The sequence below is a fragment of the Schistocerca americana genome, chromosome 1 (assembly GCF_021461395.2).
Source record: "Schistocerca americana isolate TAMUIC-IGC-003095 chromosome 1, iqSchAmer2.1, whole genome shotgun sequence".
In the NCBI taxonomy this organism is placed as follows: domain Eukaryota; kingdom Metazoa; phylum Arthropoda; class Insecta; order Orthoptera; family Acrididae; genus Schistocerca; species Schistocerca americana.
The window spans coordinates 154135122-154279300 of NC_060119.1; the positions used below are offsets into that span (position 1 = coordinate 154135122).

At 43.2% G+C, this 144179-nt stretch overlaps 2 protein-coding genes across 3 annotated transcripts; one reads left to right on the forward strand and one right to left on the reverse strand.

Annotated features, from left to right (window-relative positions):
• Nucleotides 1-46220: 46220 nt before the first annotated feature.
• On the reverse strand, nucleotides 46221-87039 carry LOC124621902 (potassium channel KOR2-like). 2 transcript variants are annotated; one of them, XM_047147410.1, is made up of 3 exons: nucleotides 86915-87039; nucleotides 72291-72864; nucleotides 46221-46716 (listed from the first exon to the last, which is right to left on the reverse strand). In XM_047147410.1, the coding sequence occupies exons 2-3, from the start codon at nucleotides 72851-72853 to the stop codon at nucleotides 46281-46283; spliced, it is 999 nt and encodes a 332-aa protein (XP_047003366.1). In that variant the 5' UTR covers nucleotides 72854-72864; nucleotides 86915-87039; the 3' UTR covers nucleotides 46221-46280. The 2 variants fall into 2 exon arrangements, with proteins under 2 accessions (XP_047003366.1, XP_047003357.1); XM_047147401.1 differs by lacking the exon at nucleotides 86915-87039 and adding an exon at nucleotides 86572-86634.
• Nucleotides 87040-134286: 47247 nt separating this feature from the next.
• Nucleotides 134287-134859, forward strand: LOC124611105 (gustatory receptor 23a-like). The gene has a single exon (XM_047140220.1). The coding sequence runs from the start codon at nucleotides 134287-134289 to the stop codon at nucleotides 134857-134859; it is 573 nt and encodes a 190-aa protein (XP_046996176.1).
• Nucleotides 134860-144179: the final 9320 nt, after the last annotated feature.

Consider the following 144179-nt stretch of genomic DNA (forward strand, 5'->3'; position numbering starts at 1 on the left):
TAATAGGAATATAAAAAAAGGGAGGAAGCTTTATCTGTTTAGCAAGGGTAATAGAAGGCAGATTTCAGACTACCTAACAAATCAAAACGAAAATTTCTGTTCCGACACTGACAATGTTGAGTGTTTATGGAAAAAGTTCAAGGCAATCGTAAAATGCGTTTTAGACAGGTACGTGCCAAGTAAAACTGTGAGGGACGGGAAAAACCCACCGTGGTACAACAACAAAGTTAGGAAACTACTGCAAAAGCAAAGAGAGCTCCACTCCAAGTTTAAACGCAGCCAAAACCTCTCAGACAAACAGAAGCTAAACGATGTCAAAGTTAGCGTAAGGAGGGCTATGCGTGAAGCGTTCATTGAATTCGAAAGTAAAATTCTATGTACCGACTTGACAGAAAATCCTAGGAAGTTCTGGTCTTACGTTAAATCAGTAAGTGGCTCGAAACAGCATATGCAGACACTACGGAATGATGATGGCATTGAAACAGAGGATGACACGCGTAAAGCTGAAATACTAAACACCTTTTTCCAAAGCTGTTTCACAGAGGAAGACCGCACTGCAGTTCCTTCTCTAAATCCTCGCACAAACGAAAAAATGGCTGACATCGAAATAAGTGTCCAAGGAATAGAAAAGCAACTGGAATCACTCAATAGAGGAAAGTCCACTGGACCTGACGGGATACCAATTCGATTCTACACAGAGTACGCGAAAGAACTTGCCCCCCTTCTAACAGCCGTGTACCGCAAGTCTCTAGAGGAACGGAGGGTTCCAAATGATTGGAAAAGAGCACAGATAGTCCCAGTCTTCAAGAAGGGTCGTCGAGCAGATGCGCAAAACTATAGACCTATATCTCTTACGTCGATCTCTTGTAGAATTTTAGAACATGTTTTTTGCTCGCGTATCATGTCATTTCTGGAAACCCAGAATCTACTATGTAGGAATCAACATGGATTCCGGAAACAGCGATCGTGTGAGACCCAACTCGCCTTATTTGTTCATGAGACCCAGAAAATATTAGATACAGGCTCCCAGGTAGATGCTATATTTCTTGACTTCCGGAAGGCGTTCGATACAGTTCCGCACTGTCGCCTGATAAACAAAGTAAGAGCCTACGGAATATCAGACCAGCTGTGTGGCTGGATTGAAGAGTTTTTACCAAACAGAACACAGCATGTTGTTATCAATGGAGAGACGTCTACAGACGTTAAAGTAACCTCTGGCGTGCCACAGGGGAGTGTTATGGGACCATTGCTTTTCACAATATATATAAATGACTTAGTAGATAGTGTCGGAAGTTCCATGCGGCTTTTCGCGGATGATGCTGTAGTATACAGAGAAGTTGCAGCATTAGAAAATTGTAGCGAAATGCAGGAAGATCTGCAGCGGATAGGCACTTGGTGCAGGGAGTGGCAACTGACCCTTAACATAGACAAATGTAATGTATTGCGAATACATAGAAAGAAGGATCCTTTATTGTATGACTATATGATAGCGGAACAAACACTGGTAGCAGTTACTTCTGTAAAATATCTGGGAGTATGCGTGCGGAACGATTTGAAGTGGAATGATCATATAAAATTAATTGTTGGTAAGGCGGGTACCAGGTTGAGATTCATTGGGAGAGTGCTTAGAAAATGTAGTCCATCAACAAAGGAGGTGGCTTACAAAACACTCGTTCGACCTATACTTGAGTATTGCTCATCAGTGTGGGATCCGTACCAGGTCGGGTTGACGGAAGAGATTGAGAAGATCCAAAGAAGAGCGGCGCGTTTCGTTACCGGGTTATTTGGTAACCGTGATAGCGTTACGGAGATGTTTAATAAACTCAAGTGGCAGACTCTGCAAGAGAGGCGCTCTGCATCGCGGTGTAGCTTGCTCGCCAGGTTTCGAGAGGGTGCGTTTCTGGATGAGGTATCGAATATATTGCTTCCCCCTACTTATACCTCCCGAGGAGATCACGAATGTAAAATTAGAGAGATTAGAGCGCGCACGGAGGCTTTCAGACAGTCGTACTTCCCGCGAACCATACGCGACTGGAACAGGAAAGGGAGGTAATGACAGTGGCACGTAAAGTGCCCTCCACCACACACCGTTGGGTGGCTTGCGGAGTATCAATGTAGATGTAGATGTAGATGTAGTCAACTACTATTCCACGTTCGAAGTCATTGGCCTCTCCCAAACGATCCATCTGTTGTTACTGCCTCTCCACTACCAACACAATACTCCGTGTCTCCTTTTATAGTCGCAGGTCCGGCTCTGATGACATCAGGTGCTGAATTTCGTATTACGTAGGAGTGTCCGCATGCTTTTGATTAGACACTGTATTTCCTTGTTCAACGAAATCTGTTCGTTTTTTTTGCCTCTGAGCTCAGACTTGTATCATCCCAAACAATATTTCAGATTTATTAAATGCCAAAGCACTGCGTCATTGTTCCCATTTGCATCTCCAGCCCGAAACTAAACCAGCATTTCGCCTAATCAATGTTTACTTATTCTATGACCCACGTAACGTCATCTACCATAGGAAGTTCTGTTGTAAGCGGAATTTAATGTAGTCTCTTTGCTAAATAAAGTAACGATATTTAACACATGTACAAGAAACGTTTCCGAAGACATGACGGAAGACTTAGCTGACTGCAGAATGTCGACAGTTGCTGGAATGAACAATACAACTGCGTTCCTTTCAAACCTGTCAGTTAAACGTAACTGTGAAGTCTGAGTTCGAAGAGGCCTTCCATTACGGATCGTCAAATAACAGTGAGGAGCCCCACTAATGGCAATTTGTGTCTACGACATTCATTCGCATGTTCTGCAGTCGATAAGGTTACCTGCAGCTTTCCAACTTACTGATGAATGAACAGGGAAAAAACTGTATGCGCAAATGACTCTGTCTGACAAGAAAAATAAAGCACTTCACGGGTTGACAGGGTATCTGATGTTATTTCAGTGATTGGAAAAACGAACTTGGTAGAATGAGACCACTTACCAGTATAAAGTTGCGTCGTCTCTGATCTGGATTCACGTACTGAGTCAGTTGGGAAGGATGTCATAAAGCTGTAGTATCCTCTCCTAAGGCAAACTCCTGCGGAAAGCTGGGACACGACTTTTGCTACTGGCCCTTGATATCTGCAATTCTGGTAATGATATTGAGTTGACGTCCGAGCTGGCCCCGCACATTTTTTATCGGCAGTAGCTCTTATGGGCTACTTTAACAAGAAGCAGGCAGTTCACAGGGACTGGTTCCATGTGTTGGGGAGCATTGTCCAGTAGAAAAGTAGCACTGCGATATTGTCACATGAGAGGCAACACTTGAGGACGCAGGATGTCCGTGACACACCTTTCTGTCGGTAGAATTCTCTCTGATATCACCAGTTGTGATCCGAGGCCACACCCGAATGCTCCCCCCCCCTCCCCCCACCACGGCGGCAGCAGCAACACCGCTATGCCTCTACGAAACACAGGAAGAACGGGAGCTCTCCCATGGCCGCCGTCGTGCTCACTGACGGTGGTCATCCACCGGAGAGACGTACCACTATTCATCGCTGAACACAGTGCGACGCTTCTCGGCGTCACGGTAGTACTCTAAACACGGCTGTACCTGTTGTTAACAGTAACCTACGCCTGCGACGCTAATTCCTTAATCCGGCTCCTGCTAGTCTCCGACCAATGGTGCGCTATGACACAGTTGGTGGCAGGGTATCTGTCACTTCATCTTGGATGGCATACGGAGATGCAAATGGGTTACGACGTGTTTGGCGATCTTCACTTGTGGTGGTCCGACGTGGTCAATCTGAAGCTCGAGGACGGGCATGCCTATCTTCAGGTGCCCATGTAGTCTAAAGTCGTGCCTTTACCACAACCGAATAGACAAAAAATCTGGATAGTGCACGATTCGACCAGCCGCCACAGTGAGGCTCCTTTCAAACTACGTGAGGCTTCAGCAACGCCACCTGATACTAGTATGCGGCCTCTCTGTCTCCTGCACAGTGATCACTCAACATCTGATGTTGTTCGCGCCCCTTCTGTACCTTACCAGGCCTGGTAACAACACTACATACGGACAAAATTAATGCCCTCTCTGGAGGCCATTCTACCTGTCACGGGGAAGTTACGTACTCTCCGACACTGGCAGGCAACGTACATATTATGTATCCCAGTATTCCCCAAGACTTGTTTAGCAAAGCAGTGAATGCATACGTAAAGAAAACAGTAAAATTGCTCAAGGGAGAGTGAGTCATGAGGACATTACTTCTTCGTTCGTTTCGTTTCCCTTGCCTTCGTCCCGACGCATAGTGCCCCAGGAGGCAAAAGTAATTCCATTATGTAACAAGAATGTAACATCCAAGCTTAACGAATATTCTAACTTCATTAACATGTAAATTGCCAGATTGAGGAATCAGGAACATTTAGTGCTCAAAAACGGAATGACGATCACATTATTTTAAAGATAATGCGTATGGAAGCAGATATCTTACACCTAACTTTTAGTAAGACTTGAAGTTTTCCACTCAATGGTGGAATACGGTGCGCACATTACTGCGATCTTAATTAGTACGGAAAATAAGTTGCGTTATGTAGTTACTAAATATGTTTGTTATGCACATCTACATGGAAGAATTGTAGGTTTATTTCCTATGAGAAAAATCATTTGTAGTTGTAGAAGTAACTTATACACTGTACTTTAGAATATGTTTAGTTAAAAGTGTAAATGCTCATTTTGAATACAATCCTAATAAGTAAAATACTTTAAACAATATAGTAAAACATTTCATCTCATGCTTAATGTTAGCCTAAAGTTTTTGTAACTGCACATTAAGATAAGTTAAAATAATGTTCAAGTACGGTTCTTGCTGGATTACAAATGTTTTTTGTTCATTTAAAATGAGGAAGTAATGCTCTGAAAAAATACTAGTTGTGCCGTGGAACTTCTCCTTCTCACACATCTACTTCCTGTGCTACTTTCAAGGAAGGGCATGCACTGGTGATCGGCTGGAGACACTACCGAGCAACGTGACATCGTCTCAAGTACTAAAGAGCTTCACTAAAATTCCCCATCCGGTCATCAACATCTAGATTTTCTGAACTTTTGCTGAATCTAAATACTGCACACGCATGGAAAAGATTACCTGTCCCAAGAGTATCCGCGCATGTGTTGTGTCTGTATTGTCCTCGTCGTCGGCGACGTAATGTCCCTGACCTTCGGTCATTCTTCGGGTCCAGGTACCGGGAGGGCGGGGAGGCGCCTCACGTGATGACGTGGCATTACGAGCTGCTGGATTCACAAACAATTCCTCGTTATCTCGCGCGTTCCATCCCCTCCACGGCTGACACCAACCCCTCCCCTTCCAGTACCATTACAAGTCACAGCTACAGCGGCTGAGCCTGTAGACAGTGGTCCAGTTACTGAGGTGACACGGAGTGAACCAGTGTTCGGTTGACGGAGCGTCACTTAGTATCGTTCCTTCTGCTGTGAAAGCCACGTTGGAGATGAAACCGCAGCCTACTCCGCACGGAGAATCGGAGGACGAGTTATCGAAGGAGGGTTCGTCGGCAGAAGGACAGGCGACACCTGCTCCGAGCTCCGACATCATGGTTTTCGAAGTAAGTGAGCAGCGCGCTGTCTGGTATTCCGTACACTTTGGTGCCCAATGAGAAATGTAGAGCGTAGATTTCGCATTCGGTTCGTTACGTCAGTAACAAAAATCAAATTGTCTATGTGATTTAGATGTTAGCAACAATCTTGCAATTAATTTGACGTCGCTTCTCCTACCATTTCTTTTTGTCCTTACGTTCTTCTTCGTAATAGTATTGACAGTTTCGCCACAAACCATGTAATAGATTACTTCACATTTACACTACTTTTACTGCCTTTAGACTGAAAAACGAACTGCACAAATGTTAAAGTTTCTATCTATTGCTAACATGTGGCACACATTTTGAACGGGATCATTTGTGTGTTGTCCCATCCGTTTAGTCTGGAACAGTACTTATTGTTTCTTCAAACCGCCAGGTACCTAATACGCAGATTCGTTGCATCCTTTGCTGGCGTTAATGTTGGCCATCTTGTAACTCATTGACAGAAAGCAGTATCAAAATGGAATATTTAAGTGTACTTCTGTATTCTGTAGTCTGTGTGTGCAATATAAACAGTCTTCCCTTCTTCTCTTTTGCTACCTTTGAACATACTGCTGATAATAAAGTTTAACATATCAGTAGCATTGCATTAGATGTGATGCTCGAAATAGCGTAATGCATGCCATTAGTTTAACGAATGCGGTATAGTTTCAGAAAGCAAAAACGAGAAATTATTCTCAATGTAGCGATGTGAGCATTGGCAACCTTTGGAACAATTTCTCTTTCTCTATTGTTTGTTTTCGTAATGTTATTTAAAGTGTGATCATAAAACTTATAAAAGCTTCATTCGCATTTACATCAATTTTGCTAAATTCTCGCTGCAAAACGGACCCCGTAATTGTTACGGTTCCTGTCTATTTTTGGATAATGGAACACTTTTTGCATTGCGGTCAATACTGTTTGTACTTTGCTCCACCTGTTTAGTGCGGAAGAGTAGTTAGTGTGTGTCTTGCTGATAGGGGAATCTGATAATGAGAACGTGTGTACGCTTCCAGTATTTACGAACACGTGCACAAATGCTCTGTTTGTCTCACGCGTTCATTTACGGTATTCTGGATAAGTATTTCTTTTTGCCTATTCCGAGACTTGTAAAAAGATTATTTTGACGTTCACGTTGTGTCTTGGTTTCAGAACCATTCTATGACTGACTCATCATTACATTACGTACATCTACAAGTCAGTCTCAGAACATAGCGCCTGGTTCACAAAACTGCCGCCTACACAGCTGTCTCATATTCAGCAGCGCAGCTCCTGTTCTTAACTTCACTGCGGTACTGTAGAATTTCAAAGGTCGGTGGATAGTTGTTCAAACAAGTACGTTACTTCACTGTAGGCAGCGGACTTGAGTGAGATGCAACGGTGCTCGAAGGGAACAGAAAAGTTGGAGGGGACATGTAATTTAATTGCACTTCCAGGCAGTACTTTTGCTGCTCTCAAGTTTTGCTTGGTACGATCTAGTGATTAATTTCGCCCTGAATGGTGTTTAGACACCTCCCAGGATTTTCCTTTAATTCTCTGGAACAAGACGGCACTGGATGTTTAAAATAGTACGCTTGTATTACATCGCAAAGTACTTATAATTTACATATCGGTATCCTTAGTGTCGACTGTCTTTTGGTTACGCCTGCAATCAACCTCAGAGATCTCCAGTATAACTGAAACTGGAACAAGACGGCACTGGATGTTTAAAATAGTACGCTTGTATTACATCGCAAAGTACTTATAATTTACATATCGGTATCCTTAGTGTCGACTGTCTTTTGGTTACGCCTGCAAGCAACCTCAGAGATCTCCAGTATAACTGAAACAATATGAGCTCCGTTCCGAAGCTGTGATGGGTAAATAACGTCTTTTGTTTGCGACTGTTCATTGTAAATCCAAATTCGTAACTTTTGGCGTTTATGGCCTGGGTGGGGGGCGAGGTTTGTTTCGTTGAAGACGTGCGTTTCGGCACCTAATCCTTTAGAAATTAAGTACTTGTTAAATTTGCTGTTTTTTTTTTTTTTAACGAACCTGTCAAATATATTATGATAAAAACAGCACTTGACATAATGATACGTTAATGGGTGAGTACTCTATAAATTCTAACATTCTAATTTAAACACTGACATTAACCGATTTTCAGTCGGCACCTCATTTGCTGTACATGATATCTTACATCACTCAAAGGCACGTCTTACGTTTACAAGAATCATTTCACAAAAGATTTAACAGTTTGGTATCATTTCGTTCCAAGTTTTGTTCGGTAGTCATAAAATAAAGAATATGTAAATATCGATCGGTCTTCCATTATTTTTAAGAGTGTACAAAGCAAGAAAAAAGAAAAAAAAGTTATGCCGTGATTTGATGTTTTTTGACACATCATTTACATAGCTAGTCTTTGTTTGCAGATCTAGAACTCATGCTAGCAAATTTGATACACCAATTGTCCATTTCCCACTCTTGATTTCTCTATTAAAATTCGGACAAAAATCCATTATGCATATTCTAGCGAGCCTTATTTTCGTTCCACTCAAACACTTGACCAATAAAAAAAATGGCGAAGTGCGAGTAAGACTGGTTGTGTGAGGATTTCATATAGACTCAATTATGTATGCAGATAGTTCATCCATCCCGGTAATCGAACGACGATACCAGTCCCGGAATTTTCAAGACTTTCGAGAATGTTTTAATTTTATTGACCTTTAGATTAACTTCTCATGCTTAGTATTCACAGTCCTATAATATTTCTTAAAAGACATTATAGTCGCCGTTGACTGTAAAAAATATTTATTATTACGATTGCAATTTCGGCCTAATGGCCATTATCAAGTAACACTGCAAAAGTTACATTGTTAGAATACAACACTGTCTGGCATGAGTACATGTCGTCGTCAAAATTCAGCCTTTTGACTGTGAGAGCCCCACAAGATCCGATTCCGATGAACACGACACTTATTACATCGTAATATACTGTTAAATATGTAGCGAACTGTCAATGTTACAATCGTTCTCATAATCTGTCACACATAGAAGCTCAGGTGCACTGACAATATGTGGAGCTATGCAATTGAAGGATCTTGAAAATTAGTGAAGAATTAGAGATGGAGTAGAATTTCAGCAGAGAAAAAAAGGGTGGAGAAAGTAAACAGCAGTGGTCAATTATTAGGCACTATCTCGTTATTTGTTTGAAACGATTTTCGGCAATAAAGCAACATAGATTCCCACGCTCCACATATCTGAATTCAGCGCCCACTCGCACATTATCGTGTTTGTGTTTGCGTACGCAATAACACTTACGAATAAGCTTTATCGTGCTAAATCCTTGTTAAATAATCGTCTACTGGAGGTGTCAAAAATTACATTATAGTAACTCCGAAATCCCTGCCACAGGGATACACCTTTTCAGGATGTTTCAGTGTAAATGGTTATTACAAACCATAAGCGCAGCGTTAAATGTATGTTACATAACACTACGGACTACAGAAGTGTGGTTCGGTCACAGTGAGCAGGCGTATACTGTATGTAGAAATGACCAAGTGCTACACCATGTACAGTGTCCAATGTTGTTACTACTGGTAAGTTGTCCACATATCTCGTATATTATCCTATGTTTTCCACCTGTTTTGAAAGCTACAGCTACCACACAGTACTTAGTATGAACGGAACTGAAATAGGTCAGTCGTCTTCTTAAGGAAACGCCAATGTTTAATTTATCTTGAATAATATCTGTGCATGCATTTTGCAAATCCACTGATGAGTGTTGTTAGGTATCTAATAATTCTGTTACAATTTTCAGGTTATCTGTGTGCTCTCACTGACGAAAATTCACGAGAAGACACCATGCTGCAACCAGAATCCACGGTAAGTGAGAACCTCAATTCGTTGAATCGTGTTACTTGTTTACCTGATGCTTAGTATATGTGTATCGGTTTTAGAGAATTAAACATTGTGGTGTAAAATGGGACTCACTTGCCACAATGTGTCTGCATAAATTACAAGCACTCATTAGTGTATTATTAGATATTACGTAGTAAAGAGAAAGACTTACTGTAGTTTTAAACTGACTTCGCTTCTATACTCTACTGGGTGAGCAGTTTCTTCTGTAAAGCTCTTCTCCATTTTGTAAGTGCGACGTTAAGTCTATGACATACATATTTTTCGAATTTTTATACTTCCCATCCACTTACAAGTTGATATTATTGATTCTAAAGTTCTAAACTAACGTAAATACGCAGACATGAAAATGTTAATCTCGTTCTTAGGACAGGAATTATTGCTGATGATAAATGCCTCCCAAATTTATAGTAGTTTACCAATAATTCGAATAATTATCTGGTACTGGAAACTGCCACAGTCTGTGCTTATAGCTAAATGTGCACACTGTGTCCTCTTTCCCGGCCGGTGTGGCGGTGCGGTTCTAGGAGCTTCAGTCTGGAACCGCGTGATCGCTACGGTCGCAGGTTCGTATCCTGCCTCGGGCATGGATGTGTGTGATGTCCTTAGGTTAGGTCGGTTTAATTGGTTCTAAGTTCTAGGCGACTGATGACTTCAGCAGTTAAGTTGCATGGTGCTCAAAGCCATTTGAACCATTTTTTGTGTCCCCTTTTTTTTGTTTTTTGTTTTTTGTTTGTATGTCAAATAAATCTAGTGTCCGTTACACTGTTGCTCACGTGTTTTGTAAACAACAGCACTGAAAGTAATTAAAGAAATGAACCATTCTTGTAGGCAGTGGGAAGTCTCGTGCATGAATAAGAATGTACATTCTTGATCATGATGCGCCTTCAGTATGGTCATAAATACTCTTGTCATCTTGAGGATCGCCGCACTGGTGGAATAGGGTGGCAGTTCGTCCTTTTCCTTGGTGATGCAGGTAAGAACCCCGTGAAAAACACAAATACGACCCCCAAGGCAAACACGGGTTTTTGATGGCTTTATAGTGGATCCTTTATCTAGACTGGGCAAGGGGAATATATCCTACATGCAGCTCCACATTTGCCAGGGTTTTTGATGCTGTGTGGCGGAGGGTACTTTGGATATCACTCTCGTGTCCAGAATGTGATTTTCACTCTGCAGCGGAGTGTGCACTGACATGAAATTTCCTGGCAGATTAAAACTGTATGCCGGACCGAGACTAGAACATGGGACCTTTTCCTTTCGCGGGCAAGTGCTCAACCATCTGAGCTACCCAAGCATGACTCACGCCCCGTCCTCACAGCTTTACTTCTGCCAGTACCTCGCCCTCCACTTTCCAAACTTCCTTGCAGAACTAGGCTCTGGAAGGTTCTCAGGAGAGCTTCTGTGAAGTCTCTGTCCGGTATACAGTTTTAAGCTGCCAGGAAGTTTCACTCTCGTGTCCATGTATCTTATTCCATCCGCCTGGGAGTAACATTCTACATGCCTATGAAGAAGCTCTCGTATATGTGATTTGTCCATCTTGGTAACCTAGTCAGATAGGTAAACGAATGAAGAAGTATTTGAGTAATGCAGAAGAGGTACCACTTTATTGGTAATAAATGGAGAGAGACATCTATTATGACGCTCAAGCTGGTGCATTTCGGCAATAGAAGGGAAAGCAGAAGAAAGTCCAGGACGAGGTTGTGCAAGGGCAGAAGTCTGATGTCAGAACACACCCATATTCGCGGCTGAAACGATTAATTCAGGGAAATTTGACGTTTTGCGCTTTCAGTCAAAGGGTTGAAGAGAGGAACAAGACAAAAACATCACTGTGTAAAATATATGTGCGAGGAAGATATACTGCATGTTACCTAGCTATTCTTGGAACGTGCACTCACAGAAATTTATAGTAAATCCGTCTTAAATGCACAACGCGTTACGTGTTCGTAAAGTCTGATCGAAGCAGCGATGAAATCTTCTGCCCTTCAATTGATTCCCATTCGTTTCTTTATTAACTCTATGCTGTGAGAATTCCTCAATGAAGGTGATTGATCAAGAATTTGTGGCAAGAGGTTTTTGTGGTCTACTTCTTTAGAGGGGTAAAATCAAATATCCTTAGGATTCTTCCAGTGACTCTCAGTCAGGTGGCAGCTTTTCTACTCATAGTTTCAGGTGGTCACCCCACTTCGGGTTCTTCCTGACGTACACTACTCTACATTTTGATATTCTTCACCAATCGCGTTATGAAACAGTAAAGGATACTTACGCCTGTTTACGTGCAAGTATAAATTTTATTTCTGCTAGTTCCTATGTCTTCCATCTTCAACAGATTTTCCTGCGCATCGCTGTAATGTTCTAGCGTAGCAATCTTCCCATAGGGGAAAGAGAGTTTTTTGCGCGTACCCACGAACACATGTTATTCCCTGATCGGTGTTTCAATCTAGAGATCGATTTTAGAATAAAATGAAGGAAGTGCGCTGGGGATTGCAACAAGTAGTTTCTGACATTCTCTACTGTGTTCGTTGTTATGATACATTACGTTGAGTATTTTTTTATTCAGCACTTGTAAGCATTACGACTTCTACATATTTAAATGCTGTGTAATATCTTATAGATATTTGGATGGCACTGTTAATCCTTCAGCCACAGAGATTTATGGTGAGGACAGTTAAGCCGTACTTCATCAGTCGTGCACTGTCTTATCCCTTGAAATTGACGGGCATCTCTCAGGCAACACGTGGTGCTTGCAAATGAACTGGGTTTATGAAGTGTGTTAACAATTTTCTGTATCTTGAAGACGGAAACTTCTGTTGATTTCCAATAACTTCTGCTTCAAAACGTTTTTTAGATGATACGGCTTTTTGATGAGGCTTCTTCTAAGTCTTATTTCACTCATTGATATATTGGTGTGCAGCAGAGTAGTGACGTAACACAGTGGCTGTTAAATATAGCACTGACAAGTTTTTCTCGACTGCAGTGCTTTTCAATTCAAACAGAATACTTGCCCCTAGATACGTGGCCATCTTGTGCATTGGAACAGATTTTGATATTAGGAAAAGCCCTACTTGCCCAGGAAACCACCACCCACAAAGTGAATGCTATTGTTTTAACCCTGCTGTTCTGTTCGGGTCTATATGACCCGAAACGAATATGAACGTTATTTTACATTATGTAAATACCAATATATATTTATGAAACTTTGTGACTTTGTCTGAAAATGGATGAGCAGCATGTGTTTTAAAAGGTTTTAAAAAAGTTTAAGAAGTTTGGGCTTCAACTGTAATAGTTGCATATGTAATGTTCGGGTCATAATGACCCGACACAAATATGTTTAGTGTAACTCGTATTTATTTCTAAAATCTGGAAATGGCGAAAATTATTTTTGTTGTGTTGTGTGGGAATAGTGACTGCATCATTCCAACTTACTCTCAACAATCACCTAAAGCTCCATGCGTTCACAACAATGGGCTTGTTTGTTGCTTTCCCCAGGAAATAATAATTGGCAGTTCTCAATAATTGGAATGCTTTGTTTCTGCCCAGTTTGACTTGTGACACCATGGCGATGAGACCATTGAATGATCGTGAGTTGGAAGAAATAGTAAATGCCTCACCAGATGAAGGATCACTTTCTGAGTTTGAAGATCACATCAGCAATGCATCTGAAAGCGAGTGTTCCGATGACAGTTACGACAGTCCACAGCCCATACAAAATAGTGTAGAGACTTTTCTTTCTAAAAATGGGAATATAGAATGGCAGTTGCATCCACCAGCACAACATGGTCGCCTACCAGCTTCGAACATCATCAAGAGTACCCCAGGAGTTACCAGGTATGCAGTCAGCAGAATATCTGATGTAAAATGTTCATTTGAAGCAGTATTTCACACAGCGCTTCAAAATGAAATAATAGAGATGACAAATATTGAAGGGCAGCGAGTTTATGGTGAACAGTGGACAGATATTGATGGTTCTGTTTTCCATGCATACTTAGGACTCTTACTCCTAGCGGGTGTATATCGATCTCATGGGGAGTCTACAAAAAGTTTGTGGGATAAAGATACTGGGCGAAACATATTTCGAGCAACCATGTCTCATGAAACATTCTGTAAGATATCACGTGTCCTGCGATTTGACAAGAAATCTACTAGAGAGGAAAGACGACGTACTGACAAACTTGCCGCAATTCGTAGTATTTGGGAGAAGTGGGTAGAGGTCCTTCCTAAACTGTATAATCCAGGAGAAAATGTTACTGTTGACGAGCAGTTAGTAGCATTTAGAGGTCGCTGTCCATTCAAGCAGTATATCCCAAGTAAACCGGCAAAATATGGGATCAAAATATGGACCATGTGTGACAGCAAAACTTCATACGTACTGAAAGCCCAAATTTATACAGGAAAGGTGAGTGGAGCGGCACCAGAAAGAAATCAGGGAATGAGGGTGGTATCTGATCTCACTTCTGAGTTACGTGGTCAGAATATCACGTGTGACAACTTTTTTACGTCGTACAATTTGGGGCAGCTGCTTCTGAAAAGGAAATTGACTATGTTGGGAACTATACGGAAAAATAAGCCGGAGCTTCCACACAAAATGACCAACAAGGAGGTACACAGCTCTTCATTTTACTTCACAAATGACACTACTGTGGTTAATTATATTCCTAAGAGACACAAGAATGTTGTACTTATGAGCACTCTCCACCATGATGCGGAAATCAGTGACAGGGCTGATAAGAAGCCAAAAATGATTTTGGACTATAATTCAACCAAAGGTGCTGTAGACACGCTTGATCAGTTATTAGGTACATATACATGCAAACGAAAAAGTAATAGGTGGCCAATGATAGTTTTCTACAATATTCTTGATGTTTCTGCTTATAATGCATACGTTTTGTGGATTTCGGTTGACCCTAATTGGAATGCAAGCAAATTGACTAGAAGGAGAATATTCTTGGAGGAACTTGGAAAGTCACTGATAAAAGAACATATTGCATCAAGAACGCATTTCCCAAGAACAGAAGATTCTTTGAGAATGGTCACAAGCATCCAAAACCCGAATGATGTGGGTGGTGTGTCAGAATCGGTAACAACAAGAAAATCTACAAAACGTGCACGCTGTAAGTTCTGTCCATCAAGTAATGACAATAAAACAAACATGGTGTGTGGAAAATGTAGTAAACATATTTGCAAGAAACATGTAACCTACTTGTGTCCACAGTGCAAGCAGTAAGAAAAGAACTGTAGTATTTTATAAGATGATTGTATTGAAAATTCTGTTGTTTCAAATTTATGTGAATACTTGTGCCTAAACTACAATCAGTAAGAAGAGAGGATTCTAAAGTTGTAGTGCTTTCTATGTTGGAATGTAATAAAAAAACTGTAGTGTGTTCTGTACTGTAGTGTGCTCTAAGATGAATATCTGTAATGACAACTGTCTGTTGTTAGAAAATGTCAATACTTACGTCTAAACTGTCAACAATAAGAATAGAAGTATGGAAAAACTGTAGTGCTTTCTAAGTTGAATGCCTGTAATGGAAACTGTCTGTTGTTTCAAATTTATGTGCATATTTAAATGAAAAATATCCCTCAATAAAGTTGTATGCATTGTTATTATTATTATTATTACCATTATTATTATTATTATTATTATTATTATTATTACTAACAAGGTACTGGAATAGAACAACAATGTCGATAGCTAAAACTGTACCAAAATTTATGTTTCTAAAGCATTTTGATATGTCGGGTCATATTGACCCGAACAGTATATATGTCAAGTAAAAGTGAACAGAACAGCAGGGTTAAATAAATAAATAAATTACTTTTGTGCAGACTGCTGATAATAAGCTTTAACTTACTACTAGCAGTGAATGATATGTGATACTCGAAATAATGTAATACATGCCAATATTTTAACGAAAGCGAGCGCGCTTCTCAGACTGCGTCTAGTCGGTTCGTTTCATGACTATTCAGAAGTAAAGTTTCAGAAAGTAAAAAAAGAGAAATTATTCTCAACGTAGCGATGTAAGCATTGGCAACCTATTCACAAAATTTAGAGTGTTTAAATTACAGGACCGGCTAGAGGGCCGGCCGGAGTGGCCGAGGGGTTTTAGGCGCTTCAGTCTGGAACCGCGTGATCACTACGGTCGCAGGTTCGAATCCAGCCTCGGGCATGGATGTGTGTGATGTCCTTAGGTTAATTAGGTTTAAGTAGTTCTAAGTTCTAGGGGACTGATGACCTCAGAAGTTAAGTCCCATAGTGCTCAGAGCCATTTGAACCATTTTTGAACCGGCTAGAGGAGAAAGTATAAACTGTTCCAGTCGAATCACTCTCCTCCGTACGGGGTACAGCAGCATCTACAGCGTGCAGCCTGACGGAGCATCCGTCGTATATACAGGGTGGTCATAAACAGATTGAAAAGCTTGCAAAGGTGTTGTAGGGTAGTGTGGGCTGACAAACGAATGTTCTGGAACAAATTCTATACGCTGCACCGATTTCGATTTAATTAGCATTGACGTTAACCAACCTGGTCCCGCGCGCTCGAATGCAAGCACTTGCAAGCGTTAAAATGCGGCAATTTACAGATGCTGTGTATCCGTAAATTACCACTTGTTGGAATGTTTGGCGACATTGTCTCCGGCAGGCTGTTCGAATCTGCGCACGCAAAGACATGGTTGGGCAACATCAACGCTAAGTAAATCGGAAGCGGCGTAAGGTTTCAAATTTTTCCTTAAGATCTTTTTTTAGCACGACGTGCCCTGAAACATACGTAAAAGATTTTCTGACGGTTCCTGACCAACCTGTATAACGAACAGTAAGGGCCCTATTTACATCCGATGGATTCAGAAAGACGCCATTAGTTGGACATTTGGAGCAGTCCTGAATTCAGTGATTGCGCTACACTTCGTAAGCTCGTTGGTTGGTTTCCTAGATGACATTGAAGAACTGTACGCATGATAATGGCTTACACATAAGTTAGGTGCCACTGTCAAGGCTTATTAATTTTTGAATGTCATGGGTGAACACATCGAACAGATTTCGACAAGATGGCTGTTCGTGGTATCTGTGCTGTCTACAGAGGAGATATTCAGTTTTCTGAAACAGAAAAGGTACGCAAGCATAAAACTAGTTCCATAAATCAGCTACATATTAAAAATATGGTTGCAGGCCAACAGTTAAACGCATTATTTCATCAACACTTCTTGAAAGCAGCAATAACCCTCATTTACCAATCGTTTGGAGCGATTGATTGATCTAGTGAGCAACTGTAAATAGCTGCTAGACGGGGAGTGGTGTCTCTGTCAAAACCTACACAGAATCACACGTTACTGTGTTAGGTAGTGATCGGTCTTCTGACTGATTTGGTGGGCCCCTCAACAATATCCTGTCCTGTGTCCAACTTCTACATTTAATATTTTCTACACATATCAGTGTCTGTGTCTCCCTAAAATTTTTGTCAAGTGCATCCCCCATTTGTTACTTCCTGATTTCTTAAGAAAAGTCCCATCATTTTGATGTCAACGTGTTAAATGACTCTTCAGTGTCCTACTAATTAAGTAATGTCAACTAATGAAAGACATGTTTTCAGCAGATCTTATTACGCACGAGCTTTCGTTTATTGCTCTGTGGGCTACTAGTGTGCAAATATGTTAAGAAGACTATTCCCCTAAAAGCCAGTCAATTTGAATGAATATGGATACACTTTAGATATTACGAGATGTTTTCAAGATATCTGCGACCGAAGCCACGAGTTCCAGCAACTAGACAGGAGATGGTAGCAGCCTAGCATCCCAGGGCAAAAATGCTTAGACGACTGATTTATGATGTTAGGTTGTAGGCAGTAGAATTAAATTCCTTACCTCCCAGCAACAGAGAGGACTTTCAGAAACGGAGGAGTTGCAAAGTAAAACAACACTTGGCTTGTTTGTTTCCTGTTACAGCATTGAGCGCGGGCTCCGTTCTGGTAGGGTCGAGAACTTCGTTGGAATTTATCGGTAGCTTTATATGCCCACTACGAAGCTCATTACAGGAGTAAAATGTATAATATGTCTGTATTTCAATGAGATTTAGTAAATACAGCCATAAGCCAGTATCAATTTCTTTTACTATCGCAACATTTGTAATGTATTCGTGAGACTGCGCTTCAACGTCTTGTCGACGACAAGGTAATTTATTAGGACAGGAAACTAGTTAGGGTTGGAAACGGATGGGAACTGTATACGGCCATAGACGGGTCTTAGGAATCACCCCAGCATTCGCTACAATTGAGTTAAGGGAACTGAAAGAGGGTGGCCGGACTTTGGTTTGAACGCTGCCCGCCGCCTTTACGCCCGACCCTCCCTCATTCCCCTCAGTTGAAAATGACAGTCCAGTTCATTAACGAATGCCTCGTCTCCGTCGGTATATTGTCTTAACGAAAAGGAGTGCATGATGACGTCGTTATCCAGTTTTGCACTTTAAGATCGATCTTCGGTAACCCTGTACCTTTAGTCCCAGCAGGTTTCCACTAAACGTATTATGGTACCTGGATCTCTAAGCAGACGACAGAAAGCTGGCAAGCTAGTACTGCGACCTAGTTGATTTCTTGAAAAAAAAAAAAAAAAGTGGAAACTCAAGTTATTGCCTGGGACTAATATTTGGGACATTGTGGAACAGCGATAGGGTTTGGTAATTCTCTTTGCTTGATGCCAACAATTTTTCTTTACGAATTTATTTCATTTCTGTGGAAACATTTGACTGGAGGCTATTCAGGGAGCCTGTGTTTCCATGACATTAGATGCACAATGCTAGTGGCCGCCATGTGCGCAAGCACAGTCTGGCGTCGTCTCTCTTCTACATGATAAGGGGACGGGTAGAATTTTATGTAATGGCTGGAATTTTATGTCGGTACACAGACTACTACTTCCGAACAGCGACACGGGAGGAGGTTACCGAAACCAACGTCCCCACTGTATACACACACCTTCGTTATGTCTCATGTCTCTCTCACGTTTCCAGATTATGGCACGCAATAAGTAAGCTCAGATTTTAATTTAGGACACTAACTGAAAGCGGTCAAGGTATTTACACCGTTACTTTTCTTCACCCTTCCAGCCACGTAACGGTGAGAAGAACATCCTGTTTAGCATTCTTCGAACAGACTACCCTGAGCTGAGCATAACTACGCAAGCATACTTCGGTAACTGGACTTGCAGGCGGAGGTAGTTCGAAATAAAAAGTTCGCTTTTCCTTTTTTGAGACTGCCCCGGCAATGACTTCATGTTGTCTTACTAAGCGCCCCGAGTGACACTATTTATCCGAACATGGTTCAAATGGCTCTGAGCACTATGCGACTTAACTTCTGAGGTCATCAGTCGCCTAGAACTTAGATCCTAACTAAGCTAAGGACAGCACACACATCCATGCCCGAGGCAGGATTCGAACCTGCACCGTTGCGGTCGCTCGGCTCCAGACTGTAGCGCCTAGAACCACACGGCCACTCCGGCCGGCTATTTATCCGAGACACTGTTCTAACAAGCACTGCTGACTGCCATATTTCTTGTACTGTTCAAAGGCTTAAATGCGAGGAGTAAGTTTCCCGCTGTGGAATCATTGTACGAGGACGTGAGGAAACGTAAGATCTCCAATCTTTTATTTGAAAATTCATAGACGTTCAGATATAAAACATAGTAACACTCTACATCTTTATTCTCCACGTCTGTTTATTTACTTCTCAGCATAGTCACCCTGGTGACGAATACGTTTCTCCGAACGAGAGACCAGTTTGTTGATACTGTCGCTATAGAATGTTTGATTTCGTTGACGGAACCACAAGCTCACCTACGCTTATACCGCTTCATCAGTATCAGAGTGGAGGCCTCCGCGGCGTTCTTTAAGTTTTGGAAACAGATGAAAATCGGCTGGGGCCAAGTCTGGACTGTATGGAGGGTGATTGTTGACACTGAGCCCCGGGCGTCGGATGGTTGCAGATGCCTCAGCGCTCGTGTGTGGTCTGGCGCTGTCACCCTGTTAGGAGACGATGCCCCACATTCGATCGAATCTCCAAATTCGAAACTCGATTACAGCGCGTCGTTTCTCACGCATCGACTTAGTTACGTTACACACCGCCAGGATACAACGTTACAATTTGGTGCCCTTTAACGGCAGAAGGGAAGGTCGACCGTGTAATATGTATGACATACTATATCTGAACCGATATTGAGAACAGAATAAAAATTTCGGAGTCAACGCTTTTCAGCAAGCTCTAGTTAAAATATTTTCGGTATTTTTGTAGCGTTAGATTTGAATAAAAACCCGAACTCTGGGCGAGGCCCTTTCTCCTCTTGGCCAAGAGCAATTCCGTGTCGTTATGCTGCCAGAGACTGTGACGATGTCCTTAATGCCTGTGGTGCCCGCTGAAACGAAATCAAGAGGGCGAATTTCTCCGCAGTCTCTCAAAGTAGAGAACCCGCTTCCATTCACCACTACGACTGTAGCCGCTCTCGATTTAATATTATTGTTGCACATACCGATGGTGCCTGCGTGTTCTTTGATAACCGAGTCCTAGTATGTTGATGAGCGGGACACGCGTTTTCTTTTGACGACCGTAATTACATGTTTATCGTCATGTAGAAACATGGACAGGAAAGGTGTAAGATTTATTTTCTGATTGCCCAGAAGACTGTACATCCTGCGCCTTGGTTAAGTGCTGTCTTGGCAGCAGATGCATGCGATCTACAACATTCCTGAAAACAACCAGATCGCTCAGTCAGGCTGCACTGTTTCCACACTTTGTGTGGAACATCAGCGGCACGTAAAAAATCGAGATTGCAAAAATACCAGTGGTTACTGAAAACAGACCCACGAAAAAACGTATGAAATTGTTTACTGAAACAAAAATGTTGTTCCACGTATCAACTTCCTACGAATCTGTTACAAACGAGTCCTCGATATAGGAATGTAGATCAGTAACATTAACTGGATAGAAGCTGCACAATTAGCGTTAAGGTGAAGCGGATGCTTAACGTTGACAGCCTGCAGAAAAATTTGATTAGTTATTTACATTTCAATGGACGCCACAAACACAGCAGACATTGGCACCACTTCTGGCAGCATGACGTTGTGTTGTTTCTATTAAAAGCAGGTTATCGTTGACGGTTCGATGTTCTATAATCATTGCAAGAACACTCTGAACATTGGAGCTGTGCATTACATCGACACGTTTGCCTATTTGTCGAAGCCAAGACGCGAAAGCATTACGATTTCCAAACAGCAGTATCTTCAGAGACACGATTTATTTCTGAAAAATAATCTCTTAAAAGTATATACAGGGTGGTCCAAAAGTCCGGAAACACCCCCATAAAATTCAAATGGAGTAGCAAACAAGGAAACAGAGTCCCTACACACGAGAAACGGGAAGGGGGAAACCTTACAGGCTATGCCACCAACATGGCGGCCATCTTGAAAGCCACCATCTTGGATTCAACATCAAAATTTCAAATGGGAACGTGGTCATGTGACATATCAGACAGATGGAGAATTTCACCAGAAAAACAATGCCGTTGTTATTTTAAACATAGCTTTATTCATTCTCGGGTTATAGCCAGTTACATGTGGCAGCGGTGGGACGCTCGGCAGCATGTATGTTATGTGCCGAAGAGACATTACGCCGATGTTACACAGTCCCGAGAGACCACCAACAGTCATAGGGATGGCTCGATATGTTGTCCATTATGTTGTATTGTTAATGCTATCCTCCGAACCCAGTCCTGATGAACTTTGTTTGACCAACACATCTGGCTGAATTTGACCACATGCTTCAACAATGCGCTGCTTTAGATGATGCAAATCCCGTATTTTCACAGAATAAACCAGTGCTTTGACATAACCCCAAAGATAAAAATCCAAAGGAGTCAAATCTGGTGTACGTGGTGGGCACTCCATAGCACCCCCATGTCCAATCCACATTTGAGGGAACTGCACATCCAGGTATGCTCGCACATTGTGCCCATATTGTGGTGGGGCTACATCATGCTGGAAGAATTACAGATATGTCCTGTCCATTGTTAACGAGGGAAACACTTCTTCATCCAATAACCTCAGATAACCGTTGGCTGTTAACGTACCATCAATAAAACAAGGTCCAACGACTTTGGTACCCCACACACCAAACCAGACCATCACTTTTTGTGAATCGACCGTTTTGGAAGCATCAGTCCAGTGTGTATTTGTGTCGGACCAGTATCTGTGATTCTGCTTGTTCACTTCACCATTGATAAAGAAATTGGCTTCATCACTGAACAGCACCTGATAGGGGAAACGTGGGTTTATCTGCAGTTGCTGTGTCACCCATTCTGCGAACTGTACCAGACGGTCTGGGTCATCCTCGTCCAGGTGTTGGAGCAGCTGTATTTTGTACGGATGCCATTTGTGCTGCGATAAAATTGGCAGTATGGAGGTACGGCTAACCCCATATTCATATGACAGGCGACGTGTACTCCACTGTGGACTCTTGCTATATGATGCCAACAAGCTCACTGTTGTTGCTTCATCGGTGACGGATTTTGGTCTTCAAGCCTTAGGTTTCTCTGCGACAGAACCTGTTGTTCGGAATTTGGCCAAAAGCTTGGCAACTGCGCTGTGAGTGATGGGCTGTCTGGTTGGGTGACGATTGTTGAAAACCTCAGTAATGACCTGTGTGTTTCTTTCTCCTGATATCAAGATGATTTCAATGCGTTCTTCATGTGTTAAGGACATTTTGTAGCCGGTAAATCAGGAAACAATGATTAAAACGTCAGCATGGGTAACTGACGCCAAACAGTTTAACACATGTAACGTATCAGGCATGGGATAGCCACTTTGCACCGTTTCAGACTCCATTTTATGACTTCTCAGTACGTAATACTCACGCTGCCGAGCGTCCCACTGCTGCCACACGTAATTGGCTATAACCCGAGAATGAACAAAGCTATGTTCAAAATAACAACGGCATTGTTTTTCTGGTGAAATTCTCTGTTTGATATGTCACATGACCACATTGCCATTTGAAATTTTGAAGTTGAATCCAAGATTGCAGCTTTCAAGATGGCCGCCATTTTGGTGGAATAGCCTACAAAGTTTCTCCCCTCCCGTTCCCCGTGTGTAGGAAGTCTGTTTACTTGTTTGCTACTCCATTTGGATTTTATCAGGGTGTTTCCGGACTTCTTGACCAACCTGTATACAATCTTTCAACATAATACAGACATATTCACTTCAAGTGGCACACAATGTCTTTGTTGTCGGTGCTTTATATAAATCCCACGTTTTCTTGTCACATTAATTATCTTTTGTTTCTCTTAGAGGGTATAGCTACAGGATCATCAGTACAGCATTTGAATGTCATATTATTATTCTTCATGTTCACCGTCATCTCCGCCATCATCTTGGTTGTTTTAGTTCGCTGCTGTGTTCTTGTCTTCAGTTTCTTCATCAGCAGCCTCTCCTTGTTTTACTCGATTCAGAATATAGTGTTTAAGAATTTCAGTGAATGGCTGTTCAAACCTAGCAGTGACAGAGGGTATGCGATAAAGTTTAAGAAAATGGCCACCCACAGCTGCGTCGTCCACCTCAGGTGCTTCATTTATTTTCCACCCATCATCCAACATGTCTCTGTATACAGTTTCAATGGCAAGAACACCAAGGTAACTGGAGGAAGCCAACAACACCAGTCAACCTGACAGAAACGGCTATAGCAGGATTCTTATTTCTGTCTCATACTTTAAATATTTCCTTTTCTTCTCTTCTTTTTTTTCCATCATTGTATTTCCATTAGTTCCAGTGATGACATGCAGTTTGCTTATTTTCGGCTATTTTTAACGTCTTTACTTAGCAGTTGTGCCTAAGTTGTTATGTTGCCCTATAGGTTGGGTAAGATCGCTCTTCCTGGTGATCTCTTGGAAAGGTACCCCATTTCATCGCATGAAACGTAGGTCAATTTTGTGATTTGTTTTTTCAAGTAAAATAGGAAGTAATGCTAAATCTGGTGACATTGTAACTCAGGGTAAGTGGTGATCTTGTTATTTTGAGGGTGCAATCTGATTAATCAAGCTATGGATGACCCATACACAAAAATCATTTAATTGATACTAATGTTCTTAAATAACCTACTCAAGATCTGTGAGGTGATTACTAACCACATTTAAATGTGAGTAATGGGATGCTATCAACGTATTTATTACGAAAAAAAAATCAGGGCAACAGCAGAATGGAATTTGCATAATTACAGCATAAATTAAGCTCAATCCTTAGTCTAAGTTTAAACTGGCACAACACCAGTCTTCTTTGCAGAGATTGCGCACCACATTTTGACGACAGGAACATCTAAAACGTTGATACTGTGTGGTCTCTTTGCTAGTAAAATCTCTACCCCCACTGACGCTGAAAATAGAGAGCTCAGAGAACAACTTCATGCAATTGAATACATTTATAGTTACGGTTCCTTATTTCTCAAGCCGTGGTGCGTATACCATCATAGCAGTCGAGTGAAGCCCAAGTCAGCCACATCGATCAGCAGAAGGCTGTGGTCGTGGAAACGATATGTAATGTACAGATGTGAACTTAACTAAACGGAGGACATCTGGTTGCAACCGGAAACTCCTACATTTGTATTTACTCAAGTACAGAGTCCGTTCACGAATCAAGACAATCTATTTATAAAGTTTCCAAGACCATACGCTTGACCCAAGAGTGCAGTCATAAGTGAGCACTTTGGAATGCCTAAAGCTCCACAGAGAAGCATAAATTTGTACCTCTGCTTGCAGAGAAACAAAATGTTCCTGCTTGATGTTGCACGATCAGCACTGTCACAGACTATGTATGAATGATCACTGGACGCTTTGCCAGAAACGCCTAAAATAATACACGCTCCAGCAATGGGTGAGGCTGGACACCCACCAAAGAGTCGTTGACATCTTCTGCCTCAATATTAGCAAACCTCTGTGCTCTGATTTGAGCTCTCGACTCAGCCAACCTCATTTCCTCCCACTCTTTCTAGACATGAAGCTGCTGACCAACTCCGAGCAGTTATTACAAAAATGTTGTACAAGGTTCTCGAACAATTTAAAGCAATGCCCACCAGAAGGGCTTAGAAAATTGCAAGCCCTCCCTGTAAACAGCAGCAGTAAAGTGCTGCAGGTTCTGCGATGGAAGAACTGTTAACTGTAGACTCCTGCGCGCCTGTGTGGCGACGGGAGACACTTTCCGAATGGGTGAAAAAAAGAACTGCAGGTGGTTTTTGTGAGAGCCTTCGCTGAGCTGCGTGTTTCTGCCCCACAGGTGGGAGGAGCAGCCCGCACGTGTGTGGCGCCCACGGCGGCGGCGGAGTCGGAGCTGGCAGGCCAGGCACATGTCGATGCTGAGGGCGGAGCTCCGCAACCACCCCAGGGTGGCGGAGGCGTGGAGGCGGCGGGCGGAGGCGGCAGCGGCAGCGGCAGGTGGGGGCGGCGGCGCGGCTTCCAGGAGGCACCCGCTGCTGGACGGTCTGCAGAGGAGGCCGTACCTGCCTACTCTGGTCGCACTGCTCATTTTCCTGGTCATCTACGTTCTGAGGAACACTTGCGCCTCACTGGTGCGTCGTTCTTAGAGTACTTACTGAAGATTTAAAGTCTGGTTACAGTCACCATAGATCTGAGTTCAGGTCGCCTCTGCACTTGAGTATCTTGTCCTGCGTATACAGAGACAAGAGCTTCAGCAGTGGCAACGACCTCCTTGCTGGAGGGAAATGAAAAGACTGTTGCTAATTATGTAGGCGTCGATGTGTGCAGACGTGGGGAGCAGCAGTGCAGACGACCAGTGGATGTGTGGATATATGTGTGTGTTTTTGTGTTTCAAAATACTTGCATGTATCTTTGTACTCTCTTGGATCTATTAAAATACTTCAGCTATAAATGTGTTTAAATTTGTAATTTTAGATCCCTGTTTTCCTGATCTCTATCCTATGTTTACCACGACTGGGAAATACACTAATTCTTATCTCAGTACTCCACAGTTGAAGTTTGTTTCTGTACTAGCCAATGATACTATCATGAATGATGTGTTACTAATAAATAATTTTTAAATCAATCACAATAGTAAGTTACCCATTCAAGAATCACTAAGGTAGTGAAAAAAAAGATGGCGGAATACTCTTACCGATTCGTATCCATGTTGTATCCATTCGTATCCTGGTAAGATATTGGCAACCTAGTTGACATACAGTGAATGATGTTCGCTGGTGAGCTATAATATAGTAGTAAGTCGAATTAGCACTCTTATCACAACGTGTAGGGAATTATACAAAGCGATTACTGACCTTAAGGGAAAGCTATTCCACCCCTGGGATTTATGTCATTCTAAACTTCAACAAGTTAAATTAAATGAAACATGCAAAGTGACGAACTTAATCAGCTGAAATTGCGCTGTGAAGTAACTAGCAATAGTCAGTTTTTGTTTAGTTGTAGCGATGAAATTAATGTCAATAACTATGTGCTTGCAATGATGGCGGGAGGTAAGTATTATTCCTCGGCAGATAGTCATGATGTATGTAACATAAAAAACGAGGAATAACAAAACAAATAAGGAATGCTAGAGTTTTCTCCGCTGACAACGTAGCAACATTATAAGGAGGGTTTTAATGTTGCAAATCGAAGTTCTAAGAAATTGTAAGCAATATATGAATGCAGATCTCTATTACCACGCCATGGAACCGAGGAACAGAATGGTAATTAGCGGCACTACAGGACGCGTATTATAAAAAAATATTGACAAATTTGTAAGTATATGGTAATAACTATTTTCAGATTGCTACTTTCACACTTCACCTCTTCTTCGCCAGTTAAGTAAATTACACATGGAGACTGGAAAAGGAACAGACGATCACTTGATGACATTTAGTGTCTAAATTGGAAAAACAAATTACCTATAAATGATATCACCGAAGAAGCTCAAAGTATTTGGCAGGAGGTAGCTCACTGAGAACTTTCCAAGCAACGAATTATGAAATGTTTTCTGAAGAGAGCAGATTCCAGAACGAATCAGTCTCGGCTATTATGTGTGTCCTATGGCTGCTAAGAGTAGACTGATTTCTGGTTTTTGAATCTCTTGTTAATGACTATGCGCAGATATCAAGTAAGAGTCCAGAAAAGTGAATGATGATACAAAGGAATCCGTTTTCTCAAACTATTAATAAAAGGATTGTTTTTTATTTATGTTTGTGGTTTTAGGGCGCAAAACTTCTATGGTCATTAGCGCCCAGCCCGTGACGTAGAAAACAGGAGAAAAACGAAATTTAATATCAGCAGCAATGGGAACACGGTCATAAAATTTGAGAAACTAAAGGCAGAAGGAATGCTTAAAAATCCACTATAGAAAGGGGTTGGTTGTCCCCAGCTTCAAATGACTGACGTCATTTCACTGTCACTAATAAACTGTAGAACGCGGTCAGCTGAGCGTGTGTCATCTGCTAAAATCGACGATAGATCAGGCGATAGCTGTAGACGGGAGCGTAACGGATTAAAATAGGGGCATTCAATTAAAAGGTGTCTGACCGTCCACAGCTGAGAGCAGTGGGGACAGAGTGGGGGAGGATCACCGCTTAAAAGATGTCGATGACTAAAAAGACAGTGCCCTATCCGGAGTCTAGCTAAAATTACCTCCTCCCGACGACGCGTTCGGGAGGAAGAGGTCCAAGCGCAAGGAAGGGCTTTCACTTCCCGCAATTTATTATGGGGAAGTGTTGACCAATGCGCATGCCATAAATGAGCAACTTGGCGACATAAACCGCTCCGTAGATCGGTAAACGGAAGAGACTGAATAGCTGCCCGAGGAAGAGAGACTGCAGCCTTGGCCGCTATATCAGCCGCCTCATTTCCACAGATACCAGCGTGTCCCGGGAGCCAGAGGAACGCCACCGAGACGCCCCCCAGGTGGAGCAAGCGCAGACAGTCCTGAATCCGGTGGACCAGAGGGTGCACAGGGTAAAGAGCTTGGAGACTTTGGAGAGAGCTGAGAGAATCTGAGCAGATTACGTACTGTATCCGCTGATGGCGGTGGATGTAGTGGACAGCCTGGAGAATAGCGTAAAGCTCCGCAGTATAAACCGAACACTGGTCGGGAAGCCGAAAGTGATTTGGGGTGACGCCAACAATATAGGCACTCCCTACACCTAACGATGTTTTCGAGCCATCGGTGTAAATAAATGTGGCTTCCGTCATTTGTGCACATAGAGCAGCAAATGCCCGACGATAAACAAGTGTAGGGGTACCATCCTTGGGAAATTGACATAGGTCTCTGAGCAAGTCGATTCGGGGACGGAGCCAAGGCGGTGCTGTACCCCAAGTTGTCAAGAAGGTTTTAGGAAAGCGGAAGGAAAGAGAATGGAGCAGTTGACGGAAGCGGACTCCCGGGGGTAGTAGGGAGGAGGAGCGGCCTGCATACCCGACATCAAAGGAGGCGTCGAAAAAAAGTCATGGACTGGATTAGCAGGCATGGAAGACAGATGGCATAACGACTCAGAAGGACTGCCCGCCGATTGGACAGCGGAGGTTCAGCAGTCTCAGCATAAAGGCTTTCCACAGGGCTGGTGTAAAAAGCTCCAGACACTAAACGTAATCCACGGTGGTGGATAGAGTCGAGACGCCGAAGAATAGACGGCCGAGCAGAGGAGTAGACTATGCTTCCATAATCCAATTTCGATCGCACTAAGGCGCGATAGAGGCGGAGAAGGACCACTCGGTCCGCTCCCCAAGAGGTACCATTCAGGACACGGAGGGTGTTAAGGGAACGCAGACAGCGAGCCGAAAGATAGGAAACGTGGGAGGACCAGCACAGTTTTCTGTCAAACATAAGACCCAAGAATTTAGCGACGTCGGAAAACGGAAGGTTGACAGGACCTAGATGTAAGGAGGGCGGAAGAAACTCCTTACGTCGCCAAAAATTAACACAAACGGTCTTACTGGGTGAGAAACGGAAGCCGGTTTCGATGCTCCACGAGTGGAGGCGATCGAGACATCCTTGAAGACGTCTTTCAAGAAGGCTGGTCCGTTGAGAGCTGTAGTAGATCGCAAAATCGTCCACAAAGAGGGAGCCCGAGACATCAGGAAGTAGACAATCCATAATTGGATTAATGGCGATGGCAAACAGTACAACACTCAGCACGGAGCCCTGAGGTACCCCGTTTTCTTGGGAGAAAGTACGGGAGAGAGTAGTGTTCACCCGCACCCTAAATGTGCGCTCTGCCATAAATTCGCGAAGAAAAAGGGGCAGCCGGGCTCGAAAGCCCCAAGAGAACAGTGTGCGGAGGATGCCTGTCCTCCAACAGGTATCTTCTGCTCTCTCCAAATCAAAAAATATTGCTACCGTTTGGCGTTTCCGGAGGAAATTGTTCATGATATAAGTGGAGAGAGCAACAAGATGGTCAACGGCAGAACGATACTGTCGGAATCCGCATTGGGCTGGTGTTAAAAGACTGCGGGATTCCAGCCACCAAGCTAAACGGTAATTCACCATACGCTCCAAAACCTTACAGACACTACTCGTGAGAGAAATGGGGCGATAGCTAGAGGGGAGATGTTTGTCCTTTCCAGGTTTCGGAACGGGAACGACAATAGCTTCCCGCCATCGCCTGGGAAAGGTACTGTCGGTCCAAATTCGATTATAAAGGCGAAGGAGGTAACGCAGGCTATGGGTTGATAAATGCAGCAACATTTGGACATGGATACCATCCGGTCCTGGGGCGGAGGAGCGAGAAGAAGAGAGTGCATGTTGGAGTTCGCGCATGAAGAAAACAGTATTGTAGCTTTCGCGATTTTGAGAGGAGAAAGCAAGATGTCGCACTTCCGCTGCACGTTTCTTCGGGAGAAACGCTGGCGGGTAATTTGAAGAGCTCGAAATCTCAGCAAAGTGCTGACCCAATGAGTTAGAAATTGCGACGGGGTCCACTAAGGTATCATGCGCGACAGTGAGCCCAGAGACCGGGGAGAAACTAGGCGCGCCTGAGAACCGTCGAAGCCGACTCCAAACTTCCGAGGAGGGAGTGAAGGTGTTAAATGAGCTAATAAAGAATTTCCAGCTTGCCTTCTTGCTATCGCGGATGACGCGATGGCATCGCGCACGGATCTGCTTATATCGGATACAGTTGGCCAAAGTTGGATGGTGACGGAAAATGCGAAGAGCACGTCGCCGCTCACGTATTGCGTCACGGCATGCCTCGTTCCACCAAGGAACTGGGGGGCGCCGGGGCAATTCGGAGGTGCGTGGTATTGAACGTTCCGCAGCTGTGAGAATAACGTCGGTAAAATGTGTGACCTCATCGTCGACGCTGGGAAAGCGACGGTCATCGAATGTCGCTAGAGACGAAAAAAGTGTCCAATCGGCTTGGGCAAACTTCCAGCGTCGCGAGCGCATATATGGCAGTTGAGGCTGCAGTCGAAGAACACATGGAAAGTGGTCACTCGAGTGTGTATCATCAAGGGCGAACCATTCGAAGCGCCGAGCTAGCGGAACAGTACCGACCGCAAGGTCCAAATGAGATAAATTTGCCGTGGAGGAAGACAAAAATGTGGGGACCCCAGTGTTGAGGCAGACTAGATCCGCTTGGTGGAAGACGTCTAGCAATAGTGAGCCACGTGGACAAGGATGTGGAGATCCCCAAAGCGGGTGGTGGGCATTGAAGTCCCCAACCAGCAAATAGGGGGGTGGAAGCTGATCAAGAAGATGAAGGAGATCAGCTCGTGCCAGTGGTGTAGACGATGGAATGTATACCGTACAAAGAGAGAACGTGTATCCAGAAAGGGAAAGACGGACGGCGACAGCTTGGAAGGAAGTGTTTAAGGGGATTGGGTGATAATGGAGAGTATCATGGAGCAGAATCATGAGTCCTCCATGGGCTGGAGTGCCTTCAACAGAGGGGAGGTCATATCGGACGGACCGAAAATGAGGGAGAACAAAGCGGTCATGGGGACGTAGCTTTGTTTCCTGAAGACAGAAGATGACCGGCGAGTAGGATCGTAAGAGGATCGACAATTCATCCCGATTGGCGAGAAAGCCGCGGATATTCCAGTGGATAATGGACATAGGGTGAACAGAAAATGGAGAAACGTGACCAAGGGTGCTGTCAACTCAACGACTGCTCAGAGCTTGCGACCGACAGCATGGAATGGCATTCAGTCGAAGGCAGAAGATCCTGATCCATAGGTTGGTCAGGAGCAGCTCCTGCCACCAACGATCGGCCAGTTGACCGGCCACCAGCAGTGCGCCTCGGCGACACAGAAGATGGCCGAGGGCGATTTCCGCCAGGTGGTGCTGTAGATGGGACACGCCTTGGCGGAGAAGGAGAGGAACTGTGTTTCTTCGTAGCCTTCTTGGAGGTATGATGTTTAGATGAAGGAGGAACCGATGGTTGTGAAGTTGCAGTACGTAAAAACTCTTCACGAGAATGCTCTTTTTTCGAAGACTTGGCGTCTGACTTTTGGGCTCGAGATTTAGCAGAACCCGACGAAGGGTGAGCCATAGAGTGGGCAGGCGAAAGTGGTGAGGTTGAACGGGCGATCTTTGCGCTGGCCGATCTGACGACCGTGGTACTAAAGGTGAGGTCGCAAGTCTGCGTGGCCACCTCCTTTGTTGGCCGAGGAGAAGCAAGGACAGTGCTGTATTTTCCTTTCTGAGGCACGGTGGGCTGTCGACTGCCGAGTAACTTTCGAGCAGCAAAGGTCGACACCTTTTCCTTCACTCTTATTTCCTGGATGACCTTTTCATCCTTAAAAACGGGGCAATCTCGAGAGGAAGCAGCGTGGTCACCCATACAGTTGATGCAGTGAGGGGATGGAGGTGGACAAGCACCCTCATGGGCATCCTTGCCACACGTAACACATTTGGCCGGATTGGAACAGGACTGGCTGGTGTGATTGAACCGCTGACATCGATAGCAATGCGTAGGGTTTGGGATATAAGGGCGAACGGAAATTATCTCATAGCCTGCTTTGATTTTTGATGGGAGTTGAACTTTGTCAAATGTCAAGAAGACAGTGCGGGTTGGAATGATGTTCGAGTCAACCCTTTTCATAACCCGATGAACAGCGGTGACTCCCTGGTCAGACAGGTAGTGCTGAATTTCTTCGTCAGACAATCCATCGAGGGAGCGTGTATAAACGACTCCACGCGAGGAATTTAAGGTACGGTGCGGTTCCACCCGGACAGGGAAGGTGTGGAGCAGAGAAGTACGCAGCAATTTTTGAGCCTGGAGGGCACTGTGTGTTTCCAACAACAGGGTGCCATTCCGTAATCTGGAACAAGACTTTACAGGACCCGCAATTGCGTCGACACCTTTCTGAATAATGAAAGGGTTGACCGTGGAGAAGTCGTGACCTTCGTCAGACCGAGAAACAACAAGAAACTGTGGCAACGATGGAAGAACCGTCTGTGGCTGAGACTCAGTGAACTTACGTTTGTGAGCAGACATAGTGGAAGGTGAGGAAACCATTGCGGAAGAATCCCCCATGATTACCGGCGTCTCCGATGGCGCGCTCCTCCCTTGTGGGGGCCCTCACCGAGGGCACACATGCCTTAGGTGATTGTTCACACCTCAGGTCACACCTCCCGACAAACGGACGGAGGGACCAATCGGCACTTTCGGAAGGTATCAGCTCGGGTAATCACCCCTCCCTGGGCCTGGCCGTTACCAGGGGGTACGTACGTGTCCTACCTGTCTACCCGGGGCGGGGAATTACGCGTTACCCCGTCACCGGCTACGCATGGAAGTGCGTGGGTCGGCCTTCAGACACGCACAGGGAGGAAAAAAGAGAAAGGGAAAGGAAAGAAAAGGGGGTCTCAAACGCCGCAGCGGAGAAAAGGGCAAGGAGAAGAGCGAAGGAAAAGAGAAGGACAGAGGAAGGTCGAGGACTTGCAAGTGTAAAAGCAAGGAATTTGGAACAGTTTCGAGCGTCCGTCTCCGGACGTAGGCACAAACCATACTCCCAGAGGGGGAGAAAGGGAAGGAAAGAGACAGAGGTGATGGGGGGGGGGGTGAAGATGGGGGACGGGGAGGGATGCGGAAAGGGAAGGGAAGGTATGCAGCCCGGAAAGGAAGGAGGGCCACATTAGCTCGGGGTCCCGTGCTCGCTACGCACGTGTCCACAAAAGAGTTGTGGACCCCCTGGGGGGTAAAAGGATTGTGACAAAATGGTTAAAACTACATGAAGCTTACTGCATCAGTGGATTCATCACATGGAAATTAATTTCCATATGTACCACATGGTGAATGAAATTTTAATTATTTAGTGATGCACTTAATAGTCCTACAGACTGTGAGCTATAGCTGTGGTACACGTCTGTTATACTGAGTATACTGCCTTATCCAGCAAAATAAGGTTCACTGGCCACATATCACTGTGACAGCTGACCAACAGCAACGTTCCCACCTCACAACACCCTACATCTCACAGACCCATCAGTTCAAGACCACAAAAGCTGAAAAATTCTATTAACTGGGAATGTATAAAATCTGTATCAAAACCACACCAAACGACAGATTTATCAATTTGATATAGCCTATAGTATTTTCATTCAGATAACCATTATGCAACATGTTGCAACAGATCTGATACACAAATCAATCCACTAGCCCACATGTAGAACCACTTATAAATATTATCATAATTTGTATTAATGGGAACAGAACGTTTATAATACATGCTGTAGACTCATGTACAATACAACTTAAGAACGTACGTAACGTCCAACATTTGGGAATACACGTAATTCCCAATATGTACATCAACTTATTCTCGCGACATGTTCACATGCAGACTGAAGTCAAAAACAGCTGTTCCAATGTATATCCAAGATATTACCAAAGACACTACCGGTTTATTTAGAGATCACTGTTTATATTAGTAACTATTTGGTTGTTTCATGGATCATGTGCATGTTAAATCGTAATGATGTGGAATGAGGTAGCTTACATTCACATCACAAATTATTTTGAACGTATGGCAGCATGCTGAACCTTCACGAAAGTGTTTTAAAAAATACGTGGATGTGAGTTACTAATTCCTATCCATCACTTTTTACACAATGCAGTCATGTAAGTTCTTCTATGGAATAAAATGAAGTTTCGGTGTGTTTTCAAATTATATGTTACTGTGTGTCATATTTTATACAACTGGGTAAGTTATGAATTTTAGATGCAACATTGTGTACCCCATTTTGTGCAAAAGACCAACTGAGTGTGGAGTAATGAATATCATTTTTCCTTCTGGTACCGTAATTTTGTACATCATTGTTACTTTTGAAATGTAGTGGATTATTTACAACAAACTTCACAAGGAAGTAAATATACTGTGAGCAGAAGTCAGAACTTCTAATACAGATATTTACTAGGTGAATGCGAGTGAGCACCACATATTATTCTTACGGCGCATATTTGGGCCACGAGGAGTTTCTTTCTTAAACTTGAGTTACATGATTAATCCATAGGACACTACAAAATAAAAATATGGAAAATATGCCAGCTTACAGATTTGTCGCTACCCAAGGTTTGCAAAGATTCTATGTGCAAGAGTGGCTGAACCAGGTTGTTTCAAAATTTCCAAAATCTGCTTACTCCAATTTAAATTCTCATCAATACGGACACTTAGTAATCTTAACACAGAGGGTTTGACCGTTCGCTGTAAGCCAGTCAATAACATGCCTACTTTTAAGAACATTGTTTACCATTTCATCTGTTTCTGTACATAAGCTTGGATTGATTACAGTATCACTCTCGCCTGCAAAGAAAAGAACTAATTCTACTTCTTATATATTAGACAGGAGATCGTTTACACCTATGAGAAACAATAGTGTACCTGAGTTTGAGCCTTGGACAACCCTATATGTGAATTCTCCCATCTCAGAATAATGTGCACAGATTACACGGTTGAATTACTGAGTACAATTTTATGCATTATTTTGGTTAGTTATGATATTATTCATTGTTTGGCAATATCATCAATCCAATAAACATTCATTTTATCCTGGAGAATATAGTGATTCACGCAGTGAAATGCTTCAAATGGGCTGCAGAAAGTAGCATCTGGCACTAATTTCTGATTTAGCTTAATTTTCCAGTGATTATTATTACTCAGGTTAAATAATAGTAGAAAATACATCACCTTCTCATAACTTTTGGAAAATATCTGCAGTGAAACAGGTCGGTAGTTACAGAAATCTCTCCCATCACCTTTATTAATAGACGGGTTTGGAAATGGCATATTATAATGTATACTTATTCATTATAAATTGTTCTCTGCTCATGGTGTAAGCAACAGGATAATTAGATGCTGAGTTTGAAAAATACAGCACATATAACCTTACAATGTCATAGCTATATAAACCTAATAACATGAATGTCAAATGTAGATCGGATTGAGTTAGCACTATAAAACGTGATTTGTATAATCATGACATGAAAGGCATATGTCTCTAGATACACTATTCAGCGCATATCAGTGTTACAAAACGTAGAATACCACCAATCCAGTTAAAGAGGGGAAATTAACGATACAGGAAAGGAGTGGACATTATCACAGTTGCACCAGACACGGTAACATCGGTTATAGAGTCATAGCTAAATAAACATTATAACAGGTCCACTCTGTTTTGCAACATGCATTAGTGTGTATGAGCAGCGACTACCTATATAGCTAAAATATATACTAAATTATTCTGTATTAACCGCGCCTTCGTTGTGAACAACACGAAATAATCTACAGAAGGGTGTATGTTCCACGAAATGGAGAAGAGGGGACGAGAGAGGGGGTGCTTATATATATATTACTGTCCTCAAGTATGTACATAAAATAGTGAGAACATCATTCATACTATACCGTAAAGTACAGTGGAAAACCATAAAATACGGAGGGAGAGACTCCATATAAGCCAATGTGCTGACATATTTACATAAACTGTCAAGGGCATCGTTCATATCGTAATAGCGAATAAGCTCACCAGTAGAAGGGGTGAATGGGGGGAAGAGAAAAGAAGCCACAACGTGCTTAGATTGAAGTCCGTCACACTGGAACACAGAACTCAGCAGTTAATTAAAAGTAATCTTATGAAATACAATAAAATTAGTGTTGGGAAACACGTGCAATTATTGTAAGCTGATTCCATCCTTCAACTATTTTAGCCTTCGACACACAATATATTCCCAATCCAATGGTTTGACTATACGTTGTTGTATCAGAAAACGTCTCCTGTGCCTATCACACAAGAGTTCTCACAGACGTACCACAGGCGAGCGCTTTACGGTAATAAGTTGCGTACGTAGACTTCCACCTGTCGGGTTTCCTACTCTTTGGAGCTGCCTCAGGTACCGTGGGGCTTTCGGCCAAGGCAGTTTCGCACCGTACTTATTCACACCAGAGCCTCCCCCACTGCAGATTTACGTCAGTCGATCAGCAACGGCGGATACGTTATCGCCGCCAGTCATGCAGTGCCCTTGTCGAAAGTCTTCGTTTCCGTATAGTTTCGTAGGTCTAAACCTCGTAAGATCTGGACGCTATTAGTAATGGAAATAATTCCAACAACGAAAGGGAAGCACTGTCTTCTCAAGAATACTCATTGTTACCAGATGCACAGGTAATGTGATGAGTATACGAGCTATGTTTTGTAAATTCCGAATGAGTAAGTGTCGAGGCCGTTTAGAACTGTAAATGGCAGAATCATTGCTGAAGAGCAGCATTCTTGCCCACCTGACGAAGCAGATGTGCAGATTAAGAAACGATTGCATAGCTGCGGGAAAAGAGTCACGAAGAAAATATAGTGCCTGTGTTCCAAATTTTTGAAGAGTAGTTTCCAGATCTGAAGATAAAAGACTAGATTTTTTCGCAAATGAGCCAAATTTTGAGAATTCCAAAACTGTATTGTGTAAAGCAAGAAGGGAAATTATTGAGACTAACAATGACGCTGCAGAGTGAAAATCTCATTCTGGAAACATCCCCCATGCTGTGGCTAACCCATGTCCCCGTAGTATCCATTCTTTCAGGAGTGCTAGTTCTGCAAGGTTCGCAGGTGAGCTTCTGTAAAGTTTGGAAGGTAGGAGACGAGATACTGGCAGAAGTTAAGCTGTGAGGACCGGGCGTGAGTCGTGCTTCGGTAGCTCAGATGGTAGAGAAATTGCCCGCTAAAGGCAAAGGTCCCGAGTTCGCGTCTCGGTCGGGCACACAGTTTTAATCTGCCAGGAAGTTTCAGGCGTGAAAACATTCTGAAATTTACTTACGGTATCTCTTTTTTGAAAACTGACGACAGGTCTGTTCCTCATGAAAGAATCCTGATGTTCGGTTGGGAATAAGCAAAGAAAATACCGCGTGAAAATGGAACAGTTCTTACGGACGAGATATTGCAAAGTTGTTCGAAACGGTTCAAACAAATGCACACCAGCACACTTTACATCAGAAGCACAGAAAAAGTGAGGTAGGTATTACCTCTTCTTTGCTTTGCTACCACAGAAAAGTCAAAAGACACATTAAACACTTCCCAGTCCGCTGTTAGCAGCGGTGGGGCAAGGTGGTCGTGCCTGTGTCCCCCTGTTAGCGCACCGCGCGCGCGAGTGTGTACTGTTTGCCTTTCGCTGCGGCGAGTGTCACGCGTCCGTGTCTCGGTAGTGCCATGGCGCTCTCGTATCGCAAGTCCACAATTAAGATCACATTTCAAGCGACTACGCAAGACCTCGAGCACTTGACATTGAAAGTTTCATCCGGGAAGAACTTCATATTGCACCTCAAGACATCATTGGGATCCACTTTTCTATAATACAAAGTGTCGTCTACATAAAACTGATCAATGAAAAGGCGTGCACTGATGTTGTGTGTCGACACGCTCATGTACTTAAATTCAAGCATTCTGATGGTCACATAGGAACTGTCACGATCGACCACGCTGGATTAGGCCTTCGCACTCTGAGGGTCTTCGAGCTGCCATTCGAAGTCCGGCCGGATGTTGTGATGACAGCTTTCAAACCCTACGGCAACGTGCTAAGCCACTTGGCTGAAAAATGGGAAACGTTTGAGACGTACCCCGTCTGAATGGGGTGCGACAAATTAAGATTGAACTGACGAAACATGTGCCATCCTATTTAGTAATTGGCGGCTGCAGAGCCATTGTCATGTACGACGGACAACCGCGTACTTGCGCCGGCTGTGGCCAGGAAGGACATGTCCGATCGGCCTGCATTCAACGCCGACTGACTCAGACACCGGTTGGTGAAGTTCCATCCCCGGCGACGCCTACTTCACTCCCCATCACGTACGCAGTGGCTGCAGCCGCAACAGCTGCTCCTGCCCAGGATCGTAACACCATATTGCAGTCAGTGGTCGATGACAGTGTGGCGGACAGCATATCCCCCTCTACGACGTCATCGGCAGACTTGCCTCAAGACAGTGATCAATTGTGCCACCAAAACGAGCCTAACGAGAAGATGGAAGTAGAAACGGAAATTGTCCCGACCTCTGCCTTCCTACCAATGGAGACCGCATCAGAGGATTGTCGCGCTCACTCTGACACAGAACAACATGTCCGGAAACAATGGTCCCCTCGGTGATTGCCTGCTTCGGATGTGTGACCCGGACGAACATCCGGCGTCGGACGACACTCAGGACTACCACCACAACTCACCCTTCCCATCACGATGCTACGCTGGATACAATTTCTGAGCCTCGGTCTGACAACATCACTTCTGCTACTGAACATGCGCGCAAGCGCTCTACTGACAGCACTAATCAACAGTTACTAATTGCTGCATCTGATTCTTGGGCGGAAGATGTCGAGGAGGAGCCACAGCACCAGGAGGACGCCGAAGGCAGAGATGCTCCCTCGGCTGTACCCAGCACCAACGAACCACAGTGACTACGGCTGTATCGTCAGCCTCCGTGGGGCCGCCCTGCCGCCCACACCTGGCCTCCTATACATCCCAGTTGCCGAACTGGTTGGCCAGACATACCGTCAAGTGACGATTAACATCAACAACATACGTGCCCGACATAAACTAGCGATGCTACAGGATCTACTCAACGCAGCAGACATCGACATTGCGCTCCTCCAAGAGGTGTATGTCGCAGACTTCAAGGAACCCTATGGCTACAAGACTTGGGTCTCAAATGCGTCTGCCAATGACAGTGGTGTGGCGATCCTCCTCCGTAAAAGTATATCCGCAGAAGACGTCGAGTATCTCCCTGACGCCAGAGGCATGGCTCTTACTATACAAGGAGTCAAACCTATTAACATCTATGCACCGTCAGGATCTGGCCGGCGTCGCGAACGATCCACCTTTTTCGCTCATACAATCACGCCCCTCTTTATGGGCCGTCAGGACGCCTTGATAATCGGAGGGGACTTCAACTGTAGCCAAGCACCTAAGGATCAGTTACCACATCATTCTCCCTACGCAGAACTTACGACAATTATAAATAATCTTCAATTGGTGGACTCGTGGGAACATGTTAGTGGCGATCGGCCCGGATTTACTCACTCATTCAGCCATTCCTCCAGCCGCATCGACCGGATTTACATCTCGCGCTCCATAGCTGTGGGGACAATAGCTGCCGAAGTTTGGCCCACAGCTTTTTCTGACCACGAAGCCTACATCAGCGATATTACCCTCGGCCGTCAGAAGGTTTGGCACAGCCGTGGTCCTTGTAAGTTGAACGTTGCCCACCTAGCTTCTCAGGAATGCCGCCGCCTTATAGAGAACACGTGGGACTCTTGTAGCCGCCGGCGTGGCACCTACCGGTCTACACTGTCGTGGTGGTTACTCTGCGCCAAACCAGCCCTCCGGAAGACCTTGTTAGGCTACGGCCGAGATGTTGCAGCATGGAAGAGACATGCCATGGACTTTTACTACAGCATCTTAAGGGAATGTACAACACTGCCGTAGTCACCTGCACGGCAGGTGACTGCGAACCGTGCCAAGACACAGATCATCAGATTAACACGTTACCACCTTGAGGGTGTGATCGTCAGAGCCCGTACTCAAGACAGAGTGGCCCAGGAGGAACCGTCCATGTACCACGTCATTGCAGAACGACGGCGCCGACGCAGGACACTGATCCAAGCTATCACGACGGAAGACGGACGACGCCTTGATCCCCAGCGCGGCATAGGAAACGCCCTTCATGCTCACTACACTAGGCTGTACTCGGAACATCGACATCCCCTAGAGGTGATCGACGAAGTCTCTCAACTCACTTATGGCACGATTTCTCCGACAGCGGCAGCGAATTTGACTGCAGATGTAACAGAAGACGAAATCATTGAAGTAATACAGGCTGGGGCTGGTCATAAGTCCCCAGGACCTGATGGCCTTCATTTGGAATTTTACCGGACATATCAACAATTGCTGGCACCAGCATGGACTGTTATTTGCCGCGATCTTATGTCTCCCACGACGCAGATCCCTGGGGCCTTCCTAGAAGGACTGATTGTGCCCATACACAAACCACGAGGCGGATCCAGGATCAGTGACTATCGGCCCTTGACCTTACTCAACAGTGGCTTGAAGATTTTCACCCTGCTTCTGGCGGCACGCCTAAAGCGATCAGTACGATGTGTTGAGTCGCAGGACCAGGCATCGTTAGGTGGTGACCATAATATTCGCACTGCATTGTGCCGATATAGAGATATGATCGGGCTAGCCAAAGCTCGCCAACTGCCAGGAGTTTTGGCCTCACTCGACTTTAGCCAGGTCTTTGACAGAGTCGACCACACATTTTTGATGGAGGTACTGCGACCCATGGGGTATCCGGACGTCATAGTTTATGTACTGATGCGTCTCCTACGCGGCGCGACGTCCAAGGTGTTATATAATGGCGGTCTCACGCCACAGATACAGATCCAGCGATCGGTGCGACAAGGCTGCCCTCTTTCGGCGATATTGTACGCCCTCGTCTTGGAACCACTCCTCTGCGGCCTCCGACAACGCCTGACTGGGATGTCCCTTGGTGGACACACTTTTTGCTGCACTGTCTATGCGGATGATCTGGTACTCCTTCTTCGCAATAATGACGATGTTCTCGCAGCACTGGCGTGGGTGGCGACCTACGGCGCGGCATCGGGGTGCAATCTCAATCTCCACAAATCACACGCCCTGTCCATAATCAGAGACCTACCCGACGAGAGCGTCGCACCACTACGAATCAGTGACACAATCCGCTGTCTTGGCACTGATTTCACATCTGAGATGAAGCGTTCAACAGCCCTTAACTACAGGCGTTTATTGAATCAGATGAGAGCAGGATTAAGTGACCACCGTCTGAGACATCTAGACCTCCTGCAACGGACACGATATGCTAACGTCTATTTGGCGTCACGTATCCCCCATTTTGCACAGATACTCCCGATACCACCTACCCTGGCTCACCGCATATGGGCGGTTTTGGGATCCTTTGTTAATACGGGCATGTTATTTAAGATTCGTTACGAGTCCCTAACCCTCCCTAGGAGCAGAGGGGGTTTAGGCCTTTGTCATGTTCAGAACAGAGCGAAGGCAATGTTCGTCAACTTTCACCTGCAACTGTGGCGACGAAGTCTCTTACTGGAAGCCATACGACCAATCTCACTCGCACCCCCTGTGATGATGTCGGACATCCCAGCACCTTTCTTCTACATTAGCCAATTCTTCCTTGAATTAGGCTACATCCGCACCGCACTACAACCCACACGCTTGATGATGACGAGGGCGATATATGCAGCAATGGATATGAACAGGACGCTGAATGTGATTGAAAGCAAACACCCCAATACAAGTTGGCGTGCTGTGTGGCAGGCAGTGAATGCCACCACCCTTGACACTGACGTGCAATCTGCATGGTATGTAACTGTTAATGGGAAACAGTTGTGCCAGTCCCGCCTACATCACATCCACCTCGCTGATTCACCTTTGTGTGCCACATGCCAAGTGATTGACACGGATGAACATCGTTTCGAATGCGGGCCGGCAAACGACTTTTGGTATTTGGTGCGTCAGATATTGGCTTCTCTCACACGCACGACTCCCGACAGGATAACTACCCGATTACTTCTTTTCCACGACAAGATTTATTTCCCAAGAGCAAAAACGAACCCTGTGACGTGGATCAGCGGCCACGCTGTTCACTACCTATTCGGAAATGGCGTAAAGACAGTATCCGATTTTTGGTATTACCTCAACGAACGACATTGTGCGATCGTCAAGAACCCTCAATATGGGCAATATTTTTCTAATTTTCTGTGGAACCAATTCCATAATCTGCCTCGCAGCAGGATTATCGATGACATGAGAAGATAACCATAGCACCTCTTACCAGTTCCTTTTTTTATGAGATTGAACAAACAACGGAAACAACACAGCAACGAGACGACAGTCCTTGAAAAATTCGCAGCGGGATTTAGTATGGAGCATCCTTTGTCGTAACGGGACGACTTCCTATTATTCTGTTTAGATAGCCGAAGAGGAACGGCCTTCCTTTTATCCATTTGTATAAAAATGTAAAATAATATAAAAATAAAAAAAAGCAGAAAACAAAACTTCCAAAATCATTTTTCCTTTTTTTTCATTCTTGTTAAAAAAAGTGGCTAGGATAGCTGGCTATTAAAAAAATGCCCATTTGTTTCACGTACGCATTTTGTGATTTTATTAATGTAGGTTTTGTTTTTATCCAAAAAAAAGAAAGGAAAGAAAAGTGAAAAAAAGAAGAAAAAAGAATTAATAAAACAAAAACAAAGAAAATAATGGTAGAACACTTGCCCGCGAAAGGCAAAGGTCCCGAGTTCGAGTCTCGGTCGGGCACACAGTTTTAATCTGCCAGGAAGTTTCAGGGTTAAAACATTTTGAAATTTACTTACGGTATCACTTCTTTGAAAACTGACGATAGGTCTGTTCCTCATGAAAGAATCCTGATGTTTGATTGGGAAGAAGCAAAGAAAATACCACGTGAAACTGGAACAGTACATACAGACGAAATATTGCAGAGTTTTTCGAAACGGTTCAAGCAAATGCACACCAGCATACTTTACATCAGAAGCACAGAAAAAGTGAGACAAGTATTAAATCTTCTTTGCTTTGCTACCAGAGAAAAGTCAAAAGACACATTGAAGACCTCTTTCTGGAATGAAAAATAAGATGCATTTAACGTCACCAAAAACTGCAGTGCTACACTTTGAAATTGCTACAATGAAAGCTATGAAAGCTGTATTCCAAGAAACATCCCTTTCGAGTTGTAATTTCCACTGCAACGATTACCTGTGCAGGAAAATGCAAGAACTGCGATTAACAGAGTTATGCAGGGATACCGGAAATTCCGACTGTCCTGCCGCAGTGTCATATCTCCTACCAAAAAGAGTTGATGAAGTCGAATTTAAACGTGGAATGTTTTTAACCAATAGCAAAAGACCATGAATGCTGTCGAAGGCTGGCACAGGAAATTAAACGCCTCAGTAAATCAATAGATTAGAACGTATATTTTCTGAGAAGTAAACAGAAGAAGGAAGGAGTACGAGTTATGTTTGAAATTAAAAATCATTCCATTGGTCAACCACTTCATAAAAGGAGGGAAAAATGTTCAAATGTGTGTGATTTCGTAAGGGACCAAACTGCTGAGGTCATTGGTCCCTAGACTTACACACTACTTAAACTAACTTAATGCTAAGAACAACACACCTACCCATGCCCGAGGGAGGACTGCAACCTCCGGCGGGAGGAGCCGCGCAATTCGTGACATGGCGCCTCAAAGCGTGCGGCTACTCCGTGCGGCTAAAAGAAGAAAGAGAGGCTGCAGAAAAATACGAAAACGCCATAAACACATCACCATGCCTAATACGGTGTAGGAAAACCGTTGGAATTCGAAACAGCTTTCAGTCGTCTCGGAATGGAGAAATACGTCTCTTATTTGGTTCTTAGTGGAATCTTATAGCAGTCTTCCAGCAAAATAGTGACAAGTTCAGATAAAAATTATGGAGGCAGATAACAATCATGCACCTGTCACTTCGAAATAGACAGCAAATCACAATAAATTGAGAATGATCGTGGTTGCCAGAGGACATTGCGAGAATACATTCTCGTGCTCACATTATCAGTCCTGGATGATGTGAGCTGTGTGAACACAGGATCACCAATTTGCAACAAGCAAGAGACGGATCCGATCAGGCAAAGTGGTCATAGTAATGCGACCTCTTAAAATAGTCATGGGGCCTATAAAATACCAGGAATATTCGTGCCCAAGTCAAGACGGAACCAAGTAACATCTTGCCAGTGGTGGTTTCAACAAACACGGAGAGACCTCCAGTTTCTTTGCTCGATTATTGCTCTCTGACGAGTGAACCTTCGCAAACCACGGTACGACTAATAGCCACAACATTCACTACTGGAAAGTGGAAAGTCGACAACAGTTACACGAAGATGAATATCAGGGCCCGTGGAATTTGAATGGTTGATGAGAAACTCATTTGTCGATGCTTTATCGATGACACCTTAAACGATTATGAATATCGAACGTTCTGTGAGGACGATGTTCCAGTACTACTGGCGGACATTCCTTTGGACTTGTGACAACCAGTGTACTTTCAGCATCATGGTTGTCCGGCATATTACTCTGTCATAGCACGGAAAGTATTAGATCGTACGTACAACTGACCAGCAAAACCGCCAGGTCATCCTTTCTTGACTTTTGTTTCTGGCTTTGCTTGAAGAATGAAGTTTATAATGAAGTGCTAACAACACGCGGTAACATGATTAAGCATATGACCAATGTATGTCAACAGATTACGTCGGAAACACTTCTCAGCTGCGTCGATTATTCAATGCGCTCACAATAAAGTGCTTCGAAGTAGGCGGATACATTTTTGAGCACGTACTATTAAATAATTCTTATAAACAAATGCCCCATTGGTGAGAGGGCATATCTCTACAATACTTTTTTCGCGATTACTGAATATACATGGATTTCTTTTTCTGATCCAGAGCATTTTTCTCTAGATAAAGCCGTTTTGGAACTCATTTGAGTTATTTGCCGATTGCAGCGACACCTACCGTGCAAATGACGAAAGTCACACACACAGTTTAATAGTATCCCAAACCAAGCAGCTCTGTGTGTCATTGCAACCTGTTGTTTAACATGTCATCACTCCATAGGATATTGCCTGGCCACCTGTCACCTACTTCAATCTGGCTCAGAACCGAACAGCAAATTCAGAACATTGCAGCGGTTCATGAGGTTTAAGATGCTGCACCGTCTGGACCCTGTACCTGTACGAGTGTGAGCTAGAGCGCAAAACGTTCTCTAGAGTTGACATTGGGATGGACGGTTCTTGAAACACTGTACGAGCAGCAGCGTTACCCTGGGCATGTGATGCATGGTAAGTTACAGCAACAGCAGCCTCGTCACTAACTTCCCCTGGGATACGACGTTTTCCTCTTCCAGGCGTCACACCAAGCTCCCTTGTGTTTTTGAATTTCATTATCTTCTTTCAGCCATTTAATAACATCGCGCCTCTCCTCATATGTTTCAATTACTCTTACTCTCTCAATGCAGCACTATGATTGCTCCTATTCACATAAAGCAGTTTCACTAACAGCACACAGTCCATCCTGTCGATAGCCACACCGTTCTATCACCTTAAGGTTTGTCAAATGACATCTTTTATGTCATATTGTCATAGTGTACAGCGCCAGATTTTCACACATATGAAACTTGATTTCCGGCGTGAATCGGTTCCGCATCAACGCATTACCATAACTGCCGTATAATAATTACAGCCCGCACTCGACTTTTGTAGAGATGCACATTAATTGTAAACCTTGGAACCAGTGCACATGACACCTACAGTGTGGTGTAAATGTGGCTACCAGTGTCACAGTGTAATTAGACTGGTGCACATCTATACTGAAGACAAAGTAGTAAATTCAAAAAAATCGCTCTGAGCACTATGGGACTTAACTGCTACGGTCATCAGTCCCCTAGAACTTAGAACTACTGAAACCTAACTAACCTAAGGACAGCACACAACAGCCAGCCATCACGAGGCAAAGAAAATCCCTGACTCCGCCGGGAATCGAACCCGGGAACCCGAGCGTGGGAAGCGAGAACGCTACCGCACGACCACGAGATGCGGGCAGTAGTAAATTCAGTATGACCTCAAAGCATAATATGTTTCTAACCATTTGTCTTACATAGTAATCTTCTGGGGACAGCTACAGTTTACATTCTGTTAGCACTGCATTATACACGCTCTTACTAAGCAGATTTCAGTAATTAAGTAATGCAGGAGATCGTTTGAATCAACTTACTGGAAATCAGCCAGGTGTCATACTTGAAACAACCGTTATTTCTCCATTTGCGCCTTGAAAATAACTGGGTTTTCACCAATTGACGCGTCGGCGGTTGTCTAAAATGTCACCTGGTTTCATTATTTTGAGATGTTTGTATGTTTTGCACACTGGAAGAAATTCAAGTTTCAGACAGAACTGGTGTCTATCGGTAATGAAATGAGTATTTTTTAATTGTTGAGTTTTGCAAAGATCCTTCAAAAAACCTTTTATATTAGTCGGTTTTCTCAAATGAAAAGTTATTTGCATTTGTTTATGGATATCTCCTATTTTCATACTAGTTGAGGTGTTGCTAGAGCATTTGTATGCACCATATAATGATGGGTAGAAATGAAATTTTTTTTGTATTTTTTAATTTAAAAATAATGAAAACTCATTAGTGAAGCATCATTTGTTTTATATCATAGATATTCACTGAACTGTTAATTATATGTTGGCATCCATACTCCTGGTTGTCAGTCGAGGTAGGTTCTCCCATCTTTATCCCTAGCTTCCGTGTCGGCTCCCGCCTCCACCAGAAACGCTGCCGTCTCTTCGTACCCATGCCACGCGGCAAACTGCAGCGGTGTTCTCTCGTAACAATTCCTTGCGTTGACGTCTGCGGAACACGCTACCAGCAGCCGCACAATAGGTGAGTGGCCACCGATGGCAGCGAAGTGCAGGGGCGTCTCGTTACTGCTGTTCCTGGCGTCAACCTCTGCCCCTCTCTCCACCAGACTCCTCACTACCTCCACGTATCCCATCTCTGCAAAGAAGTGCAGGGCGGTCATCCCATCACTATCCCTCGTCCTCACATCCGCCCCTGCCGCGATGAGTTCCAGCAGCTCCTCTACATCCCCCTCCTCAAACGCCTCGATCAGTCTCCTGGTTTCCTCCTCTCCAAAACCGCTCCTGTGCGAAACATAAAAGAGTCTTACAAAAATGGCTCTGAGCACTATGGGACTCAACTTCTGAGGTCATCAGTCCCCTAGAACTTAGAACTACTTAAACCTAACTAACCTAAGGACATCACACACATCCATAACCGAAGCAGGATTCAAACCTGCGACCGTAGCGGTCGTGCGGCTCCAGACTGAAGCGATTAGAACCGCTCGGCCACAACGGCCGGGAAAAGAGTCTTACACTCTACACTACCACACACACGCACACAGGGTTATTTTTTTCCACTCTGTACAGAGAGGATACGTAACAAAAAAAGCCTATTCAGCTTACGTCCGGTAATGCATGGTTTCCATGCTAGAGACTATTTAATCGCACTGTTACAGAGACTGCGATCTAATACGTGCTGTACCACGCAGCCATAGTTACAGTATGCCCCATCTGCTGGTAATGTTCCTCATACGTCACGCCCTAGCACCCTCTCTCGCCACAGACACTGATAATCTTGTGTCCGATTCACCTCTCTTGTTGACTCACCTTGTAGTGGATGTGTTACAGCGTCGTACACAATGATTCCGTATTCGAATTGAGAGATTGCTGAAATGGTGTTTACTTACACAAAGGCAAATGATAATGGGGTGTGGGAAGCATGGTTGTATGAGAAGACCTATCCCCACTGACAACAGCCACAGTATTTAGTGTTTGCAATCGTGTTTCGCCCTTTGTCTGAGGGAGTGTCGTTCCAGGAAGCAAGAAGTCTTAAAAGGCACCAGACGTCGAAGAAAATGACTAAGCAGTGGACCCGCCCGACAGCCGTGTGGAAGATTCTCCATGCCAACTGTTACCCACCACATCACATACAGTGTGTGCAGCGCTCACTAGCGACAGACTTTTCACATCTGTATCACTTTGGTCACTGGTTTCTTCACCAGGCTCCCCACGACTCCGGAATGTCGTCCATCCTATTCACAGATGAGGCCACCTTTACACCGAGTAGTATCTTCAACTTTTGTAACAGTCATCTGCGGGATTGTATTGAGAACCCCAACTGTATGGTGGCAGAATCATCAGCACGGGTGCAGCTGGAACCTCTATTTTGGGACCAGTCTTCCCCTTCTACGTCGCCTAACGGGCCGGAAATGTCCGACTTTCTTGCAGGTGACCTTGCCTCCTCTGCTGGAAGAGGAGCTATTGATGATTCGAAGGGTTATGTGACCCCTACATGACAGTACTCTAACCCACTTCACCTTTAAAATCCGGACGCTTCTCAGTTGTGTCTTCACTGGTTGATGCATCGGAAGAGGGCGATCCAGTAGCATGACCTGCTTGTTCACAAGATCTCAACCCATGTGATTTCTGGTTATGGGACCATCTCAAAGGTGTTGTGTATGCAGAGTCCATTCCTGATGAGGAGACAGTGGAGCGGCGTATTCATGCTGCCTTTGACACTGTTTGGAAACAGCCTGACTGATGTGATCGTGTGAGACAACATGCTACCTGTAGAATGAAGGCTTTCACGACCGGGTATCATGGCTGTTTATATACTTTCCAGGATGCGAGGTCGTGGTCGAATAACTTTTCTGCTCCTTACGTTTCGTCCAGAGCTGCGCTGGACTTCCTCAGAGGCGCTGCTCCGCTGAGTCTTGCCGACTGACTGGTTGGGTGTCTGAGAGCGCCTTATATATTGTGAGAAAGGGGGGCGTGGGTCAGGTGACACGTGATGAGCAGTGATAATCCATAGCAAAGATAAGGTTGACTATCGATTACCACCTTGTCAAAGATAAAAATTGTTAGTAATTTTGTAGGGCCACTGATAATCCATAGCAAAGATAAGGTTGACTATCGATTACCACCTTGTCCAAAATAAAAATTGTTAGCAATTTTGTAGAGCCACTGTCCATATATTGGTAAGTTTCATAGCCTCCTCTTTCCTATTAAAATTATCGAGATGTTTATAAATTTCGCTAGCTTCTATATATAGCCGTGGATAGTAATTTAACGTTGTAGATAAAACTTCGGTATCCGAAAACTTCACTTGGTGGTTGCCTGGTTGAGGAGCATGTTCCGCTACAGCTGACTTTTCTATTTTTCCAAGTCGACAAAGACTTTTATGCTCTTTCAGTCGCGTGTTTACGCTTCTTTTGGTAGTACCAATGTAATCTCTACCACTGGTACATGGAATTTTATACACACCACATGTCGACAGGGGAGGGGGTTTATCCTTCACAGATCGTAGTACTTGTTTTCTTTGTTGGTTTAAAGATCGGTTTTATGTCATGTTTTCGTAAAATCTTATCGATCCGATCTGTTACTTTTTTAATAAAAGGGAGAACTACTGTAAAGAGAAAGAGATAAATAGAATTTTGCGTCCAAGGAACAGAAACCCAAAAGATAAGAATGAACCACAACGACAGAAAAATACAGAGACCTCACTCATATAACGTGGCAAGGATATGTTGCCGCCAGGTCATGTCTTAAGCTTTTTTTGTAAATCAAAAAAGATGGCAACAAGGTGTTGGTTGACCGACCTCGGCGGAAACCGCCCTGGCATGGAGCCAGTAGGTCACGTGATTCCAGGACCCAAGAAAACCACCGACACACCATATGTTCTAGCACCGTACAAACGTTGGTTGAGGCTGATGGGGCGATAGCTATCCACACCAAGTGGGTTTTTACCTGGTTTGAGCACTGGAATGATTGTGCTCTCCCGCCATTGCGATGGAAAGACGCCATCGCACCCTATCTGGTTGAAGAAGGCGAGGAGATATCGCTTGTAGTTGAACGAGAGATGTTTAGGTTGGTTGGTTGTTTGAGGTTAAAGGGACCAAACAGCAAGGTCATCAGTCCCTTGTTTCAAATAGACTCCATTCTGCTAACGGGACATCTCAGTATAGTCAGAAAAATAAAACGGATAAAGGGGAAACGTAAAAGGGCAGTCACGTTGTCATTAGTAAAAACAAATGAGGGAAGTTGGCAAGAGAACGAACACAACACTATGCTGAAACAGCATAGGCAAGACCACCTGTGACTTAAAAGGTACAACTGCTATAATGCAGAAAGTACGTATGGGAATAGAAAAACTAACCAAGCCTTAAAAAGAAGGGGTAAAAACAGAGTAAAAGGGAAAGAAAAGAGGATTCCGGTCAGGGAGGTGAATCGGGAATCTCTGAACACTGCCTACAGTGGGAGACACCCAAACACTCACCGCCCTGCCCCAACACCAGAGGGAGATTAAAAACTTTAAAACTGAGAATAAAAACCACTCTCCCGGAGGAAACCTAGAACCAGAGAGACCATCCGGGAATCGTCAGCCAACATCAAAGGTAAAGTGTGGGGGAGTCTGTACTTAGCACGCAGAGCCAAAAGAAGGGGGCATTCAACCAAAATGTGGGCCACTGACTGGAAGGCTCCACAACCACATAGCGGGGGTGGCTCATCACGCAAAAGGAAACCATGGGTCAGCCTGGTATGGCCAATGCGCAGACGACACAGTGTGGTCGAGTCCTTGCGGGAGAGGCTAAAGGAAGTACGCCATGGGCCTGTATTCACCTTAATGGCACGAAGTTTATTAGACAGTGGAGTAGCCTCCCAAGAATTGGCCCATGACTGTGCAAAGTGGGATTTGATGTGAAGCCGTAAATCCGCTGCAGGAGGGGTTACAGAAAACGGGGGGTAAGTAACTGCTCCCCCAGCCAAACGATCAGCGAGCTCATTACCCGGGATACCCACATGGCCCGGGACCCATAGGAAGTCAATGGAACAAGCAGCACGGTGAAGATCAGCGAGATGGTCATGGATGGCAGAGACCAAGGGATGGCGCGAAAAACACCGGTCAATAGCAAGAAGGCCACTCATCGAGTCCGTACATAACAAAACGCGGTTGTGTTGGGATTGTTTAATAAAGGTAAGGGCCCGGGAAATTGCCATCAATTCCGCAGTAAACACCCCACATGAGGGTGGCAGTAGATGATTTTCCGTTCCAACAAAGGACGTGAAGGCATACCCAACATGATCAGCAGATTTAGAGCCATCAGTGTAAAAAACAACAGCATCCCGAAACTCCCATAAAATTTGGCGGAAAAAGGAACGGAACACCACCGGGGGGATGGAATCTTTCGGACCGCGGCGGAGATCCATCCGAATTCGAGGCCGAGGAACTAACCAAGGAGGGGTGGAGGGGAGGGAGCGAGGAAGACAGGACAAAGAAGGAAGCCGAAAATCACGGGTAAGAGACGCAAGGCGCAGCCCAACCGGTAAACCCGCCCGAGGGCGGGAGTCAGGCGGGCGACGTCCATGGTCTGGGAATAGGATAGAATAGGAAGGATGAGCGGGAGAAGAACGGATAGTAAGGGCATAAGACACCAGAAGCTGGGACCGCCGAACAGAAAGGGGGGGGATCCCAGCTTCAACCAGGAGACTATCAACAGGGCTAGTAGGGAAGGCACCGGTGGCCAAACGGATACCACGATGGTGGACTGGATCCAGCACGTGCAGCGTGGAAGGAGCAGCTGAACCATAAACTTGACAACCATAGTCCAAACGTGACAGAACTAGAGCACGATAAAGACGGAGGAGGAGGGAACGGTCCGCACCCCAGGAGGAGTGGGCAAGGAAGCGAAGGACATTGAGTTTACGGAAACATCCTACCTTCAGGAGTCTGATATGGGGCAGCCAAGTGAGCTTGTTGTCGAAAAGAAGACCTAGGAAACGAAACTGTGGAACCACAGGCAATCTTTGTGCAGCGAGATAGAGCTCTGGATCAGGGTGGACCGTAGTACGGCGACAGAAGTGGACCACCCGCGATTTTAAAGGAGAGAATTGAAACCCGTGGGAGAGGGTCCATGCAGAGGCACGCCGTATAGCCACCTGGAGCTGCCGTTCTGCAGATGGCATCGAGGAGGAACTAACCCAAATGCAGAAATCATCCACATACAGGGCAGGGGCGACCAAGGGACCGACAGAGGCCACAAGTCCATCGATAGCAATGAGGAAAAGAAGGACACTCAAGACAGAACCCTGTGGGATGCCCGTCTCCTGGGTCCGTGGAGAACTAAAAGCAGTACCAACTCGAACTCTGAATGACCGATGGATCAGGAACTGGCGGATAAAAATCGGGAGTGGGCCCCGAAGACCCCACTGATGAAGGGTTAGTAAGATGTGATGGCGTCAGGCCGTGTCATAGGCCTTGCGAAGGTCAAAAAACACTGCAACCAAATGGCGGCGCTGGGAAAAAGCCTGCCGAACTGCGGATTCCAAGCAAAGCAAATGATCGATTGGAGATCGTCCCTCTCGAAAGCCACACTGGTAAGGGGACAATAGATCCCGAGATTCGAGGACCCAAGTGAGCCGACGGGCTACCAGCCGTTCAAGTAACTTACAACCAACATTGGTCAAACTAATTGGCCGATAGCTGTCAACAGATAGGGGGTTCTGACCAGGCTTAAGGACAGGAACCACAATGCTATCCCTCCACTGAGAAGGGAAGTCACCCTGGAGCCAGATACGGTTAAACACCCGAAGAAGATGGTGCCATTGTGGAGCACTGAGATGTTGAAGCAGCTGGTTATGAATGGAATCTGGGCCAGGAGCTGTATCATGAGAAGCAGATAGAGTAGAAAGAAATTCCCATTCAGTGAAAGGTTCGTTGTAAGATTCTGACTCACAAGTGGTGAAACATAAGGTGACAGCTTCAGCCTGCTGTTTTTGATGAAGGAAAGCAGCTGGATAGGAGGCCGACGCTGATGCCACTGCAAAATGGGTCGCAAGATGTTCTGCGAGAACTAATGGGTCCGTACAAATGCCATCTGGGAGGTGAAGGCCTGGGAGGGTGGACTGCCGATGGCAACCTTGGAGAGAGCGAAGTGTAGCCCATACCCGTGACAGAGGGACAGTGGAACCAAGGGAAGAAACGAATCGTTCCCAACATATCCGCTTGCTCTGTTTGATTAAATAACGGGCTTTAGCGCGAAGGCGCTTAAAGGTAGAAAGGCTGGCTACAGATGGGTGCCTCTTAAACTGTTGCAAAGCTCGACGGCGATCACGGATGGCAATGGCAATGGCCGTACTCCACCACGGGACTTGCCGACGACGAAATTGTCCAGATGAGCGCGGGACAGCAAGGTTAGCAGCGCGAACAATCGCGTCAGACACGTCACGTAGGACGTCATCAATACAACCCGACAAAGAGGGAGAAAACTCGACCTGTGCAGTATATAGAGGCCAATCGGCGCGGTGGAAAGACCAACGAGGTAACCTCTCCATCGGGGAGCGGGAAGGGAGCGTGATAATCAGCGGGAAATGGTCACTATCACAAAGGTCGTCGTGTGGCGACCAGTGTAATGAAGGGAGGAGAGAGGGAGAAGAAAGAGAAAGATCAATGGCAGAAAAGGTACCATGACCAGCACTGAAATGAGTAGGGGAGCCATCATTAAGAAGGCACAGGTCGTGGTCTGCAATAAATTGGTCGATAAGAAGACCTCGTCTAGATGGAAAGGCACTGCCCCACAAAGGATGATGAGCATTAAAATCCCCAAGGAGGAGGAAGGGAGGAGGAAGTTGCTGAAGAAGGGTGGTTAAGGCAGCAAGGGTAAGAGTCCTGTCAGGAGGGAGATAAAGATTGCATACTGTGACTGCAGAGTCTAAGTGGACCCTAACAGCAACTGCTTCCAATGTAGTTTGGAGAGGAATCCACGTGCTAGCAATGTCTGTACGGACCAACGTACAAACGCCACCAGAAGCCCGCAAGGGTCCGACCCGATTTCGACAGAAAACACGGAACCCACGGAGGGTCGGTGAGTGAGCATCAGTAAAATGAGATTCCTGGAGAACCACACAAGCTGCTGAGTAGGACGAAAGAAGGGATTTCAATTCCGGAAGGTGACGATAGTAGCCATTACAATTCCATTGGAGAACCACAGAACGATGGTTTAAATGAGGGCTGAACACGCTAAATCCAGTCATACCGCCGGGTCCCCACCCGTCACCGACAAGGAGGGGGCGACATCCATAAACGACAGGTCAGAATCCGGTTGTGAAGCCGGGGAAGGGACCTCCGGTGACACCAGAGGCTCTTTGTCCCGGGACTTATGTTTCTTCTTCTTTTCAGGCTGAGATCGAGGAGGGCTGTGTGGCATAATGGAGCCAGCTGCAGCAAGATCAGGAACAGAAAGAGACCGGGCGACCTGGGGGCCGATAGACTGCGGCTCTCGCGGTCGCCGCGCTGCAGCAGACCTTTGACCTGGAAGGTGCCGGGAAGGGGCATCCCGGGAGAGGCGCCCTTGACCGGCAGACGCCGAAGGAGTGGGACACTTCTCCGGCTGGGGAGGGGGAGCGGCGCCCAGAGGAGAAGGTGTGAGAGCCGCAGGGGAGGGGGGAAGGAGAGGGGTCCGGGACGGGGGTAAGGAAGGGGGAGGAAGGGATGAAGATGTAACCAAGGCGTAACTAGATGTGATGGACACAGGGTGCAATCGTGCATATTTCTTACGGGCCTCTGTGTAGCTTAAACGATCAAGAGACTTATACTCCTGTATCTTTTTTTCTTTCTTATAGACCGGGCAATCTGCTGAACGTGGAGAATGACTACCATGACAATTTACACATACAGGAGGGGGAACACAGGGACTCTTCTCATGGAGTGGACGTCCACAGTCACCACAGAGAGGGTCCTGGGTACAGCGAGAAGACATGTGGCCAAAACGCAAGCACTTAAAACACCGCATAGGAGGTGGGATGTACGGCTTCACATCACAGCGATAGACCATAATCTTAACTTTCTCAGGAAGGGTATCCCCTTCAAAGGCCAGGATAAAGGCACCAGTATCAATACGATTATCTTTAGGACCCTTCTGAACACGCCGAACAAAGTGAACACCCCGCCGTCCGAGATTGTCCCGAAGTTCCTCATCAGTTTGAAGGATGAGGTCTCTGTGAAAAATCACACCTTGTACCATATTTAGAGACTGGTGAGGGGTAATGGACACGGGAATTGTGCCAAGATGGGTACAGGCACGAAGGGCCGCAGATTGGGCAGCCGAAGCAGTTTTTATCAGTAATGAACCCGACCGCATCTTGCTCAGGGAGTCCACTTCGCCGAACTTGTCTTCAATGTGTTCCACAAAGAATAAAGGTTTGACACCGGTGAAAGTATCTCCATCAGTCCTGGTGCAAACTAGATAACGGGGGAAAGGTTTTGCCCCTAGACGACGGGCCTGACCCTCCTCCCAGGGGGTAGCCACGGAAGGGAAGGCCGAAGGGGCAAGAGAAGCAGCACTTGAGGAATCAGTACCACGCAGAGAGACGGCCGCAGAAGAGCGGCCAGAGGTTTGGACCCTTATGCGTTTCATAGCGTCCGCCCTGATACCACCCACTCCGATCAGGGGCTCTCCTCACGGGCGCCACCCAGCCACAGCAAAGGCCGTCAGGCACGGCGGCCATTGCCGGGAGTTCCGATGCTCCAGGATGACGAGCAACCACTCCAAGGCATGCATGAGGAGGTCACAGCTCAGGTATCAGAAGTGTGATCCCTGTGTGTTCAGGGGGCTCAACCAAAAGGGTACATAGCGACCCCACCACACGGGCTGGCTACCTTGCTGGCTATGCACCCTAGCATCAGACAACGACGTAGAAGAAAAGGTGGAATATACTAGGAGGGCACACGTCGGAGACACTAGGTAAGGTGCTCTTCCCCAAATGGCTCACACTACGGAAGAGAAATTTTGGAATGGAGGTCAAACCCCAGAGGGGGACCAAGGAATGCCAAGAGGAGGAGATGATTACGCAACAAAGCCAGAGTGTAAAACCAACAGAACCAGGAGGATAGCGGGGGCCAACATAAGCAAGGACACCAATAGAGGGAGAGGAGAGGGCGAGGGGAAAGGGGTATGGAGGGGAAAGGAGGGGAAGGGAAAGGAAATGCAGCCCGGGAGAGAAAGAAGGCTGCAATGGCTTGGGGCCCCGTGCTCGCCATGCACGTATCCACGAAAGAGTTGTGGACCCCCTGGGGGGGAGAGATGTTTAATCATCTGAATGTGGATCCAATCCAGTCCAGGAGCTGTGTCGAGGCAATGTGCAAGGGCGCTGAGGAGCTCCCACTCTCTAAATGGGGCGTTACAGTGTTCACTATGGCTTCTAGTAGACGAGAGGACTTTCCCTTCCATCACCCATTTGAGGGCGTGAAATTCTGAGGGTAATTCTCCGCTGCAGAGGCTCGAGCATAGTGCTCAGCGAAGTGCTTGGCAATCCATTTTGCGTCGGTAAGTAACACGGACATCGACGGTAACGCCAGGGATACCTGTTGGGGTCTGCTACCCAAAAACACGTCTGATCTTCATCCAGACCTGGGAAGTTGACGTATGGAACCCAATGGTCGAGACGTACCTCTCCCAACACTCCTGTTTCCAAAGCAGGCGAACGCAGACATGGAACCATTTATAAGCCCTTAGGTGCTCGAGATATGTGTGAAGCTTATGTCGCTGTAGAGCCTGCCTACGCTCTTTAATGGCCTCGGCAATTTCTGGCAACCACCAAGGTACTGTCTTTCGCCGGGGGGCACCCTAAGGAGCTAGGGATCGCGTTTTCAGCCGCAGAAACGATCGTTCTAGTGACTTGCTCAACGATCACATCGTTGGTAGCATGTGGAGGAAATTCAATGGCGATAAAAGAGGTGAAAGTTTCCCAGTCTGCCTTTCTTAGAGTCCATGTGCATGACGCCAAGTGAGTGACAGGAAGATGGGGAAATGGTCACTAGAACAAGTCATTATAGACTTTCCAGTGGACTGATGGGAGAAGTCCTGGGCTGCAAAGTAATAAATTAATGGCCAAATAAGTGCCATGAACCACACTAAAATGTGTGGGAGCCCTGGTATTTAGGAGGCAGAGGTCGAGCTGAGACAGTAAACATTCGACCTCTCTACCTTGGCCAGTAAGCATGGTGCCACCCCATAAGGGATTATGGGCATTAAAATCTCCCAAAGGTAGTAGAGGTTTAGGGAGTTGTTGAATCAGTGCAGCCAAGATGTTCAGGGGTACCACACCATCTTGAGGATGATATACATTACAGACAGTTATTTCCATTGTTGTCCTTATCCTGACAGCCACAGCTTCAAGAGGAGTGTGAAGGGGCACAGGTTCACTACATACTGAGTTCACGACATAGAAGCAAACTCCACCTGACCCTCTATTATATTCACTATTGTTCTTGTAATATCCCTATAGCCGCAAAGGGTAGGGATCCACATTGCCAGGAACCAGGTTTCCTGGAGGGCAGTGAAGAAAGCAAGTGTAAGGTTTAAACAGTTCCTGTAGCTCAGCCAGGTGGTTGAAAAAACAATGGCAATTCCACTGGAGGATGACGTTATCGTGAGGCAGGGAAGGCATGGAACGCCCAATGAGCCAGTTTACGCCTCAGGGTCACCTGCTGCCACTTAGTTCCTGAGCAGTCTTTATCCATAGTATCTGAGAGCCCAGCAAGATCTAGGTCCTCAGTGGATGCCAGAATCTCCACCTCACCCTCAAATGCAGAGCTTTTAAGTAGTGGTGGTGTGGGTGACACCGCCGCAATTTCCTTGTTCTTGGGGGGTCTTGCTTTTTGATTTTTCTCACTGCTCTTTGGGTTTCTCTGACTAGGAGGGCTTCTTTGATTCGGCCTCCAGGACTGAGGAAGATCGTGAAGCCCTACAACCAGCTGCTTTTGGGTTCTCCAGCCACTGGTGGGTGTCATCTTTTCTACTAGTAGAAAACTGGGGAGGTAGTGAGCCAAGAGACGCCTTCCTACTGAAAGAAGCTGACGAAGACTTACGCATCTCTAACTGAGAAGTGGGGACGAACGTCCAATATGGTTGGAGGGGGGGGGGGGAGGCAGCGCTCCCAAGGTAGGTGGTGTGCGAGCAACAGGGAGGGAAAAGACCCCCCCCCCCACTGTCAAGGGGGCAGGAGTAGTCTTATCGCTCTGAGAGCCAACTGGAATTGACTGAACAGATGGGGCTAAAACTGTTCTTGTAGTGGTTCAAATGGCTCTGAGCACTATGGGACTCAACTGCTGTGGTCATAAGTCCCCTAGAACTTAGAACTACTTAAACCTAAGTAACCTAAGGACATCACACACATCCATGCCTGAGGCAGGATTCGAACCTGCGACCGTAGCGGTCGTGCGGTTCCAGACTGTAGCGCCTTTAACCGCTCGGCCACTCCGGCCGGCTTGTTCTCGTAGTGGCGGTGTAAGATGTCTGAGGTACAGAATGTACGTGGTCAAATTTCCTCTTAGCCTCTGTGTAGATCAGTCGGTCCAGGATCTTTTATTGTATGATTTGCCATTCCTTCTGGAGAATCCTGCAGTGTGGTGAGCAAGGGGAATGGTGATCTCTGCAGTTGACACAGATGAGAGGTGGGGCACATGAAGTATTGGGATGTGATGGACGTCCCCAGTCACAACAATACCCTGGACCATATTTAAGCTCTTATGGTGCGTGATACAACCACAGACACTCCCAGCTTGTCACAGGCGAGTAGTGCCTGTGACTGGGCATAGGGAGCTGTTTTTACCAAGACTGAGCCCGATCGCCTTTCCCTCCACCTCCCCAAACTTGTCCTCTAAATGTTCCACAAAAAACAGAGGCTTCAACGACATGAAGGATGCCCCACGAACCCTCGTAGATATGAGGTATTGGGGGAGTAAGATTCGCTGCCATCCTTAGCCTGACACTCCTCCCATGGTGTGGCCAGGGAAGGGGACGATTTGGGGGTCATACGTTTTTGCATTATAATTAGACCTTGACCGCTTAGAGACTGCTGGCGTTGCGTCGCCAGCAAGAGATGGAGTAGTACGCTTCATGGCATGTCATCCGCCCTGATGCCACCCAGTCTGACCAGAGGCCCTCCCAACGGGCGGCACCCTGCCACAACAAAGGCCACCTGGCGGGATGGCCATTGCTCAGAGTCCCAATGACCTAGAGTGACAGGCATCTACCTCTTGGCATACATGGGGAGTTAACGGCACAGGCATCAGCAGAGCAATCCCTGTGTGGTCAGGGGGCTACAACCAACAGGGTACATGGCGAACCACCACAGCAGACTGGCTACCATGCTGGATATCAGATACAAACAAGCATACTAGTCCATTATCATCGTCAGTGCAGGAATCAGTACTGCACAGGGGATGGAGGAAAACGCACCCAGGAGGGTGACCTAGCCCAACAGCTAGAGAATGAAAGGAAGTGTAGATCCATATCGATGAAGGATGTGGGAGGACAGCACATAATGGACATGATGCATCGTGTAAGGCGCCCTTTTCGAATTGGCGCGCTCTTAGGGAAAATTTAGGAGAATGGAGGTGAAGCCCGACACGGGAGCATCGCGTAAAGGCCAAAACGTGACACTCCTTTTCGTTGCCTCTTGTGACAGGCAGGAATACCTCAGGCCTAATCTAAGCCCTGGACCAGCATGAGGGCAAATGAACTAAGCAATTTATTCAGAATGACTGGCAATATGGCACCACAAAATGTTTTTTAACACACCGTACTTTTACACTTAAGTATGTGCCCAAACTGCTTATCTTCCACTGCAACATACATCAGTGGTCACTGTTCGAGATACATACGAACAGGTGAAAGTATATTGAATGGAACGCTGTTGCATATGTGGCAAATCGACACTACATATAGCCTCGCGTAGTTGTGGCTTCATGATAGACTGCATGTTTCGGTGCTTCCTATAGAAAGAAATCAAGAGGAAGCAAAACTACAGACCTGGTTAGCAATTGTACCACAGAATTACGTCCTATTCGATAGCCAGGGAATTTTTGTCGGTATTTGCCCTACAACAAGGGAAGAATGAGCTGGGTAGCCGTCGTGTTGTCACCACATACACTGTCGCTTATCCAGTGATATCTCTTCCAGATAAACAGATATAATGTTCCGAACACAGTGTGCATACATATATCCACTGAACATTTCTGGGCTGAAGCAAAGACCCACACATGAGTTACTACGATGCTCCACCATAGGTTTACGCTTCTCAGTCTTTGTTCTTGTAGCTGACGAAGCATGGGTGGATTTTCAGCTGCCCATTATTACATTTTCATCACTATGGTTCGTAAACCTTGCTTTATCGCTAAATGGCACACTTTGTGTTGTTGTCCCGCAAGAGTAAACCAACAAAACTGTAAACAGTACTACTTCCGGAATGACGTCCACCGAATGCCTGATGTAGTGACAGGTAATAAAGCTGGAATTTACGTCGAACGGGAATGACACTCCCGTAGCTGATCCCACACTTCTCGACAATACCTCGCGTGCCACCTTCGATGTATGGAAGTAAAACTTCTTCTCACTGGTGTTCATCTCTGCGTGAAAGTAACGTCGAAGCAGAAATGATTTGCCGACTGACGACACAGTTCCTGCTACTTCTGCCGTGCAGACCAGTACACGGTCGGGATGCTCGATACAACGACGTAGCCTGGCGTGAGCGTGTTTACAATGCAAAAGCCGATTCCAGCCGACTTGCCTTTCCTTTTTAAAATATTTCTCGGATTCTTCTGCGAGGAGTTTGAGCTTCAACATTAAGTAATATTATATTACTGTACTCTTCTTCTAAATCGCTTTCGGATGCAGTTAAAAACGTATATCATTCCATTAAAGAAAGTAAAAAAAATATTCTTCCTTCAATATCTCGATCGATAAGATAGTTAAAGCTCCTTATCACGTACCGAAGTACATGCCACTTGGGGTATAACTAATTGTCGAATAACATTTTGATATTTGAAATCATTCGCGAAATAAAACGGGTGTTACGTCTTACGTGACTCGTGCTGTGTGTGTGTGTGTGTGTGTGTGTGACGGGGGGGGGGGGGGGCACTTGCAAATTAGCTCACATTCACACATACATGTGCAGCCACCAAAAGATGCATACACTACAAAATGTTTGAGCACAGTTTAACATTCGCCTAACCAAGCCTACACCCCTGTACATGCATGCACACATTGACACACTTTTTAACTACATTCTTTTGGCTATCATCTGTCTGAAGGTGTCGGAGAAACCGGTATCTCAGAGTAAATTATTATTTAATGCACTTTGGTGAACTACCATTACATGAGGGGCATTCAGTAAGTAATGTAACAGTTTTCTCCGCTAATTTCGGTTGAACAAATGCTCAATTTGTCGTGGAACAGAGGAATATTCGTGCTTCAGCCCTTACAATTTCATGACGTTCCGATAGAAGGTGGCGTTATTCATAGTCTTCAAAATGGCGTCTGTAACGGAGGTGCGTTCGAAACAGAGTTGTCACTGAGTTCCTTTTAGTGGAAAACCAGAGCTTCGCAGAGCATCTTAGGTACTTACAAAGTGCCTACGAAGACCGGGCAGTAAACAAAAGTGCGCTGAGTTGTTGGACGAGCCACCTGTCGTCGCAATAAGTTCGCCTGTCTGGTCTCCCGCTTGCCGGACGGCCGCACACAGCTGTGACTGCTGCAGTGTTGGAAATACGGATACCCTCATTCCAGATGATCGACAGATCACAAAGACCTCGGTGCACAGCTGCAAGACTGTTGATACCGCTGACACACCAGTTGCGGTACTCATAGGTGTGTGTCCGTTGGGTTCCCCGCCGCCTATCAGAAGACCACGAAGAGCAACGAGGGACCATCCGTGCGAAATTACTTGTGCGTTACGAGGCTGATAGTGACAAGTTTTCGTCGAACATCGTCACAGGCGATGAAACGTGGGTTCATCACTTCGAATCGGAAGCGAAGCATCAGTCCATAGAGTGGTACCATACCACCTCTCCTGCAAAGTGAAAGATCAAAGCCGCACCCTAAACTCGTAAAGTCATGGTGACGGACTTCCGCGATTCTGAAGTGTTACACTGTTTGATGTCCTCTTTCATAGTGCAGCGATCAACTCTGAAGCATATTGTGCTAACCTCGGGAAATTCTTCAGGGACACAAAAATGCATACAAGCTCTTCCTCCTCCTCCTCGACAACGTAAGGCCTCACACGAGCTGACACACTGGACAGGGGCTCATAGAACTGCATTGCACTATTCTTCCTCATCCACTCTACAGCCCGGGTCTCCCACCTTTCCACTTCCATCTCTTAGGCACAATAAACGAGGATCTCTGTGAGAAGCAGTACATGGACGATGGGGAGGTTGTTGATGCAGCAAGAAACTGACTCCAATGTCGACCAGAAGAGTGATACCATGTGAGCATACAGACCCTCCCAGTAAGGTGGCTTAAGGCCATCGCACTGTACGGAGGTTATGGTGAAAAAGAGGGTTCAGTAGCCATAAGAATGGGAAATAATATGGTGTACTGGAATTCTGAATAAAACCAACCTGCATTTAGAAAAAAGAAGAGTTGCAATACATACTGAACGCCCTTCATATCTATTCCTGCAAGCCTGCCTCAGCTTCCTGAACACAATATACAGGGTGAAGTGAAATTCGCGCATTCGGGCTTCGCAGCGCAACTCATATGCCAGCGATAAAAAAAAGATATCTCACAAAATTTCATACGGCGAGTACATCCGGCAGAAAAAGGACGTTCAAGAGTGGCAATTTGGCAACACTGTAACCACATGTATGGTAAGTATCTTTGTGAGCACACAGTCCTCCTACTGTACGACTGATGCAGTGGACAGTCTTTTTGGTTAGCATGCAGCAGGTCGATGGTTCGATACTGGGTTTAGGCCTGTGTTTTTTATTTGGTAAATGTAGTGCAGTTGGTACGGTATCTGGCATCTTAATCGTCAACAGCGATTGCAGCGGGTCCTCTAGAAAACACTTGAACTTACGTACTACAATCTTAGAAATTGAAGGTTGGTCAGCTTTCAAAGAAGCCCTTTTCATGTCATGGAATTGCACAACTACCTCATCCACTAGATGCGAAACCTGTTTTCTTCGTATCCTCCTTCAGTGTTCCCAGAGATTAGTAGCAACTATTATTCTTGCCTCGTTCAAGTCCTTACATTTAGTTAGGGCCTTATGTTACCAATAGGACTACCAATGTGTTTTGCTAGGACCTCACATTATTATATCCGCTTGTATAGAGAAGCTATAGAGATCTACAAGAACGAAAATAATTTTAATAAAAAAAGGAAGATTAAAACTAGAGAAGATACGGTGGTCGACTTTTTACCAACGAAGTGACAATAGATTATCTGTAATCGAGAGAGACGTGGTACTAGCCAGAGATAGTTTTAAAGCCGAAAGCACGTGATGAGTGGTAGCGCCATCCAAGCGCTCTATATAAGCGGGACCCCCAGCGCCTAGCAGCCAGTCGCCGACTCACCTCGGAAGATGCCCGCAGTAGGCAACGAAGCGTCAGGAAGGAGAAGTACTTTTATATACGGACCACGGCAATTCAGCCCGGAAGTTTTAAATAATGTTATCTGGCTAGGTTCTCATTTCTGTTACTATATTTGTCAGTACCGGATGGTCACTGGATGTTTTAGCCTGTTGTAGACTTGTGGACACTCCCACGCTAAACTTGTGGTTTGCGAGCCGTCTGTAGTGTACGGGTCAGGTCATAAATGAGCCAAATTTGAAAGAGATCACACTGATTTAGAATTGAGAACCAAATATTCAGTTATTTTATTGCCGATTGTAATTGTAATCTGTGGAAATTTTGAACCCTACTTATGACTGATTTCTTTGTTAAATCTTTCCATTCTGCTTTAAGTGTCTTGTTAATTACTCATATACCTTGTAAGATAGCCCTTCAGGCCTGTTTCAAAACTGACTTTTCAAAACTAACTTTTCAAATACTAGTTAATTGTTTTAATTGCATTTCTTAATTGGTCCTTCAGGTTGGTATTTCTTACAATCAACCCTTCAGGAGTTATCCGTTGTTACTTGATTTTTAAAAAAAAAAAAAAAAAAAATCAGCCGTTCAGGTGGTATTCGTTGCGGCAGTGATATTTTTTTTAAAAAAACCCTTCAGGCGTTAATGGTTGTTGCTTTTTTTTTTAAAAAATCAGCCCTTCTGGGGTTTTGCTTTGGGATTTCTTTTATTTCAGTCTTAGTTTGTTTTCTATATTAGTCCTTCAGGCTGTGGGTGAAAAATTTTATCAGGCTATGTTGTTACCAGTGTTTTTATGGCTATTTGCTTTTTTGATAGTAGAGGTGTCATGCATGAAGAATTTGTTCCTATAGGACAGATTGTCAGCTAAGAGTTTGTAAATACATCCATCAAAGTATCAGGAAAGGTGTGAATTAAGTGAGACTAGACGTAGCAGACAAGTGGATGATGCACCATGAAAACGCCCCATGTCACACAGCCACTTGAAGGCACTGCTTTTGTTCCACAGCCCCCATATCCACCGGATCTGAAATGTCCTGACTTTTCTTTCCCATAAATTGAAAAATATCTTAAAAGCACTCATTTCGGGACTCTGACGAACATTCAAATAAATGTGACCGACATGTAAAATGTCTTAGCATTTGAAGCCTATCTGCGCTGCTAACAAGACTGGAAACAACGACTCCGCTGGTGAATAACTGCCGGAGGGAATTACTTTGAAGGGCACAATACTTTTGACAAAAATAAAAGCTTTGGTAGCCAAAAGAAGTCGTCTCGTTGCTTTTCTCATACACCTCGTATGGTGGTATTTATTAAAACTAAAAATGAGGAAAACCACCAAGATAATCAGGGAAGCCGCCTCTAAAGTTGCAGATCCACAAAATGAGAAACTAATAAGAGACAGCATTCGTTCTACTAAGAACGTCTGAACAGGGTATGTGGTCCATATACAGGACTGCAAAACATTAGTCGAACATGAGAATTTAAAAACTCAGGTCAACTGTGAGCCACTGTAGAAAAATAGCCCGTCGGTCACCCTTTACGAAATTCCTACTAGCATGCCCAATTACAGATGTATACGAGCTAATTTTTGATAGAGAAATGGGTAGAGAAAATGTTAATGATTTTTCCCTTTCATTTATGAAACGCGTCAGAGGAAAAGCCACGTTACATTACGTGGCATAAGTGTCTACTCTTATGAGAAAGAGATTGGTTGAACAACGGAAGTCTCCTGCAGTATCTGTTGACCATTACTTTATGATAATTACACGTCTGAAGTCCTTTGGTTATGGACGTGTGTATGTTCTGTATTTCGGCTAAGATAATATGTGGGACCTGTGGGAAAAAGACAGTGAAGGAAGTCTGGGTGTCTGCCTACCCTGCAAAAAGCAGGGGAAAACGCACACTGAACAATAGGATTTGTCTTACTTAACAAATGCTATTGACAATACTGACAGAGGACAGACTACTTAGAATTACACTAACTTAGTACTCCGTCCACGAATGAACTAGCAGATACAGAAAATACTGGACTCAAATCTAGGAAGCGTATATCGCCATCTAAGCTATTAAGAGAAGAACTACTGGCTGTAAATTTAAAAAGGCCTTGCACGTGCTTAGCAAAAAGACAGCTGTTTGACGTCGCCATTCAGACAGACAGCTCTGCTGAAATGCCATCTCTTTCTGTCAACTGAAAACAAACGCTGGACGCTGCCACCCAAAGTGATTAATCCTATATCTTTGTAGAAGTATAAAACACAAATAGACCCTCAACGTTTGTATGATAGCTATAGTGATACGTTAAGTTTCTCTGGAATAGAGAAGCTGGTTACTCTTCACACATCTTAAGGCATCTAGTGCGTGTGTGCCACCCAAGTGAGATTTCGTTATCTTCACTTTCCCCGAATTCAGTCAAAAACCACGACTCTTCCATCTTGCACAGGCAAGCGTAACGCACTCAGCCAAAACGCATGCAAAAAAGAGGAATCTGATTTACAAACAGATATCCATCTTTTGATTTGCAGCTCCTTGTATTGGCCGTGTTTGCAGTTAAAATTTTTGGGATTTGAGATCCGCCAGTTACGCAAAACAACCGTTTTTCTCTGTACCCAAACACGTTTTGGCACTACTGTGCCATCATCAGTGGGTTTTCGTTTTTATTTATTCTTTAAATTTGGTGAGCATGAATTTTCTTGACCACTTGTGTTAATTATTACAGGTAGCTTGTCATGTTTTCGTGTGGCAAGTACTTCCATTCTCCGCATCGTAACAAGCTACCTGTAATAATTAACAGAAAAGTGGTCCTTAAAATTCATGCTCACCAAATTTAAAGAATAAATAAAGACGAAAACCCACTGATGATGGCACAGTGGTGCCGAAACATGTTTGGGTACTGAGATAAACGGTGTTTTGCGTAACTGGTGGACCTCAAATCCCCCCCCCCCCCCCCCCCCCCCCGCCCCAAAAAAAAAAAAAAAAAAAAATTACACAAATCTTATCACATATCAACGCATGGCATTTGATCATAGAAAGTCATGTCTGTGTTGTTTCTTTCATACTCACTCACAACCCAGCAATCAGTCGTTACGATCACCACAATTTAACACAAAGAGCATCCTGACGCTGCTACACCAATTACAGAAGCCTACGGAAGAACAGAAATTCAATGAGTGCAGGAAGCGCTCTCTGCACCAAGGAAGAATCTCCAACACGCCTAAACAGCGTAAACCATGACGAAGAGGAGATCCTCAATGGCAGCTGTAGTAGTTCCCAACAGGTGATCAGAAGTCACGAAACTCCGTCAGTTGTATGAAGATCATGCCGTAATAGTGCAAGATATTAACGCAGATACCAGTGTATTTACTCTCACCATGTACTTTCAGTAATGAAATATTTACACACATTGAAAAGCTAACGCACACATTTCAGACACGTTATGTCAAGCTAATTGTAACTGTTCTTCAAGCAGATGCTAAATCTGTGTCGTGTCGCAGTGCAACACTATGTGATAGGGGCCATGAATTACAGAGGCTGTTCTCGAGCTGCAGTTTTACACCGATGAGCCAAAACATTATGACCACAAGTTTAACAGCGTGTTGTTCGACTTTTCAAAGACAGTACAACAGAGATTCTGATTGCCATGGCTTCTACAAGTCATTGAAGTACGAGGGTAATCCCAAAGGTAAGGTCTCTATTTTTTTTTATAAATGCAGAACTATGTTCGTGTGGCAGTTGGTCACACTGTTATGAAGGGTGCTTCACGCGCTATGTGTAAACATGCACACGTCGCTCTGAGGGGCTCAGTCTTGGCTTGGCAGCCGTTGAGAATAGAGCTCCCGTTTGATGTTACCGCCAAGTGGGAATTGCGCGCAATTATACGGTTTTTGAACGCAAAGGGCACTGCACCGATTGAAATCCATTGCCAATTGACGGAAGTGTACGGTGAGTTGTGTATGGATGTCATAAATGTTCGTAAGAGGTGTAGAGTGTTTGCAGCTGGTCAGTCCGAAATTCACGAACAGAGGAGCGGGAGACCATCAATTTCTGAGGAGACCGTGTTGAAGGTTGAGCAAAGCGTGCGTGAAGATCGGCGGATCACACTGGATCATCTCTGCATGTTGGTTCCTGAGGTTTCCCGAAGCACCGCTCACCGAATTTTAACGGAAAAATTGAACTACAGGAAGGTGTGCGCAAGATGGGTGCGACGCATGCTGACTGAGGACCACATGTGGCAACGAGTCGATGCCTTCCGCGCATTTCTTCACCGCCTTGCAGCCGAACAGGACAACTATATGGACTCAAAGTGACGAAACGTGGGCATACCACTTTACACCTGAGACCAAGCAACAATAACGCCAGTGGCGGCATTCTTCTTCGCCAAAGCCGCGGAAGTTCAAGCAAACGCTGTCTGCCGGTAAAGTCATGACAACCGTTTTTTGGGATCGGAAAGGGGTATTGTTGGTCGACTTTATGGTCACTCGGACTACAATTAACGCTGACAGGCACTGTGAGACTTTTAAGAAACTCATACGGGCAATTGAGAACCGGCGAACTCATTCTCCATGACAACGCTCGCCCACACATCGCTCGACAAATCGTTGCCCTCTTGCAACAGTTTCAGTGGAACAATCACCCACCCACCCTATAGTCCTCACTTGGCGCCCAGTGACTATCATCTGTTCCCTAGGTTAAAAGAACATTTGGCCGGAAAGCGATTCAGCTCCGATGACGAGGTGAGAGAAGAGATTCATAACTTTCTGAACAGCACGGTGGCGGGGCATACAAAAACTGCCACAGCGTCTACAAAAATGCATCGGTAGAAATGGTGATTATATCGAAAAATAGCTCAATGTTTGAGCTGTAGACTGATATAAACCACTGTACATATAAACAGGTCTATGTACATATAAAAATTAGGAGACCTTACTTTTGGGATTACCCTCGTATGTGGCACCAGATGTCTACGCCCAGGTGAAGCAATTCCTGCAAAGCAAGAGACAGCTGTCTACTGGCACACAGCTGGCTCCCGATGTGTGTTCCAATGGATACATGACAGGCACATTATCTGGACAAGACAGTGTTATTTCACTGTAGCACGATTCTGACTTTGCAACACAGACGGTTATCCTGCTGGAAGATGTCATTACCTGAGGGTGAGACTTCAAGCATGAAGCGATGCAGGTGGTCCGTAATGTTCAAGTATTTCACAGCCATCATGATGCATTTTATTACCATCACAAATCTAGTGGAAGCCCAACTCAATCTACTTCTTAACACAAGGCATCTGTGGTTCAGTGCACGTTTCGTGTCTGGATGTCAGAGTAAGGACCCAACCATCGACCTGTTGTAACAAGAAATGCGATTTATTCGACAGGCCATATGTTTCTATTGGTCCGCGGTGAATACTCTGTGATGCTGTGCCATCTGCAATCTTAACTGACTATGTCGTTTGGTGAACACAGGAATATGTAGGGGTCATGTGACGTGGAGATCCATGTTCGACGATGGCCTTTGAACGATGTGCTCCGAAACACTTGTGCCTGCACCAGCACTGTGTCGTCAGACCTACCACAGATCGCTACCTGTCTAGAGTTACACAGGAGGGATCCTCCAACCTCTACGTTTCTTGAAGATACCAAGTCGTCCAAAACCATACAGCCTACTCCTCGTTTCACCATCCTTCGACCACTTTCCATAGGTGCTCACGACAGAAGTAGGCGAACAGGCGACCACCTTCGCCTTCTCAGAGATTCCCGTTTGCAGCCGCAGTGCCACAACAATGGGCCCTTTGTCAAAAAGGCTTGTATCAGTGGATTTGCGCATTTGGGGCCCGAATCTTCGCTATAATGGCTTCCCTATCATCTCTGTTCCGCTGAAATTCTTCTCTTACTTCGCCACATGCCCGCTACAGCATCAGGAGGCATTCAACCTAATAGTGGGCTGCGGACATAATGTTTTGAGTCATCAGTGTATGTGCACAATCATCCAGGAAATACACCTACTTACCAGAACAGGGCGTGAGAAATCTCCAATGTAGACGTTACACTTACGAGTGTCTCAGCTTTTAGGTATGTTCATTGGGAAGTCACCTCACGACAGAGAACTAGCGATTATAATCTGATTAATTACTGATTTACTACTAAGGCCTTCAGAGTGATTTACAATTCAAGACGGTAAAAAAACAAACTTCACAAAGAAAACTGGGACCTTCTGTGGACTGGGTCGGTTCCCCACCCTTAAGAGACCCCAGAGACCATGTTGGCGAAAATGCCTTCGAATTAGACTCGGTCTGGGATGCGATAAGGACTCTTACACTGAGGATTCCATTCAAACTAGCACCGTGATGTAGTGGATATGACACTAAACTGTTGCATGAAGGGTCGTATGTTCAAAACTCACCTGGACTGTAGAATTTTAATTTCTATATTCGGTGCGAGTACATTCTACAAGTATCCACAAATGTCATGAATCATTGTACTGGAATGTTCTGTAGCTGTGTATTACTGTTTGTGTTCTGGCTGGAGGCAGTTCGCTGCACGCCCTTTTATGTGCAAGTGCTGAATAAACATTCGTTAAGTGAAGTTAGTGTTCGTCATTAATTTAATAACACCTTCGTCTAAGTGACATTCTGGTGGAGACGTTGGGTATTGGAACTTACGATAGCGCACGTTATCGACGACAGAGGCTCCAATCAGGCCACGACAGAGCCGCCGTTTACGTGGTGAGAAACCTCAGTTCGAGCCATATTCAACACATCGCAGTCTATCGGAGACAGAAGAAGACGAGGACGTTAGGATGACAGCAACTGTGTGCCACCCCATGAGACATCCTTCCGGGTTCTCTGGTGACGATGGCCAAGATCCAAACAAGTGGCAGAGGGTATATGAGCGTATAGCCTATTTTAACAAATGGGATGGCACCGTGTGTTTGGCTAACGTATTTTTCTACTTGGAGGGCACTGCCAAGCAATGGTATGAGAACAACGTGGAGAAGTTCACAAGCTGGGAAGTATTGCGGACGGAACTGCGCAAGTATTTCGGCAAAACAACGACAGACGTGCAAGGCTGAAGATAAGCTTAAGTTCAGGGCACAGCATCCAAGAGAAACTACAGCATCTTACCTTCAAGACGTCTTGGAGCAGTGTAAAATAGCGGATGTTAGACTGAAGGAGGAATATAAGGTTGCACATCTCATGAAGGGTATTGCTGAGGACATGTATCAAGCCCTACTCCTGAAGGAGGTTCCGACAGCTGACGACTTCATAAAATGGTGACAGTATATCGAGACAATGCATCAAAAAGAATTACACGCAAGAAGTTTGAACGGCTTCCAAACGTCGAATCGATGTCTGTGATTCACAAGTGTTCTTCGTCAGATAGTGAGAGAGGAAGTTCAGGAGGCACTTTGATTGCATGGAGAGCAAAGAACCCAAACTCTTCAAGATGTAAGGGAGGAAGTGGAACGGACATTGAACCCTATCTCTTGTCCATTACCCTTTGAAACGGTGAAAAAGTCGAGACCCAGGCGGAGTCACATTCCTACAATATAACATGAGCAACCTGTCTGGGCTAAGTTAGTGGCATTCACTGGAAGGTTATTACTAGCACCATAGAAAACTTCATGCAAGACAGGGGTGCCGAGGTTTGTCATCTGCTTCTGTACACAGCATCACTGTTACAGAAATGAGTATCTACTACAGCACCATTACTAGGTCACTCCCTAACAGAGAAATGTGGTAAGAAGACCCAGTATTGTGTGGACGCTGCTCAAAGCTTCGGTGTTGCTGTGATGTCATGAGGGTGTTGTGGGTGAACACAGAGCATATGAGCGTATGTGCTTACAGTACCTTGCCTACTAGATATCTGCTGTATGTAACATGACTCTTTGGAGCTTGATGTAAAATTCCCCCTGTACCGATCAGGGTTAACAAAATAATTTAACTACGAAAACTGATGGGATACAGTAAGAAAATAGAAACAAATAATGCAACAGGCAAAGTTGTAAGACTATCCTGCACAGTGGTAGGCGCACTGAGGCAGGATGTATGATATTTTGAATACATTGAAAAGTGCATCGTGATCGTAAGTAGAAAGTGCTATCACCAACTCATGGCTTCCCACATTTGTTGGCTTCCCATGAGATGTTTGTTGATGCTGGGGCTGGCAGAAGCAACGCTGCTCACAGATGCAGAGTTTCACCTGCCTGCTCAAAGGTGTCCACCTGGCTGTTGAATGTGTACTGTGAGACGTGGAACTGAGTGAAGGGAAGAAGTCTGAATTTGCGACATGTCACCATTTACATCAGGGCATGACAAGCTGTAGATACATTGCTGCTCTCATTGTCTCATACTGCGGCATACTGTTATGTTCCTGGTGCTAGTGAGGAGCGACATACTCTTCATTTTCGACTTCTCGTTATCCAGCTTAACACCAGTCAGAAGTATCTCATCAGTAGCAACTGTGACGCCAAACTACTAGATGCAATTTTCGGCGAGAGGGTTGTGATGAGCTATACATCAGGCACAAAAAATCCCAAACACTCGCCTGCTCGTGTACAGTCTCCAGAGGTTACTGTGCGTTTCCCTGCTGGGTAGCACACCTGTGTACTCACAACAAGAACGTCTCCTGCTCAGAACACAGTAAACATAACTTTTTTTCTCAGAACAGGCATAATGCCAAAACCCACATACACATATCGTTTAAATGAACTAGCGACTGCAAGTATTGATGAATTGCTTAGAGATCAAAGCAGTTCTTGAAGTTATAAAATATTTGGCTCTTCCAAAGATTTTGTTAGCTTATTTATCTCGTAACAAACATTTCAGTTTGTAGATCTGTTGTACCAGTCACGAAAAGACAACAAAAGGTTTGTGAGCTATCACCAGATAAATTTTGTAGTCTTCACTGAAGGTATATTTCCCAGCGCAAACACATCTACTTAATTCAATGGTAAACATTGTAGGATTACAAAAACACACACAAAACACACACACACAAAACACACACACACAAAACACACACACACAAAACACACACACACACACACAAAACCACACAAAACACACACACACACACAAAACACACACACACAAAACACACACACACACACACACACACACACAAAACACACACACACACACAAAACACACACACACACAAAACACACACACACACAAAACACACACACACACAAAACACACACACACACACACACACAACACGCACACAACACGCACACAACACACCTAGCGCTGGAAAACACAGATTAGCATCTTGCTCTTATGCTTGTGCTTACCTGATTTTTGTCGGTGGCTGCCCGAGTAGCCAACACACTTCGACCACATCCTTGGGCTGGTTGTGCACAGCATCGGCCCAACCCTGAGTGGCCAGCACCTGGAAGTTGGCCTTTATGAAGGCGACGGCGGCTTTCGTGAGGCTGGGGCATGTGTGCCTGACAGCGAGCACTGCTGTGGCAGCCGCTGACTCTACAGTCAGCAGAGAAGCCAGCTGCTGCTCACACTCTGTCTTCAATCCCGACAAATCGTATTTGTCTGCTGCTGCCAGAACTTGGGGAGTCATGCTGGACGGATGTGGAGTCCTCAGTGTGTGGCAGTAGGCCAGTAGCTCTCTTAGCACCGGACCCTCCACGTCTGTTATGGTGACCTCATTGCTGCTGGACTCCAGCGTGTCGTGGCTGAACATTGCGCTGAAGACGGGGCTCCTCGCTGCCAGGACGGCCCTGCGCGCCATCAGCAGCGTCTCTCCTGCCACGAGAGTCACCATGGGGCCCTCCCCAGCGTCCAGTAAGGGGTCTAGGTCGACAGCTGCAGTTTCCTCAACCTTGGTAACGGATTCCATTGCGGGTGATTCTGGAACACAGCGTTACTGATCACCCCTTTGATCTCACACAGCGCTCTCAGTAATTATATGACGCACAGAGACACCTGTGTGAAGCAACAGTTCGTAATATTTCTACTTTACATGTAAATTACGACACCCTGATATTCTTGCTGTATCAGACAGACGCCATAAGTGAATAACTGCAGTTCTTAGGTAACCAGTACCAATATTTCCTTAACAGTTTGAACACTTCTTTTGCCCAAAATGTATCCCATTTCTTTAGTTTCTATCTACATTTCAGTCTCTATCGAACACTGAATCTTCCAAAATGGTGTACTGGCACAATACCGATAAGTGTAATATATTGATTATTCCTAGCTACTGAGGTGTTATCTTGAAGCTGTGAGAATAGAGGACAGGCACTCCAAGGCGCGAAAGCAGAGACGATGCTGAGGGCAGAGAAACTAGGAAAGATATTATTACATGAAGTAGACCGTAAGGGAAGTGCTTTGCGAAAATGCAGACGCTCCCAGAAGCAGTCCCAGGGCGCTAGTTACTCTTCAAGGAATTAACATGTAACTTCATATGTCGTCTACATGCTGTGGTAGGTTGCCACCGTAGCACTTACTAGCGGTAAAGAGAGCTTGATACCAACCCTGAGAACAGCAGCGTCAAAAGGCTCACAAGGGTTAGAAAGACAGCGAAAACGCCAAAAAACTGTTGGCCTAACAGTCCCTGCTCCGGGGAAACCGAGGGGCGGGGCTAAATGACGTATAACAACAATGTTGCAAGCCTCATTTTGCAAAGCAATTACGTTTACCTTTCAGCTGAACAATTTTGATACCAAATACGGACTTAGGTAGTGCAACTGCATTAACATCCCCGCCTTAGGAGCAGTAGGGAGGACCTAACTAAACCGTGATTGGAAGACACTTGCAAGAGACTTGTGGGATTAGCTGGTTGGCTCTAAGTGCGAAAAACAGTGCCCCCACGCGTTCCGTCTTGCTCCGGGTAAGTCTGCTCTCTCACTTGGAGTGCCTCAGTGAACAGTGTCACATTCAGTATGCTTTGTTTTGCCGCTAAGTTGTTGCCTTGAGATGCTGCTTGAGTTTGCTACTGTGGTTAGCATCTATTCTAGGACTTGTGCACTGGCTTCTGTTGTAAATTGTTATTCATGCTTTTTCTAACCCTAGAACTAGCCTCCAGTGTGTTAGTCCTGTCTGGAATAAACAACTGTTTCAAAACCCTTTGTCCAAGAGTTTCCACAACGAGTTCCCTATCATGTCTAACAAACTACATTTCCAGTAAATGCCTGCACCAGTATTGGCTCAGATAGAAGAAAACAATCAAATGCCTTCACTGTGAATTGTCCTCTTGCCTTCTGCTCTGTACCGCTCGGGAGCGCAGACTGACAACCCCTTTTCTCCCGCTCCCATTTATGTCAGGACACGACATAAGGTCGGAAGTTACCACACAGTCCACTCAAATTAACGTGATCACAGTCTATGTTGATATCAATGTGCAGTGTGCAACGTCCATTCACAGGTTGCACAGGGTACCACTATCACAGATTGTCAGGGGACACACAAGACATTGCAGACTTTGTCGTAATGTGGAAAGAGAGCAATTTATCTGAATATCAAACTCGCATTATAATTAGCTTTCAGGGCAATTGAGGAAGGATTTCAGGACAGCTATGTTCGTCAACTATTTGTGGGCCGCTGTATTCAGAGTGTACCATGCATGACAAAAAATGGCTCTGAGCACTATGGGACTTAACACCTGAGGTCATCAGTCCACTAGAACTTAGAACTACTTAAATCTAACTAACCTAAGGACATCACACACATCAATGCGCCTAGAACCGCTCGGCCACAGCGGGCGGCACCATGAATGACAAAACGGCACTATCCAAAAGTGGCGCCAATGCTACTGCGTTGCACCATATATGACAGGGATTAACGACGGCTGCAGAATTGTGTCCGGGGCAATAAACGTGTAACAGGTGAGCAACTGACTACCCGACCGTTTAGTGAACGTTGCTGCGTATGGGCCAGAGCATCAGGTGCCTGGCCCATGTAACCAAGCTGACTACCGTTCAGGGGAGACGAAGGCTGCAATTTGCACGCCAATAGCGCAAGTGAAAGTCCGTAAAGTGGCGACAGGTGAACTTTTCAGATTAATTACGTTTTGCGCCCCATCAGACTGAAGCAAACGCCCTGCAAGGATGGTCTGAACAGTCCAGACTGGACGACGGAGGGTTATGGTTTGGCGAATGTTTTCGTGTCATTTTCTGGATGGTACTCTCATTCTGGATGGCACACTGGATAAATGGAAGTATGCCTCTCTCCCTCTTAATCATGTCTTCACTTACATGCAGTTTCGTTTCCTTGGCATGCTACACTATGTGTCCGGACACGCCCAAATACATACTTTTTCCAATTAGGTCCACTATGCTGCCACCTACTGCCAGTTACTCCATATCAGCGACCTCAGTATCCATTAGACATTGTGAGAGCAGAATGGGGCGCTCCGCGGAACTCACATACATCGAACGTGGTCAGGTGATAGGGTGTCACTTGTGTCATACATCCGTACGGGAGATTTCCACACTCCCGAACATCCCTAGGCCCACTGTTTCCGAAGTGATAGTGAAGTCAAAACGTGAAAACATACGTACAGCACAAAAGCATACAAGCCCACCTCGTCTGCTGAATGATAGAGACTGCCGACAATTGAAGAGGGTCGTAATTTGTAATAGGCTGACATCTATCCAGACTATCACAAAGGAATTCCAAACTGCATTAGGATCCATTGCAAGTACTATGACAGTTAGGCGGGAGGTGAGTAAACTTGGATCTCATGGTCGAGCAGCTGCTCATAAGCCACACATTCTGGTAAATGGCAGACGACGCCTCGCTTGGTGTACGGAGCGTGAACATTGGACGATTGAACAGTGGAGAAACGTTGTGTGGAGTGACGAATCACGGTACACAACGTGGCGATCCGATGGCGGGGAGTCGGTATGGCGAATGCCAGCTGAACGTCATCTGCAAGTGTGTGTAGTGCCAACAGTAGAATTCGAAGTCGGTGGTCTTACGGTGGGGTCGTGTTTTTCATGAGGGGGCTTGCACCCCTTGTTGTTTAGCGTGGCACTATCACAACACAGGTCTGCATTGATATTTTAAGCAAATTATTGCTTCCCACTGTCGAAGAGCTATTCGGGGATGGTGATTGCATCTTTCAACAGGACCAATCACCTGTTCTTAACGCTCAGCCTGCGGCGGAGTGGCTACACGACAATAACATCTCTGTAATGGACTGGCCTGCACAGAGTCATGACTTGAATCCTATAGAACACCTCTGGGGTGTTTTGGGAAGCCGACTTCGTACCAGGCCTCACCGAACAACATCGATATCTCTCCTCAGTGCAGCACTCCGTGAAGAATTGGCTGCCATGCCCCAAGAAACCTTTCAGCACCTAATTGAACGTATGCCTGCGAGAGTGGAAGCTGTCATCAAGAATAAGGGTGGGCCAACACCATATTGAATTCCAGCATTACCGATGGAGGGCGCCATGAACTTATAAGTCAGCTCACGATAGCTGAATGTTCCGTAGGCCACCGTTCGAAAGGTACGGCGAAATTCCTTGAAACGTTACCTCTAGCACGGTTAGAGGCTGCAGTGAATGCAGATAGTTGTCACGGTGAGCAACGTTAGTTGTCTTAAACGTAAACATGGTATGCAATTAAAAAATGTTACCCACTCACGTGGAAATTAAAATGTGTTTCTTTCAATGGTTCATTATTCTTTTCCGCGTGTGCTTACACACGTTTTTACAAACTTTCATTGCACTACGATAACTCTTCTGATTGTGGGGTGGGGGAGTACTTCTCAAATTGCAAAAGTTTGACTATAAGCATCCTGTTTTTCCTCTAGTTTGGTTACAAATGCGCAAAAACTTAAATCCCGGTAAAATTAATTTTCATGTTCACAAAAAAACTTCATTATCGCACAAGATGAATTTTCAATATCGCTAAATGAAATTCCTAATTACCTACCACATAAGCCATGCAACTCCGCGTTTATTCTACCCCACTCCGTACGACAGTAGACTCAGCGGCAAGATGGAAGATTGATTGTTGGCTAAGGACACAGGCGAAAGTTACTGTACACGGGGCTAAGCAAGGTTGAAGTTACGTGTTGTGTTGTGTTGTGTTGTGTTGTGTTCGGTGGTGTGCTGGGTACGTCCATATACTTAGTCGGAAGTTATTGCTTTACTTAGCTAGCGGGATGATTGTCTCGACGCTCGTATCTATGAATATTTATCTTTCTCTTGTCACTTTAAGCGTTTAAGGATGTACTTCATAAACGAATCGTGGAGTGGATTTTATTATTAAGGACAATTTTAAAAACAAAGCCGCGTAAAATGACGCGTGTAGGTGGCACGGAGGAGAATTATATCTCAAATTTACGGACTAGTTCGGAAATGTGTGAAATAGTGTATTTAAGGGACACCCATGATCATGAAGACAAAATCGGTAGGGTTATTTAATCGCGGAATAATTACAAAAGCAGAGCGTGCGAAGGACTAATTTCACAAGGTAGTAAAATAATACCAGCAGATTATCTGTGTCAGCTAGCTATGAAATACAGAAGAGGCGGTTTGCATTTATCATTCTACAGAGCGCGAAGGAAACATATGCCCACTCATCCTGGTACTCCAGGCCTTATGGCACTTAAATCGCGTACTTTATCAAACCGATACGAAAGATTCTGCTTTGTAAAGCCGGAAAAAATGTATTTTCATGGGTGAACAAAATCTGCAATTTATGAATTGTAAGTTGCATACTGTATTGGCGGATGGAGATTTTACGTATGACCAAAAGACTTCATCAGCTTCGTACGTTGCATTTATGCACTACCTTTGAGTATGTGTTCGTTGCGTTTTACTTAATGTTATCAACAACTGTATGTGGAACGGTACTCAGTCTGGACTAAAAATTTTAACCCTAAAACACTAATTGTAGATTTTGAAGTTGCAGTTCATGTGGCGGCACAGAAAGTTTCCAGGCGTTAATACTGAAGACTGATTATGTCAGGTACAGTGGAACATGGGCTTCGTTCTGAGTATTCCAATCCTCTGTCAGAATCACGAGACTTTCTGAAACATTTGTTTGTTTTAAGATTCTTATCTCCAAAGCACACTCTGGGGTGCATTTGTAGAGTTGCATAATATTACTCGCAGTCTTAATCAGTTAACTTTTTTATACACTACGTACTTGAAACTATGGAAGTGAAGATGATACACTTAGCAGAATATCAACAGATGACAACAATTCAACAAACTCCATCCTTCTATCCACGAGTTTACGGAAGTTTTGTAGCAACTGCAAAGTGTTATCTGTGCCTTACTACAGTGCACTAGAAAAGAGAAATAGACATTTCTGGGAAAATCGTCATGTTGCTACTTAACTGTCAAACAAATACCAACGTTGTGAAATGTCGTTACTGGAGTATGTAAAAAGAATTGCACCTCGGTTATAGCGTATCGCACGGCAGGAAAAGTGTTTCACTGGGGTAAGTACTCTGCTGCGGTACCACTTTTAAAGGTAAGCTTTTGTACACTTTATCAGATAGATTAGATAATGGTAAGACAGAGATTTAGGAATCAGGTTTTAAATTGTAAGACATTTCCAGGGGCAGATGTGGACTCTGACCACAATCTATTGGTTATGAACTGTAGATTGAAACTGAAGAAACCGCAAAAAGGTGGGAATTTAAGGAGATGGGACTTGGATAAACTGAAAGAACCAGAGGTTGTACAGAGTTTCAGGGAGAGCGTAAGGGAACAATTGACAGGGATAGGGAAAATAAATACAGTAGAAGAAGAATGGGTAGCTTTGAGGGATGAAGTAGTTTAGGCAGCAGAGAATCAAGTAGGTAAAAACACGAGGGCTAGTAGAAATCCTTGGGTAACAGAAGAAATATACAGTTTAATTGGTGAAAGGAGAAAATATAAAAATGCAGTAAATGAAGCAGGAAAAGAGGAATACAAACGTCTCAAAAATGAGATCGACAGGCAGTGAAAATGGCTAAGCAGAGAGCTAGAGGATAAATGTAAGGATGTGGTGGCTTATCTCACTAGGGGTAAGATAGATACTGCCTACAGGAAAATTAAAAAAACCTTTGGAGAAAAGAGGACCACTTGTATGAATATTAAGAGGTCAAATGGAAATCCAGTTCTAAGCAAAGAAGGGAAAGAAGAAAGGTGGAAGGAGTATATAGAGGGTCTATACAAGGGCGATGTACTTGAGGAGAATATTACGGAAATGGAAGAGGATGTAGATGAAGATGAAATGGGAGATACGATACTGCGTGAAGAGTTTGACAGAGCACTGAAAGACCTGAGTCGAAACAAGGCCCCAGGAGTAGACAACAATCCATTATAACTACTGACGGCCTTGGGAGAGCCACTCCTGACAAAACTCTACCATCTGGTGAGCAAGATGTATGAGACAGGCGAGATACTCTCAGACTTCAAGAAGAACATAATTCCAATCCCGAAGAATGCAGGTGTTGACAGATGTGAAAATTACCGAACTATCAGTTCAATAAGTCACGGCTGCAAAATACTAACGCGAATTCTTTACAGACGAATGGAAAAACTAGTAGAAGCCGACCTAGGGGAAGATCAGTTTGGATTCCGTAGAAATATTGGAACACGTGAGGCAATACTGACCCTACGACTTATCTTAGAAGCTAGATTAAGGAAAGGCAAACCTACGTTTCTAGCATTTGTAGACTTAGAGAAAGCTTTTGACAATGTTGACTGGAATACTCTCTTTCAAATTCTGAAGGTGTCAGGGGTAAAATATAGGGAGCGAAAGGCTATTTACAATTTGTATAGAAACCAAATGGCAGTTATAAGAGTTGAGGGGCATGAAAGGGAAGCAGTGGTTGGGAAGGGAGTGAGACAGGTTTGTAGCCTCTCCCCGATGTTATTCAATCTGTATATTGAGCAAGCAGTGAAGGAAACAAAAGAGAAATTCGGAGTAGGTATTAAAATCCATGGAGAAGAAATAAAAACTTTGCGGTTCGCCAGTGACATTGTAATTCTGTCAGAGACAGCAGAGTACTTGGAAGAGCAGTTGAATGGAATGGATAGTGTCTTGAAAGGAGGATATAAAATGAACATCAACAAAAGCAAAACGTGGATAATGGAATGTAGTCGAATTAAGTCGGGTGATGCTGAGGGTATTAGATTAGGAAATGAGACACTTAAAGTAGTAAAGGAGTTTTGCTATTTGGGGAGCAAAATAACTGAAGATGGTCGAAGTAGAGAGGATATAAAATGTAGACTGGCAATGGGAAGGAAAGCGTTTCTGAAGAAGAGAAATTTGTTCACATCGAGTATAGATTTAAGTGTCAGGAAGTTGTTTCTGAAAGTATTTGTATGGAGTGTAGCCATGTATGGAAGTGAAACATGGACGATAAATAGTTTAGGCAAGAAGAGAATAGAAGCTTTCGAAATGTGGTGCTACAGAAGAACGCTGAAAATTAGATTGGTAGATCACATAACTAATGAGGTGGTGTTGCAGAGGATTGGGGAGAAGAGAAGTTGGTGGCACAACTTGAGTAGAAGAAGGGATCGGTTGGTAGGACATGTTCTGAGGCATCAAGGGATCACCAATTCAGTATTGGAGGGCAGCGTGGAGAGTAAAAATCGTATAGGGAGACCGAGAGATGAATACACCAAGCAGATTCAGAAGGATGTAGGTTGCAGTAGGTACTGGGAGATGAAGCTTGCACCGGATAGAGTAGCATGGAGAGCTGCATCAAACCAGTCTCAGGACTGAAGACCACAACAACAACATATTTGCGGTAGGGCTTTCTAATATTTCGCAGCAAAGGTATGTGCAGCCTTGTGGTAATGAAAATATGTTTTCTGGAGAAGGTAAGCTGCTTTGCGGAAATACAATCTGCGTTTCCTCCCGGCTTTTAGGATTTCTGTGAGAGAATTTACTGCAGGGAGTATCACAAGAATAACCACAACTGAACTCTCTGGCAGATAACATGTTTGTATCCTGAACGAGGCTTCAACCTGAGTTATTCGCCCGCACCTTACGGAGTAGCTTGAAACATATCTAGACCAAGCCCGGCCAAACGGCGTTCTGCTAACGCGAGCGCTTCGGCTGCGCTCCTGCCTAGAGCTCTGAGCGCTGCCACGAGTGGGGCTGAGGTGTGAGGAGGAACAGGGAAGCGGAGGCTGCAGCCGGACGCCAAACATTCGCCTTGTCAGATGCCAAGCAGTTTGCCGACAACACTGCTCGCGTTACATTAGATTCACGTTCTACACTGTAATTACTATTGGAGTTAAAAAATAAAAAGTGGAGAAGGATCACTTCATAGCCGAATGGAATACTTTCCGTACCGTTTGAGGTCCGTGCGAAGTGCTTAATATGCCATCACCTGGCTATGACGATGAAAACACTTACTGTTTCGTGATTACAACACAGCCAGGTAGACGACATGACGCACTTGTCATCTGACGAACGACAGCGAAAGTTAGATGAACCGAAGGCAGCCATTACGAAAAAAACAGTTAACGTTAAGTACAGTGGCGACAAAATCTTTTGTGGCCAACGTTGTGTGTTATTTGAATTCAGCGTCTTAATGCAACGAGACAATGATTTGGTAACATATGGTGGACAAGACTGATGCCATCAAAAAGTACTACTTCTGAAACATGAGTTTCAGGTGCATCACATGGAACAATTCCCACATCTCAAGGGAATCGTTTGTGGACCAGACATAGCCTACAACGTTTTGGTAATAAACATCTCATTATAATTTCCGAAAGACACTCCAAGAAACAGCACGGTTCGAGATGTATTTCTATTTATTTGTTATATCGGTCTTACTTTTGACTGCTAGTGACCTCATTACTTCCAATTTGAGCTGATCCAGGTACTTACAAGACTTTTACAAAATGTTTCACCAAAAGCAATAACCTCAACTGCCAGACATTCCACTAAAGTTATTTCAGTGTTTTGTTAAACACATCTGTGCTATCTATTTTTTTTTCTGTTACAAAATCAATAATGTCCCACCAACATTCAGGCTTAAGAGATTTTAATCTCTGCAGAAGCCCCATGTGTTTGACTTTATCACGAATCTTAGTTGTAGACATATCACGTATCATAACATTAAAATGTGTATAAATTTATAAACATTACAACTTATTGTAAAATATCTATTTGTAGAGCTTTCGTAGCTCTGCTCACTGTAATAGCACTACCATCTGCACTTCTTTAATCAAGTAATAAAAGTTATTGCTTTGGCAGTAAAATAAATATTTGAAAGTAAACGTGATAAAATCCTGCTTGTGTGCTGCAATTTTCGCCTCTTAGCTGTAGTTTAACTCTACTGCGAACACGTCTTTCTAAGTTTCCCGCGTGTGCAGCTTTCAGCATGTAGCCCTCTTACACACTTACTCGGAATAGTGCAGTGGAGGGGGAAACCGGAGCGCTGACCCGACTTGAGCGCGCTCTGGGATCGCAAATCTTGGCCACGCCTGATCCAGACGAACAGTGTTGATCCAACTTACACTTCATAATTCAGAAGTCTCAGGGAACTTTACAATAGCATAACCTCCTCTCCAAAGTTCACATTTCATTCAGGCAACCGTAAAGAGGTACGGACTCATTTATGTGAAACGTGCCCAGGCCTCACATCAGACACAGCAATAGCGAACTTCAGTTGACTTAACGTTGAAACTTTTTAGAGTAAAAGCTTGGACAGGACAGCTCATGACTACTACAGCAGGACAGCTCAAGAGTACTGCGTACAGTTACACTGATCTGTGTTCCAGTATTCCACTTTTTTCAGGAAAACATGTAAAACGAATAATTGTAAACCGATATCGTTGATGTGAATCTGTTGACTTTTGGATCATGTCTCAGGCTCAAGAATTATAATGTTTCTGGAGAACGAAAATATCCTCTATAAAAATCAACATGGATTCACCAAACTGTTGGCTCTATTCCTCCACGAGATCCATAGCACTGTAGACAATGGCGGTCAGGTTGATGCCGTGTTCCTTGGCTCCATGAAGGAATATAACACCATCCCGCACTGCCCTCATGTGAAACAAGTAAGAGCTTACCGAGTATCTGACTAGATCTGCCACTGGATTCAAGACTTCTTTGCATCATCGGTCCATTATTATTTATAATATCTACAAATGATGTAGTTGAAAGCGTCGCAGACTTTAAGACTGGTGGCAGATGACGCAGTTGTCTTGAAGAAAGTAGCAATGCGAGAAGACAGCATCGATTTGCGGAATGACCTGGAGAGGACGGATGAATGGTGCAGGCTCCGGCAGTTGTCTCTGAACATAAATATATGTAAGACACTGCGCACATATAGAAAAAGTAATCCACTACTGCACAATTTTACTATTGATGACAAACTGCTGGAAACAGTATCTACCGTATAATATCTAGGAGTAATTATCCTGAGCGACCACAAGTGGAATGACTATAAAGCACATTGTAGGTAAAGCAGATGCCAAACGCATTCATAGGACGAACCTCAAGGAAATGTAACGCATCCACGAAGGTAATGCATATAAGGCCGTTTTTCGACCGACTTTTGAGTATTTTTCATCTATCTGGGATCCTTACCAAGAAGAGCCGGTAGAGGAAATAGAGAAGATACAACGGAGAGCGGCCAGTTTCGTCACGGGTTCTTTCAGTCAGCGCAACAGTGTTACAGCGATAGTCAACTTCCAGTGGCAGACGGTACAAGTTAAGCGTTGTGCATTATGGAGAGGTTCCTTCAGAAAATGTGGAAACAGATATTATAATAATTCGACATAGAATCCAGTTCAACACTGAAACTGAATACGAATCATCGTGAATGGATACGCACCAAAGACTCACACATCATTAATTAATGAAAATCCGCTCAAATTGCTTAATTACTGCTTTATTAAGTCCACACACCACCGGTTTCGGCCTTTATAACTGGGCATTAATATGAAACTGCCGAATGTTAATATATAATATGATAGATATAAAAATATTTTCCTATTTTTTATAACAGGAGACGAGACAACGTACAGTGCAAGTACAGATGGAATCAACAGCTTACTTTTTTGCAGTATAAAAGCAACGTCATATAAACATTAAATTAAACTCGATTTGAACACTTTCGCACCCAAATACGTCAAAGAAAAATGTTCATAACATAATTAAAAAACTGTAGATTCCAAGAAATTTACACTTAGCATGCTTTAGCTTAACGACTTATTCTGACTTACTTCAGAAGCACAATGCTACGTTTTTCAAATAAAATGATCAGGTAATACTTAGAATAAATAAATGTGTGAAACAGTTGCAATGAACGAGGCAGGCAGGTACAGCGTAAGCAATTGGCGTGGGGTTTCATCTATTGAACGACAGTTGCGGAATCAGCACCATCCAAACATGCAGAAAGTATCAAACAGACCATTGCTTTACGATTTCCAACAATTCCATTTAACATACACGGCCAAAAAAAAAAAAAAAAAAAAAAATAATGGAACCGCATGAAAGGCAACATCCATTGTGTTCCAATTATGGCATATGCCACCTTGGGTATAGCATATTTACTGATAATGGATTCGATATCGTCCGCCAACGGAGTGCGTTGTGTGTTGTTCCAACAGGATAATGCTCTTCCATACACTGCCCTTGAAATTTAATGTGCTCTGCCAGACATGCAGCAACTTCCCTTGCCACCATGATCTCAGGATGTGTCTTTAATCGAGCACGTGTGGGTTATGATGGGACGAGAAGTGACACATGCGACTCATCAACCAACAACTCTTACAGAGATACGTGAACATGTCGAGCAGGCATGGCATAACGTATCTGAATACACTGTTTGCATCTGTACGATCAACTAGATGTCAGAGTCAGCGCATGCACTGCCGCTTGTTAAGGCTACACCACGTACTAAGATGTTTTAAAGAAAAATGTTGAAATGGGTGTGAAATCTTATGGGACTTAACTGCTAAGGTCATCAGTCCCTAAATTATCCTAAGTTTCTAAGGACAAACAGACACACCCATGCCCGAGGGAGGACTCGAACCTCCGCCGGGACATGTTTCAGCATTGGTCCTAACCTAGTACTCCGCAACTTTGTGTGCTGCTGATCTGTAATGTAATCATTTCATTTAATCCATACGCACTATTGCAACAATAAACCTTGAGTGAACTGGAAACCACAAAGGGTGTACTAATTTTTTTCCAACAGTGTACCCCGATGCTTTGTAAACATCCTGATGATTAAACGTATGCAACGAAAAAACCAAAAGTCTGCCTTTCACAATGTAAAAAACTGAACCAGTCATTATAGACCGTAAGTGATTTACGCTGATTGAACAGGCGATGTAGCAATCACTGCGCTAGGCCTCTGTAATATCACAAATTTAACGGGCTCTCAGTAAGCACTGCCGTTTTAGTCCATCGACACTTCTTGTGTTTCACTGCTGCTGTCACGAGTTGTCAGAGTGTAAACATGCTTTTAAGGCTATGACTTGAGCCATTTTAAGTTTGATTAAGGCTTACCTTTGCAAGGGAATTTTATTCAGTCAAGAGGTACTACAAAGTATGCTGCCTATTTCATAAGGAGCACTTTTAGATAGCTGATTTTACAAACATTGATCAGCTTTTATTGGAGAAGAGGATAATTATAAGGAAACCGATAACTTTCTTTCATTTATATTTCGTCACTTCGTAGCAAGCCGAAATGACTCCACGCAGGCCTAAAAGCGTCACTGAACAGTTTCCTACATTTTACTGTCTCTTGCTATCACTAAGAGAACGAGAAAACTTCGTATCAGATTAAACACAAATAATGAAAACTAAAAAATTCGTCTGCACTTGGCCCCTCTTAAAACAGATGTCAGCATAACCTCGAAGAGTTAATAGATCTTCTGCGTGAAAAAAGCGCAGACACTCCCTACACGCCAACAGATAAATATGCCAACAGACATACGATGTTCTGTGTCTGAACCTTCGTGCATATTTAGTCTAGACGACGCTTTACACTTGTTAGGGTTTGAACAGGTGGTTCATGAGCCGGCTGAAGAAACTGCGTGAGAATCTAGCAAATTGACACTGATGAATTTCTCCTCGTGAAAGCAGTAGCGTAATATGACCCTTTTGGAGCGACGTTTCTACAAATTTCTTTTCTGGCAACAAGGACACATTAAGCGGCTGATTTCCCAAAAAGAAATCGCCAGTGTAGTTTGCCAGGGAAGATGCATTCACATAAGAAAGTGGCAGATTTTCTGAATCGGAGAAGTTGTCACCTCTGTAGCGGCGCAAAATCGCCATTTCAATCCGATTAAAGGCTTTAATTCCTCCACGCACCGACGTCTGCAGTGGTTCGTTGAAACTAGGGAGTACGCCAGGATCCAAATCTTACGGTGCAATTTATGCTATGTTAGTGAATATAAAAAGGGAACACCTGAGGTCAAATCTCATGAAGCATGGAGCGAGCTGCTAGGCAACATGGGACGGGCAGTCAACGTTTGGTACATGTCTGACTGACGATGTAACAAGCATTTCGCGACTCGCCTCTTCCAGCTGCGTATCCTGCTCTTATAATAGCTACTTCGAAATTTCACTGACAGTTTCACATATAAGTTTGCGATACGAATCGTGCAGGCTCAGCGTTCTTACCTGCTGCATATATACTTGATGTGCACTTCCTACTGCGCTACCTCCTGACTGTGTCACGCCATGCGAGTGACTGTTCCATCACCACGAAGGTATGATCGTACGGAGTATATGCCCAAACACTGTATATTTCATTAACCCTTTGTGCGTCACATTTAGAAAAAAATTGGGGAAAATTTTTTTGAGATGAATATTTACTGTATATCTTGCACATATGCCATATCCATTACAAAAGTTCTTTTGAAGCAATTGGTTAATAAATAAAATAATGATTCTCAATGGCATCATTAGAAATTACATAATAATTACTCAAAAAAATGCATACATAATTGTATTGTAAACTTACCGTATTTCTCTCCCTTGCTCTTGAGGAACTACACACAGAATAAAACTAAACACAACAGTTATTATTCACTCACGAATGCAGTAGCACAACTCACGACACTTCTCTGTTCTGCACTTCAAACAAACGGCGAGTCACGAAAGCAAACGCCACTGTGATCTGTTGACCAAACTCTGAACTACGTAAAGCGATGCCAGACGGTATCACTGAAGCATTGGGCAGCTTAAAAAATCCAGGAATACTTAATGATGCCATTTGGAATCGCAGACGCAGAAAGGGTTGACAGAACAAAGCACGTTATAATGAACGGCGAATGTGTTACGGAAACGAAAATAACATCCTGTGTGCGGAAAGGAAGTCTAATACGGCCGATATAGCTCTCAGTATACCTAATTATTTATCATATTCTGTGAGATAAACTATAAAATTTTTCGCTTTCTATGTTGTCTACAAAGTAGTACTCCATTACACGATCGTAATGTGAAGATGACCCTTAGAACGCTTTAGTTTCTTTTTGTTTTTCCATGCATTTTCTTTTACGTATTTTTTGTTTTCATTTCATTGTACATTGAAAATGTTATTTCAGAATAAGATCTCGTAAGTTTAATTTTTGGTTCAGCTATGTTCCTGTTTACATAATGTACTTGTGATGAATGTGATTGCTATTTTCATTTGTTCTGATGTTGCATGTTCTCTTGTTAATTAACACGACTATTTCATTCAGTTTCGGTGAGTAGAGTAACATGAAACTGTGTTCTGGCATGAAACTGTAAATCAATGTAATCAGAATCATTGAAAGTGTTACGAGAAGCGAGATGTGTGAATGGTGTGTGAGTATACAGATATGTCGAGAGAGAAACATCAACACAGGCTGAAGAAGTACAGAATGGAGGTTCGGCCGTGCATTTACTGCAATGCTATGTGATCGTGGCCAGTTAAAATTATCAGTGTTTGCACAGTGTCGTTTTGATCATTTCGATGTGTACCACGATTAAAGATCTAGTGATTTTACATGTCACGTTGCTCATTAGCCAGAACTGCGCGTTTTGATTCATTAAGCATAAAACTTTGATGTGCAGATCGGTAAGTTGCGTGGACGACGTAAAGAAACCGTTTGTAGACAGCACGAAGCACGGACAGTTAAATCTAACAGAAAATATGATAACGCATTTTCTTGTCGTATACTGATTCTACGAACTAACTGTGAACTTACGGTGTGCTAACCGCTGCGTGACTGAAGTGATTATGGAGACAGTAGTGCACGCCACGAGTGTTCGGTATAAATCGCGAAAAAATGTCTTACGGTACGATTAGCATGATTTACTTCCGTAGTGCTGGCGGGTATACTGTGAAAACTCATGCGCCGCAATTTATTAGTAAACCATCACCCAAAAAACTGACGATGTTGTACAGTATACATTATAACCTCAGATTATGTCAAGTTTCCTATGTTCGTCGCTGCACGCAAATATGTAAGCTGAAACTAATTTTGCAGACGTCGATCTTTCCTGTTAAATTCGCAACAATTGCCAAGATGAAGGAGTACATCAAGACGATACCTGTTATTGGATCACACGCTCACGGACCATGGACTAAAGACGCTGACGCGTACGACTCGCTGGCAACATCAGCTACGTGTTGTGAAGGGACAATGGCTAAGAGACAGCACGAACTACATTTTTCTAATCACTGCTGGTTCATGGTGTGGGTTCCTGTAGTCATGTCCTAGTTCATGAAGCACGGGCAACGTATGAGTGGCCAAGTAAGTGGTCCCGACAGTCGGGATACCAGTTACTTTGGAATAAGGCTGGGCATCTCGGACATATTCTGAGTTGTGGTCACCTTTGTGCTCATACGGCAAAGACTACCAAATCCACCGGTTAGTCCCTCAACCGTCAGGGGTAAAACTCAATGGGACTCGGGGCAAGTAAGGCTAGCAACCTGCTTCCCTGGTACTTTAAATATGATGCTGGCAGCAATCAGAGCAAAATGGCTCAGACCTTTGGAGGTGACAGAGTCCCACCTCCAAACTGACAAACCAGGGATTCCTAAGATACGACTCGGCAAACAAATGGTAATGAGATGGGGAGCTATTAATATCAATGGGGGCTACTCTGGGAAGAAGGTAGAGCTGGCAGAGGCTGCAAGTAAGATGGGGCTGGATGTTTTAGCTGTTAGTGACATTCGGGTAAGGGGTGAGAAAGAAGAGGAAGTAGGAGAATACAAGGTCTACCTGTCAGGAGTCAAAGCAGGAATAGCACAATGCGGTGCAGGGCTTTACATCAGGAAAGAAATGGAACCCAGCGTAGTTGCAATAAGGTATGTAAACGAACGACTGATGTGGATAGATTTGACAGTGTCTAGCAAGAAAATTAGGATTGTGTCAGTATATTCGCAATGTGAAGGGACAGATCAAGATAAGATGGGTAGTTTTTATGATGCACTCAGTGATGTAGTTGTTAGAGTAAAGGACAAGGACTGTGTTCTGCTCATGGGTGATTTTAATGCCAGGATTGGAAATCGAACAGAAAGGTATGAAAAGGTTATGGGTAAATTTGGAGAGGATATGTAGGCCAACAGGAACGGGAAACAACTCTTGGATTTCTGTGCCAGTATGGGCTTAGTAATCACAAACTCCTTTTTTAAACATAAGAGCATTCACCGGTATACTTGGGAAGGCAGGGGAACCAGATCTGTCATTGACTATATTATAACAGATCAGGAATTCAGGAAGGCTGTGAGGGACACACGTGTATTCAGGGGATTCTTTGATGACACTGATCATTATTTAATCTGCAGCGAAATTGGTAATGTGAGGCCGAAAGTGCAGGAGGTCAGGTCCATATGTAGGAGGATAAGAGTGGAGAAACATCAGGATAAGGAAATCAGGTACAAGTACATAACAATGATCTCAGAAAGGTATCAGTTAGTTGAATGTAGTCAATTACAGTCATTGGAAAAGGAATGGACAAGGTACAGGGACACAGTACTAGAAGTGGCTAAAGAATGTCTTGGAACAGTAGTGTGTAAAGGTAGGATGAAGCAAACAGCTTGGTGGAATGACACAGTCAAGGCAGCCTGTAAAAGGAAAAAGAAGGCGTATCAAAAATGGCTACATACTAGAACTCAGGTAGACAGAGAAAGTTATGTTGAAGAACGAAACAAAGCCAAACAGATAGTTGTAGCATCCAAGAAGAAATCTTGGGAAGACTTTGGAAACAGGTTGGAGACTTTGGGTTAAGCTGCTAGAAAACCATTCTGGAGTGTAATTAGCAGTCTTCGAAAGGGAGGTAAGAAGGAAATGACAAGTATTTTGGACAGGTCAGAAAAACTGCTTGTGAATCCTGTGGATTCCTTGGGCAGATGGAGGGAATATTTTGAAGAGTTGCTCAATGTAGGTGAGAATACGATCAGTAATGTTTCAGATTTCGACGTACAATGGGATAGGAATGAGGATGGAAATAGGATCACATTTGAGGAAGTGGAGAAAATGGTCAATAGATTGCAGTGCAATAAAGCAGCTGGGGTGGATGAAATTAAGTCGGAACTCATCAAATACAGTGGAATGTCAGGCCTTAAATGGCTACACAGGATAATTGAAATGGCCTGGGAGTCAGGACAGGTTCCATCAGACTGGACAAAAGCGGTAATCACACCAATCTTTAAACATGGAAACAGAAAAGATTGTAACAACTGCAGAGGTATAACTTTAATCAGTGTTGCGGGTAAAATCTTCTCAGGTATTGTTGAAAGGAAAGTGCGAGTATTAGTTGAGGACCAATTGGATGAAAATCAGTGTGGGTTTAGGCCTCTTAGAGGTTGTCAGGATCAGATCTTTAACTTACGGCAAATAATGGAGAAGTGTTATGAATTGTATCTATGCTTTATAGATCTAGAAAAGGCATATGACCGGGTTCCTAGGAGGAAGTTATTGTCTGTACTACGAGATTATGGAATAGGAGGCAAACTTTTGCAAGCAATTAAAGGTCTTTGCATGGATAGTCAGGCAGCAGTTAGAGTTGACAGTAAATTGAGTTCATGGTTAAGAGTAGTTTCAGGGGTAAGACAAGGCTGCAACCTGTCTCCACTGTTGTTCATATTATATATGGATCATATGTTGAAAACAATAGATTGGCTGGGTGAGATTAAGATGTGTGAACACAAAATAAGCAGTCTTGCATATGCGGATGAATTAGTTGTGATGGGAGATTCGATTGAAAGTTTGCAAAGTAATATTTCAGAGCTAGATCAGAAATGTAAGGACTATGGTGTGAAGATTAGCATCTCCAAAACGAAAGTAATGTCAGTGGGAAAGAGATATAAACGGATTGAGTGCCAAATAGGAGGAACAAAGTTGGAACAGGTGGACAGTTTCAAGTACTTAGGATGCATATTCTCACAGGATGGCAACATAGTGAAAGAACTGGAAGCGAGGGGTAGCAAAGCTAATGCAGTGACTGCTCAGCTACGATCTACTCTCTCCTGCAAGACTAAGTTATCTGTGCACCGTTAAATCTTTCGACCAACTTTGTTGTATGGGAGCGAAAGCTGGGTGGATTCAGGTTACCTTATCAACAAGGTTGAGGTTACGGATATGAAAGTAGCTAGGATCATTGCAGGTACTAGTAGATGGGAACAATGGCAGGAGGGTGTCAACAATGAGGAAATCAAAGAAAAACTGGGAATGAACTCTATAGATGTAGCAGTCAGGGCGAACAGCCTTAGATGGTTCAAATGGCTCTGAGCACTATGGGACTCAACTGCTGAGGTCATTAGTCCCCTAGAACTTAGAACTAGTTAAACCTAACTAACCTAAGGACATCACAAACATCCATGCCCGATGCAGGATTCGAATCTGCGACCGTAGCGGTCTTGCGGTTCCAGACTGCAGCGCCTTTAACCGCACGGCCACCTCGGCCGGCGAACAGCCTTAGATGGTGGGGTCATGTTACATGCATGGGAGAAGCAAGGTTACCCAAGAGACTCATGGGTTCAGCAGTAGAGGGTAGGACGAGTCGGGGCAGACCAAGGAGAAGGTACCTGGATTCGGTTAAGAATGATTTTGAAGTAATAGGGTTAACATCAGAAGAGGCACCTATGTTAGCACGGAATAGGGGATCATGGAGGAATTTCATAAAGGGGACTATGCTCCAGACTGAACGCTGAAAGGCATAATCAGTCTTAAATGATGATGATGATGATGCTGTGAAAATTCAGTATATAGATACAACAGTAGCTTTTATTGATCATTCATTTTACGTTACTGTGGCGTGTCATATTGTATAGCTATTCTCATTTATTTTCAGTAACATTCAGAACAGTAGTTAAAACTTGATTACGTTGACTGAATTATTTCTTTCTATAATCTTAATAATTTTGCAAGCTCATTCATTTACGGCGCAGTAATTATTGCAAACAGTTGCTATTAATACTAATGTAAAAGTTAGACAATTTTTTAATTCTCAATGTTTCTTTATTTATGTAGTTTATAGGTGTTCATCTGCATTTTGTTTTTTATTGTTCTGCACTTAATGTAATACAAATTATAGTGCTGTGCAGATGAAGTTTGCGTGCTGTACATTATCCGCTATTACATTAGCAGGCAGTAGTATGCCAAGAGTTGTGTAGTTTGTTCAGGAGAATATCTTATCAGTGGTAACTGTTTCATTTGGTCAATGAGTGATCACTCGTAACATTAACGTTTCTGGATAATTGCTTGCATGTGTGAGAGTAGTGTTCGGTTAAACTAAGGAAAAGGCAGAGTATTCCGGTTTCAGTTGTCTTACAATTTCCAGGCTCGAGATATTAGCGGAGATGGATTGGGGTATCCTCCATTCGAGTTGTTGAACATCGCCAGTTCTACATGGTCGATCTTCGAGAACATGCTGTTCTGGATAACACAGTTACATTTTTTGATACCCTCTGATCTGTTATCTTCACAGTAAGGAAATTTAGATACAGCTGGAGTAATTTTTCACTTGTGGTAATAAATGGCAGCTGTCGTTAAATGTGGCTGAACAGAAAATAATGCCAGTAACATAGGGGAAAACCCAATAGTATTCCGTTTCAAGATCGTTAACTGACAACAAAGCGTAAGAACAGAGGGGCAGTAGTAAGAAGCGGTGTGAAACTGATCGGTCTAATAACATCAACATTAGGGAAGGCGAATGGAAGACTTGGATTTATTGGAAGAGTTCAGGGAAACTGCACTCTGTAACGCGTCTTTCTGGTGCGACTAATACGTTATCACAGCGTTTGTAGGCATGACGATAGACATCGAACGATTTCGAGGCATGCTGTTCAGATGAAAAATGGTCGCTATAGCCCATACGAAAGTGTAATAGATTGTCGAGAAACTTATTTGCTAACCATCGGAAGAAAGGTGACGCTTCAGAGGAAGTTCAAAAAACCAGCCCTCTACAGAGACTGCATGAATTTTCTGCTGTCGCCGTCGTAAGACCGCATAGGGATCTTAAGAATAAGGTGAGAAGGACTGGGGAATGCTGAACCATGTAGGGTGTCATTTACCCTCGCCCGACATGGAAATGTTATAAGAAAGAAAATCTGGAACTCTGTAACGAAGTAATCTAGACCATAAAGTATATTGTTTTGTGTGAATTATGTACTGTACGAGGCCTGTCTAAAAAGTATCATGGCTTCGGCCAGAAAAAATATTTCGAATACCTGACGGGTTTGGGATCCTAATCCCCTTCAATGTATGCCCCTTGTGCTTGCACACCCCAAGACCACCGATCCGTCCACTGCTGGCAACACGTCTGGAAGCCTTTTTTTGGAATGGTGTTCAGCTCCGTCGTCGTGTTCCTCGTTCTCTCTTCTCTACTCTCAAAACGGGTGCTTTTAGTAGCGTCTTTAATTTTGGAAACAACTAGAAGTCTGAAGGAGCCATGTCTGGAGAGTTGGGAGATTGGCAAATTCCACGTTTGACTAGGAAATTTTGGATCCAGTGGGATGAATGTGCGGGGGCGTTGTCGTGATGCAGTTCCCAGTTTTTCGCCGTCCACATGAGTGGTATTTTGCACTGAAATGCGCCATGGAGTCGCTGGAGAACATCTTGATAGTACTCCATTGTCACTGTTTGTCCTTCCTGCGTGTATTCGTGATGCACAATTCGACGGGCATCAAAGAAGACAGTCAGCATCACCTTGATTTCGCTTCGCACCTGCCGCACTTTCTTCGGTCTTGGGGACTCGGGACACTTCCATTGCGACGGCTGTAGTTTTGTTCTGGTCCATACCCGGACACCCATGACTCATTTCCAGTTACAACGGTGTTCAGAAATCCAGTATCAGTGTTGGTGGTGTCCAGAATGTCTTGTGCCACGTCAAAACGGAGGTTTTTTTGTTCCGGCGGCAACTACTTGTACACGAATTTCGCAGCCACTTGGTGCATGTTCTAATCATCACGCAGAATTGCATGTGCAGAATCTTTACTCACCCCCACCTCCTGGGCAATCTCCCGCACGGTCAAACGACGATCTGCCATCACCAAACTTTTGACAAAATTTGATGCAGTATCTCTGCTCAACACGTTCGGTCATCTTGGCAGAATCGGTAACCCGACGAACACGTTGTGTAGCACCTCCCTCAGCGACCGACAGGCAGCCACTGACGTGCTGGAAGTCGGGTACAAAATTCACGCATGCGCATAAAGGTCTCTTGCTTTACTGTGTACAGTGCCACTGCGCTATCTTCTCTATTTTACGCGGGAAAATCAAAGGTCGGATACCTTTTAGAAAGACCTCGTATGTAGATGTAGATTGTATTTCACAGTCATGCAACACTTCCGTTGTTCTTCAAGGCAAATGATGCCTTGTCATAGGATCAGCCACCCTGTTTTGTTTATTACTAGCTTACTGCTCACTGCTTCGCTCGTGTAGACTGTACTTCAGACATTTTTGTTTTCTTTTAGTCGAATTTTTATGTTTCTCACAAATTGCAACACCTTCTATGTTTCCCACACAAATAAGTGTTGGTGGCGCTCTCAATGATCTTATATCCTCTTCCAACCCATGTGAAGAATCAGTGAATTGTGTGAAACAATCTAACATTGAGATCGTTGCAATGTTACACTCGACACAAATTGTACTGACAGGAAGTACAGCCATGACAGACCGGATCTGGAAAATGTATTAGAATCCTCCTTGAAAACCTGTTCTTTTGTGAAATCCAGTAGCCGTCTTATTGAATCTTTCCGTTTAAAGTCAGTGGCTGGTTTCGGTGGGTCAATTTCAAATTTGAGTGTACTGATGTATGCATGCAGGACAACCTCTTTTTCAGTCCGTTTTAAAACGTCGTTTAAATCGTCAATATCGTAAGCTCCAGATACTGCTCCCACAATTTCGTTACAACTATTAATTTCCGGATGACGTTTATTGTTAGCCCGTGTGTTATTCTGAATTATGTCTGCAGAGCATTTAGCGCAATACTCCAGTCTCCATTGCTTAAAACAGTCCGTGTGAAGTAACTCGCTCTTAATTCTGACGATCGTTCTGTTTAAGCCAGAGTATACGACATTCCATTTGAACTTCAGCTGACGACTGGACGCTTGACGCACCATCTTATATATGCTTCTTTGTGAACGTTATGGGGAACATGATGCATAGGTGCCCACACAGGTGAGTATTAAAGTCTCGGTAGTGACTAAACTTGTAGAACACACGTCCTCTGTCGGTGAAGTATCGTTGTAACTCTTCAGGTGGCTGCAGGGCCTCAAACGAGCCGAAATAGTAGATGTTATTGGTATTTTCCTTCACAATTCCACATTCTCTGGATTTACAAATAGTCTTCAGTAACATATTCCCCATAAACATATCATGTAATCTTGGAATGCTGAATTATCTCCTAACAAACTTGTAAGGTGTCAGGCAAATCCAACACCTTCCATGAAAACCCTGGCATGATAGCAAATCCGGCAGTATGCCACATAGCTGCGAATAAATCAAGACATTAAATTAACCAAAGCAATACGATCAACGAGTGAGGAAATGGAATACCACAGACTACCACAAGAATGCCTAAATGCATGTCATACCTTCCCACCGTGAAAAAGACGCAGTTCCGAGGAGAGAAACGAGAACAGAAGCCGAGAGCAGAACCGTGTTAAGCTAGAAGGCATTACGATAAGGGACAGACACCCACGTCACCAGCCGGCCGCCAAGACCACCCCCCAGCCCATGTTAAAAGATAGAGCCCTTCAGAAGAACAGTATGGATCTTACGGTAACACTAAAAGGACCACACCAGCTGCAAGTTTTAGCGTGAGAATATACGCGTCTCTGTTACGTAGCAAACTTTAAAAACATTGCCCAACCACGAAAAGTATAACGTTTCTCATTGGATAGACAGAATTTTTGTAGGCGGAGCTTAAGGTTGCATTGAGACCCTCATTGGTGAGTTGAAAACACAGCCAGATAGCTTTTCTTAAACCAACTTCGGTAAATTGTAGTAAGGAGAAGTTTGGAAGAGTTGCTTCCGAGACGGTGAGGTGTGTGGAGCTGCGCTGCCCGCTGGCCCCTGATGCTGCCTAACCAACGACAAGGTAATGAACGCACGCGATGCCGCACTCAGAACTGCAGAACTCCCACCTGTTACACCCCGTTTTTACGTAATACTAGTGTCGATCGTCAGTTAAACTTCGTGGTATTCACATTTGCTATTAGATGTTAAAATCTGAAATGCGATGATTTTTCTGTTATATAATTATTGAGAAGCCACATCACCCACTGTAATTTACGACAAATTAAATAAGTAATTAAAGGTAATTGGGGGTCACTGTAGACCATTTTGCTAGTTTTCTCTTTTATGAAACTTAAACCTAGATTATAGATGTGATATGGCACAGGTCATCCTTCGATCCATTATAGAACTTGGAAACCCATTCAGGGAATATTCGTTCACATTTTTGTTGAACTCAGTTGGTTTTTATCATCCTGTATTAAAATATTTCCTTTTATCAATAGTGCAATTTATAAACAATGTTTTATGAGTAGAATAAAAATTCCAATGGTAAACTTAAACTGCTTCTTCGATGTTATTTTACCAGCTAACTAAAAGTAGGAAAGCCTTGAACCCCTTCCACTAAATTTAGTTAGTATTAAGATTCTTTTACAGGGAATGCAGTGGAGCTGACAATGAAATCATTAAGCATTTGATTATATGATCGCTAGTCTCACTGATCTCTTCTGAAGTCTACATGTCATGTGTGGTCTGGCGTCTCCTTACCAGCAACAGGTCCCAGGTTCAACTTCGTCAATTCCCTAAAAAGCACGCTCAGAGCGTCGTTGCGCGAAAGTGGTAGGGAGACACAACTTAGAACAAACAGACACCACGCAGAATGTTAGAAACTTGAAGAGATATGAATTTCTAAGTGATCTGTCCGGTAGGGTAGGTAACTGACTCTTTTTTGTTCCTGAAGAGACCTAGTCCTTTCTTGCAAGGTTTGAGCTAGGCCTATAGTCCTTTTCGGATGGATGCTGCTTCCAGCACATGGTTACATCACCTTGCCTCCTCTAGTTGCTCATGTGAGTTCTACGCTTTCTTGACAGTTCTGCCAATAGCCGCGGTATGACCAGCCAGTGAACCCATCACTGAGAGACCTGTGAGGGGAGTAAGGAGGGAGGGGATATTTCCGCCTTATGCCTTGGGTGTCGGTATAACCCGGGGTGCTTTAACCAGTCCTTTATGCTACAGGGCGCATTTAACAGCATACATCGCTAACGATTTACAGCTTTGAAACATCTCTTCCCTGGCTCCTACTTGTCCTTCATCATCTTCTTCTTCAATGCACAACGTGCAGAGTTCAAAACTTGCTTCAGATTCACCCCCAAGTACAACTTAATATAATACACACGATTCTATCATCTACAAACGCTTCCCTATTCAAGTATCCCTTCTCACAGGTTTGCCTCGACTGTATCAGCTAAAATTCGAGCTGTAGCGTGACGTCCTGGGAGATCTTGGTGTTCTCCGTACGGCTGCCACATAGTGCTACTTTGTGCCTTTAGCAGCGGCAGCCGTGACGTTGCGGACGAAGGTCGGCGGGTGGCTGGCGGTCGTTGGCTAGCAATCAGTTGGTGGGAAAGCGGCTAACCTAGAATTCTTCTGCAATGCTAATAAGTAGTGAATCGGGTATGTAAGGAGTAGCGTTATTTCGGTTGAGTACGTTTCAGTCAGTACCTGATGAACAAGTGCTACTACAGTCATAGGTCTGAACAGTGAAACAGTGCGTAAAATCGTGGCTTTCAAAGAAGAAAGGTATTTATAATATTATTTTAATTAATTTGCGTTAACTCGGAGCGATACAATGAGTTCGTCCGACTCCAACGAGAGTTCTTCCAACAGTGTCTCTTTATTGAGTAACGAATCGTTTCCTCCGAGACACAATATTAATAGTAGTACGATTCGACGCTTAGTTTTTGAAAGTGACAGTGAAGGTGAGAATGAAGAATCACTCATTCGAAGCCGAGAATCTGATGATCAATTTGTCCAACGTTGTGCAGATTGGGCAGCATGTATCGATGAGAAGGCACCTGTGTCAACTAAAGACTTACTCTATGGAGGACAGACAATAGTTCTCAAAGGTTTGGGTTGGCCAAGCTGTTTATATGATAACGCAGTAATGAAACAGTGCCAAATACGACATAAAAACTATTTACTCGTAATGAAGAATTTGAGAGACATTTTAATTGGAGTGTTGTAGCGTTTAGGAGATATGATCACTTTATGCGTATTTGTTCTCTGAAAGATAGAGATTTGATAACATGGACAAGATTTGATATGATGCGTAAGTTATGATATAGGATTAAGATTGTCAATGTTAATTATAAATTAATATCACTGAACCAATCACATAATTATTGTCTCAGACACTATGATCATACGAGAAAGCCAGTTTTATATAATGTTTTATGTTCAGATTGTTATTTGAATGTTACTGTTAATACTCACGACGAAGGTAAATTATGTATACCAACCAATAATCATTTTGTAAATAGATGATCTAATGTATTATATCTGACAGAACAATCGACACAGGACCATTATGGATTTACAACACAAGAAATACTATGTACATCCAAGGCTCATTACTTTGAAACTTTATTACAGATGAGCGATATTTTATTTTGTAGAATATGTTTGAAAGCAACGTATGCTGAAAGAATCGAAAGTATTTTCACTAAAGATTTAATAAGATCCGTAAATCAAGGTACACAGTGTGACTTATAAAATTGTAATTCTATTTTCAGATCTATTATTACGACTGGCAGATATCCATTTCATTATTTCACGCCATCGCAAAAGGACATAGATTCATTTTTTAATATGTCCAAAAAGGACATCTCATCTGATTCATCTGATTATTCAGACGAAGAGGATAGAAGACCGACTACACCTGGAAAAGACATAGACTCTGGACGTAAACGAAAAAACTCCGATACGGAAGAACAAAAGAAGTAAGTCAAATAAAAAAGCTAAAGTCAATAACTGTGACAAGCGACAACGACGATACTGACGGAATAACCATAGATGTAATAGAAATTGTAAGTTTACTTGTAAAGGTAATTAATTTATTTGATGATCCAGAAGAATGTCTAAATTCATTCCATGGTTACGTGCTCACTCTGAAAAAAAATATCAAATTGAACATTTACAAACTTTACAGCAAATTGAAGGGAGAATGGGAGATATCACGTCAAACGGCATCATTAATTACTTGTGTTTCTAATTTAGAGGATTGGATTGGACACACTCTGTGTTCATCCACAGCCAATACTCAAAATGTTATAAAGACACTACAAATTGCGTTAGATTCTTTTGTAAACAAAGTCAAAGAAACAGATTTCTCTTCAACCTTGCCGAAAAATCAGAAACTATCTCAGAGCACATCCACGTCATCCACTGTTGCAATAGACGAAAAGGATGGTGCAGATGTTACTTCAGAACATACATCACTAATAGAGTTGGGAAGCTAGAATTTACATCAGTCTTTAACACATCCGACAAACAAGGCCGAAGAAATTTATTCCAGTATTTCAGTGCAAAAAAACAATGCCATTACATCCTCTTCATGGATTGAGGAAGAACAACCACTTTATATGATTGTTCAATTTTATCCAACACAGACAATAAAACATATCAACAGATCTCAATGGTGGAGACACAAAATGAGGGAAATGAAATTGTTTGTGAATCCTGATTCAAGCCATTCTCCCTTGAATCAAGCTGTAAGGAACCTTATAGTAATATCGCAACAATATCTGGACAGACTTACAAAGAATGGACAGCAGGTCACAAAAAAAATATTCCTTTGAGGAACTGGTATGTATAGTAAAAATAATTTAACTGTACCTATTAATAATGTAATAGAAACATGTATGTGGAGATGTAATACAACACTTTGCACACTTAGTATAAAGTATTATCAAATATTATTAAACACATTAAAATTGAGACAAGTCATTTGAATGTAATTCAGCTGTATGAATACATATGTAATGCTCAATATGTTTATTTTGAATCATATGTTTCAAATTTTAATGACTTTTATTATGATGAAAATGTCAGTGGAAAAATTGTAAAAGATTTGTTACGATATCAATTTCAAGATGATGAAGAAGCTATAAGACATTTTATTATTACATTATTCCATGTGCTTAATCGAAGTAATGGAAAAAAAATTGTTTAAATTTGATAGGAGAACCAACTTCTTTCAAATCAACATTTGTTCAAATGGTTGCATCAGCAATGTTAAATACTGGTTGCTGTAATAAAAATAACAAGTATGTATCATTTGGATTACAAGAATGTGCCTGAAAACGATTAGTTGTAATGGATGATCCTAATTATGATCCTGGATGTTTTGAACAATTAAAAAGAATATTTTCTGGTAATCCTACTAATATACCTATTAAATTTGAAGGTGATTATACATTGGCTGAAACTCCTGTAATTGTTTGTTCAAATTGTGATTATTATAAAGGTCATGTGTGGGATGAACGAATTGAAAAATACTGTTGGAAGTAATGGAATACAAGGATTATAAAAGAATTAAATCCATATACATTGTGCAATTTATTTATTGAATATGAACTGTTACAATGAAAATGTATACAATAAATGTTTATTAACCATGAATATCTTTATTTAAATCCTCCAATTCTACATTTTTCACATCTTGTCTTTTCTTTCTTGGTACATCTCTTACAATATTTGCACGAGATGTAGTACTTGCGTTTATACTAGTTGCAACTCCAGTACCTGAATCAAATGATATACCACTATAAATTGATGTTATACTTTCACTATCAGCTTCCACATACAATTCTCCAGAATGATCTAATGTTTCCACCAAAGTATTATATGTTTCTATAGATAATCCCATTTCAATTGCTGTAGTCATTTTTAAAATCATTTTACAATTTACATTAATATTTGAATCTGCTGGTGCATTATTAGGAACTGGATTAATACCTAATGTAAAAGAAGGCATTAATTTAACACTTGTTGATCTATTTAAACGACCTACAAGATGTGATTTTTCAATTCCTTGATCATAATTAAAATATGCTAGATGAACAGGTAAAGGTTTTGCACTTTGTTGTCCAACTTTCTTTAAAACTTTACTATCAGTATTACAAAACCTTCCAGGATAACCATGTGTTCCTAAATAATACTGTGTTCCATTACCAGCAAATCCATGAGCACGTTTTCTAGTTTTTATTATGCCTATTGCAGGTTCATATTTATAATCAAATGTTTTATTTTGATCAACAGCTTTTGAAGCAATACCAACTTCATATAGTTTATGTAAATGGTGTGCTCCATATACTTCATCTGAAGCAAATAAATTTCTGTTGTCATCAGATTTCCCATGTGGTATTACAAAAGAATCATAATAAGGCCAATTTCTCAGAACTGTTAAACAAGTAGGATAATCATTCATTGCATTAGATCCCCACAAAATATTTTTACATGACCTTTAGCTGCAATACTACTAATACACATGGGATTATTTTGTTCAGTAGCTATTTTAACTGGTTCATGAGCAACAGCAAGATTTGCATCTTTATTATAAATCAACAGTGGAACATGCGTAATACTACCACTTGCACTTAATGTACTTCCAGTTTGAAAACTCGCTTCTAAACCAATAGGATTTAAAGATATCCATAATTTCTTTACAAATGAATTATGTGGCAATGAATCAAATTGAGCTTCACTTAAAAATTGACTTAATTCATTCGTCATAAATTGTGCTCCAGATGTAACTAACCTCTTTGCTACAACTTTGTTATTATTTTCAGGAGCAAAAACATCAAACCATTTATATACGTAACCCCATACAAAAAATATGTGAGTATTTACAATTATAACACTATTTTGTTTAATTTGTTCCACTGACTTCCATAATTGAAATGGAGTTGATTGTGTAGAACTGGTCCCACTAGTTGAAGTAATATTACAGTTGTTAGTACCTTGACGTATCGGTTGAGCAGACTGTAGAGCTTCGTCGATTTCCATCGTCGTGGATGCAGAAGTACTTGGAATTTGTAATCCTCGTTCTTCTAATTCGTTGTCTATCAAGTTTGGTTGAATGTCAGGTCTCGAAGAAGGTCCTGCTGTAGGCTCACTTTCTTGTCTGGGACGTTTTGGTTCAGACGGAGTTTCACCAAACAATTCAGTTAAATATAGTTCTCCCAATCCATCGAAAAAATCGGTATCAACAGACGTCCAGTCAACGATTCGTCTAAACTGCCTCTTTTACCTTTCTCTGCATGTTTACGATTAATTTCACGTATTGCTGACCAAGGTAATTGTTTCTTTTCACCACCAACGGTATACGTTTTAAACTTTCCACTACTCTTGCCACGACGAGACTCCATAACCCATCGTTAGCAAAATGAAACTAATGATATACAGTTATTGACTTTGGCTTTTTTATTTGACTTACTTCTTTATGTTCTTCCGTATCGGAATTTTTTCGTTTACGTCCAGAGTCTATGTCTTTTCCAGGTGTAGTCGGTCTTCTATCCTCTTCGTCTGAATAATCAGATGAATCAGATGAGATGTCCTTTTTGGACATATTAAAAACTGAATCTATGTCCATTTGTGATGGCGTGAAATAATGAAATGGATATCTGCCAGTCGTAATAATAGATCTGAAAATAGAATTACAATTTTATAAGTCACACTGTGTACCTTGATTTACGGATATTATTAAATCTTTAGTGAAAATACTTTCGATTCTTTCAGCAAACGTTGCTTTCAAACATATTCTACAAAATAAAATATCGCTCATCTGTAATAATGTTTCAAAGTAATGAGCCTTGGATGTACATAGTATTTCTTGTGTTGTAAATCCGTAATGCTCCTGTGTCGGTTGTTCAGTCAGATATAATACATTAGATGGTTTATTTACAGAATGATTATTGGTTAGTATACGTAATTTACCTTCGTCGTGAGTATTAACAATAACATTCAAATAACAATCTGAACATGAAACATTATATAAAACTGGCTTTCTCGTATGATCATAGTGTCTGAGACAATAATTATGTGATTGGTTCAGTGATATTAATTTATAATTAACATTGACAATCTTAATCCTATATCATAACTTATGTATCATATCAAATCTTGTCCATGTTATCAAATCTCTATCTTTTAGAGAACAAATACGCATAAAGTGATCATATCCCCTAAACGCTACAACGCTCCAATTAAAATGTCTCTCAAATTCTTCATTACGAGTAAATAGTTTGTATGTCGTGTTTGGCACTGCTTTCATTACTGCGTTATCATATAAACAGCTTGGCCAACCCAAACCTTTGAGAACTATTGTCTGTCCTCCATAGAGTAAGTCTTTAGTTGACACAGGTGCCTTCTCATCGATACATGCTGCCCAATCTGCACAACGTTGGACAAATTGATCATCAGATTCTCGGCTTCGAATGAGTGATTCTTCATTCTCACCTTCACTGTCACTTTCAAAAACTAAGCGTCGAATCGTACTACTATTAATATTGCGTCTCGGAGGAAACAATTCGTTACTCAATAAAGAGACACTGTTGGAAGAACTCTCGTTGGAGTCGGACGAACTCATTGTATCGCTCCGAGTTAACGCAAATTAATTAAAATAATATTATAAATACCTTTCTTCTTTGAAAGCCACAATTTTATGCACTGTTTCACTGTTCAGACCTATGACTGTAGTAGCACTTGTTCATCAGGTACTGACTGAAACGTACTCAACCGAAACAACGCTACTCCTTATATACCCGATTCACATCTTATTGGAATTGCAAAGCAATTCAAGGTTAGCCGCTTTCCCACCAACTGATTGCTAGCCAACGACCGCCAGCCACCCGCCGACCCACGGCCGTGACGTCACGGCCGCGACATAGTGCTACTTCGTGCCTTTGGCAGCGGCGGCCGTGACGTCACGTCGGTGTAACCCGGGGTGCTTTAACCAGTCCTTTATGCTACAGGGCGCTTTTAACAGCATACATCGCTAACAGTTCACAGCTTTTAAACATCTCTTCCCTGGCTCCTTCTTGTCCTTCATCAGTCTTCTTCTTCAATGCACAACGTGCAGAGTTTAAAACTTGCTTCAGATTCACCCCCAAGTACAACTTAATTTTATACACACGATTTTATCATCTACAAACGCTTCCCTAATTAAGTATCCCTTCTCACAGGTTTGCCTCGGCGGTATCAGCTGAAATTCGAGCTGTAGCGTGACGTCCTGGGAGATATTGGTGTTCTCCGTATAAAATGTATAGTTCCAAACATGCCTCATCAAGCAGGTTAACCCCATATCACTATAAGCCAAACGTTTTTGAAGCCTGGTACCACGTCCGCAGTAATTATACTCTGCAACACACAACTGCCGAGAATATATGCCGAGAATATCAGCACTTTATGTGATGTGTCTTCTACCGCCCATGTCATGCTACTGTTCTGGCTGTGCTCTATACACCCCATTATATTTCAATTCGTCAGCATTAATACAACTGTTTTGTGCTGAGGAAAACCAAGCCATTTAACTAGTTCACTATGCCCTAGATATCTTATGACGTGTTTAACGGGAAACACATACGATTCTCAGCATTTCTGCAATTCCTGAAATTTCAGTGGAACCGCCATCCTTTAAGATGTAAGTTCTAGGATTTGTTCTCTGTGGTGTGGAACTGTGAGTATCTCATTCGTCCAGTTAGGGAGGTATGACTTCTCAAATGCTTTCTTGTGTTTTGAGATATACAACAAATAAGCCACATTAAATTTATGTTTCTATGACTCCTACATTTTAATGCGATAGTATACCGCATTCATGAGTCTCATGAGTCTGTATCATGAACATCGATTGGCCTGATTTTTACTGTGCTACGTTTGGTTCGATTGTATTGTGCAGTTAATTCTGGAGGATAGTTATCTATTTGTATGAATTGCGCAGATTAAAACGCATCCAGGGTTGACTTTTTATTGTCTGCTCGGATGTTTCATGATACTCATCTTCAGGTGGGTGAATGTTCAGTGATGATGTAATGCATACTGCAGCATCATGGTCCTGAAATATCCATTGTAAAACTCTCCACTGTGATTGGTTGCCGGCCGGTGTGGCCGTGCGGTTCTAGGCGCTTCAGTCTGGAACCGCGTGACGCTACGGTCGCAGGTTCGAATTCTGCCTTGGGCATGGATGTGTGTGATGTCCTTAGGTTAGTTAGATTTAAGTAGTTCTAAATTCCAGGGGACTGATGACAATAGATGTTAAGTCCCATAGTGCTCAGAGCCATTTGAACCATTTTTTGTGATTGGTTTGTAGGTTGTCCGGGTATCAGTTCGTACCTGTCTGCTACAGATGGTCTAAGACCTCTGCGACATCTCTCCCCATTTTTGTTTTAACATATGATGCCTAGGAAAATGTAGAATATTTACCAAACACCATTACAATATACACTCCTGGAAATTGAAATAAGAACACCGTGAATTCATTGTCCCAGGAAGGGGAGACTTTATTGACACATTCCTGGGGTCAGATACATCACATGATCACACTGACAGAACCGCAGGCACATAGACACAGGCAACAGAGCATGCACAATGTCGGCACTAGTACAGTGTATATCCACCTTTCGCAGCAATGCAGGCTGCTATTCACCCATGGAGACGATCGTAGAGATGCTGGATGTAGTCCTGTGGAACGGCTTGCCATGCCATTTCCACCTGGCGCCTCAGTTGGACCAGCGTTCGTGCTGGACGTGCAGACCGCGTGAGACGACGCTTCATCCAGTCCCAAACATGCTCAATGGGGGACAGATCCGGAGATCTTGCTGGCCAGGGTAGTTAACTTACACCTTCTAGAACACGTTGGGTGGCACGGGATACATGCGGACGTGCATTGTCCTGTTGGAACAGCAAGTTCCCTTGCCGGTCTAGGAATGGTAGAACGATGGGTTCGATGACGGTTTGGATGTACCGTGCACTATTCAGTGTCCCCTCGACGATCACCAGTGGTGTACGGCCAGTGTAGGAGATCGCTCCCCACACCATGACGCCGGGTGTTGGCCCTGTGTGCCTCGGTCGTATGCAGTCCTGATTGTGGCGCTCACTTGCACGGCGCCAAACACGCATACGACCATTATTGGCACCAAGGCAGAAGCGACTCTCATCGCTGAAGACGACACGTCTCCATTCGTCCCTCCATTCACGCCTGTCGCGACACCACTGGAGGCGGGCTGCACGATGTTGGGGCGTGAGCGGAAGACGGCCTAACGGTGTGCGGAACCGTAGCCCAGCTTCATGGAGACGGTTGCGAATGGTCCTCGCCGATACCCCAGGAGCAACAGTGTCCCTAATTTGCTGGGAAGTGGCGGTGCGGTCCCCTACGGTACTGCGTAGGATCCTACGGTCTTGGCGTGCATCCGTGCGTCGCTGCGGTCCGGTCCCAGGTCGACGGGCACGTGCACCTTCCGCCGACCACTGGCGACAACATCGATGTACTGTGGAGACCTCACGCCCCACGTGTTGAGCAATTCGGCGGTACGTCCACCCGGCCTCCCGCATGCCCACTATACGCCCTCGCTCAAAGTCCGTCAACTGCACATACGGTTCACGTCCACGCTGTCGCGGCATGCTACCAGTGTTAAAGACTGCGATGGAGCTCCGTATGCCATGGCAAACTGGCTGACACTGACGGCGGCGGTGCACAAATGCTGCGCAGCTAGCGCCATTCGACGGCCAACACCGCGGTTCCTGGTGTGTCCGCTGTGCCGTGCGTGTGATCATTGCTTGTGCAGCCCTCTCGCAGTGTCCGGAGCAAGTATGGTGGGTCTGACACACCGGTGTCAATGTGTTCTTCTTTCCATTTCCAGGAGTGTATTTGAATCTATTATTCTCAAGTGAATATTATCTACAAGATCATCCTGTCATAAGACATCCAAGCCTCTAATCATAACATGCTTATGAGACTATGTTTTTCGTGCTAGTTTATGCAGTTCTTGAACTGTTGACTCCATATTTATTTGATTACATCTTTCTCTCTCTCTCTCTATGCTATTGACTATTCAAACAACCTCATTCGAATGAACAGTATTATGAGCTGCAGCTAATGTCATCAGCAGGTGAAGTCGACCTGTTAGCTCATTGGGAGCGTTGTTGTTGTTGTGGTCTCCACGCTACTCTATCCTGTGCAAGCTTCTTCATCTCCCAGTACCTACTGCAGCCTACATCCTTCTGAATTTGCTACTTTCAGAAACTACTTCCTAACACTTAAATCAACACTCGATGTTAACAAATTTCTCTTCTTCAGAAACGCTTTCCTTGCCATTGCCAGTCTACATTTCATATCCTCTCTACTTCGACAATCATCAGTTATTTTGCTCCCCAAATAGCAAAACTCCTCTACTACTTTAAGTGTCTCATTTCCTAATCTAATTCCCTCAGCATCACCCGACTTAATTCGACTACATTCCATTATCCTTGTTTTGCTTTTGTTGATGTTCATCTTATATCCTCCTTTCAACACACTGTCCATTCCGTTCAAATGCTCTTCCAAGTCCTTTGCTGTCTCTGACAGAATTACCATGTCATCGGCGAACCTCAAAGTTTTTATTTCTTCTCCATGGATTTCAATACCTATTCTGAATTTTTCTTTTGTTTCCTGTACTACTTCCTCAATATACAGATTGAATAACATCAGGGATAGGCTACAACCCCTGTCTCAATCCCTTCCCAACCACTGCTTCCCTTTCATAGCCCTCGACTCTTATAACTGCCATCTGCTTTCTGTACAAATTGTAAATAGCCTTTCGCTCCCTGTATTTTACCCCTGCCACGTTCAGAATTTGAAAGAGAGTATTCCAGTCAACATAGTCAAAAGCTTTCTCTAAGTCTACAAATGCAAGAAACGCAGGTTTGCCTTTCCTTAATCTTTTTTCTAAGATAATTCATAGGGTCAGTATTGCCCCACGTGTTCCAATATTTCTACGGAATTCAAACAGATCTTCGATGAGGTCGGCTTCTACCAGTTTTTCCATTCGTCTGTAAAGAATTCGCGCTAGTATTTTGCAGCTGTGACTTATTAAACTGATAGTTCGGTAACATGTATCCACAGGACATGTGGCCTGTGTTTGAAGAAGTGTCATGATGATCTCTCCATTGGCAAAAGATTCCGGAATAGTCCCCCATTCGGATCTCCCGGAGGGGACTGCCAAGGGGGAGGTTAACATGAGAAAAAGATTGAATAATCAACGAAAGGATAACGTCCTACGAGTCGGGGCGTGGAATGTCAGAAGCTTGAACGTGCTAGGGAAACTAGAAAATCTGAAAATGGAAATGCAAAGGCTCAATCTAGATATAGTAGGGGTCAGTAAAGTGAAGTGGAAGGAAGACAAGGATTTCTGGTCAGATGAGTATCGGGTAATATCAACAGCAGCAGAAAATGGTATAACAGGTGCAGGATTCGTTATGAATAGGAAGATAGGGCAGAGGGTGTGTTACTGTGAACAGTTCAGTGACCGGGTTGTTCTAATCAGAATCGACAGCAGACCAACAGCGACGACGATAGTTCAGGTATACATGCCGACGTCGCAAGCTGAATATGAACAGATAGAGAAACTGTATGAGGATATTGAAAGGGTAATGCAGTATGTAAAGGGGAACGGAAATTTAATAGTCGTGGGCGACTGGAATGCAGTGGTAGGGGAAGGAGTAGAAGAAAAGGTTACAGGAGAATATGGGCTTGGGACAAGGAATGAAAGAGGAGAAAGAGTAATTGAGTTGTGTAACAAGTTTCAGCTAGTAATAGCGAATACCCTGTTCAAGAATCACAAGAGGAGGAGATATACTTGGAAAAGGCCGGGAGATACGGGAAGATTTCAATTAGATTACATCATGGTCAGACAGAGATTCCGAAATCAGATACTGGACTTTAAGGCGTACCCAGGATGCGATATAGACTCAGGTTACAATATAGTAGTGATGAAGAGTAGGCTGATGTTCAAGACATTAGTCAGGAAGAATCAATACGCAAAGAAGTGGGATACGGAAGTACTAAGGAATGACGAGATACGTTTGAAGTTCTCTAACGCTATATATACAGCAATAAGGAATAGCGCAGTAGGCAGAACAGTTGAAGAGGAATGGACATCTCTAAAAAGGGCCATCACAGAAGTTGGGATGGAAAACATAAGTACAAAGAAGGTAGCTGCGAAGATACCATGGGTAACAGAAGAAATACTTCAGTTGATTGATGAAAGGAGGAGGTACAAACATGTTCCGCGAAAATCAGGAATACAGAAATACAAGTCGCTGAGGAATGAAATAAATAGGAAGTGCAGGGAAGCTAAGACGAAATGGCTGCAGAAAAAGACATCGAAAAAGATATGATTGTCGGAAGGACAGACTCAGCATGCAGGAAAGTCAAAACAACCTTTGGTGACATTAAAAGCAACGGTGGTAACATTAAGAGTGCAACGGGAATTCCACTGTTAAATGCAGAGAAGAGAGCTGATAGGTGGAAAGAATACATTGAAAGCCTCTATGAGGGTGAAGATTTGTCTGATGTGATAGAAGAAGAAACAGGAGTCGATTTAGAAGAGATAGAGGATCCAGTATTAGAATCGGAATTTAAAAGAGTCCTCCTCCTCTCCCCTAACTGCCATGTACTTTAAGAGTGCCAAAGTGAACAGTTTTTAGCTGGAGCACAGCGCTACAGTCACTGTCTCCACTGTCTCCGCTGCTGCTGTCGCTCTTCACTGCCCCGTGCTCGGCAGAAAAAACTCCTAGCAGTGCGCAGGAAGCAGCGTCGCGCCAACGAAACTGCTCTCGATTAGGAGAAACTATAGCACCCACCGACTTCCAAAAAACTGTAAAAATTATTCCATACCTTTCCGAAACTTTTTCTAGCCTTCACCCCCACAAAAAAATGTAACGGGAAAAAGTTCGTCACTTACTACATTTTGGACGTTTGCTTCGTATAAGTTCCGCGTCAGACGTTACGTTTTAATTTATTCCTTCCTTATTCCCAACTCTATTGGAGAGAACTTTTGCAGACGTTATCGACATATGCTACTGAACGCAACTACAAAGTTATGTTGTTGTACAACACTTAATTTACGAGATATGGTATGAAAAATATCGAGTAGCGCGAAAAATCAACTTTTCTTATAAATTTTAAATATGTATCTATTTCAGTAGCACAAAATTTTCTTTGAGTTAAGATGAAAGCTGTCAGGAGGTTGTTCTCGTGTCACTCTATCAGCTGTAGTTGCCAAGTTCTAAAAACCAAAGTTTCATCTATAAGGTTCTGACGCACATCGCGCCGCGCTTAGGAAAACGTTTCACGCAGCACGCTGCGACCCGCGTTGCACAGCGGAGGACGTAAGCGTATTCCGCAGCACGCTGCGACAAATTCACTCAGCTAAGTAAACGTAACTCAAGGAAAATATTTTTCGAGAACTGCAGCTGACACTGGCCGTGTCAGACTATTCATCTGTCTCAGAATGAACAAAGAGTGTTCTTCTAAGGCTAGCAGCTGCACCCAATATTCCATCCACTTGCACGCAAACACAGGGTGCTTGTCTCAGATTTTTCTTTCCTCCCCCCACAGATGTGATACTTTACTCAAACAGCTGCACCAGTTCTGCTTGAAGATAAAAAAAAATGTAAGTTATAACTTGCTGGCATGTCACTCTGAGTTCCTATTGGTCTTCTACAAAATAGAGGGTGGAGTCTCTGAAGCCATATGAAGTCCAACCTCCACCTTAATCATCGTCAGTGCATAGTGTGATTCCTACACCATGAAACACTGAGTCAGCAGCGATGCCGGCGGCAGTGGTGGTAGGAAACGGCCTAACTTGAGTCAGTCGCCATGTAAGTGTTTATAAAAAGAAATTATGTGTTCAAATTGTGAGAGTTGTGAAATTTCGTAGCAAAGTTTTCGAAACTTTTCGAGAGAGTGACACATTTTCGTAACAAGTGGTTATAAAAGTTCTCTTTTCTAGAACGCCACCTGGAGGCTGAAAGTCTCCAGTAAGCGGAAGAGTTTGTACAGTCATCATGTAAGTACACCTCAAAATTCTGTGTGTGATAGTTATATGTTGAGAAAGCGTCTCTTAAAGTGTTCAAATTATAACAAGTGCTTATAACATTTCTACTGTTGTTCTAGCATTAGAGCAGCAGCAACTGCAAACTGCAAGTCCCCATCAAGTGGAAGAGCTTGTGCTAGCATCATGTACGTACATCTCCAAATTCTGTGTGCTAGTTTACATGTTTAGAAAACAGCTCTTGATGTATTCAGTTCCTAACAAGCGCTCATAAAACTTTTGACCTTGCTATTGCAGCGTTAGAGCAGTAGCTGATGGACATTGAGCTGCTGCTGCTGGAGTCTGAAATGAAGCAAGAGAGTAAGTATAGTTGTAATATGGTATATTGCCGCTACACATTTTTTACCATATACCGTTGTGTGAGGTATATATAAATTCATTGTTGTAGATGTTGTAAATGTTTCTACTACTCAAAAGGAAAACGGAATTCCTGTAGAGGTATGCGTCGAGAATGATGACCTGGAGTCATCATTTCCATCTGGTATGAACTTTTTACTTATTTATTTAATTTTTTCGTAGTTATAGTCAGTACCTCGATGTAGTCCAATTCAGTACAAACTTTTTGTTGCTGTTTCTAATAATCAGTATCTTGCTGTAGGCGACTTCTGTGAGATGGATCGATGGCTGCACAACAACGACATTTCCGGCGGGGGTGAGATGCCTGAGTGGGAAAGTGAAATGATGGCTGCTGAAAGACAGTGGGATCCCTCCCTTCTGTAGCAGGGGATGGATACATTTGACAGAATTGCCAGACAGATCGACTTAACAGCTCACTACTGGGATCCAGAACGAAAAATGTGATTATAATGTGACCGTTATCGCTTAAGCATACAATTGTTTTTCAAGAGTGGTGATTTAATTAACTGTCATTGATTGTTTACAGCATATATTTCAAAAAAATTTTGAGCATTGTGCCTAATTTTTTCTGTTATTCGTATGTTAGAGGTGGCACCAACATAGCCACAACAGGAGATGCCTGTGGCACGTGCACGTAGAGCGGTGGTTGTGGGGTCGGAGCAGAGTGCACCCGTGCAAAGCGCCACTCTTTGTCGCGTGGGAGGCGGCCGTGGCTGACGCAGTGCCTGCCCCCGAACCACAGCATACCATCTGGCTTCAGTCAGAGCAACTATCTCCCACCCCACAGGATGGGGGTGGTGAATGCTCCACTATGCAGGAGCATCACGGAGCGTCCCCGCCGCAGCTTGGGTGCTCCCTCAGGAGGTCGCAGCCACCACATCCTCCTACTCACGCTCCGACTTCTCGCCCTCGCCAGCAGCGCGAGGTATGTGTTCCTAGGCTCATACACCTCCCCCCTAAAGGCGCCTCATCCGCAGCAGCCTCGTCCACCGGCTGGATGCAGTCATCACGTTGTAAGTAGGCTGTTTAGATTTTCATATTGGTAACGCCACGCAGCGCTCTGTATGAAAATGACTGGCTGTGCTGTGTGCAGTCTGTGCCTGGTTTGCATTGTTGTTTGCCATTGTAGTGTTGGGCAGCTGGATGTTAACAGCGCGTAGCGTTGCGTTTTTGGAGGTGAGCCAACAGCAGTGGTAGGTGTGGGGAAGTGAGATGGCAGATTTTTGAGAGCGGATGATCTGGAAGTGTGTCCATCAGAAACAGTACATTTGTAAGAAAGGATGTCATGAACTGCTATATATATTATGACTTTTGAACACTATTATGGTAAATACATTGTTTGTTCTCTATCAAAATCTTTCATTTGCTAACTATGCCTATCAGTAATTAGTGCCTTCAGTAGTTTGAATCTTTTATTTAGCTGGCAGTAGTGGCGCTCGCTGTATTGCAGTAGTTCGAGTAACGAAGATTTTTGTGAGGTAAGTGATTTGTGAAAGGTATAGGTTAATATTTGTCAGGGCCATTCTTTTGTAGGGATTATTGAAAGTCAGATTGCGTTGCGCTAAAAAATATTGTGTGTCAGTTTAGTGTTGATCAGAATAGGTAAAGAGTGAAATGTCTAGGTACGTTCAGTTTTGCTCAGCTGTTTGAAAATCAAATAATGTAAGAGATTTATCAGCACAGTAATTCAATAATTTTTACAAGGAGACGTTTCAACGTAGCTGTAGTAGTAATTATAATAAATCTGTGGCTAGCGGTAGTGCTCTGTCCCGTCCTGATAGTGAAGGTCATCAGATTAGCGGTGTCATGACCCCTCTAGAATACTCAGCGGTTGATAGGGCCTTTGAGGGGTGCACCTCATTGAGTAAAATAGAAAATCCGGCTGGGGAGAGGAGGGGGGGGGGGTATCGTGACCCAGCCAGGTTTCAAGAAGCGTGCCTCCCAGTGTTGGAGGCAGTGCTCCCGAAAGCCTTAGAAGATCCGAGATATATTGGGATTAAATGTAATGCTGTGCTCTGCTGCGAGTTGACCCATCCTCCCAAACAGCAGGGTGCCGCCGAGGAGGAAACCTTACATTATATCGGGGTGATAATGGGGTTATATCTCGGAGTACATCAGTCGTTGAGTAGTATTCTGAATCCATCTGTGGTGCTATGGTTCAAATGGCTCTAAGCACTATGGGACTTAACATCTGAGGTCATCAGTCCCCAAGACTTAGAACTTCTTAAACCTAACTATGCTACAGACATCACACACATCCATGCCTGAGGCAAGATTCGAACCTGAGACCGTAGCAGCAGCATGGTTCTGGACTGACGCGCCTAGAACCGCTCGACCATAGCGGCCGGCTCTGGGTGCTATACGGGCGCGGTTTTCCGAGATGAACGTAAGAGAGTCAGCTAAAGCACTTAGCCAATTACCTCACATTGACACCTATATTCATGTCTGTGATCCGTTAAATGGGCTGTCCAGTTATATCGAACTCCCTGAGGATATTAAGAAGAAGTGGGCTACCATTAACGTTCAAAATGAAAAAGATAACGCTTGTTTTGGATGGTCAATCCTCTCTTGTGAAAGAAAAGTTAAACAAAATCCAGAGTGCACATGTCTGTATGGGATAGGACTTAATATTCGTCGATGTTATAGCTTTGACGGTGTCGAGATCCCCGTAAAGAATCAGGACATACCAAAATTTGAGGCACAAAATCCCGTAAAGTCGGTTCACGCTTATGTCCTGAAGAGGAAGCGGAATAGCAAGCCAGATGAGCGGGTCAAGAATATTATAGTCGAACCACTCCGTATTTCGAAACATGCAGGTGAGCGTGATCTCCATGTAACACGCTGCTCTTCTCTGACGTTGATAATCAGCATTACGTGTGGATCAAAGACATTTCCCACCTCCTTAACAGCCAATTGTCGAACCATAAAGATAAGAAACACATTTGCTTCAGGTGGCTAAATAAATTTTCAGTTGAAAAGTAATTTCACCAACTGCGACATAGTCACGAATATGAACAGTGACCCAATACTGTCAATTTTTATTCGAGTATTTCATCACAATATCAATTCTTTAGACGATGACAGGTTTCAGTCCGTAATGACCATCCTCAAATCTACAATATACAAATATATACACCTAGTAAGCAGTGTGTCTTTCAACATAATACAGCAATACGTATCACAATATATTGTTATACGACCAGAGAAATTTACAAATAAAATACGGTAAAACATACCTGTTTTACACCGTGTCCTAAAGTGGTAAGGGCATAATGGCATCGTCAAAACATATAAATATAATCAGCACAGCATCGTCAGGTAGATCTAAAATAAGGTGTAGAATAAGCCACATCGTCCACACAGTTATCATTCCAACTGCCTACTGAAGTACAGTGGATACTAGATATCTGTTTGCCTACTTCCTCCGCAGATGTCGCTATTGTGGGCTTAGATGGAGTCATCATTTACGCAAAAAACAAAATCTAATAGAATCACATTAGGTAAAATACATGCAGCAGACTTTTAAATATTGATAACTATCACAGAAACCAATTGTGATACATATAAAGACGAATACAGTTACCCATATAAAATAATTAAAAGGAAATATGTGAAGAGAATAGGTCCTATCCTTTTTTCGAGAATTTATTGTCAACAATTAATATACATAATAGATTGCCTGTAGCAACCTATAAATTATCTATGAAAGACAAAACGTCTATATGGCAGCTGAGAAAAGACAGAGCAATTATCAGTGCCCTCTGTTGAGTCGGCCGACAGGTTGTTATGTAGGCATGCACAGATCGTAAGAACTTAACCACTAGAGGGCTTTACATACATAGTGATATGTCTCGACATAAATCATCGAATAAGGGTAGGTATAAATATGTGAGAGATTATTTGGTTATCATCATCCTTGACCATCGCCTCTCCTGGATCCCCCATCTCCGGACTATCCAAGTCAAGATACACTCCTGACTCCATCTCCTCAAGCTCCTATCTTGCGGCACATGGTGTCTGGACCCCTCCACCATCCTCCACACCCATAAATCCCTCATCCGCCCTATGCTACACCCATCCCATCTGGATCTCCACCCCTCCTACCTTTTACAACTCCTTTGATATCCTAGAACGCCATGCGCTCCGCCTCACCAATCGCATCCGCCTCCCCTCCACCAAGTGGATTGTGTATGACCTCATTCCGTTCCCACACCTCCTCCATTTCCTTGATCCTCTAAACCTCCTGTCAACTCGATTCACCTCACTTGCTTGTCTCTCTCATCCTCTCCCAACCATGTCCACAGCTGCACCTGTATTCCCAAGTCCCATCTGCTCTCCATCTCTCCACTCTCTATACCCTCGCCCAAGGTGGCTTCCATCAACTCCCCCTCCCTGATGATGCCCTAATCCCCTCCATCTAGCCCTCATACCAACATGGATCCTCCCCTTCCACCCCCTGTGTCTTTTCCCAAGGGCACCCTCCCTCCCTTCTTTCCCTCCTCTCTTCCTCCCTCCCTGCTCTCCTCTGGGCTTCCCCTACCCCATACCTTCTTTCCTCCCCCTCCAATCTCCTCTGCCACTGGAACCTACAGCCTCCCCTCTTCCCCACATTTTCCGCTTTGGCAGGTCCCCGGACTGGTAGACGTACAGTGAACATTTGCGTGCTGGAGATCATCACCATCGGTTTTTTTGTGTGCCATCGTGTTAGTGCCTTAGTGTTTCACCACTCACACTCCATCATTCACGTGTGTCATTTCAGTCACCTATGTTCGTGTACCAGTGCTGAACTATTTCTATTTTACTACGCCTGTGAACAGCTCCATGTTTTATCTTAGTCTGTGTACTGTTTTTTGTCCATCATTTTGTTTTGTTTTTCTATGTCTTCCTATGTTCTGCTTGTAATATCTGTGGCCAAAGAGGGGCGTTGTATTGCCGCCGCCGTCTTACCTTGTATAAGGTGTTAAAGTGACAATAAATAAAAAAATTGGTTATCATAGTACGTTACCAAACAAAGCAAAGTAGGCTTTGGGCACAAAATCGCTTTGTCCAATGAGTACCCTAGTGAGCTCATGATTTTTGGCTTCGGAAATCTCCAACTCGTCTAACAAGTCGAGAGCGCCACCCTTCTCTGCCCTGTGTAGAACTGTATTTTATTTGTAAATTTCCCTGGTTGTATGAGAATATACTGTGATACGTATTGCTGTATTTTGTTGAAAGACACACTGTTAACTAGGTGTATATATTTGTATATTGTAGATCTGAGGATGGTTATTGCGAACTGAAACCAGTGATCATCTGAAGAGTTGATATTGTGATCAAAAACTGGAATAAAAAACATTAGAAAACTACTTCAAAAGGCAACTGATGGACAGTGAATCCAAGGAAACCGATTTGTGTTGTTATGCCTACAGAAGAAAACAAGTTCAATAATTAAAGACTGCTCAACACCCGGAACATTGTCCATTTGTTGTATATGCAGACTTCGAATGTTTCCTTGCCGCTTTTAGCTGCTTTAAAGAGAACCCCCTAGCCTCACATATCACCTTCACGCAAAAACACATACCGTATGCGGTAGTGTACCTAGTTGTGTGTTCATATGATCCAAGTCTTAACTGCTATGAATCTTATGTCAGGGATAATCCAGTGGTTTGGTTGCTCACTGACCTTGAAAAACACTCATGGGATGTTGACAGGCTTTACAGCACCAAAATCCCAATGACCAAATTGGAGGAGGATAAACAGTTATACAATGATATGGTTAACTGTCATATGTGTGGGCTGCCATTAGATATAAAAGCTGAAACTACGTGTAGAGATCATTGTCATCTTACAGAGAAGCTTTGCGGTGGAGCTGACAGTTACCACAGTTACCACGACACGTACCCGTTTCTGTCCATAACTTAAGTGGGTATGATGCTCACTTTCTAGTTAAGCAATTAGCTAAATTTGTTTGGGAGAAAAATCAGGTCAGTAGTATCGGAACAAGGGTGACTTGAGCCACTCTGTATTGTTGCTAGATGTATGCAAGATGGTGGCGATTATGTCATCCAAGATGGCTGCATGTGGACTTGCCAACAGCACATGATGTCATACAAGATTGTGGCCATGACATCATCCAAGATGGTGGCTTTTGGTGCAAAGTTTGAATTATGGCTGGAATATAGCTCAACTAGGCTACATCAACTAAGCCAACGACCCACCTTCCATCCCCTCCATAAGAAAAGTTGGGGAAGTTCAAATTCCCACAAGATAATGCACCACAGCTACACTAACCTAAGAAAATCGCAGGAAGATATGTCACTTGGGATATCCCCATTGCCATCTCTTCCTGTGGGATCATGGGAAAAGGACTTGTCCAGTGCTGGAACTAAGTCTTTATTATTTTGCATGCTGCAGCCTTTTTTTTAACAATTTGATGCAGTACAGCCATCCAGTGTGTTCACCATCTGGTCCAGACTCCAACTGACCTAGTACACAGTACTGGCACCAGAGACCGCTGTTATCTGTTCCATGATGTAACCCAAGATGGCGGTCTGGGGTGGGGGAAAATGGCAGGAAAAGGACTCTGCATGTGCTGGAGTTGAGTCTTTATTTTGTAGGCAGAGACTCCACCACAAGATCTTGAGTACTACTGACCTAGAACACAACACTACCACCAGTGGGTGCTGTCATCCCTCCTGTGATGTAATCCACGACGATGAGCCAGAGGGGAAAATTGCACAAAAATGACTCAGCGTGCACTGGGCTGCTGGAGAGAGTAAGGAAAGAGTGTACTTTATTTATTTTGGATCAATTTATTTACAGATGGAGTATATTTATCACACTGATACGAAACACATTCTGGGTTCACAATAAACAGCCTTCAGACCTGTAAACTGCTCTTTTATAATGCTCTGCAGACATGCAAACAGTTCCTAACTTGTTGTTGTTGTTGTGGTCTTCAGTTCTGAGACTGGTTTCATGCAGCTCTCCGTTCTACTCTATCCTGTGCAAGCTCCTTCATCTCCTAGTACCTACTGCAACCTACATATTTCTGAATCTGCTTAGTGTATTCATCTCTTGGTCTCCCCCTACAATTTTTACTCTCCACGCTGCCTTCCAATACAAAATAGGTGATCCCTTGATGCCTCAGAACATGTCCTACCAACCGATCCCTTCTTCTACTCAAGTTGTGCCACCAACTTCTCTTCTCCCCAATCCTATTCAATACTTCCTCATTAGTTATGTGATCTACCCATCTAATCTTCAGCATTCTTCTGTAGCACCACATTTCGAAAGCTTCTATTCTCTTCTTGTCCAAACTATTTACCGTCCATGTTTCACTTCCATACATGGCTACACTCCATACAAATACCTTCAGAAATGACTTCCTCACACTTAAATCTATAGTCGATGTTAACAAATTTCTCTTCTTCAGAAACGCTTTCCTTGCCATTGCCAGTCTACATTTTATATCCTCTCTACTTCGGCCATCATCAGTTATTTTGCTCCCCAAAAAGCAAAACTCCTTTACTACTTTAAGTGTCTCATTTCCTAATCTAATACCCTCGACATCATCCGACTTAATTCGACTACATTCCATTATCCTCGTTTTGCTTTTGTTGATGTTCATCTTATATCCTCCCTTCAAGACACCATCCATTCCGTTCAACTACTCTTCCAAGTCCTTTGCTGTCTCTGACAGAATTACAATGTCATCGGTGAACCTCAAAGTTTTTATTTCTTCTCCATGGATTTTAATACCTACTCCGAATTTTTCTTTTGTTTCCTTTACTGCTTGCTCAGTATACAGATTGAATAACATCGGGGAGAGGCTACAACCCTGTCTTACTCCCTTCCCAACCGCTGCTTCCCTTTCACGTCCCTCGACTCTTATAACTGCCATCTGGTTTCTGTACAAATTGTAAATAGCCTTCCACTCCCTGTATTTTACCCCTGCCACCTTTAGGATTTGAAAGAGAGTATACCAGTCAACATTGTCAAAAGCTGTATCTAAGTCTACAAATGCTAGATACGTAAGTTTGTCTTTATTTAATCTTTCATCTAAGATAAGTCGTAAGGTCAGTATTGCCTCACGTGTTCCAGTATTTCTACGGAATCCAAACTGATCTTCCACGAGGTCGGCTTCTACTAGTTTTTCCATTCGTCTGTAAAGAAATCGTGTTAGTATTTTGCAGCTGTGGCTTATTAAACTGATAGTTCGGTAATTTTCACATCTGTCAACACCTGCTTTCTTTGGGATTGGAATTATTATATTCTTCTTGAAGTTTGAGGGTATTTCGCCTGTTTCATACATCTTGCTCACCAGATGGTAGAGTTTTGTCAGGACTGGCTCTCCCAAGGCCGTCAGTAGTTCCAATGGAATGTTGTCTACTCCGGGGGCCTTGTTTCGACTGAGGTCTTTCACTGCTCTGTCAAACTCTTCACGCAGTATCGTATCTCCCATTTCATCTTCATCTACATTCTCTTCCATTTCCATAATATTGTCCTCAAGTACATCGCTCTTGTATAGACCCTCTACATACTCCTTCCACCTTTCTGCTTTCCCTACTTTGCTAAGAACTGGGTTTCCATCTGAGCTCTTGATGTTCATACAAGTGGTTCTCCTATCTCCAAAGGTCTCTTTAATTTTCCTGTAGGCATTATCTATCTTACCCCAAGTGAGATAAGCCTCTACATCCTTACATTTGTCCTCTAGCCATACCTGCTTAGCCATTTTGCACTTCCTGTCGATCTCATTTTTGAGACGTTTGTATTCCTTTTTTACTGTTCATTTACTGCATTTTTATATTTTCTCCTTTCATCAATTAAATTCAATATTTCTTCTGTTACCCAAGGATTTCTTCTAGCTCTCGTCTTTTTAACTACTTGATCCTCTGCTGCCTTCACTACTTAACACCTCAACGCTACCTATTCTCCTTCTACTGTATTTCTTTCCCCCAATCCTGTCAATTGTTCCCTTATGCTCTCCCTGAAACTCTGTACAACCTCTGGTTCTTTCAGTTTATCCAGGTCCCATCTCCTTAAATTCCCACATTTTTCCAGTTTCTTCAGTTTTAACCTACAGGTCATAACCTATAGATTTTGGTCAGAGTCCACATCTGCCGCTGGAAATGTCTTACAATTTAAAACCAGGTTCCTAAATCTCTGTCTTAGCATCTCCAGGGTTCTTCCATGTATACAACCTTCTATCATGATTCTTAAACCAAGTGTTAGCTATGATTAAGCTGTGGTCTGTGTAAAATTCTACCAGGCGGCTTCCTCTTTCATTTCTTAGCCCCAATCCATATTCACCTACTACGTTTCCTTCTCTCCCTTTTCCTACACTCGAATTCCAGTCACCCATGACTATTAAGTTTTCGTCTCCCTTCACAATCTGAATAATTTCTTTTATTTCATCATACATTTCTTCAATTTCTTCGTCATCTGCAGAGCTAGTTGGCATATAAACTTGTACTATTGTAGTAGGTGTGGGCTTCGTATCCATCTTGGCCACAATAATGCGTTCACTCTGCTGTTTGCAGTAGCTTACCCGCATTCCTATTTTCCTATTCATTATTAAACCTACTCCTGTGTTACCCCTATTTGACTTTGTGTTTGTAACCCTGTAGTCACCTGACCAGAAGTCTTGTTCCTCCTGCCACCGAACTTCACTAATTCCCACTATATCTAACTTTAACCTATCCATTTCCCTTTTTAAATTTTCTAACCTACCTGCCCGATTAAGGGATACTACATTCCATGCTCCGATCTGTAGAACGCCAGTTTTCTTTCTCCTGATAACGACATCCTCTTGAGTAGTCGCCGCCCGAAGATCCGAATGGGGGACTATTTTACCTCCGGAATATTTTACCCAAGAGGACGCCATCATCATTTAATCATACAGTAAAGCTGCATGCCCTCGGGAAAAATTACGGCCGTAGTTTCCCTTTGCTTTCAGCCGTTCGCAGTACCAGCACAGCAAGGCCGTTTTGGTTATTGTTACAAGGCCAAATCAGTCAATCATCCAGACTGTTGCCCTTGCAACTTCTGAAAAGGCTGCTGCCCCTCTTCAGGAACCACACGTTTGTCTGGCCTCTCAACTGATACCCCTCCGTTGTGGTTGCACCTACGGTACGGCTATCTGTATCGCTGAGGCACGCTAGCTTCCCCACCAACGGCAAGGTCCTTACCGAAATAATTTTAGTACAGACCAGCAAACTGCTCCTAAATAATTCAGCACATAGATGCCTAGACATACTCAGTACTCGTAAACAATCCAAATGGTGCATAGCACCGCCTACAGACCCAATCGCAAAATAATGCAACAGTCATGCACAGACACTGCCTACTCCCCCATATCCATTGGACCACACACGCACCCAGAAGTCGGGATGCACCGACAGCCCTGCGAGGTGACACTACATCAGCAGTCAAAACACACAGGCGCCGGTTTGCGTCCCACACGAGTGAGGTGGTAGCATCCCTTTCATACTCAACACCTGAGAAATTCCCCTCCAAATACGTGTTCACGTAGGTGCTGCTGATGATGCGACTGGACTGGAGCGAAAACCTACTTACAAAGTCCAGATGCTCCAAGGTGGGCCGCATGTGTGTATTCACTGCTGCTGGTGTGAACTGTCCTACCGGCGGTCCGGCAAAGACCTTATTGCTGAGCGACACCGCAGAAATCTGTTCCAAATAGCACAAGCTGCAATCTCCCTAGCGATTGTAATGGACAATTCGTGACGTGTGGCTGACACATCAGCGCATGTAGCTACATACCATCACAAGCACATCTAGCAATGTTCTCAATGTTATACTGAAGCCACATGGCTATCTAAAATAATAAAGAAGTCAAACTCTAGAAAATTGCATAGTGTCCCGGAAATACTTAATGTGTGTTTTTGTAGGAGTTTTCGTGATGTCTCATCTTGTATGCACGGAAATTCTTTCCCTAACAGAACCTGTTTACGAAAATAGCTCAGAATAATTTCGAATGCACACTTCCCAGAGGTCCTAACGTGATACCCTTCCTGCTCTCAACAAATGCAAAAGTCCTCATTGCTATGTACAGACTCCTTTATACCAGCACAAAGGATATCTTGAGAGTGATTCGAGCATTAGGATTGGCTGTTATACAATTTACCTGCCGAATTACTTACGTCCCCTGTATCAAGGCACCATCCACCTTTTCTTCTTTCTGCGGATGGCACTTTCAGTGGTAAAATTATTTTGCACAGATAGCTAAATTGCATTGACAGTTAAACCCACAAATTTGTCTACAGATCATTAAATACATATTAGACTCACAAGAATATTGGAAGCCAGGAACATGTTTACCAGTGTAACTACAATTAAATGTTATGATTGATGCTACAGCCTGACACTGATCGATGTACAGGTAATGTCTCCTTGTGATGGCTGTGCCTGTGGAATGAATCTCAGTATCTATAGCGCACCTAATTTTCCACATAAAAAATCTCTCTCATACCCCTACAGTTATCAATGTGCTGAATCTATACATCCCTTACAGTACCACACGCAGTCATCTTCTCTTGCTATGCCACAACACAAACCATAGTAACTTAACAATGCAATATATACACATCTTACACACCATAAGCCACAGTAACTTTACAGTGCAATATTTACACATTTCGCACAAACAGTGCAGTTATCTTTTACATCTGTACAGCACCCAAAAAAATTATGGTATGCCTACACTAACACTGGCTATGAGTCACAGTTCTCCTCAGTCCTAGGGAAGCACCATCCACCTTTTCTTCCTTTCTACAGACGTGACTTTCAGCAGCCAAAAAGCTATTTTACACTGATTGCCTTATTGCACCGACAACTAAACCTCGCAAAATGCCATACATATCTTCAAATACGGAAATACTCTTACTGAATTACGTTGCTCTCCCACTGAGTACAGGAGATTGAATATTAGAGCGTGAAACCAATCTCCAACCCATCAATATATCACCGCATACCATGTTGATGTAGTAAACATACACTTCATATCCTCCACCATACAAATTCATCCCTTTTACATCTGAATGCCGCCAGTGGATAGAAGTCACTCTCAGAACTGTTGTACAAAGACTGACCCATTTCCACCTAGTCACAAGCGCTTTACTGTTTCTGGTCCAGAACTGCTTCCCTGCTTGCTTTTTTTCTGCACCCATCTCCAGACTCTGGGGATTACAAGAACAAATATATTTTTGGATGGTTTGCACACAGCAGTATCCTACTGATCTTTCACACAACATAATTCTGAAGATGTGGACTGGGAATTATATCTCTACAAACCCAAAACTTTAGCTATGTGGAGCGTGCTCTAGACGAATGAGTAACTAGGAACTTATCCCGTCTGCAAAGACCTTTACTCAGCAGCAAAAAACAAATAGAGGAACCTGATATTTTCACTCTCGAGTACCAATGTTGGTGATGTAGTAGATTCCAAATGATCCCTATAATTTAAAAGGTCAGCTAAAGTGTTCCTAAGTCTAAAGATCCAGGAAACATGTCTTCCACACGCCAGATGAACACAACACAATCCATCTTCTCTTAACTAAATAAAGGCACAAAATGTGCTGAAGCAGTCAACCAAACAAATTACATGGGCACGAATAACGATCCAGTGCAAATGCACCTACATATTCATTCTCAGATTTCCACGCTATTAAGAAAGCCATCCAACGCACACTAAGTATTAGTTCGCTATTTGGTAGTCTAGATGATAATACGGTTAATTCATATACTTTCCTACTCTCCAACAGGCATCTCCAATCTGACAGCCTCGACGTTAACGGGAAATGTTAATCACCCCAGCACATGTCACTGGCGCTGCAGGCCGAGAACATATAGGTAGAATGTTTATCCTAAGAAATCGGACACATATATATTTTATCCCTGTACTTACAACAAAATGTTACAATCGTATTCTCAGCTGAACGACATTCAACAAGAAGCGAAGTATCGGAAGTACACTATGTTGATGGCTGTGGTTCTGGAAATGGAATTATCTGCACCATCCTTATGAATGGATATAGTCATTTTCTTTACACATGTCCGAACAGAAGCACATACATTATAAGCCTGATGCTGAAATGCGAACATATCACGTACCCCCACTACTACTAAGTAAAATACTTGACCTATAAATGATTCCACATGATGCAAAATAATACAGACCGAAAATCAACGATTGGTGGCATATCTCTTAGGTTTTTCTTGCAAGTGCTGCCACTGTGTCTTTGAAAGAAAGACGTAATCGGACAGATGAAAAAAACACCGATCGCAACACCTACTGTATGTTACTGTCACAATCGGTCTTGGTTCTACAGCTGTGCACAAGTATCCATGCTGAAAGCTATACCAGCTTTAGAAATTGAGGAACGACATTACCTCTGAATGAGGTGGATTTTTCCTGAAAAATACCGTGATGGTGATGGTCAACACGTAGCCCACAATGCAACCTCATGATAAAATTACCTCATTTTTAAAGTGATTTGGCTAAAGAATGTGGTATATAAGCAGCTTCTGCGACTCCCTCACACCGCCCCACATAGGTAATTCTATAGTATTTGTAGCGCATTCTGTATTGATACCATAACAGAAGTTCTGCGATATATTCACTTAGTTATAGGCGATGACTCATTGAGGAGGAACACAAATGGCAGCAGTAGATTATGTGCTGGTTAAGGTCAAAAGAAAATGTGCACTAGTTTCTCAGATCTCTAGTCTTACGCTATCCGCTAGAAATGGTGTCCATGATTTCGAATCAGGTTTTTTTTTTTTTTTTTTTTTTGTTCGGAGTGTCCCAATGTAGTACACATTGAGACACTCCGAACAAAAAAAAAAAAAATCGAGAGGAAACCATCTTACGTCAAACATAAAGAAATTCCTAAAATAGAAAAACCCTCTTACAGGGATACACATAGACAGAGTATAACAATGAGCTTTTTCACACATTCGAGCAAGCCCGAACACAGTGAGGTACTAGTGGGTTATTTACGTGCACAACAGGTCACCTCGATTCGACCGCAGATAAATACACTGAACTATGAAACTTCCTGGCAGATTAAAACTGTGTGCCCGACCGAGACTCGAACTCGGGACCTTTGCCTTTCACGGGTAAGTGCTCTACCATCTGAGCTACCGAAGCACGACTCACGCCCGGTACACAGCTTTTACTTCTGTCAGTATCCTGTCTCCTAACTTCCAAACGTTACAGAAGCTCTCCTGCGAACCTTGCACAACTAGCACTCCTGAAAGAAAGGATACTGCGGAGACATGGCTTAACCACTGAACATTAATAGCAGTCATAGAAGCGTTCTCGCAGGACATTTATTTCACATTATGTAAGGTCAGTGAAGCAATTAAGAGGACCACTTTAAATTTAAATGTGTAACACGTACAAATGATTTTCATACAGCAGTATTCTTTAACCCGTGCATGCAGCATTGTTGTCATAGTTCACCAAAGTAACGTAGTTTTAATTATAATATAAGTATTGAAGATGGGGAAATGTGGATAAATGCTTTACAGGTCATGCCGAGAGATGACGTGATTTTCCAGATGCAGAGAGATGTTGAAATCATGCCGTGCGCTGACGATTATTAACCATGAATATTCTGTTATAGGTAACACAGAGAGAGAATGAAGTCATGTCGTGCGCTGATGACTATTAACAATGAATATTTTATTATAGGCTATGCAGAGAGATGACACGAGGTACAAAGGAGAGCGGAGAATGAAGATGTTAGTATGTAAGGGATATAATTTAGCAATGGTTTATTTTGATAACAGGTGACAGCACAGCGCAGCACTATGGATGGAGAAACCTCATAAAATTGCTTACTAGATGTACTTTGCTATTCGAAAAACTTTTTCTGCATTGAACATGATATCTTTTACATCAGATACATACATAGGAAAAACAGATCACACCAAATGTCAGCATACCGATTCGCACTCTCCGTAAAATACAAACGTTTTCTCTTAAATAACAATGACGATGTGTGCTACACAACTCAAACATAATATATAGTCGACTGACAATATGACTCGTAACTGACGACCACATTACCGAACATACTGAAGTCACAGAAAACGACATAGTTTGTCAAAATGTACTTCCATATTTCAAAAACTGAATTCACAACCTGTGAAGTAATATAACAGTGCCTTTATGTAATTACTTATATGAGCACCAGGTTGTGATTTATTTAGAGGAAATTTATCTGATAATGTCACAGAATGTTACATAGTTTTTATAAAGGAACTTGTCTATTTTATTTCAAATGTTGATGTCTAAATGTACTACTAAATTCCACTTGCAGAAAAATTTGTTTATGTTATTCACTGTCACGTAATGTCATATGTACTGTAGGCTGAATTCACTACAGATGGAAATGTGTTTTTTATGTAATTGTTTAAAATTATAAACTTTTTCTACAGTCACACGTAAAATAAATAATTTTTATGAGCACAGAGGAAAGAGATGATGTAAATTTTTGGTAATAACGGTATCAACCATATCCGTGAACCTTTTGACAAAATGATTATACCTGTTCCTTAATTCCTGTGCATCCCCATGGTTATGGAGCACAAACAAAGTGAATAGTGAACCACGTTACATCAATGTACGATGTTTTCTGTGAGGTGTCGGCATACAAAGATGCACACCACAGTCATGATGTACGTCAATAGGTGCTTGCATATAAAGATGCACACCATCACTACTAATGCACAATTGGAGCTGGAACATGTACCAGATGTAGCTGTGGCAACTCAGGCAATTGGACGGTTAACTTGGTGTTTGGTTACACTAAAACTATGGATCAAAGAGAAGACGAAGTCACATTGCGAAACCTGGTGTTGTGCTACGTGAGGGAAAGAAACGGACTTTTGAGTGCATTCACAGACAGTTGCCAGTGCTTTGACCATGTTATCCAATTCTTTTTTTTCCCCTTCCTTGAATATGGTACTAATAGATGCCAATTTATAATGAAACATACACTATGGTCTAACTTTTTCCATCTATTACTATAAGAGATATAAATAACTTTTACTACCTGATGTACACTTCCAAATTACTGACTCATATTGATTGTATATTTTGATGTATACTCTTTTGAATATTCTCTTTGTTAGACTTAGGAAGACAAATTCTTATGACAGTATATGTATGTGCTTTGTTGAAAGAAACATTCTATCAGTAACTTACTTATTACTACACATATTTCTATAATCAAATTTTCTCCTTATGTCAAGTCCAAATGACTAACGACGTAGGAACATTTTAAGGAAACCCAGTGGAGGGTTATGAAAGACGTGTATATTTCTATTGTCTATTGTCAAACCATAATTTATGAAAGATGTTTATATTTTATTAATAGGATTAAGTAGGAATAATTAATATTTGTCATGTTGGAAATAACTGTGATAGGAGGGAATGTCTGCACCGAAGTATTATTGGCAGGAGAGACCGCACATTGATATAATTTTAAAAAGGGCGGGAAAGACTTCGTATGGATGCGTTTTAAGGAAAGAGCGGGAACGACCGCGCATTGATAGATTTTGTAGTGGAAGCAGGGATTGTCTGCACCAGAAAGCATTGTTGCCAGGACAGACCGCACTTTAGCATTCGTAGGAAGTCAATAGTAAGAGATACGTGAAGCGAGTTGGTAGTAGGTCTGAAGCGAGAGGTTGAGAGGAGCAGTGTGCCTGCCAGCCACCAGCTATGATTTACAAGAGATTATAAACGGATGTACAGAGACATCAACTAACTATTATCGTAACAGGAACTAATATTATTGAATTGCTTTCTTTGCGAAACTCAAGACTACTGGAGATATGTTTGCACAATGCTAGTTGTAAGAATATTGTAAAAAATAAGTCCCATTTAAACGTTTGTAAAATCATCTCATTACCAACAGTAAATGTTTGAAGAAACGTTTTCTGAATATAATTAATTTTTGCCAGCAATGTTGCATTACTGATTATAATCCATCCCAAAAATCATCAACGTAAAACTTTGTAAAAATGTTATTGTTGTCACGAAAAAGTGTAACTATGAATTACGTAACCTCAGTCAAATTAATTAAAGAATAAGGCCAGCTTTGCTATTAAAGAATAATGTCAGCTTTGGTAATAAATACAGCCACTTATTATGACAGTCCACCAGCAGCTAATAGAGTATAGTGAAACAGAGTAAGTATATTCATGTCGCAGTTCGATGTAGCAGTCAGATGGCGATCCAGTAACAGTAAAAAAAGTAAGGAACAGTTTTTTGTTATTGCAGATAACGACTGAGGGCCACGACGACGACACATTCTATGTTTCGTCGAAATAATCAGAAAATCACTTCTAATAAGCAGCAATTAAATTTGTATATGAAGATTCAGAAAGAGAATAAATTTCAAAGGAAAGATTTCATTTGTTAGTCTTAAGCGACATACAGAAATCCTAAGAAAGGTTTCATAGGTTATTGTAGAATGGAAAGATGCGTAACCAAAAAAAAGAAAAAAGAGAGATATAGAGGAGATGGGAAGGTTTCACAAGACCCACTCCTTTTGAATAAGATAATTTTAGAAATGTCGAACCTATGTCAAGGGCTAAATAAGCCATGGGTTTGCAACTGCTGGGCTGATTTTTTCAACTTCTTCATCAATATAATAGTTCAACAACTGAAGTTGTATAACAACCTCTTCAAATTTTCTAAGAATAAAGATCTCAAATAGCTAGGCCACAACGATATTTTGGATGGGTTTGTCTTATATGTTGTTGATGTGGCCTTCAGTCTGAAGACTAGTCTGATGCAGCTCTCAATGCTACTGTATCTTGTGCGAGCCTCTGTTTACTGTATGCATCTCTTGGTCTCCCTCTACGGGTTTTGCCACCCTCACTTCCCTCCGATACTATATTGGTGACACCTTGATGCGTCAGAATGTGTCCTGTCAACCAAACCATATTTCTGGTGACGTTGTGCCATAAATTGCTTGTCTCCCGAATCCTACTCACTACCTCCTCATTAGTTCGTGATAAACCCATCTAGTCTCCAGAATTCTTCTACTCCACCACATTGCGAAGGCTTCCATTCTCTTTTTGTTTAATCTATTATTTATCCACGGTTCACTTCCATACATGTCCACACTCCAGACCAATGCTTTAAGGAAAGAATTCCTGACACTTACATCTATATTCGATGTTAAAAAATTTATCTTCTACAGAAATACTTTACTTGCCTTTGCCAATCTACATTTTATATCCTCTCTACTTAGGCCATCATCAGTTATTTTGCTGCCCAAACAGCAAAACTCATCTACTGTTTCAAGTGTCTCGTTTCCTAATCTTTAGCATCAGTTGATCTAATTCGACTACGTTCCATTATCCTTGCTTTGCCTTTGTTGCTGTTACCTAAAATATAACAAATAATTCAGGTTTACCTAAAAGAAGTTCATTAAAAGGAAACAAAGCAATCAAAGCCGCTTGATATGAGACCATCACGCGTGGGGCAATGTGCTCCGGACCCGAAATTACTTACGGCCAACCCGATAAGCTGCAAACCACACTCCATTTCTAAGCAACTAGTCGGAACATGCCCCAAGGCACAAACATAGATTGACAGCCTGATGAACAGAGAAGTAATGTTTAAGTAAAATAAGTAAAACTTAGGTCGTCAGATTAGATGCTGGGAGTGTAGACATAATGTATCATTTTTGAAAATGTACTAAGAGAAAATTGGGTTACTAGCCAAGGCAACCACCCTCACTTACACCTGATAGGAAAGAAGTTCAGCCGCCAACTGAGATTCATCTACAAGTCACGCCACGAGGCGGAAACAGTAAATACTTACCGGTACCACGGGACGGGAAACGTAGGTGGAAGGAAGTCGCCAACAGTTGTCTGATGAACCTCACATACGTAAACATGGGCTTGGTTTGCAGATATAACCCATAAAAGTACAAGCAACAAGATTTGCCGCGGTGAGGTACGTAAGCTTTTGAATTCCGAAATGCTAACAAAGGCGACTTGACGATTTAGAACAGAACGTAATAAGCAAGAAAAATTTTGTGAATGTCACGATTAATGACATTGAAGATAAAAAAAATTTACAAAACCTCAATACTGTAAAACACACAATCAAGTTATAGCTCTATGACAATAACCAAAAGGAAATTCTTATGTTTTGATAAGAACGACACGCTCCTCAAATCGCCTGGTCGGAAACAGGAATAGGGAGCAACAGCGACAGGAGGCTGAACCAACTCCGATATAGAAGCAGCAGAAACAAACACATCAGTCTTTATGAACGCCGCGTGGTCTCGGCATCGAAGTAGCCAACTAAGAGTAGTTCGCCGGGCATGCAGAACCGCTGTGGGGTGACACATAGTGGAAAAACATGGAGCCGCAGGGAGATGAGTTGATGAAGACGACCCACCGCTCGTCTCCAAACCTGGTCAACCAATGGAGTACTGCGTCCACTCCCGTTTCTAGTGCACGTCCCTGACGACGGGAAGATGCTCAGCAAGACCAACTTGTAAGTCACACAGGCGGTAGAACAAACAGCTTGCCAGTTGCCCGCAGGCCTGAGCTGTCCGTACTGCTTCACAAACTGCCTTTTCCGGGAAAGCGTCTCAACGTCAATCGCGACAAAACGTGCCTCGCCCCTTTCGCACTGAGGATTCTCTTCTAGGAGACGTAGCGCGAGCTATCGATGGTGCAGTGTTTCAAGACACATACAAGCTTACCTTTCAAATCTTTTAACAGTGTGGTCTGGACTGCTATTCCAGAAATTTTGAAGGTAGCAGGGATGTAATACAGGAAACGGAAGGTCATTTAAGCTGCACATGCAAGAACCGAAGGACATGAAAGGGAGGTAATGGATGAGAAGGGAGTGAGGCAGAGTTAAATCCTATACCTGTTGTCAATCAATACGTAGAATGACCAAGCAGTATAGAAAACTGAGGAGAAAGTTGAAAAAGAAACTAAAGTTGACGGGGAAGAAATAAAAACTTTGATTTTTGGCAGTGACGTTGCGATTTTTGCAGAGTAAACACAGGACTTGGAAGTATAGTCGAAGGGAATGGATAGTGTGATGAAAAGAGGTGATGATATGAACACAATCAAAAGTAAAACAAGGGGAATGGAATACAGTTGAATGAAATCAGGCGATGCTGAGCAACTTATTTTAGAAAATCAGCTGTTAAAAAATAGTAGACGAATTTTGCTACTTGGACAGCAGAGTAACAGATGATGGCCAAATTAGTAAGGGTAAATAGACAGGGAAAGTGCGTCTGAAAAACAATTTGTTAATAGCTGATGTAAATTGATGTAAGAGAATATCTTTTTTCAAAGCATTTGTTTGGTGGTTGGACTTGTACAGAAATAAAACGTGGAGAGTAAGCTGCTCCTACAACAAGCTAATAGAAGCTTTTGAAAGGTGGTAATAAGAAGAATACTGAAGATTAGATGGATAGATCAGAAAACAAATTACGAGGGATTGAATCGAAATGGGCAGAAAAGAAATGAGTGGCGCAGCGTGACTAGAGGAAGGGACTGGTTCATAGGACATGTCTCGAGGTATGAAGAAGTTGTCAGTTTGGTAAAGTTTGGAAGTGGGAATTAAGGGTTGAAGAGGTGCACCAAGGAATGACACAGTATGTGGCTTACAATTAATGTGATTACAGGAGTGCTTCAGTAATGACAAGAGCTGCACACGTTAAACTAGAGTGGAGAGCTGCAGATTGAGAATCGCAACAGCAAAGAGTCGTTTTATATTGATTCAGACTGCATTTGTGTCGCAGCTTTTCATAGTATTTTTCTATGTCTTTGGAGGATATATGGGCTATTCTCTAACAAATATTGATAAACTGCGTTATGCAGGCTAGCTGAAAGGTGGAAGGAATATGTAAAGGGACCATACAAGGCTTAAAGACAAGATTATAGAAAAAGAAATGTAAGTAAGTGAAGACGAGTTGAGACAAATGACACTGCGAGAAGAGTTTGTGTGAAGACTGAAAGACCAGAGTCGAAACAAGCCCCAGCAGCAGACGACGTTCCTTCGGAATTATGAAGGTCCGTTGGAGAACCAGGACCGACAGGAAATATTTCATCTGGTGTGCAAAATATCTGAGGGGGGAAATAGCAGCTGCTATCTAGAAAAATGTATAAATTTCAATTGCAATAAGTAAAATGTGATCTAGGCACAGAAACTTTGCGTGTAAGTGCATAGTGGTCGCAGAGCTCTGGAATGGCTTCTTGTCTCCAACTATACAGCATGAGTGATCTGCACTGGCTTTGTGCAGATAGCGCCAAGTATCTATAGCCAGACAACTTATCAGGCATAACGATAATAGCATGTGTAAATATCTCTTCCTCGTGAATCAGTCTAGCTGTCAGTTCAAACCATATCCAAAGTGCTACATTAATTCATGAGATAAGAAATTTATAATGTGCTCTTTAATCTATTTCCGAGATGGTATATGAAATATTTGTATTACCTTAACACTTGTCCTTAAATTATTAATGGTTGTAATATAGGTCTACAAACAACTAGCCCGCGATTGACACAGGATGTAATATTTCTTTGCCGACCCTCTCAAGTTAACGACTCATTAGCGCTAATGATTCATTACTGGTATTCGTGAAATTACGTTTCGATCGTTATCCCATCAAGAAAATTGGAATTCTCATTTTGTGCTCTGTCTGACAACTAGGTCGTAACTCAGTCGTGAGAGCTACTCGGTTACACGAGGAGAGCTCTTTCAATTATGATCAGTCCATACAGATCTGTTTCTCAATCGAGTGGTCATAGTTTTGAAAGCGCAGTCAGACCATTGTACCTCACATTTCAAATGTTTGGTTTGGTTCCCATCATCAGTGACAACAAAAATTCTTCAACTTGTGCCTTTAGAGTGTCATTAAAGCGACTCACAGGCTACTTCATATGTTTGATGTGGCTTGTCTCTGTCATTGCCTTTGGTTTTTACTGCAATTATTTAGTAATGCATATAATCATAATAGATCAGCATTCCCGTATAACAGTGCATTTTGTAATTGTGTTATCTGTTTTACTGTCGATGTTGGAACCAGCTACAATCTTATGTAGATCTCTGTCTACTAGACAAGGTAACGTTAGCAGTATCACGGACCTGGTGCAACAGGTAGATGCGCTGCTCGCCATGCGAGATCACACTTACAGAACGGAAATATATCGCAAAACTCGCCAAAGTGCAATTTTACTTTCCATTACAGTGCTTGTTTTGGTTGTCATACGAGTTAGCGTACTAGCAACCTATTTCTTCAGACGTACGCCAATAGGTACTATCACCCTGTGCCTTCAAGGATTTATCACGCTCTGGCGAATTCAGTTCTTCGCTGTTGTGCTGGTACTCCGACACAGGATGGGCATCGTCTGTGGGCAGCTGCTGGGGAGTACCCGGCCGCCGGCGGGCAGCGAGGAAGAACTGGAGGAGCTGGCGACGCGCGCAGGACAGCCTGGTGTGGCGGGGGCGGTGGGGGCGGAGGTGCGGCGGCTGCAGCGCGCCAGGTTGGCTCTTCACCGCTGTGCTCGCCTCTGCGGTCTCCACTTCGGACCTGCACTGCTGCTGGCCATCCTGGGAGATTTCGTCGAGATGACTTGCTCTGCCTATTGGCTTATAATCCTGGCTCAAGAAACAGACAAGAGAGCGGAAACACTGGTGAAGTTATTTGCACTTACTGACGTCCTGTTACGCCAGCTGGTGGTCTGTTGGGTGTGTTCCTCGGCGGCTGACCGCGCCGACAGGGCTGGTCTGCTCCTGTCGAGGCTGCAGCCGCTCCTGCGTCCCGGGCCAGCAGTCGATGTTCTGCGACTTCCAATGGACAGACTACGAGTTTCCGCTATGGGTTTTTGTGACATCGACCTTCATGTCTTCACAGGCACGGTTAGTGCGGCAGTCACTTATCTCGTGATACTTGTACAATTCCATAAGTGAAGTACTACATAATGATGCTTGGAAGGGCGTCTCTCCTTGTAACAGTGCAATGTACGGAAGCTATCTTTGCTGGAAGCATCATCTTGCAAACTCAAAGTTTGTGTCATATTACCTAATAGCCGCATGGTAAGTGCAGGTTCTTTTTCAATTACTCGTAGTGTTTGTTTCATCCATAGGACCGAGAGACATGTGCTTCTAATGAAACAAATAGCAATAAAGCTGTTCTGAAAAATTTTATAGTAAACGTGTGTAATTATTTTGCTTCTACCTACAGCCTGCATGGAAAATGGAGCTCTAAAATGGTTCCTTTGATTCAGGTGACATAAATAATAGAGCAGATCCTCCAGCACCGAATTGGGTTACTGCTCCAAAGCATGAGGATGTATTAGGGCTCTAGCATAAGCTATTATTTTAATATGATATTCCCATCATATGTCACTTTTAAAACATTCTTTCTACGTAGTACCTGAAGCAGGTGATATCATGCCCCACGTCTACAGCACACACATACTATATAGGACACCTGCTGGTTCTCCATGACCTTAAACCACCGGCAGAACAATGTCAATACTGTTTTTGCAACACTAACACACTTCATCATGCACAAGAAGCTGTATTAAGTTTCTTTCTTTTCTGTGATCACCTCTGATAAAGAAAAATGGCGAATCATAACATGTTAATGGTTTGCCAAAAATCCGTCAATATTCGGCACAAAGATGACACACTCCTCACACGTACCTTGATGACAAGTAAATAAGAACCACACATTATACTGCCACTGCCACACAAACAAACATAGCAGCTTACGAGCATTCAGAATGTATTGACACTTCATGCCCGTGCAGTGGGAGCAAACACTCAAGTGCTGACGAGCTTTAAAGATCTGAAACTATAGAACTGTTTTGTGCATTCACTGGCTTTAATACAAAAGCTCTCTGTACTGTATAGAACCAGCATAAGAAATTATGTATAATGTATAAATCAAATTTATCAACGAAATCCAAATGAGAAAAAGTTCAAACTTCACTGTACACATGGGTTAAACGCCACAGACGATACTTCCATAATGAATGACGAGCAATGTATGTAAATAGTGTTTCAAATTCTTTTTAGGTCCAAGGTTAAGTTGTTGTTTTGATCTTCAGTCCAAAGACTGGTTTAGTGCCGCTCCCCATGCTACTCTATCCCGTGCAAGCCTTTTCATCTCCTAGTAACTAAAACAACCTGCATCCAGTTGAAACTACTTACTTAATTTATTGCCTAGTCTACCTCTATGTTTTTTTGGTTTTACCTCCCACTGCCAGCCCCACACTCCCATCAGCACCAATATGACAATTCCTTAACGTCTCAGAATGTGATCAATTAACAGGCCGTTTCTTTTAGACAAGTTGTGCCATAAATTTATTTTCTTCCGAATTTAGTTCAGTATCTTCTCACTTGTTACGTGATCTACCCATTAGATCTTCGATTTTCTTCTGTAGTAGCACATTTCAGAAGTATCCGTTCTCATTTTGTTTGAACTTATTATCATCCTGGTTTCGCTTCTACACAAGGCTTCGCTCCAGAGTAATACTTCCCGAAACGATTTCCTAACACTTGAATATATATTCGGTATTGACCAGTTACCGTTCTTCACACATTCTTTTCTTGCCGTTGACATCTACGTTTTTATATATTCTTTGCTTCGGCCGTCATCAGTTATTTCGCTGGCCAAAGGGCAAAAAGCACCTACTACTTTTAGTGTTTCAATTTCTTACCCCATTGCGTCAGAATCGCCTGATCTGTTTGGCCACATTCCATTGCCTCTCCTTTGCAGCAGTTGATGTTCATCGTATTCCTTTCAAAAAATTCAGCTGCTCTTCCAAGTCCTTCGCCGTCTCTAACAAAATTTCAATATCGCTGTCCAGTCTCAATCATATTTTTCCTTATCTCAGAACTTTAATGCAGTTTCGAAATTATTCTTTGCGTTACGTTACTGCTAGCTCAGTGTACAGATTCAGTAACTCCAGGGATTCGTTAGAACCCTGCCTTACGCACACCTCAACCACTGATTCCCTTTCATGCTGTTGGACTCTTATTACTACATCTGGTTTCTATGCAAGCTTCGTTCCCTGTACAATACAGCTGCTACATTCACAATTCCGAAGAGTTTGTTCCAGTCAACAATGTCAAAAGCTTTGTCTAAGTCTACAAATGCTACAGACGCAGACTTAATATTCCTTAGCCCATTTTCTAAGATAAACTGTTGGGTCATCATTGCCAGCGGTGTTCCGGTGTTCCTACGTTTCTCCGGAACTCAGACTCATCATACCTGAGGTCGGCCTGAACCACCCGTACGTAAATAATTCATGTCAATATTTTGCAACCATGACTTCTGAAACTGATGGTTTCGTAATGTCCTTACCAGTCTGCATTTCCTTTTTTTTGTAATTAGAGTTAATACATTCTTCTTGAAATCTGGGGGTATTTCGCATGTCTCATACATCATGCACGTCAGGTGGACTAGTTTTGACATGGCTGGCTCTCCCAAGTTTATTAGTAGATCTGAGGGTATGTCGTATACTGCAGGGGCATTGATTCATGTTACGTCTTTCAGAACTCTGTCAGATTCTTCCCAATCATACCTCCCATCTCATCTGCATCTAGTTCCTCTCTTTTGCTGTGGTACAACAATCAAGATAATTTCCCTTGTATAGCCCTTCTATATATTCCTTCCACCTTTTGAGCTTTCCCTTCTTTGTTTAGTGCCGGCTTTCCATCTGAACGCTTGATATTCATACTGCTACTACTGTTATTTTCGAGAAATTCCTTTAATTTTCCTACAGGTGGTAACTATCTTTCAAAATTGGTTCAAATGGCTCTGAGCACGATGGGACTCAACTGCTGAGGTCATTAGTCCCCTAGAACTTAGAACTAGTTAAACCTAACTAACCTAAGGACATCACAAACATCCATTCCCGAGGCAGGATTCGAACCTGCGACCGTACCGGTCTTGCGGTTACAGACTGCAGCGCCTTTAACCGCACGGCCACTTCGGCCGGCAACTATCTTTCCTATAGTTGTACACCCTTTAACCGAATTGCATTTGTCCTCAATCGTTTTCTGGTTTCCAATTTTGCACTTTCTGTGAATATCCTTAATCAATTTAATTCAGTGTCTCGTGTGATATCCAAGGATATAGGCGAGCCGTTGTCTTTTTACCTATTTGATCCTCTAGTACCTTCACTTTTTCACCTTTCAAAGCTACCCATTCGGTTTCTACTGTACTTGCTTCCCCACTTTCAGTTAATCGTTTCCTAATGCTCTCGTTGAAACTCTGAATAAGCTATTGTTCTGTCAACTCATCCAAGTCACAAAACATACATTTCCTACCCTTCTGGTATTTCATCAGTTTTTATCTACAGTTTACAGCGTATCAATTATAGTCAGAGTTGACATCTGCTCCTTGGAATATCTTACAATGTAGGACCTACTTCCTAAATCTCTGTCTTACCAGTCCAGGTCTGTTCTACGTATACAGTCATCTTTCATGTTTCTTAAACAAGGTGCTAGCAATGAATAAATTACACACTATGCCAAAATCTACCAGGTGGTTTCCTCTTTTGCTCGCTGTCCTCAGTTCATATTCTGCTACTATTTCTCCTTCTCTTCCTTGTACTACTGTTGTATTCCAGTTCTCCATGCAATTGAATTTTAGTTTCCCTTAATATCTGCATAATTTATTTTTATCTCATAGTACATTGAATCTCTTAATCATCTGTGGAGGTATGTAACTCACAAACTTGTGTTACTGTGGAAGGTGTTCGGCCTTGCGATACTGCGTTCACTCTTATGTTGATTGTAGCTTACTTGCATTCTTATTCCCTTATTTAGTATTAGGCCTATTCCTGCGATACCTCCATTTGATTTTCTATTTAAAACCCTGTACTCATCTCACCGGAAATTCTATCCATCCTGCAAGCAGAGTCACCACTTCCTTGTATATAGAACTTCAACTCATCCATTTCCCACCACGAACCACCAGGCTCCTAAAACCTTGCACTTAAGTGCTATGGTCCTTAATTTTGTTGCGATTACAAACAACGTATGGTCGTGCAGGTTCCTCTGGGACAATGTGGCGTTTCAGTTTTTTATTTCACTTATTTTACCTAAAAGAACTTTAATTCAGAAAAACTTCTTCTTTCAGCCTTTCACAATGACCAACAGTCAAGAGTATTGTGGTAACCTCATCTCCCCTAATAATTAATCTGGTCCATTTGATATTATTCTGTCGACATTTGAGCGTAAATAAAACATATCTCTCTCCCAACAGCAACGCTCGTCCATAGACTATTATGTTGACATAACAAAAGAAATTTTAGCAGATACAGATAAAGTCGACAACGGATTACAGTAGTGAACTAGGAACAATAAGAAAATCTTCCTACACATTTCTGTTTTTTCTATAATGACTCAGTGTTGTGTCTTTTGAACAATAAATATATTCAGAGTTCAAGACCTGAATCTACAGTGCATGTATTTACTTCGTAAAGTTAAAGCAAAGAATGGATCATCCAGGATTATTGCTTACAAGATATTAATAACCAATTAAAAATTCGTAGTTGCTGAAGTTGAGTTTTACTTGAAATACTCTTCTCTGAACCCTGAAAACACATAATAAAATCGTCTCCTGTTTCACATTCAACTTTCTTACGATCACCAACAGGTGGTTCTAATGTTAAAAGGTGAAAGAAGCTCGGTCTGACTACTATGAGTTGTTCCAGCTGTTACCAATAGGTGACTGCAGTGGGTAAGAGCTTTCAAAGCTCCATTTATGAACCGCACTTTGTTTACCACACAAAAGATTAATTAATTTCCACAGCTATGATGTCACAGTATTCTTCACTACTTGCGAAATACATTGGAAACGCGAAAAGTGTGATGTTTACCTTTATTATCTGGGACCTAGTTGAGGTTAAGTAGAACAAAAGACGTTCTAAGAATAAAATTAACGACTTTATCTCATCTGGCCAAAGGCCTTGCCGCAGATGTAACACCGGTTCCCGTCAGATCACCGAAGTAAGGCGCTGTCTGGCTGGGCTAGCACTTGGATGGGTGACGATCCGGTGTGCCGCGTGCCGTTAGTAAGCGGGGTGCACTCAGCTCTTGTGAGGCAAACTGAGGAGCTACTTGATTGAGAAGTAGCGGCTCCGGTCTCGGAAACTGACATACGGCCGGGAGAGTGGTGTGCTGACCACATGCCCCTCCATATGCGCATCCAGTGACGCCAATGGCTGAGGTTGACACGGCGGCCGGTCGGTACCGTTGGGCCTTCATGGCCTGATCGGGAGGAGTTTTAGAGTTTTTTACTTTATCTCATCTATGATATCACAGTATTCTAAAAGGAATCTGGAAATGTAATGTTTACTTAGCAACAGTATGTAAAGATTCAATCTGTCGAAAATCTGATGTTCATGTGGATTGTCGATTCAGAGCAGAAAGCATGGTCCTCGCTGCAGACAGACGTTGCGCCGATTTCAGATCGTGAGAGAGTTGGTCAGCAACTCGAAAGCTATTTAAAACTTGTATGCTCGATGTATTGCCCACCCATGTGGGAAATTTCATGTATCGTCAGTCGAAATAATGACCCCACATATAAACTTCGAAGTTTTCTCGTTCTCTGTACCAGTTATTGTTTCCTTTTGTAGAGTATAAATGTAATGGTTCAGTGTTCTAATTTGTGTCTGGAAGACGTGTAGCCTGAGTTTCTCTTAGTCTACCTTCTGGTGCTCATAATTTCTTTGCACTCCTATAACATCGATACTTACTAAGAGCAACTTTTATTTAGTGTTACATTAATGTGCGCGTAAACCACCAAAAGGCGCACATTAAATGATTTCCTCATTTAGTTTCACTCAGCAGGTACGATATTTCTTACACATTCTCTGCCCTGGTTTCAACACATTAGAAGTTTAAAGTACTGCTCGTCAACACAAAGTAGTACCTATAAAACAGCTCGAGGCTAAAAAAATTTAAAGCACGAGTCATTAATATTACCCCTTAATTCTCTTTAGTTTAACTACTATCTCCATATACAATGGTGTATGGAGGTTACATGTAATGTCTGTTATTTAGTAGAAGAAAGTATTTTCGAAGTTTATACGTACAGGAATACATGTGGATACAAAGGGGACGATTTAGGTACTAAAATAAATAAAGATGACAAAATAATTTACTGAAAATAGTTACTTTATTTACGTGACTGGTGTGCAAACATTGCTGAAACGGTGTATAAATAAATAGGCGGGGTCTGAGGTCACGCATCTGTAATTAGTGGTTCTGGATGACAGCAGGAGAGACGATGTAGGCTACAGAGGCGGGGAGAGGTAAGCTACAGCAGGCTGGCGTAGCCTACAGTAGGGGTGGCGAAGGCGGCCTTGACAACAGCGGGGGCGGCGTAGCCCACGGGGGCGGTGGCTGCCGCTGTGACAGCAGGCGAACCCAGGAGGCCGGGGGCGGCGGTGGCCACCGCGAAGACCATCTGTGGCGACAAAGAATATGTGTGTCAGAGAAACTCTTCACTGCTCATAACCAACGATTAAATGAGACCTAACAACGGCACTGTGTTGAAGTGCTCTTTTTTCCTTTTTTTTTTTGCTGAGAATAGAGTGTCTTGAATTCAGCACTGGCAAAGCGTGGCTCGCGATACATCATCCGACCGTGAGCGGTTCCCCATCCAACTCCACTCGGGCATTGCCGTCAGATTTTGCGGCAAACTACTGTTCGTTTCTTAATCAGCTGTAGAGTGGGGCACCGTCTGTTAGACTTCGAAGACCATCACTCTTCCGTTAGTCACCTTTGCTCTGCGCGTTTTGTTCACATTTAATCTCTTTAATATTGCTCAATGATTCAAGTTGTCATTTATTATTACGTCTATCGTAGTGGTTTTGATTCTGATTATTCCGCGGCCATTTTTCTACTATGGTTCTTAATAATCCCGAAAAGAAGGAATGCCGTTCAGCATGTAAAACATCCTTGGTTCAAAACATAAATCTACTAATCTTGCTTGACACATCTCTTCGCTCCATGAAGCCACCCATAGCATTAACTCTCGTGACGATCGAGGCCCTTTTGTCGGTAAGGTAGAAAAAAGGTGTAAAAGAGTTGCATGAAAAATCAAATCCCAAGGAAAAGAGCTGTCTCTAGGGAGGCTGCATACTCGGTTCACTAGAGACACAATCAAATAACTCATATTAATGAGTTTTATTACTGTAAGATAAATACAATAGTTAACATTGTGAGATGTGTTGCAAGCAAAGGGCGACATACAAAATAATCAGTCTTCTTCAAAATAGACCGACACAAGTCTTTGCTACGTAGAGATGTCTAAGGAAGCCGCTAAAGTTGACGCTGCTACCAAAGTGGCTATCATTGACGCTGCTATCCAAGTGAGCCGCACAATTCGGGCGCGGACCTAATGTCCTCTTCCCATAGGGGCCACAGCTGTCACGTAGTCGTCCTGGAAAGGAGGTCGGTCAGCGTGCGATTGGATGACTTCTTCTTACAGTCTTCTCTTCCCTGTCGTTCCCGACTGGCGGGCCGACGCTTGAGTTTACGCCGTAACAGAAAGGTTTTAAATGCGTCGTTATCTCGTATGCTTAAAATTAAAGAGAGCTCAGAAATGCGACGGTTTACTGGTGAAGGAATCTGCAATAGAAGTGGTAAAATTTCTGTCATGCATTTACGGGTGCTAACGGATTTCGGTGTAAACTCGCGTTGCTTAATTTATAATTAAACAAGGAAAATTTGTGTTATTTCCCAAGTTGCTGTGAACTGGGACAAGATTACTTGGAAGTAAACTTTCCAAGATTTGCTTCCGTTAGTGATGAAGTCAGCAATGTGGCTCATGGTCGTTTTAAATATTTGGAATATGCAAAGCCGGATATCATTTTCTTTAATAATCCAATGAATATTAGTCTTACAAGTGCTAGAAATGATATTAAAGAAGAAGTCTGCAACATGGAAATGATCGAATCACGTTACTCACGACATAAAACAGATGCCTACACTTTTTAATGACACAACAAGGTTACAGACGTGCTCAAAAAGTCGCAGATTTCACTCTTAAACAGAAATCTTTTCTTATCAACATATAGTTGTGACAGTACAGTTCATGAGTCGTGAGTCATTCTTGGGTGGGACAGTGGCAGAACATTTGCCCGCGAAAGCCCAAGGTCCCGAGTCTGAGTATCGGTCCGGCACACACTTTTAATCTGGTACGGAGTTTCATAACCGTGCACACTCCACTGCAAGGGGAAAACTTCATTCTGTAAAGTACAGATTCTTCAATGAAGCACGTTAACTCCGCTATTGCAGGCTTTCTCGCTGTATTCCAACGATGAAATTTTCTCAGGTGATTATTCACTGGAAGATGCTGAGTAAGAGATCGTCGAAAAGTTGCGACAGCACAATAACATCCCACAGCTGATCACTTGATGTTCAATACGTCTTTGGAGCGTCAACTTGGTTTCACTACATCGCCAACTGAAATAGAATTTGCAGAACTTGTCAAGACCAAGTTAAATAACACGAACTTAAATACTGAAATGTCTGATTAATGGAAGTACAAGACTTCGGGACAAGTACACAAATAATAATCGATGTTTTGTCAGCGTGTTTTTGGCGCTTACGTACAGGGAACTGGCATTGTCGGAAGTGTGACGGTACCGCGGGGGGTGGAGATGGATAGCGAAGCACTCGCTGGAGGGGACTGATTCATAAGGCACGGTTTTCCAGGCCTGGTCTAGGTAGTGAAACTTCCTGGTAGGTGAAAACTGTGTGCAGTACAGGGGTCCAGAATATGAAAACTTGCTTTCTCGCGCATGTGCTAAACAAGCACAATCGTAAATTCAGGCAGATTGTAGCGCAGTCGTTTGTCATTTGTTTTGTTTTGGCACGTCAGTGGCACTTGTCTGTCTAGTAGGCTCTCAGAGACGAGTGCGGCCTGAGCTCCCAGTAGGTGCACATCGACAGCGCAGAAAGATACGTATATACCTTCTTTTCTGTGTTTACTTCGTAGATTCTTACCTAAATTGCGTGTGAGTCTCGTATAGGAGGTGTAATTTCGAGTTTTAGTTACTGTAATCGTAAATTCAGGCAGATTGTGGCGCAGTCGTTAGGCATTTGTACAGGTTAGTTCATACATTCTATGCGTGTTTCCCTTGCATGATCTAGGCACGGACACGTGTTTGAGTAACTGTTGTTCAACATCGATTAGAATGGACAGGAACTGTGACTGATGTGTTCGGAAGAGGGCTGAGTTGGCATCCCATCGCTCACAG

Coding starts and splice junctions, on each gene's coding strand:
- LOC124621902 (XM_047147410.1), bottom strand. CDS start 72,853: ATGGAATCCGTTACCAAGGTTGAGGAAACTGCAGCTGTCGACCTAGAC. Junction 46,717..72,290: donor CAGCCACCGACAAAAATCAG/GTAAGCACAAGC, acceptor TGTTTCGCACAG/GAGCGGTTTTGGAGAGGAGG.
- LOC124611105 (XM_047140220.1), top strand. CDS start 134,287: ATGGGCATCGTCTGTGGGCAGCTGCTGGGGAGTACCCGGCCGCCGGCG.